General features: G+C 37.8%; 12 protein-coding genes and 1 non-coding gene across 13 annotated transcripts; 6 read left to right on the top strand and 7 right to left on the bottom strand.

Moving 5' to 3' along the window:
• Positions 1-2,401: 2,401 nt before the first annotated feature.
• Positions 2,402-4,317, bottom strand: LOC149399903 (putative E3 ubiquitin-protein ligase EDA40). The gene is made up of 4 exons (XM_089613401.1): positions 4,237-4,317; positions 3,600-4,168; positions 3,166-3,509; positions 2,402-3,085 (listed from the first exon to the last, which is right to left on the bottom strand). Exons 1-4 carry the CDS (start codon positions 4,286-4,288, stop codon positions 2,614-2,616), a joined length of 1,437 nt encoding a protein of 478 aa, XP_089469527.1. The 5' UTR covers positions 4,289-4,317; the 3' UTR covers positions 2,402-2,613.
• Positions 4,318-27,213: 22,896 nt separating this feature from the next.
• LOC149399902 (uncharacterized) lies at positions 27,214-29,218 on the top strand. The gene is made up of 4 exons (XM_089612970.1): positions 27,214-27,330; positions 27,423-28,048; positions 28,127-28,476; positions 28,543-29,218. Exons 1-4 carry the CDS (start codon positions 27,273-27,275, stop codon positions 28,979-28,981), a joined length of 1,473 nt encoding a protein of 490 aa, XP_089469096.1. The 5' UTR covers positions 27,214-27,272; the 3' UTR covers positions 28,982-29,218.
• An 18,328-nt stretch (positions 29,219-47,546) lies between these two features.
• Positions 47,547-50,860, bottom strand: LOC149399901 (uncharacterized). The gene is made up of 5 exons (XM_089612967.1): positions 50,297-50,860; positions 49,561-50,201; positions 49,308-49,490; positions 48,795-48,990; positions 47,547-48,580 (listed from the first exon to the last, which is right to left on the bottom strand). The coding sequence occupies exons 1-5, from the start codon at positions 50,838-50,840 to the stop codon at positions 47,850-47,852; spliced, it is 2,295 nt and encodes a 764-aa protein (XP_089469093.1). The 5' UTR covers positions 50,841-50,860; the 3' UTR covers positions 47,547-47,849.
• A 10,293-nt stretch (positions 50,861-61,153) lies between these two features.
• Positions 61,154-62,927, bottom strand: LOC149399900 (putative E3 ubiquitin-protein ligase EDA40). The gene is made up of 4 exons (XM_089610366.1): positions 62,876-62,927; positions 62,217-62,785; positions 61,778-62,121; positions 61,154-61,697 (listed from the first exon to the last, which is right to left on the bottom strand). The coding sequence occupies exons 1-4, from the start codon at positions 62,925-62,927 to the stop codon at positions 61,226-61,228; spliced, it is 1,437 nt and encodes a 478-aa protein (XP_089466492.1). The 3' UTR covers positions 61,154-61,225.
• A 9,774-nt stretch (positions 62,928-72,701) lies between these two features.
• LOC149399899 (uncharacterized) lies at positions 72,702-74,763 on the top strand. Its single transcript, XM_089610365.1, has 4 exons — positions 72,702-72,818; positions 72,912-73,558; positions 73,640-73,986; positions 74,054-74,763. Exons 1-4 carry the CDS (start codon positions 72,761-72,763, stop codon positions 74,493-74,495), a joined length of 1,494 nt encoding a protein of 497 aa, XP_089466491.1. The 5' UTR covers positions 72,702-72,760; the 3' UTR covers positions 74,496-74,763.
• Positions 74,764-76,457: 1,694 nt separating this feature from the next.
• On the bottom strand, positions 76,458-81,073 carry LOC149399898 (uncharacterized). Its single transcript, XM_089610364.1, has 5 exons — positions 80,810-81,073; positions 80,543-80,638; positions 79,517-79,960; positions 77,280-77,762; positions 76,458-76,904 (listed from the first exon to the last, which is right to left on the bottom strand). The coding sequence occupies exons 1-5, from the start codon at positions 81,071-81,073 to the stop codon at positions 76,458-76,460; spliced, it is 1,734 nt and encodes a 577-aa protein (XP_089466490.1).
• A 17,141-nt stretch (positions 81,074-98,214) lies between these two features.
• Positions 98,215-101,721, top strand: LOC149399897 (uncharacterized). The gene is made up of 5 exons (XM_089612969.1): positions 98,215-98,844; positions 98,923-99,566; positions 99,903-100,085; positions 100,182-100,380; positions 100,860-101,721. Exons 1-5 carry the CDS (start codon positions 98,313-98,315, stop codon positions 101,525-101,527), a joined length of 2,226 nt encoding a protein of 741 aa, XP_089469095.1. The 5' UTR covers positions 98,215-98,312; the 3' UTR covers positions 101,528-101,721.
• Positions 101,722-102,108: 387 nt separating this feature from the next.
• LOC149399896 (uncharacterized) lies at positions 102,109-103,107 on the bottom strand. Its single transcript, XM_089610362.1, has one exon. The coding sequence runs from the start codon at positions 103,105-103,107 to the stop codon at positions 102,109-102,111; it is 999 nt and encodes a 332-aa protein (XP_089466488.1).
• A 2,069-nt stretch (positions 103,108-105,176) lies between these two features.
• Positions 105,177-108,093, bottom strand: LOC149399895 (uncharacterized). The gene is made up of 5 exons (XM_089612968.1): positions 107,495-108,093; positions 106,775-107,418; positions 106,508-106,690; positions 106,218-106,416; positions 105,177-106,129 (listed from the first exon to the last, which is right to left on the bottom strand). The coding sequence occupies exons 1-5, from the start codon at positions 108,024-108,026 to the stop codon at positions 105,411-105,413; spliced, it is 2,277 nt and encodes a 758-aa protein (XP_089469094.1). The 5' UTR covers positions 108,027-108,093; the 3' UTR covers positions 105,177-105,410.
• A 5,966-nt stretch (positions 108,094-114,059) lies between these two features.
• On the bottom strand, positions 114,060-115,517 carry LOC149399893 (uncharacterized). Its single transcript, XM_089610361.1, has one exon. The coding sequence runs from the start codon at positions 115,515-115,517 to the stop codon at positions 114,060-114,062; it is 1,458 nt and encodes a 485-aa protein (XP_089466487.1).
• LOC149399894 (small nucleolar RNA R71) lies at positions 115,405-115,508 on the top strand. The gene has a single exon (XR_016296880.1). It is a non-coding gene; the product is annotated as a small nucleolar RNA R71 (small nucleolar RNA).
• Positions 115,518-121,060: 5,543 nt separating the features above from the next.
• LOC149399892 (uncharacterized) lies at positions 121,061-123,295 on the top strand. The gene is made up of 4 exons (XM_089612896.1): positions 121,061-121,183; positions 121,267-121,832; positions 122,139-122,482; positions 122,577-123,295. The coding sequence occupies exons 1-4, from the start codon at positions 121,120-121,122 to the stop codon at positions 123,232-123,234; spliced, it is 1,632 nt and encodes a 543-aa protein (XP_089469022.1). The 5' UTR covers positions 121,061-121,119; the 3' UTR covers positions 123,235-123,295.
• Positions 123,296-138,922: 15,627 nt separating this feature from the next.
• Positions 138,923-141,134, top strand: LOC149399891 (putative E3 ubiquitin-protein ligase WAVH2). The gene is made up of 4 exons (XM_089612715.1): positions 138,923-139,088; positions 139,197-139,795; positions 139,893-140,239; positions 140,308-141,134. The coding sequence occupies exons 1-4, from the start codon at positions 139,025-139,027 to the stop codon at positions 140,996-140,998; spliced, it is 1,701 nt and encodes a 566-aa protein (XP_089468841.1). The 5' UTR covers positions 138,923-139,024; the 3' UTR covers positions 140,999-141,134.
• The last annotated feature ends 1,742 nt before the right edge of the window (positions 141,135-142,876 follow it).

The raw sequence follows: 142,876 nt of genomic DNA, 5'->3' as shown, positions 1-142,876 counted from the left end.
AGCTTATTAGATCACAGTTCATCGAGAGATAGATGTGATAGCTATTGTAGATCGAGATCGAGAATATTTGGGATTTGTTGTTTGGAGAGAGAAGCGAAGAAGAAGAAATGTGGCGCGAACAATGTGTTCGATTGAATGAATTAATCACCAAAAATTACACTGTACAACATATATAGCTTAGTAAAACGACACTACTATGCTCAATATGTACAAACGACAATCACTCTATAATATATGTCGTAATACTCCCCCTCAAGGTGGACGGAAAACATCTTTCACGGCCATCTTGCTTAACAATGGCTGGAGAAGTGAACCCGGCAAAGGCTTCGTAAAAGTATCCGCTAATTGGTGCTGAGAGCGAACTGGAAGCAACTTCAAGATCCCCGAGCGAAGCTTTTCACGAACGAAATGACAGTCAACCTCAATATGCTTCGTTCGTTCATGGAAAACCGAGTTTGAAGCGATGTGAATCGCAGCCCGATTATCACAGTAAAGGACAGTGGGGGCAGACGACCGAATCCGAAAGTCATGAAGCAAATGATGAAGCCAGATGATCTCAGAAGTTAATGCTGCCAAAGCACGATACTCGGACTCAGCAGAGGAACGAGAAACCGTGGTTTGCTTCTTAGATTTCCAAGAGATCAAGGAATCCCCTAGAAAAACACAGAAGCCGGTAATGGAACGACGAGAGTCTGAACAATTCGCATAATCAGCATCAGAGAAGCCTCGAAACTGAGTCGAAGAAGAGGCAGAATAGAAGATGCCTAAACCTGGCTGTGCTTTAATGAACCGAAGCAAATGGTGTGCCGCGCGAAGGTGAGCTTGACGAGGAGCAGATAAGAACTGACCCAAAGAATGCACCGTGAAGGTAATGTCCGGCCTGGTAATCGTCAAGTAAAGGAGCTTGTTGATCAATTGGCGATAGGAAGTAGGGTCCTCAAGCAAATCACCATCAGAGGCAGAGAGAACAATGCGATGATCCATAGGCGTCTTGACTGGCTTAGAAGCCAAGAAATCAAAATCAGTAAGGAGTTGGAACGCGTATTGCCGTTGAGAAACTACAATCCCACTCGAAGAACGAGCTATCTCAAGACCCAAAAAATACTGTAAATCGCCTAAGTCCTTGAGCTTGAACTAAGAACCCAAGAACTTCTTGACTCTGTCAATCTCATGAGAGCTTGGACCCGCCACAATAATGTCATCGACGTATAGGAGAACAGCGATGAAAGACTCCCCAGACCCCTTGGTGAACAAGCTATAGTCAGCTTTGGATTGAACGAACCCAAACTGAATAACAGCTTGCGTGAAACACAAGTTCCATTGGCGCAAAGCCTGTTTGAGACTTTATAGAGTGATTGTCGTAATAATAGCTATTAAGGGTATCTCTTTCTCATCACCACCAACTTTAATGATCTTCTTAATAGGACCACCCTTCTTTTTTATTTAATAGTGTTTATTAACTTGGATATTTGTTTCTCCAACGTTAATCCAACAATTATAACTCGAGCGCAATCTCGAGTGTAAACCCTTTAAAAGATCCTTTAGTTCCTTTGTTTTCTTTACTATTCCCATTTCATGGATCATACACTACTAGATTTGTGAGATAAAGAAATGAGGTTTTAGATTTGCTACCTCTTGGTATTCTTGGTCGTCATCATATTTTATTTAAGTTATTGACATAGATCAATGGTATGTTTGAATGAAATTATTATTTGTGCGATTGTCGGCGAATTCACGGTATTTAGAGGTGTTATCTCAATCATAGACTGATCTATGGTCTATGTCATTGCTACATGTTCCTTGAGGTGCCTAACATGGGTGTAAAGGGACTTATCTTCAGGATAGATGCCATTTTAAGCATGAAGGTCAAAGTGCTTGTTGGAGATTGATGACTTACGAGATGACCATCAGGCCTAAATGGAAGGGAAAAGTTCTTGCATTCAAGGAAGAGAGTACTCTAGCTAATGGCAAAGATGACTCTTCCATAACGCATGATCAACTTGCATTTATATAACACAAAACTTCATGAACTTTGTTAAAACATTCAACGAAATAGAGGATCAAATGCAAGAGGGATGGAAATTTCAAGAGATCGAGTCACAAAGAGAGATGACTAAAATGTCTTGAATGCAGAGGATTCGGACAGGTTGCCAAAAACTTAAATTTAGTATGGTTTCATTACTTCAAGCCACATAGTTTTCGGACAGGTCGCATGCGATTTGGACAAGTCACATACACATAACTAGTAGTTTCATACTTAATTCATATAAGTCAAAAAATATCGAAGGGATAAGAGGGTAAAATTAAACACAAACAAATCACACGACATCGGATATTAGAAAGAAAGGGGTTAGAAAGAAAGGGGGGGGGGGGGGGGGGGGGGGGGGGGGGGGGGGGGGGGCATACGGTGTATAGCATTTACACCGAAAATGAAAATCAAATAAATCAAACGACATGGCACACATTAAAAAGAAAATAAAAAGACATACGAAGTAGTATACATAGGATATAAGGTAAAAGGAAGATTCAAATTAAGGTGCAAAATAAGGCGCGGGGTTGGATTATGGGACGGGGATCGCGAGCATGATGAGGCGGTGGAAGAATTGTTTGAAATCATCTCCTTGCATGGCGGTGGCTGTGTGCATGTTGAGTGGCTTGCTGGCCGAGGTGGAGCATGGCTGGGGTCGCATGCAACAAATGGTCGTAAACACCGCGTTGGCCAAGCTGAGAAGACAAAAACGAAGAGATCATCCGTTTTCCTTGTGTATGGTACAATTCCGGGGTTGCCATAAACGTCATCAGCTTTTCCACATCATCTAGAAGCCCCTTTATAACCATTTCAGGATCATCAACGTGGTTAACTCCCTCGAGCAATTTTTTAGCTTCATTCAGTTTGCCTTTCGCTGCTTGGAAGTCACGGCCATTGTCAGCAAAGCTTTTGGCTTCTCTCACGCAATGCACTGCCTGGGCACGTGTATGCTCAATCGTCACCTTTGCTACATCGTCGCCTATTACTCCCTTTAACCGCTCTACTTTAATTGTCACTGGATCGGATCTTCCTCGCTCTTCACTTCTGGAAGGAGAACTGCAATTATACATACATATGATTAGTAATTTACCTTATATTTATATATACATATATGGATAAATATTCATTATATATACCTATATGTATAACTGACTTGGACAACATCAGTCGTCGTTTCTTCTTCAGTTGCAAACAGGAAAACATAGAGCAAGACCTTGCGAACTTCCCTGCTGTAGAGATCGCCAAAGGGGATAGTTATGGAGTTATCCGCGTTGACTTGTTGGTTCTCGTGGTACTTTCCTGCAGACACGTCGTCAATTCTCGAGTCGTCTTTAAAAGGTTTGATGGTCAGTTTTAAATCCTTAACCACCACGGTTAAAAGTCCTCCCAAACACGTGGCAAATGCTGCGCTCAAGTTTGTCTCGTCTCGAACATTGGTGAACGTTCCTCCGTGACTTTGCCTTGATATCTCTTCCAGCAGCTACAAATATATGCATATGTATTAATCCTTTAAAAAAAAAAAAAAAAAAATTCTCCGAGCAATCTATGAATAATACATATATATACGTACCTCAACTGTGGAGTCTCTCCCTAAAGCAAAGGTGTAAACCGGAAATTGGTCGATGTGAGGAACACGGCGAGCATCACAGTATCGACGGCTCTGTTCACCGTCGGACATGAGAAGGATCGCACCAGTTCGATCCTCCTTAAAACGGCGATCATTCAGAATCTTGACACCCATTTCGAGGCCGGCGAACGTGTTGGTCAAACCGTGGGCACGCAAGCCCTTGACCTGGTTAATAATAGCATCTTGACAAGTCTCTGTCATGAGACTAAGACGCTCCAACCTCCTGGCTTCGCTAGAGTAGATGACAACACACAGGCGATCGGTGGGACTGAGTTTCTTGATCACGAATTCCATGGCGGCTTTCAATTCGCCGATCCGGTCCTCCTCGTCCATGCTTCCGCTCACATCTAAGACGGCGACGATGTCCAAAGGGAATCTCTCTTCCACGTTTTCGGAGCCAGTCAGCTCCAGCAACACCTTCAGCTCTGTTTCTTTCAGGGGCACCTCATTTTTCCGGTGGCTTATCAGCTCTATGTCTCCGTCTTCGTATATCGATGTTTCCCCGTCTGAATCTGAAAACCCATTATCAGAAAATAGCAACTATATACAATTATGAATATATGTATATAAATATATATACCTGAGTCGACACATCCTCTGGGAATCGGCTCGTCGTCGTTGTAGACTACCATTCTTCCAACTAATTAAGTTTTTTTTTTTTTTTTTTTTATTCAAGCAAACAAATGACTTTTGAGAACTCTGTTTAATTACTTTCGTCTCCTTCTTAATTGTATCTTCGGATGTATTTACAACAGGAAACACAAAGCGTATTTATAGGCCAAAAGGCTTGTAGTACACTTAATAATTGTAGCTCTGGTATATTAATATTGTTTTTTTTTGTCTTCTTCTTACATTTCACAACCATTTATGAGACTTGAGTTCCTTTTTTGTTTTATTTTTTTCATCGAGACTTAAGTTTTTCATGATCAAGAGGGAAAAAAAACAATTTATTTATTTTAAAATTATGGTGATTTTCTAGTTTTTATGATTTTTTTTTTCTTTTAGATTTTTTGTATGGATTTGTTTTCAATATTTCTATTGATTTTTGCTGAATGTTTTACACTTTTACCTTACTAAATTACAACATACTCGAACAAGTCGACTCGAACCGCGCCAAACAAAACAATTCAAATCAACCCGATCTTTTTTTGTTCGGGTTAGTTTGGTCCACATATCATAAGCGATTTGGTTTGGAGTTCAAAATGACAAACCAAATGTTTTAGTTTGGATCCGTCAGAGTTATAAAACTGAATAACTCAACATTGGGTAGAGGCTTAAATATTAATACAATTATCATATCCAACATGGAGGATTTTAAATTGCTCAACATGAAATTATCCACTATCTTCCGAACTTACATACACTTTAGGAACTTATACACATTTATCATCATAAATCTAGAAACTTTATTTTTGTTAGGGTATGCTTACAAAGACCTGTGAAAATCAAAGCTCTTGGGATACTCAAACATTTCAGAAATTCTAGGTAAATCATATATTACGTAGATACTTGGCTATCATAAGCTTATTGGACAATTCTGACCATCTACGGTGAACGTGGCATATTATTAGAAAAATTGCCCACAAAAAGATTCATTAGGTATTATTGGAAACCTAAACAAAATGCATAATCATATGAAACCAAATGAAATGTGCAGATGAAGTCATTAAAATTAGGTCCAGCAACTATATAACCCAATAGAACTTAAGTTTTTGCAAAATAGCCATAGTTTATCAATTATAAGCAAATTAGCCCAAGTAAGATTAATCTATGCTGGATTAAATTTAATCCCAACGAACTATAAAGACAGAATATATGCTTTATGAAAGCTGGATTAAAATTAATCGAGCCAGTATTAAAAGTCATAGTACTCTCAATTGACTATTTTGCTATACCTAATGAAACTATGGCAAGCTCATTTTCGACGTGTTGTCATGATCGGTTAGTTATAAATTTTTTTGAAAAAAAACTGAAAATGGAATTATTTTATTTTATTATTATTCTTAGATCAATTTGTCCAAAAGTTAATGAAATGCGCTATGTTTACTTGTTGCGATTTTTCCGTACGCAAGTGCACGTAGTCGCTCAAGTAGTAGAGTTCGTAAGTACGAGTCGATCCCACGAGGAAAATGTTTAATTAAATTGACAAGATTACTAGCACGAATTGAACCCAATGATTTGATGATTATGATAGTTATCAAAACGAACGAAAATTAAAAACAATTAAAATATGAAAGATCACGATAGTGAGAAAGCAAGGACTATGGTTTCACAAGTTATTCCTATGGTTTGGATTCGGGAATTACGCACAAAACACACACTCTTATGTTTGCTAATCACGTTCACGATAATGGTAATCTAAGATTTCTCTCGAACATCTAAGAATCTAAACCTATGCCGGGATATCTTCTCTCAATCTCAACCCCTAAAAACAATGGCTAACATTAAAAACAAGAACGTTCACACGACTCCGAAACAGCCTAGCTATGTCTACCCTAGGAATGTATCCCGGTAAATTAATCCTTGTGCACGACTAACCTAATCTCTTCCGAGCATTAAGCAATCATAATATCATGAACACGGTAGCTAATCGAATTCAAGCATTACACACGGAATTAAAATAAACAAACATGATAGAGCATATGAATATTAATTTGACATGAATGAATCCATAACCCTATTCCTAACTTGCTACACCATAGCTCTTAAGAAAATTCGTGCATGATTGAACGGGAAATAAACGGCGATGAATATAAAGCAGTCATGAATAAAACTGAATTATATTAATAAAAACGGGAGTTCCAAAGATTCAGAGATTAGAGATGAAAACTGTGAATGGTGAAAACGAGATTGTGGCGACGATGATCCTCTCTGAACGCTTCTTCTCTCCCGGGATTTTTGCGGCCGAATGAAAACAAAACTAAAAGCAAAAGTAAAGATGTGTTTCTCAATAAACTAAAGTGTTTTTTTAGGTTTTCTACGTTTTTCGGAGCTCATATGAGCCGTCGGATCACATCCAACGGCTTGGATTACAATTAAAACGCGCAACAAATAAGTTGGAATCGTGTCCGGTGCGCCGCACACCCCATCCTGTGCGCCGCACAGGTCTTTTCTGGGCGGCCTGTGCGCCGTACACCCAACGCACAGGGTCTTCAAATGGCTGTGCGCCGCACAGGGACCGCACAGGGCAAACGCACAAGACTCTGTAAGTTTGTGCGTTGCCTCGAAGGTCCGATTCACCTTGAACGACCTATCTTGAGCTCCGGGTGTCGGAATCGAGATCCGAAAGATGTTCTGAACTCCTTGTGATTGCCCCGTCGTCCTCGAATACTCTATTTGTCATTTTGAACCTCCAAACTCTGAAAATTAAGGAAAAACACTCCAAAACACATCAAAATGCTCTCGAACCAACTTATTTTCACGTCCGAGAGTGTAAACAAACACGTTTATAACGCGCTTATCAAATACCCCCAAACTTGAATTGTCGCTAGTCCTCGAGCGATAAAATAAAACAAAATCACACAAAATGGTAGAACTAAGTGTTTCACGTCTCAACTGATAATCGTTTGCCTCAACCATAATGCGTAGACTTACATACAAGTGAGAATTCATGATTTTAAACTTTAAGTCAACTACTAAATGCGAAAGAAAGATTACAAGCTCGAGTTACCTTGACCGTTTTTCAATGCTTTCGTATCTCGCTCACTCTCGACTCCCAAGGCTTTGCAACTTTTCCAACCCCTCTCAATAAACACTCTAATGCCTAATTTCGTGAAATTCGGCTCAACACACCCATATGCCCCCTCTTCTCCCATAGTCTCCACTAATCTACACACATCATTTCTAGTCAATCGGTAAGTCTTTAAAGCTTGTAATGTTAGGCTTAGGTCACGGGTAGATATGGATATTTTCACGGCTCATGGTTAAGCTAACTAGGGTCACTACTCACCTCCTTAGACTCGCTCAAACTCTCCTCCAAGTCAAAACTAATCGTTTAAACACCGTCAACAAAATCAAAAACAAATAAACATAATATACACACCGCTAAAGACGAGCGTTCTTCATTGCATTTTATTTTACTTTTTTCTTCTTCTTTTTTTCTTTCTTTTTTTTTCTTTTTCTTTCTCTTTTTTTTTTTTTTACATAGTGCGTAAATGAAAACAACGACGGTATTTAACGAGCTTTTGACATTTTTTTTTGTGACTCGGAAGATCGTTCTACGAACAAGTCATATAGAGGTGAATAAGCGATGAAGTCCTAGTTAGCTTAACGTGTTCTTTGTGGGAATATCTTCTTTGGTTAAGCTCATTTAGTGACTTAGAACGAGATGGGTCGTGTTTGGCTTTTTCTAAAAAGGGTTCTAATGGATATCCATGATCGGGTCGGCTTTTTAGGTCCACGTGGCTCATCCTAATGCTTACTTCATTTCGACTTAGATTAGTGTGTAATTTATTTCGCCTCGATTAGGAATTAGAGAATGTTCTAGTGTGTTGTGGGTGTTTTCAATCAAGTGATCGGTCAAGTTGCTATCCAAGGTTACCTAAAGGGTCGAGACATGCATCATTCGGGTCGAATATGGAAACTCTAGAACTCGACAAATTCTTTCTCACCTAGTAGTTCATGAACAAATCTCACCTCTAAAGCTAAGGCATTACAATATCATCGGCAAGCAATATAACAATCAATCGAGACAATTCACACCAATTTCTACCTAAAAACCTAAAACATAAAAAATTATCCTAATATATACAAATCCACAAAACAAGAACCCCCCCAAACTTAAAATCTACATTGTCCCCAATGTAGTTTAACGAGCACAAATGAGAAGAAAACTTATCTTGCGGGGGTGGTCGAACTCCCCTACTCATACGACGGCGGATGTGGTGAATGGTGGTATGGTGGTTGTTCGTACGACGGGGTGGGAATGTCATCATAGTATGGCGGTGGTTGCTCGTAGGGAGTCGAGAGACGCGAAGGATACGCAGGGAAGGGAGGATAGTACGTGGATGCACTTCCCGTTTCGGGTGGTGGAGGTGCGTAGCGCGAGACCCATGTATCGTAGGCCTCCTCTTGAAATCGATGGTACTCGGTGCTTCGTTCTCCATACTCGATGTTGAAGGCGTCGATGCGATTGAGTCGGTAGTCAATGTGGCTTAGACGTTCATCTTGCCTATCGAACCGATGAGCCACATAATCGTGGAGCTCTCTGTTGTGCCCATCTAGGCGTTCCACGGTGGTGGTGAGCCGGTCCATCCTCTCGAGCAGTTGCTCGTAGTACGCGTCGGTGGTGCCGCGTTGATGTTGCGCGCTTGCACTACTACAAATATAGTTTTCTGATGCGCATGACTATCAGGTGCGACTAGTCGCACCTAAAAGTCGCATCTAAATGACTTTCTGGTGCGACTAGTCGCATCAGATTGTCAACCAGAAGTCCAAAAAATTTCGCTAAATTTTTTTTTTCTTTTGAGTATCAGGTGCGACTCTGATTGTTAAAAAAACTTTCAGGTGCGACAAAGTCGCACCTGATTGTTAAAAAATTTTAAGCGGGCCAATTCTCCCCCTCATTTTTTCATTCAGTTTTAAAATAAGAAATAAGTTAAAGAAAAGAAATGAAACGGGAAAGAGAAAGAGAAGAAAGAAGAGAGAAAGGGAAAGAGAGAGAGGGAGCTGAGAAGAGACGTCGCCGGGAGCTCCACCGCGCGCGCGTCCCAGCCGAGCAGAGCGCCACCGCCGCGAGCTCGCCGTGGCCGCCGTGACCCATCCTCCACCGCGCGCTTCGAGTATGGAGAGAGATGTGAGGAGAGAGAGAGAGAAGTAGTGATTCCACCGTGGCGAGGAAAAGAGACGTCGCCGGGAGTCGCGAGGACGCCGGAGAAGCTTATTTCGTGATTTGAAGTAAGAAATTTCTTCTCCTTGGTATGATTGAAAACTAGGGTTCATAGCTCAAATATTGGGGGTTTTTGATCCGAGCTAAAATCAGTGGAATTGATGGGTTTTATTTGGTTGTTGGACTTGATTAATGATGTTCCTAGCTCGGATTTGTGTAAATGAGTCGATTTTTAATTATTTGAGAATTTTGAACTCGCTGTGAACAGCCTCTGTAAATTGACGTGGACAGTTCGGTACCGATTTAATTTGGATTTGTTGATATTTTTCCTGGATAATAGACGTTATGAGGTTTCTAAAATGACCAAGAACGTGTAAATCCGTTGAGAATTGAGTGAGTTATGAATTTTTGAAAACAGGGTATTGAAGCTGGAAATTATGAACGTGTGATTGAATTTTTGGCCGAATTTTGCTAGTGAACGAGGATTTATGGCTGATCCGTGGGGTTTTGTTTTTTCTTAAGGTGTTTTGTTGATCATGAGACGTTTATGAGGTTGATAAATGTGATGAGTTAGGAAATTGACATTTTTTTTAATATGAGAGGTTATATATTCTTTTACTTTTTTTAATCTGTTTTCTTCTTTTTCGCCGTGCGCTCAGCCCCGGCCCCGTTGCCTCCGAGTCCCAGCCACCGAGCCGCTGTCCCCGAGTCCCCGGCCGGCCGTCCTAGGTTAGTGTATATATTAGTTTTTTTTTTATATAATCATATATTAGTTAGTTAGCTAGGTTAGTTAGGTTGATAAATATATATTAGTGTATTAATGTGAAATATGTAAGTTAATATATGTTAATAATTGTAAATGTTAATTAGATAGTTAGTAATTTAATTTTGATTAGTTTTTTTAATTTAATTTTGATTAGTTTATGTTAATTGTAATTGTAATTGTAATATGTTTAGGTTAGTGTTTCTATTAAATTATTTATATATGTTAATGTTTTGATAACATGTTAATGTTTTGTAATATGTTTTGATAACATGTTAAAATTAAGTTTAGGTTATTTGTATGATTAGTTTAAGTTTAAATTTCCCTGAAAAATGAATGAATATTTTTTTTCCTTTTTTTTTGTAAGTAATTTATTGGATAATTTAATAGTTAAAATCTTTAAATCTAATAAATATGAACATTTGTATTATTCATATTTATGTTAATAGACTTGGATATAACTTTTAAATTTTAGTTTTTAAATCATAGAATATTAATTTTTAGTTTTAATATGCTGATTATATATTGTAATATATAATCAGCATATTAATTTTTTTTTAAAAAGATAAAGAGCATCAGGTGCGACTAGTCGCACCTGATAGTCAAGACTTTCAGGTGCGACTAGTCGCACCTGATAATATAAGACTTTCAGGTGCGACTTTAGATGCGACTAGTCGCACCCGATAGTCAAGAGGACTATCAGGTGCGGACTTTCGGGTGCGACTTTGTCGCATCTAAAGTCGCACCTGAAAGTACTTTCAGGTGCGATTTTTGCACTTTCAGGTGCGAAAAAAGTCGCACCTGATGCTATATTTTGTACTAGTGTTGGACCGGCCTGGTCATCTCCTCCTTCTCTCGCCTCGTCTTCTTCTTCTTCTTCATCCTCGGAGTCGGAGTTGCGATCGTCTTCGTAGAAGCCTTGGCCATTTGGTTTGGCCGTACCCAACGATGTATCGTGAAGGGTTTGGATAAACGCCAAATTGATCTTCTGGCCTGTGTTGCCGTATTCATCATTGTTGAAGAAGACTACTCTCGCACTCCTACACATGTCGGTGATGAGGCCGGGAAAACCCATGTTCGAGTTCCCGGGTGTGCTTGCGATCGACTCCATTTGTTTCCGGATGATCTTCCCCACATTGAGTGCATGACCGACCACAATGGCATAGAGGACCATTGCTCTATCTTTTGTCGGCTCGTGGTTTCGCGTGTGTGGCATGAGGTTGGAACCGATAAAGTGTGACCACGCACGAGCGAAGCAATTTGCATAAACCACGGGGAGTGCTCTCGCGGCATTTCGACCCGGGTTTAGTCTCCACAGCCTATGACCCTTTTTTATAAGGGTACGGATGATGTCCTCGAGCGGCGGGTTCCTCTCGTGGTTATCGAACTACGTGGTGTCCACTGCAGGGATTTCAAGGTGTTCGTTGATGTTGTCGGGAGAAATTGGTACACTAACTCCCCGGACTTTCACCGTCGTGGCCCCGCTGAGAACGACACTCAAGTTTGCGTAGAACTCTCGCACCACCGAGAGGTTTGGCTTTGTATCGATCGTGGTGAACCCTTGCCAATGCCGCGCTTGGATTTGTTGGAGGATGTTGCCATAGAGATTGACGTCATCGGTGACGTTGATTTCTCTCTCCGGTATGTAGTTTCGCGTAGCGAGCTTATTGTATGCCACATCCGCTCCCGGTTGAAGTCTCCGGGCGACCGCGGTGCTCGATCCTACCGCCGCGGAAGGAGAAGGCACACTTGACGGAGCTTGGTTCTTCTTTGCTTTCTTCGCTCTCCGGCTTGTCGACATACTACACACAACACCAACAACAAACGTTAAGTCTATGCACGCTCTCGGGTCTCGGTAATGTCAACCTAACCCGAGACCACACAATCTATCAAATCACTCCCAAATGTAACAATTTCTCATTCAAACTCATAATCCATACTTTATAAACATATGTCAAACACAAGTTACTTCGAATTAACTCTACAAACCGCACCAATTTCATTCGGACATTTTTACGAACACGTAGTGGGCAAGCCAAAAAAATGATAACAATGGCACAATAATGATTCAAACTTGCCCACAAACGAGAATAATCAATGAAATAAAAGTCCTAAACACTCATATAACTCAATGCAAGCACGAATTTCGAAGAAATTAAGAATCGGAAACTTACGTGATTCGGAAAAAATGATGAACGAATGCACAAATCGACGTAGATCGAAGAAATGGAATGAAGATTGATGTTACACGAGTGTTGATGGTGTTGATTTAGGTGTTAATTTCGTGAAAAAGTGATGGATTTGAGCGTTAAAAATGTTGGGGTCGGAGAGGGAGGGAAAAGAAGTGAAATGGTTTTGGAAAAAATAGGAAAAAGAAACACAAAAACCAATTTAAAGGACCTGCCGCGGGCCTGTGCGCCGCACAACCCAACCTGTGCGCCGCACAGGAGTTTTCTGGGTAATTGTGCGTCGCACAGGCCTTTTTCTATATATATATATTTTTTTTTACTAAAAACTAATTTAACTTCGAAAAAATGATGATTTTTTTTTTAATTTTACCTTTTTTTTATTATTATAAAAAAATTAAAGTGCGACGAAAGAAGAATCACGGGTTGCCTCCCGAGAAGCACTATAGTTAACGTCAAATAGCTTGACGGGGTACCGATTTATGCGTGAATGTCGAGGTAGGCCACGGTCTTCTCACTCTCGAAGAGTCCACCGTTGTATGGCTTGATCCGTTGTCCGTTCACCGAGAAAATGGCTCCACTTTTGCTCTCGAGTTCGAACCATCCCGACGCGAATGCTTGCTTGACTTTGAACGGTCCGGACCATCGTGACTTGAGCTTTCCCGGAAATAGCTTGAGCCGAGAATTGAAGAGCAACACTTGTTGGCCCGGTAGGATTTCCTTCGGCACGATATTCTTATCGTGCCACGCCTTCGTTTTCTCTTTATAGATCTTCGCATTTTCATAGGCGTTGAGACGAAACTCGTCGAGCTCGTTTAGTTGAAGGAGTCGTTGCTGCCCCGCAGCATGGTGGTCGAAGTTGAGCATCTTCATAGCCCACATGGCCTTGTGCTCGAGCTCGACCGGGAGATGGCACGCCTTGCCATAGATCAGCCGGTACGGGGACATGCCTATCGGTGTCTTGAAGGCCGTCCGGTACGCCCATAGTGCGTCGTCGAGCTTGTGGGCCCAATCTTTGAGCGAGCTCCCCACCGTCTTCTCTAGAATCTTCTTCACTTCACAGTTAGACACCTCGGCTTGCCCGTTGGATTGCGGATGGTATGCCAATGCCCTCCAATGCGTGACAGTGTACTTCTTGAGTAGGGCCTCGAATTGCCGATTGCAAAAATGAGAGCCTCCATCGCTCACAATCGCTCTCGGTGTGCCATGCCGTGTGAAGATGTTTTGCTTGAGGAAGCGGAGCACCACTTTTCCATCGTTCGTCGGAGTCGCTTTTGCTTCGACCCACTTCGACACGTAGTCGACAGCGAGGAGGATGTACTTGTTTCCATAGGACGATGGGAAGGGCCCCATGAAGTCAATTCCCCACACGTCGAACGGCTCTATCTCCATGATGTTCGTGAGTGGCATCTCGTTCCGATTCGACATGTTGCCCGTCCGTTGGCATCGATCGCATGTCTCGACAAAGGTACGACAGTCCTTGAAGAGTGTTGGCCAATAGAAGCCGCTTTGTAGGACTTTTGCCGCTGTTTTGTTTGGCCCGAAGTGTCCTCCGCACTCTAGTGTATGGCAGTGGCGGAGTACGGAGAGCATCTCGTCTTCCGGTACGCATCGCCTAATCACCAAATCGGCACACTGTCGGTATAAGATCGGCTCCTCCCAATAGTATCGCCGAGCATCGGAGAGGAACTTCTTTCGTTGGTGGTAAGTGAGCTCTTGAGGTAAAAGGTCGGCTGCGAGGTAGTTGACGAAGTCGGCGTACCAAGGCGGGTTAATCACTTGCACGGCCATCACCTTTTCGTCTCGGAAGTTGTCGTCAATCGGCTCTCTACGATCGGGGACGTGGGCGAGATCTTCAAGGCGGGAGAGGTGATCGGCGACGAGGTTCTCTGTTCCCTTCTTGTCTCGAATCTCGAGGTCGAACTCTTGGAGGAGTAGCACCCACCGGATTAGCCTTGGTTTCGCGTCTTTCTTCGTCATCAAGTATCTAATGGCTGCGTGATCGGTGTAGACGATGACTTTGTTGCCAATGACATAGGGCCAAAACTTGTCAAAGGCGAAGACGACGGCAAGAAGCTCTTTCTCGGTGGTGGCGTAGTTCAGCTGAGCGTCGTTGAGAGTTCGGCTTGCATAGTAAATGGCGTGGAATGCCTTCTCTCTTCGCTGCCCCAAAACCGCACCTACGGCGAAGTCGCTCGCGTCTGTCATGATCTCGAACGGTGCATCCCAATCGGGGGCGACTATAATCGGGGACGTGCTGAGTTTTGCCTTTAGTGTGTTGAACGCATCTTCACACTCCTTTGTGAACTCGAACTTCACGTCCTTCTCTAGGAGACTGCATAGGGGCTTCGAGATCTTCGAAGCCTGCGTGTCCCAGGAAGCCTGCGTGTCCCAGGAAACTCCTCACTCCCTTGACCGAGATTGGCGGTGGTAGCTTTTCGATCGTGGCAATCTTTGCTCGGTCAACCTCCAGCCCCTCTGACGACACTCGATGGCCTAGTACGATCCCCTCTTTGACCATAAAATGGCATTTTTCCCAGTTGAGGACTAGATTCGTCTCCACGCATCTGTCTAGTACCTTGGACAAGTTCTCGAGACAAACATCGTAAGTAGAACCGAAAACAGAGAAATCGTCCATGAATACCTCAATTGATCGCTCGATCATGTCGGAGAAAATTGCCATCATACACCTTTGAAAAGTTGTCGGTGCGTTACATAATCCGAAAGGCATTCGCCGAAAAGCGAATGTGCCGTACGGACATGTAAATGTGGTCTTCTCCTGGTCCTCTGGGGCGATGGCGATCTGATTGTAGCCGGAATAACCATCCAGGAAGCAATAGTACTCATGGCCGGCGAGCCGATTGAGCATCTGGTCGATGAACGGGAGCGGGAAGTGGTCTTTCCGAGTGGCCGTGTTAAGCTTCCTGTAGTCCATGCAAATTCGGTGTCCGGTGACGGTTCGAGTTGGGATGAGCTCGTTGTTGTCGTTCTTTACCACCGTCATGCCACCTTTCTTTGGAACGCACTGGACTGGGCTGACCCATGAGCTATCGGAGATCGGGTAAATGACTCCAGCGTCGAGCCACTTAAGAATTTCCTTACGCACCACCTCTTTCATCGCTGGGTTCAGCCTTCGCTGGTGCTCTACCGATGGCCGACAGTTGTCCTCCATGAGGATGCGGTGCGTGCAATAAGATGGACTTATCCCTTTGATATCGGAAAGAGTCCATCCGATTGCAGGCATGCGGGATCGCAACACTCTCAACAACTTGTCTTCCTCTTCGGTATTGAGGTGGGCGGAGATGATGACCGGAAGTGTCTCCTTATCGCCGAGGTATGCGTAGCGGAGATGCGCGGGCAGCTCTTTCAATTCAATCTTCGGGGCCTCCTCAATCGATGGTTTTACGCGCTTTGTGCTTTCTCCCAGCTCCTCGAAGTATTTTCTTTTGTTTGCTTCGAACCCGTTCATGTAATTGACGTAATCTAGTGTTGAACATTTAACAAACTCGTTAGCGAATTCACATGAGTTAAGAAGACATACCTCTAGTGGATCCTCCGGGCGAAGGGTATGATCGTTGATGGCTGCGTCGCAGAGGTCTACCCGGAATATGTCATCACTTGCCTTCGGGTACTTCATCGACTTGAACACGCTGAAAACTACTTCCTCGTCTTGAACCCGTAATTTCAGCTCGCCTTTCTGGACATCAATCAAGGCTCCTCCGGTGGCTAGGAATGGTCTTCCCAAGATGATGGGAATGTCTCTATCTTCCTCCATATCGAGAACGACGAAATCAGCCGGGAAGATGAATTTGTCCACCTTGACAAGGATATCCTCGATCACGCCTCGGGGATGCTTTATGGACCTATCCGCCATTTGAAGCGTCACCCTTGTGGGCTTCACTTCTCCAATGTTGAGCTTCTGGAAGATAGAGTACGGCATGAGGTTGATGCTTGCTCCCAAGTCACACAGTGCCTTTTCGAAGTGGGCGTTTCCAATCGTGCATGGAACGGTGAAGCTTCCCGGATCCTTGAGCTTTGGAGGGAGCTTCCTCTGGAGAATCGCGCTGCACTCCTCCGAAAGTGTAATGGTGCTGCAATCCTCGATCTTGCGCTTGTTAGAGAGGATGTCCTTCAAGAATTTGGCGTAGTTTGGCATCTGCTTAATGGCTTCGGCGAACGGGATGTTGATTTGGAGCTGCTTGAAGATGTCTAGGAACTTCCCGTATTGCTTATCGAGCTTCACCTTCTTTAGTCGCTCTGGGAATGGTATCTTAACTGGAGGAATCACCGGGGGTGCTGGAATCTCCGGGGCTGCGGGCTTTACTTCGTCCTCCGATGCTTTCTCCTTCCTTTTGTCGGAGTTGTCGACTACTAGCCCACTACGAAGCGTGATGGCATTGCACTGATTTTTTGGATTAGGCTCGGAATTGCTCGGGAGCGTGCCTTGCGGCCTTGTGTTGATTGTCGTGGCACTAGTACAAAAAACAGCATTGGGTGCGACTTTTTTCGCACCTAAAGGTCGAAAGTCGCACCCATTGATACCTTTAGGTGCGACTTTAGGTGCGACAAAGTCGCACCCGAAAGTTCGCACCTAAAGGTCATGGGTGCGACTAGTCGCACCCGATGGTCATGATTTTTAGGTGCGACTTTTAGGTGCGGATATTCGCACCCATATTCGCACCCATAAGTCAGAAAAAATGTGCGAAAAAGTCCGCGGGAAGGCCATTGGGTGCGACTAGTCGCACCCAAATATTGGCGGGTAGACCAACGGGTGCGACTAGTCGCACCCAATGGCCTTCCCGCCAAGTCTTTGGGTGCGACTAGTCGCACCCAATGGCCTTCCCGCCAAGTCTTTGGGTGCGACTAGTCGCACCCAATGGCCTTCGCGCCAAGTCTTTGGGTGCGACTAGTCGCACCCGTTGGCCTACCCGCCAAATTTATGGGTGCGACTAGTCGCACCCGATAGTTATTTTTAAGTTTTTATTTATTTATTATTTAATATTTATTAATTAGAAATTCATTAATTACGAATTCTATAATTGTAATCAAATAACTAAATAGTTTATTAATTAGAAAATTCATTAATTAATATTTATAATCATAATAAAAACTAACCATTTGTTGTTCGATTACAATAATTATTATAATGTACGACAAATAATTAAAATAAATGTTCATTCTTTTCCCTTTCCTTTTCCTCTGTTTGTAAACCAATCCTTGAACATTTTACTCCCTCTTCCGCCAAATCTTCCTCCAGAACTGCTGCTACCTCCTCGTCCACTTCCGCTCGTACGCTCACTGCCGCTCGTACGCTCTCGCTGGTAATTTGCTGAACCTGGCGGCGTCGTCTGAGCATCTGCCATTGAAACTGATGGCGGCGTTGTCTGATGCATAGGGTGCATCTGAGGCGACGGCGTCGTCTGAGGCATCTGTGGCATCATGATAGAATGTTTGGTAGAATGTTTGGTTTATTGGGTCCCACTTGACCACCTTCGCACCCGGTACACCCTGTGTTGCTCGCGCCGACGTCGAGCCGGTTGTTGGTCCCCTTGATTTCTTAGGACCTTGGGAATCAGGTTCCTGTGGTGGACCTTGAGAATCCGGTCTCTGTGGCGAATCTCCACCAGAACCTGAAGCGGTCGACATCCTATTGCTAAGTGACGAAGACGAATGAAGTCGATTATATATTAAGAGTTGTTGCTAAGTGACGAAGACGAATGAAGTCGATTACTTATTGCTACGGGACGAAGATCAATGAATGAAGATGAGATTATGAATTTTATGCTATTCGAAGTCGAATTGAAAAAATTAGGATTTTGAGAATAATACGCTATAAACTCAATCTAAATTTCGGCAGAGTTTCCCCTATAATACTAACAAACCAAAAACCTGCAAACTCATTTAAAAACATATTCAACTAAACCCTAAACAGAACCTAAACATATTATTAAACTAATTACAATTTCAATTTGAAAATTTCAATTAACCTAAACAAATTAAAACTAAACAAGTTAAACATATTATTAACCTAAAATTAATTAGAACAAATTTCATTTAATAAATTAATTACAAACTAATTAACTAATTCATTACAAATCAATTACAAACTAACTAACTAATTATAAACTAAACTACTAATCAAACTAACTAACTAATTAATTTCAATTACATCGTCCGATACAAACTTCCCGGTCTAAATTTAAGCCAAAACAAAAATATTAACTTTCATATAATGCAGTCTTTATCATCAGTAAGAAAAAAAGTAAAGTAAGATAAAATTGATTAAAAGTAAGAATACCTCAGGAATAAGACCAAGAACACCAGAAAGATAAAGAACGTTGTTGACTTTGATAGCCTGAGAATATGGTCCCAATGCAGCCGGAGCTTTCTCTGTCTTCACAGCCTCTTTAATAGCTCCTTCTATTCAGTACACAAAATTACCCCCAAAAATTTAGTTCATTCATATCCCTAAATAATCTAACAACGGAAATAAAGAACTGCAAACAAATTGCAGGTTTATTCATATTTCATATCCCTGAGCAATTATTCGTAAATTATTATAACAAATGGAACAAATCTACGAGATGACAGATTTATTCATATTTCATATCACTATGCAATTATTCGTTAATCATATCAGTGGAAATCAATAGCCAAAACCTAAATCATATAAAAACCATTGCAAGCAACGAAAAACAAAGACCTAAAAAACTATTACATAAGAGATTCTCACCTTGTGGTAGTGGTGGCGGTCGGAGTGGTGGCTGCGACGGGGTGGGAGAGAGAGAGGGTCGTGGCGGCGGTCGGATGAGCGTAGTGGTGGCGGTCGAAGGCTGAGAGAGAGTGGTGGCGGTGGCGGTCGGAGTGGTGGCGGTTGGAAGCTGAGAGAGAGTGGTAGTGGTGGCGGTCGGAGTGGTGGCTGCGACGGGGTGGGAGAGAGAGAGGGTAGTGGCGCGCGGCGGTCCTCGTGACGGAGGCTGAGAGAAAGAGGGTCGTGGCGGCGGTCGGAGGACCGTAGTGGTGGCGGTCGGAGGGGCTGAGAGAGAGTAGTAGCGGTGGCGGTCGGAGTGGTGGCGGCGACGGGGTGGGAGAGCAGGAGAGACTGGGAGACAGAGAGAAATCGCAGAGGATTTAGGTTTTTTTGGGTGTTTAAATGAAAACCCGTCGAGCTGCTGGTTATAAAGAGTTTTGAATTTGGGTGCGACTTAGTCGCACCCAATGACACCTTTAGGTGCGACAAAGTCGCACCCACTGACTTGTGTCAGTGGTTTCGGGTGCGACAAAGTCGCACCCAATGACATTTGTAAAAAAAAGGGGGAAGTTTTGGCCGCCTAAAATTTTAGGGCATTTAGGTGCGACTTAGTCGCACCTAATACTTTGGAGAAAGTATTGGGTGCGACTAAGTCGCACCCAAAAGTGTGTTAAAACTTTTGGGTGCGACTAGTCGCACCCAAATTCAAAAAAATTCGCGAAAATTTTTCAGCGCTTAATTGATTTTTGGGTCCGACTATTCGCACCTGAAAGTCTTTTTGGTGCGACTTTTAGGTGCGAATAGTCGCACCCAAAAGTCATCCGCACCGGAAAACTGTATTTGTAGTAGTGTGGCCAACTGTCCCATCTGTGCTTCGAGGTTACGCATCACCGCGTCTTGATTCTGCATATACGTTTGCGTTCGGGACATGAAGGCTGTGAACATCTCCTTCATTTCATCCTTAGGGGCGGGCTGAGTTTGTTGTTGTGGCTGGAACCCCCTTTGGTGTTGTTGCTGCCCTTGTTGTTGATTTTGGAACCCCCGGGGCGGTCCTTGATTCAGGAACCCTTGTTGTTGTTGTTGTTGAGGCTGCGGTTTCCATGCCAAGTTTGGGTGGTTGTTCCGTGCACCTGAGTAGTAGTTGTTGGAGTTCTGGAACGTTGGACGATTGTAGTTCCCCACGAAATTTGCATTCTCGGATTGACACTCGTTTGCGTTCGGGCAGTCGTCGGTGAAGTGAGGCCCGTTACACCAGAAACATGGCTCTGGTGCCGAGTGCACCGCATGGGCTGTGGTTTGCATTTCCTTCAACTGCTTCTTAAGTTCCGCCAATTTAGCCGTCACTGCTCTAATTGCTTCCACATCAGGTGTGGATGTCGTGGCATTCGCGGATGCTGGGGGTGGCTTCATGATCCGCTTCTCCACCGGGCATTGGTCATTGCCTCGTGCCAGCTCGTTTAGGAGTTCCTGGAACTCTGTGGGTGTCTTAGTTAGCACCGTGCCTCCTGCCGCGGTGTTCACCAAAGTTTTCGTGGATGAGAGCAGCCCGTAGTAGAATATCTGAAGCTGGATCGGAAGGGTGACTCCGTGATGTGGACATTTTTCCGTACGCAAGTGCACGTAGTCGCTCAAGTAGTAGAGTTCGTAAGTACGAGTCGATCCCACGAGGAAAATGTTTAATTAAATTGACAAGATTACTAGCACGAATTGAACCCAATGATTTGATGATTATGATAGTTATCAAAACGAACGAAAATTAAAAACAATTAAAATATGAAAGATCACGATAGTGAGAAAGCAAGGACTATGGTTTCACAAGTTATTCCTATGGTTTGGATTCGGGAATTACGCACAAAACACACACTCTTATGTTTGCTAATCACGCTCACGATAATGGTAATCTAAGATTTCTCTCGAACATCTAAGAATCTAAACCTATGCCGGGATATCTTCTCTCGATCTCAACCCCTAAAAACAATGGCTAACATTAAAAACAAGAACGTTCACACGACTCCGAAACAGCCTAGCTATGTCTAGCCTAGGAATGTATCCCGGTAAATTAATCCTTGTGCACGACTAACCTAATCTCTTCCGAGCATTAAGCAATCCTAATATCATGAACACGGTAGCTAATCGAATTCAAGCATTACACACGGAATTAAAATAAACAAACATGATAGAGCATATGAATATTAATTTGACATGAATGAATCCATAACCCTATTCCTAACTTGCTACACCATAGCTCTTAAGAAAATTCGTGCATGATTGAACGGGAAATAAACGGCGATGAATATAAAGCAGTCATGAATAAAACTGAATTATATTAATAAAAACGGGAGTTCCAAAGATTCAGAGATTAGAGATGAAAACTGTGAATGGTGAAAACGAGATTGTGGCGACGATGATCCTCTCTGAACGCTTCTTCTCTCCCGGGATTTTTGCGGCCGAATGAAAACAAAACTAAAAGCAAAAGTAAAGATGTGTTTCTCAATAAACTAAAGTGTTTTTTTAGGTTTTCTACGTTTTTCGGAGCTCATATGAGCCGTCGGATCACATCCAACGGCTTGGATTACAATTAAAACGCGCAACAAATAAGTTGGAATCGTGTCCGGTGCGCCGCACACCCCATCCTGTGCGCCGCACAGGTCTTTTCTGGGCGGCCTGTGCGCCGCACACCCAACGCACAGGCGAACGCACAGGGTCTTCAAATGGCTGTGCGCCGCACAGGGACCGCACAGGGCAAACGCACAAGACTCTGTAAGTTTGTGCGTTGCCTCGAAGGTCCGATTCACCTTGAACGACCTATCTTGAGCTCCGGGTGTCGGAATCGAGATCCGAAAGATGTTCTGAACTCCTTGTGATTGCCCCGTCGTCCTCGAATACTCTATTTGTCATTTTGAACCTCCAAACTCTGAAAATTAAGGAAAAACACTCCAAAACACATCAAAATGCTCTCGAACCAACTTATTTTCACGTCCGAGAGTGTAAACAAACACGTTTATAACGCGCTTATCATTGCTATATTATGCGAAAAGACAAGCGAGTTGAGTGTATGCGGCTAGTGTGTTATTATGACGAGCTCTTCAAAAAATATATATATATATATATATATATATATATATATATATATATATATATTTTGCTTCAAGCTTTATTTTTCAATATATTAATACACATCTCTGTACATTTATCGATAAGATATTTTCTTTAAAATTGTAGATAAGATAAATAAAAAAAAAATATTAAAAAAAAAAAAAAAAAAAACGATGTTCACATTACGTCAACTGTAATGCTAAATTTGGGGAAAAGTCTTCTGTATTAAAACTGATAAATTATTATTATTTTCCATAAAAAAAAAATATTTATATTATTAGGCTATATACAGAATATTTCTGAGGAAGCAATTAAGTCAAGTTTCAACGCTCTCAGAATACTAATGCCACCTACATTTAAAGATCCATGTTTCTTAGCAAACTTGATTTTTACAATCTAATCAACGTTTAGTTAATTTTGTAAATTAGTAATTTATCAAAATAAACGTGACTATTGGACAAGTGTACCCTTGTCTTTTAAAAGATCCATGTTTTTCAATAACCAAATACAAGAAATAAGAAGTAAATAAATAAATAAACAATTAATTAAGGAGCCAATCGTGTGATGCAATTCAATCATCAAATCGTGTGATTTTTCAAAGACCCGATCCAAAATACTTACTAATCGAGAAAATCACTCCTTGATTGATTTTATTACAAATTCATAAAATAAAAAAACTCTCTAATAAGAAACGTAAATTACACTTTATTTCTTAAATTTTGAATATTTTTATGATCTGTTCTACTATTTTTTTTCAAATATTTGCTAGTCATTAACCAGAATGTTGACTAAGGTTCATTTGTCAAAGTTTAATGTTTTTCAAACTTTATTGTCTATTGTTGTTAATTTATGTTGGTATGTGATAGTAATTGACAAGGTTTATTTAGGTAAATTTCGTTTATATGTCAATTTAGGTTAACGTGATTCCTTAGTATGGTTTGTTGATATAATCGATTAAGCTTCTTAAAGTGTGGAGAAGAAAGTGAACTGCACTGAAATTCAAATTCAAATATTGAACATTCAAGACTTTGTTATATATATATATATATATATATATATATATATATATATATATATATATATATATTCAAGACTTTGAACATTCAAGACTTTGTTATATATATATATATAATATATATATATATATTTTAAGGCAGCTTTGCTGCAGTGGGGATTGAACCCACGACTTCCACACAGGAGGTGGTGTGGAATTACCACTAGACTATCCTAGGTACCACAAGACTTTGTTATATTTAAGAATAGCCAATTCCTTAAATTAAGGAACTAACAATTTAATCACACGAATTTAATTATCCAAATAGAAAAACTGCAAATATTTTTTTACTTTACGCGTTCAAGGTTAATTTAGGAATACATATATTGATTTGAATGCCACGTAGGCCAAAGTTGGCTATTTTATTAAACTTCTTCAAACTTTGGTTATTATGCAATTGTGACGTTTGAAATGCTCTAATTGATGATATTATAAACGAAAAATAATTTTTTTTATGTTGCATTTTCTGTGATTTATATGCTGTCGTTTCGTCAAAGGTAAATAAATAAATTTAAAAAAAAAAAATTGTCAGCTTGTAAGCGGAATCATTTTTTGGATCGATGAATTTAAGAAATAAAAAAACATGATGTTGGGTCAACAGTTTGGAGTCTTGAACCAAAAAAAAAAAACAAAAAACAAAAAAAAAACACACACACACACACAACAACATTTACAATTCAGATAAATGCGAAAAACCAGTGTATATTGGATTATATACAAATTTGGTGCAAAGTCTTCTGTATCTACAACATGCTTTTCTTTTTTGGACATTCAGTTTATTTCTGAGCAATCATTAAAACGAATTGTCAACGCTCTCACAAGTCAGAATAATAATTTCCATATTGTCAAACAATAGGAATGAAGGCCCTACGTGAATTATTAATACCTCATCCCCCATCCGACTATGAACTAATGCTCTGTTAATAGAATAGAAGCGAGGGGAGGGATTGATTTTTTACTTTTTTATTTTATTTTTTTATTGAGATCCCTAACTTCCGCCATTTTTAGTCCTTGTAATTTTAGAAGGAAATAGGGAAAAACAAGTTTTATTTTTAATATTGTTTACAAATATATTTTCTAAGCAATTTATCTCCGAACTCCAAATCCTTCTCTTATGGGGATAAAGTGATAAACACAACTAAAAAAACACTTGATCTCTACTTTTCTTTCCATTATTTTCCCTCGTATGATAATCCTCGATTATGACATTAGATTTGGATGAAAGCTTCAATTATTTGGTAGACTTTAATATAATTACTGGGGTATTTATAAAGTCTTTTAATTTAAGCATTCTGTTTTGGTTGGTTGTTAGTGACGCAAGTTGCTCAGGATGAGGCAAGCCAGCTGGGGGGGTATATGGGAAGGAATTTTGTAAAAATAAAGATCTATATGTAAAAATACTTATTTTCGCCTTTAAATAATATAAACTGAAGCCAATACTCCCTTACTTTTTGTCATAAGCCCTTTTAATTATAGTTAAAAAATTCAGAAAAATCTTTTGTTCAGGTTTCATTATATATTGATTGATTTTGTTTAGTCCGTTCATCAAAGGAAAAAAACTAAAAATTTGAATAAAGAATTTTCTTTGTTGGATCGATGGGTTTATTTATAGACATGTCTCTTAAAGAAAAAAAAAATGATGTTCACATTGCTCAACAGCTTGGTAACTTCTCATCCCATGATGCCCAACGGTTACCATGGATGGAGTCTAGTAAATGCAAGAAACACAACTATAAATCATTTTCAATTGAGAAAAATGCGGATCGAAAGTCAGTACATATTGATTAATATTGTTATTTTTTAGCACTATTTCTGATGAAGCATTAAATTGATGTTTCATTTTCAAAGCTTCCAATACGTGTAATAAGTAATAAGTAATAACATCAGTGGACAGCAACAATGACGTGAATTATTAATACCTCATCCCCCATCTGACTATGAACTAATGCTCTGTTAATAGAATAGAAGCGAGGGGAGGGATTGATTTTTTACTTTTCTTTTCTTTTCTTTCTTTTTTTTTGCTTTTTTAGTGTCATGTTCGATCCGCATTGACGTAGGGCCTTCATTCTTCTACCGTGTTGGACTGTCACCTCACCATGACTCCACATTAGTATAATATAGTTTGTTTTGGGCTCAATCTCGCACGATATTTGTTTTTGGGCTCTTTTCTAAAATGTCTCATACTAATGAAATTGGTGAAACTCTTATATTCAAAACAATTTTTGCATACTCTTCCGATGTAAGATTTGTGTTGCTACCCCCAACAAGCTTCCCCTCAAACCAAGAACCACATACACGTGGCCTTCCCTCTAGCGAAATCATCTTCTACCGCCATTTGGCATCGACGGAAACGCCATCTGACCATCGTCATTGTCGGGAAGACTTTTGACACAAGGCACTCTCATCTCGAGGTCATTACATTATTTAGGGCTTCTTTTTCCACATCGCAAATGCAGCCCAAACTTCCAATGCTCCTGAACCTTTGGTTCTGATATCATTTGTAGGGCCTCCGTTTCTCCACCGCGTTGGAGTGTCATGTCATCATGACTTCATATTAGTATGATATTGTTCACTTTGGGTCCAAGCCCGCACGACTTTTGTTTTTAGGCTCATTTCTTAAAAGTCTTATACTAATAGAGTTTGAGAGACTCTTAAATCCAAGATAATTCTTGTCTACTCTTCCGGGACTTGGGTTGCTACCCCAAGACTTTATGCATACATGAGAATATTTTATAAGAGAGAATAATAATAATCATAATAATAATAGTAGTAATGACACCTTCAAGTTGTTGAATTATTCAATTTTCACCATGTGATCGCTTTCAAGACTATTCTTCAGTCCTATGTACCAGTCTATCCATATTTTGATATTCGAGCTTGATATCATTATTTTACTTAATCGATTTGCATATAGTCTTAGAATACCCGAGTTGACATGATTATTCTTTTTATTGTCATCTCAACTTGTCAATTAATTTGTCAAAAGTTTACGTCATTTATTGTTTAGCAAAAATATTGGTTTAGATACTAATAGAAAGCAATATTCATAGTAATGGATCATTTTAAATCCTACTAAAAATTAAATTATAAAACTTAACTCACTGATATGAATAAAGATTCATTAACTTTGAGTAAAAATTAAACGAAATAGCTCTAAAATAATTAATTTGAAAATTTGACAAGATAATTTAATAAAGTTCTTAAGCGAAATAGAAAATGTTTTAAGTTTTGTTTTTTCAGAAAAATAACCAAACTTTAACATGGTTTATACAATATTGGTACTATTGATAACATATTTAACCATATATAGAAGCTCTACACAAAGCGTACACATAAAATAAAAAATTTATATAAAGATAATAATATTTTAATTGTATAATATTAATATATTAATGTTAGTGTTTATATCAATGTATTGAAAATGTGTAAACATGTGTGTCTTTATTAAATAAAAAGACGATGTTCACATTTTGTCTAATAGTCTGTGTACTCGTCATCCACAAGTTAGATTAATCAGGAGCTCAACAGTTATCATCGTGGAGTTTAGCAAACACAATAAAAACAAAAACAATTAATTGTAATTGAGATAGTTCTAGACAGATTAAGTGAAGTTTTCAACGCTCTATACGACGTAAGTAATATTAATAAAAGTCGCACGTTCCAGGTTATCCTGTCAAAAACCATGACATGGCTTTAACTCTAATGTTATTCTGACCTTTCAAATCTGTGGCCAGCCAGAATTATGTATTAGCTGGTCACCGTACAAAAAAAAAAAAAAAAAAAGTCTAAGATATATCCAAAAGTTAGACGTACACTTGCAATATAATAAAATGTCAATATGACTCGGTAGGATATATATATATATGTTTGTGCTAATCTCGAGGAGTAAATAGGAAAGAAGAGGGAATTAAATTTGATAAAAGTATTTGTTTTGGAAGAATGGCTGTGTACAACGACGATGAGGATCCGAAGAACGGTGATGATGATGGGTCTTCAGGTATCTTAATAATCTTGTAATTCATCTGTGCGTTATAATTCAATATCACTAAACCTAATAATTTGAATTTTTGAAAATGATCACAATATCAGATTCAGGCTCAGAGCACGATGAATTCGCCGAAGGAGACACGCAGCTAGTTCGCTACTCCAGAAGAAAAGCGTCCCTCAAAGAATCCCAACTGAAGGTGTTGTTGGAGATCACTGCCTCGGAAAACGCTGAAGCTCGAGTCCCTCTGGATCTTGTCGCCGTTTTAGATGTGAGCGAGAGCATGGAAATGAACAGATCGCATGGGCATGGGCATGTGCATAGGCATAGGCAGATTAGTACCAGCGGCGAGAGCAAGTTAGAGACACTGAAGAAGGCCATGCAATTCGTGATAGAGAAACTCGGCCCCGAAGACCGTCTGTCTGTCATCACTTTCAATAGCACAACACACAAATTGTTCCCTCTGCGCCTTCTGAACGAAACGTCACGAGCGGAGATTATCGAAAAAATCTTAGAGATGAAGGCGATCGGACAAACGGACACCGCCGGGGGGCTTGAAGAAGGTTTAAAAGCTCTCGGTGGTCGCCGGTTCTCGGATAATCGTACCGCTGCAATCCTGCTTATGACTGACGGCGAGCGAACCCATGGATTCCGCGATCCTGTGCTCGTTGATCATATCGACCAGTTTCCAGTTCACACTTTCGCCTTCGGCAAAGAGTCCACCCCTAAGGTATATACTCTTTTTTTTCTTTTCTTTTTTCAGTTAATTAAAATTGAACTGAAAAAAAAAGATACACAATGTATTTAGGGGCTTGAGGAGATAGCTGCCAAAAGCAAAGGAGGAACATACACTGATGTTCGAGAAGAGAAGCACTTGAGCAGCGCATTCGCCGTGTGTTTGGCAGGTCTTCTGTCAGTGGTTGTTCAGGATCTTAAACTGATCATCAAACCTTTCGGAACTGACCAATCAAAGATCGAGCGTGTATCGGCTGGAAAATATTATGACGTCAAGGAAGTTAACGATGCTGAAAAGTCCATTGAAATCTCGTTTGGAAATCTCTACAGTGAAGAGGTCCGCAAGATCTTAGTGTACATTCGTCTGTCTGCTATTAATGATGACAGCAACCCTAAGGTGCTCGAAGCGAAAATCACATATTAGTAAGTTACTTGATTTTTTTTTCTTTTTTTTGGGTAATATATATGTAATATTACTATGTATTACAGTTCCGAGCCGGAGGATTCGGACGATGAACCATTGTTTGATGGCCCTCCAGTGACGATTTCGGTGGAACGCTCTAAGACAGCCACAGACGAAGACATTCCAAAGGTGATCATTGAGGATAAGCGTGCGCAGACTGTAGATTTCGTAGAAGAGGCTAGAAAGTTGGCCAAGAACCGCGAATTTTCAGCTGCGACGGAGAAACTGAAAGAAGCAAAAAGGTCGCTTGAGGAGGTTAAGGACATTGATGATCCCGAGAAGATAATACAGGCGCTTCTGGATGAAGTGGAAAAGCTGTTGAAGATGGTGGATTTGGACAAAGAGCATGGCACGAGTTTGATCGCAACGTTTCTGTCTTCTCAAAATCTGCAGCGTGGCGTTAAGGGCCATCTTTTGCATGCCACGCCACTCATGCGTGAATTTCATAGCCAATCTTCTCCCTAATAACGCATCGATATGGATTGCACAGATGAAGAACACAAAGAGGAAGAGGAAGAAAAAGGCACGAGAGCTTTTTAAGCCTGTTCCAAGCTGGAATACGATGAATTAGAGTTTCTCTTTTATAATGTTTTATTTTATGCACATTTGAATGTTTTTTTAACGCTTTTTTTATGAGTGGTCTGTTGTATGATTTGGTTTACTTTTCATTCCTTGATATTATGTTTTATGAAGTATGATAATTTTCCGATTTGTCAAATCAAAGGGGCGTCCCAATATCTGGACTCGATATTAATACACCAAAAAAATATATATAGGAACAAAGAAACGACACTATTACAAAAATTGGATATTACAACGGAAAAAACGTTGTTGAAAAATTCTACAGTGATTTACAACGCTACGAAAACCGCTGTAGAAAGTCCGGATTCTACTACGATACAAAGACTGTTGTAGAATCTTGGATTTTTTACAACGGAACAAAAATAGTTGTAAAATTTTAGACTTTCTACAATGATTTCATACCGTTGTAAAAAAACCTAGGATAACATAGGGAGAAGAGAGGCACACAGAAGAAAGAAGAAGAAGAATCGAAGTATAACATAAGAGATGCCAAGGGCATCTCAACCTTAATACTAAATTTGGTGTTGATTTCCCACTTTTTTTGTGTGGTTTTAGCACTCCAACTATAACACCAAATTTAACACTAAAAACACTATTTTCCATATCTATATTCTCCATATAACTATTCTTTATTAGTAAATATCTTAATAAATAATTATAATTCTTATATTTTAATTAACTTATTAAAATTAGTTCTTACATGTAATCTTAAGTTTTAAATTATATTTTAAGATTTACGTTGATTATACTATTATTTTTTTAATTTTTTAATTTATTTGGTGCATATAATTTTAAATTTGTAATTTATGTTTGAATTTTTTAATTGAATTTTATTTCAATCTGTTTTTTAGTCAATTTGTAGATTATGGAAATTAATGAAAAGAATTTAGCAGGATTACTTTACCATAATTGATATATATGTATATATATATATATATTATATATACATATATATCAATTTGGCAGGATTTTTAATGTATATATACTTGACTATTGTGGACTATTATATTAATGACCCTAAATATATATATATATATATATATATATATATATATATATATATATATATAAGTCTTGTTGACTATTATTCATGTTGTCTTATGCGTAAAAGTTTTTTATAAGTATACCGTGTGAAGACCGAAGAGAAATAATTCCTTGCCCTCGCATATATATATTTGAGATTTGTAAATATGGATTTTGGACTATGTTTGACAATTTTTATGGATATAGCCAAATGGTTTATGTGGTAATAATTAAAGTTTGATTCGCTCTTATTTATTAACAAATTCGTCGCTTTCTCTCTCCTATTTTTTTCAAATAATTTTTTTTCATCAAAAGTTCAAAAATACGTATCTTTCTCATATAAACTCGAAATTGAGTGATTTCAGATCCTACAAATTCGTGGCGTCGAGATATTCAAAAATAGACCCATTGTGTTTGATGAAAAATCATATTTATGTCGATAATTTCAAAAAAAATTCAGTTATTTCCATATTTAAGGTAGTAACGTGATTTTTCTACATCTATTGTATTAAACATGATTTTTCATCAAACACAATGGATCTATTTTTGAAGATCTCGGCGTCACGAATCCGTAGGATTCGGAATCACTCAATTTCGAGTTCATATGAGATAGATATGATTTTTTTGAAGTTTTTATGTGAAAAAAGTGTTGTAGGAAAAAAGTAGAAGAGATAAAATGACGAATTTGTTAATAAATAAGGACAAATCAGACCTTAATTATTGCCACATAAACCTGTTGGTTATTTCCCTAAAAGTTGTGAAACATAGGCTAAAAACAAATTTTATAGCTTCATTTTGGCTATTTTGCTACACTTTCCTACATATTTCAGTTCACATTTTAGCTTACTCAGAGTCAGAGGAAAGAAGGGATTATAGATTAATTATTGTTTCTCTCTCTTCCCACATTATTATACATTACATGAAATTTTTAAATAGTACTTGCAATTTTAATTCGGAGAATAGAGGCAAGACTATCGTTTTCGAGTGCGGAAAAATCGTGCAAACCACGACATGATTCGACGTCAGATTTGGATAAGAGCTTTAATTATTTCATAGAGTTTAATGAAATTATTGTAGTTTTGAAAAGAAAAAATAAATGGAATATTTATGGTATTTGTTTATGATTGAATGCTAGTGATGACTTTAAAAAGTCTTTGCTTAAGCGATTTCTTTTTTGTGTTCGTTTTTTCAAATCAATACTTAACACGACGCGTGGTTTCACAATGCTTAACACTAGTAGAAAAAAGGCCTTTAATGGCGTTCAAAATGCGCCCTTAAATATATTTAATGGCACTTTATAAGCGCCATTAAAAGAGGCGTCATTAAAAGTCTACGATGGCGCTTAAATGAAAAAACGCCATTAAATGTGACGACGTGGACTAGGACATTTAATGGCCTTCATTTTTTAAACGCCATTAAAAGTTCTGCCATGTCAGCAGCCACGTGAACACTGGGACATTTAATGGCCTTCATTTTTTAAACGCCATTAAAAATTCTGCCAATGTCAGCAGGCGCACGAACATGATCTACATATATATATATATATATATATATATATATATATATATATATATATATATACTAGTTTTAGCATCGCGCTACGCACGAATGATTTTAGGATATTATAAATAATAATAGCAAGTAAAATTTGTAGAGGTTAATTTGTGTTATCAAGATTCGTAAATAATGGGCACCAAAGAAACAGGCAATTAAGAAAAAAAAAACCCTTAAAAATCATTAATGAATAATAAAATGTAAAAAATTTATTCTGTACATTGATTAGACTTTCATGGGTAAATAAGACTTCCGTTCGATTTCCAATGAAATATGGAGACACATATAAGGTGAAGGGAAATAAATATCAAAGAGAAAAAGAAAGAGAATTTAATAAAGAAAATATAAAACTAACATACACTCAAAATAATGTATGTTATTGATATAGTATAATATAGTTTCAGTAATTATGATTATAAAATACATAAAAAAAATTTACAAAATAGATTGAAAAAAAACTAAAAAAAAAAACGAAAGGCAAAGGAAAAAAACGAAAGGAAAAAAAAAAGGCCGCCACGTGTCGCTGTCTGGTGACGCCACGTGGCGGCCTGAGGATGAAAGTTGGGAGAGAGGTTGTGTTTATTAACTATGTTATAGATATATATATATATATATATATATATATATATATATATATATATATTTAATAATCTAGGAATAACTTATGTTTTAGAAATGAATAACATATGTTGATTGTTTTATGCATTTCAATGGAGACTTAAAAAGTATCTAGTTTTGCAAAAAAAAAAAAAATCATGTTTTAGGCTTTATAATGAAAAAATTCATGATGATTAAGTTTGGTAGTTGTCAACTTATAAAAATGAACATGTTGACATTTTTCAAAAGTACCCTTGTTTTTATTTTAACAATAGGAATTTCATATGATGTCATCAAAATCTATTAGAAGCCATCCAAAGTATTCGGATTAAAACTTTTAAAAACTAAAATTTAAAGGGTAGCAGCGACTCTAAAACGAGTTTATGTTACTTTATATTCTTCAACAATAAATTTTAAAATGAATTTATGATGTTTGGAAGAAAATTGTATTTTTCGTCCAAAATCGTGAGCCTAATTTTGCAAGACAGAATTGAGGGTGTGAGAGAGTAAGAGAGGTTTAGATTTGAATTAGAAGAATTTTAAGCTATTAATGACAAGTCTACATCGATCAAGGTGAATTTAATTCTCGGATGTCCGCTCGTTACTTTTAGACACGGACGATAAATCGTCATATTTTTGGTGAGGAAAATATGATAGCTCTACACTAGCTCTGTCATTTATCAATTTTCTTACCTACCAAGTGTCCTTCTTGCATCTCGAATGTAGTCTAGATCGATAATGTCAATTCTCATAACTCAACTTGTTTTTCAAGTCATAGTTAAAACTATTGATCATAATAAGAAACTAATTTACATTTGTTCAAATTTCATTCTGTTGATTAATATATTATTTTTAGTCAATTCGTCCGAAAAATTTAATTATTATAAACTTATATAATATTTTTTGGATTGATAGATATAGTATATATTATGCGAAAAAGACAAACGAGTTAAGTGTATGCATTAGTTTACTATTAATGGTCATCTCTATCAAATTTATATACACATTAATTACATACGTTTTTAAGAAATAATAAGGTGTTCAATTATACCAAGTTGTTTGGAAACTTCTCAACCGTCGCCATCATGGAGACTAGCGAACGCAATAAATACAAAAATAAAAGAGTGCGTCCCATCAACTTCACAGGTCAATATATAAACTATCCACATCAGATTCAGCTGATACCGCTGGTATTATACATTACCGAAAATAAATTATTCCCAATAATTGAGAGATTAACGCGGATCGAAAACCAGTACATACTTCTATACTAAATTTAGTGAAAAGTCTTCTTTACCTAATTAATGTATTGATTTATGTTGGGGCTATATTCACATAATTTCTGAGAAAGCATTCAAGTAGAGTTTCAGCGCTCTCAGAATAAATAATAGTAGACAAGCGAGGGTATGGGAGACAAAACTAAATAGAAACTTTGGCCGCGGACAGTTGGAGTAATGGGTGTATATTTATTATTTCACCTTCTAAGTTCTAACCTTATTAATGTAGGTAATAATATCACATATCCAACTCTATTATTATTATGGATATAAACCATGACGTCTACCATCATACGTCACCCCATCTGAACGCTTCCAAAACTTTTCTATATCAGTAGTTCAGTACAATATTAATTGCCTACAATAAAATGTATAATCATGAAACGAAAAAACTTGTTATGTAGATTAATTTTGAATAAAAGATTAAATTACATATAATAATATTGTATTCCAATATAAACCTAACATCATTATGGAGAATAATCATTATGTTGATTCTGAGTGGATCGTTTGGTAATCGTGGACCGTGTCAACAATCATTTCCCTAATTCAATTGATTGATTCATTATTATTAGGGTTATTAAGCTATATAGCCACACGGATATTGTGGATTGAGATATAGCCCACCTTTAGTTAATTTCTTGTAAATAGTCAAGTAAACTTATTAACAGATTAATAAAAGACTTATTTAACACAGTCAAACATATATTTTAGGTAGTTAATAGGCTGCCACATATGCAAGTTGGCTATTTACAAAGTATTTACCAAAGGTTGGCTAATTTACAATTCCTATAGTTTAGGTGGCTTATGTAGTCAATTTTTTGTTATTATTATAGTTTCGCTTAAATAATGATGCCTTACGAGTTACGAGTAATCCAATCAATAATAGACATGCAAGTTCCTTTTAATAATAAAAAAGGAAGAAACTTTCTGAAAGGGCCGAGTTCCTCCACCGTGTTGGGCTGCCACCCACCTTAGTATGATATTGTCCGCTTTGGGCCCAAGCCCGCACAAATTTGTTTTGGGTTTCCTTCCCAAAAGGCCTCATACTAGTGTAGTTACGTGGGTCTCTTATATCCAATGCATTCTTTGCATTCACTTCCGATGTGGGACTTTGGTTTGCATCCCAACAATCCTTCCCTCAAACCAAGGACCACATACACATGTCCTTCCCTCAAGCGAAATCATCTTGTACCGCCGTTTGGACGCTAACGGGACCCGCCGCCTGACCGGCATCATTGTCAGGAAGACTTTCGACACAAGGCACACCATCGCGAGGTCACCACACAGAGGGATTCTCCTTCCACATCGCAAGCCCAACCCAAACTCCCAGTCTCCTGAACCATCGGCTCTGATACCATTTGAAAGGGCCGAGTTCCTCCACCGTGTTGGGCTGCCACCCACCTTAGTATGATATTGTCCGCTTTGGGCCCAAGCCCGCACGGATTTGTTTTGGGTTTCCTTCCCAAAAGGCCTCATACTAGTGTAGTTAGGTGGGTCTCTTATATCCAATGCATTCTTTGCATTCACTTCCGATGTGGGACTTTGGTTTGCATCCCAACACTTTCAGTAGTGGACAAAGATCATGACACGTCACACTACTATATTATTCTCCATTTTCCCCATGTGAACGCTTTCAATATTTTTCTCCACCACGAAGAGTAACAACCGGAACGGCTAAGCCTCTTAAGACCTGATAGATAAATAAATAAAAAATTAATCTAGTCTTTGTATTCTAACGATAGAAATTGCCAGCTTGACTGGAGTGAAAATATGACGAACTATATTTAATGCTTAAATTGAAAGAAAAATATCACAAACGAAACAACAACAAAAAAATCAGCATGTTTCTTTGGTGCCCATTATTTACGAATCTTGATAACACAAATTAACCTCTACAAATTTTACTTGCTATTATCATTTATAATATCCTAAAATCATTCGCGTGTAGCGCGATGCTAAAACTAGTATATATATATATATATGTAGATCATGTTCGTGCGGCTGATGACATTGGCAGAATTTTTAATGGCGTTTAAAAAATGAAGGCCATTAAATGTCCCAGTGTTCACGTGGCTGCTGACATGGCAGAACTTTTAATGGCGTTTAAAAAAATGAAGGCCATTAAATGTCCTAGTCCACGTCGTCACATTTAATGGCGTTTTTTCATTTAAGCGACATCGTAGACTTTTAATGACGCCTCTTTTAATGACGCCTATAAAGTGCCATTAAATATATTTAAGGGCGCATTTTGAACGCCATTAAAGGCCTTTTTTCTACTAGTGTTAAGCATTGTGAAACCACGCGTCGTGTTAAGTATTGATCGGAAAAAACAAACACAAAAAAGAAATCGCTTAAGCAAAGACTTTTTAAAGTCATCACTAGCATTCAATCATAAACAAATACCATAAATATTCCATTTATTTTTTCTTTTCAAAACTACAATAATTTCATTAAACTCTATGAAATAATTAAAGCTCTTATCCAAATCTGACGTCGAATCATGTCGTGGTTTGCACGATTTTTCCACACTCGAAAACGATAGTCTTGCCTCTATTCTCCGAATTAAAATTGCAAGTACTATTTAAAAATTTCGTGTAATGTATAATAATGTGGGAAGAGAGAGAAACAATAATTAATCTATAATCCCTTCTTTCCTCTGACTCTGAGTCAGCTAAAATGTGAACTGAAATATGTAGGAAAGTGTAGCAAAATAGCCAAAATGAAGCTATAAAATTTGTTTTTAGCCTATGTTTCACAACTTTTAGGGAAATAACCAACAGGTTTATGTGGCAATAATTAAGGTCTGATTTGTCCTTATTTATTAACAAATTCGTTATTTTATCTCTTCTACTTTTTTCCTACAGCACTTTTTTCAAATAAAAACTTCAAAAAAATCATATCTATCTCATATGAACTCGAAATTGAGTGATTCCAAATCCTACGGATTCGTGACGCCGAGATCTTCAAAAATAGATCCATTGTGTTTGATGAAAAATCATGTTTAATACCATAGATGTAGAAAAATCACGTTACTACCTTAAATATGGAAATAACTGAAATTTTTTGAAATTATCGACATAAATATAATTTTTCATCAAACACAATTGGTCTATTTTTGAAGATCTCGACGCAACGAATTTGTAGGATCTGAAATCACTCAATTTCGAGTTTATATGAGAAAGATACGTATTTTTGAAGTTTTGATGAAAAAAAAATTATTTGAAAAAAATAGGAGAGAGAAAGCGACGAATTTGTTAATAAATAAGAGCAAATCAAACTTTAATTATTACCACATAAGCCAATTGGCTATATCCGTAAAAATTGTCAAACATAGTCCAAAATCCATATTTACAAATCTCAAATATATATGCGAGGGCAAGGAATTATTTCTCTTCGGTCTTCACACGGTATACTTATAAAAAACTTTTACGCATAAGACAACATGAATAATAGTCAACATGACTTATAAATATATATATATATATATATATATATATATATATATATATATATATATTTAGGGTCATTAATATAATAGTCCACAATAGTCAAGTATATATACATTAAAAATCCTGCCAAATTGATATACATGTATATATAATATATATATATACATATATATCAATTATGGTAAAGTAATCCTGCTAAATTCTTTTCATTAATTTCCATAATCTACAAATTGACTAAAAAACACATTGAAATAAAATTCAATTAAAAAATTCAAACATAAATTACAAAATTATCCAATTTCAATTTCAAATCCATGTTTAGAAAAAAATAAATGAAAGTGTAGATATACCTCAGGGGTTGATTATTTGCCAAAAGCGAAAGTGTAAACCGGAAATTGATCGATGAGATCAACCTCGGAAGCTTCATCGAACTCAAAATGAGACTTCCGTTCGATTTCCAATGAAATATGGAGACACATATAAGGTGAATGGATATAAATATCAAAGAGAAAAAGAAAGAGAATTTAATAAAGAAAATATAAAACTAACATACACTCAAAATAATGTATGTTATTGATATAGTATAATATAGTATCAGTAATTATGATTATAAAATACATAAAAAAATTATACAAAATATATTGATGAGAGATGGAGAAAAAAAACAATATACATAAAAAAAAATTACAAAATAGATTGAAAAAAAACTAAAAAAAAAAAAACGAAAGGCAAAGGAAAAAAACGAAAGGAAAAAAAAAAAAAAAAGGCCGCCACGTGTCGCTGTCTGGTGACGCCACGTGGCGGCCTGAGGATGAAAGTTGGGGGAGAGGTTGTGTTTATTAACTATGTTATAGATATGTAGCGACTCGAAATTTAAGCTTAATGTTGTAAATTAAGTTTTTCAAAAGGACGGGAAAATTATGTAAATTAATTTTCTAAGAATCGTTTCCATCATTTTGGGCTGGAGTAATAAGTTTATCGAGTGATTTAAGATATTTTAAGGTAAGGAGAAATCTCGGAATAAAATAAAGGATTTATCGAGTTCGTTTCGTATAATAAATTATTTTCCGAGGAGATATTCCGGAATTTAATTTAAGAAAATAAATTCTCAAGGACGAGAATTATTTCCGAGAAACCTTAAATATATTTGAATTAATCGAGAACGAATGAGAATTTTCTTGGTTTTGAAGCTTTTAATTAAAGGTTCGATCGGTTATCGTTGAAGTCACAAAATTTTGTGACAAGGACGTGGTTGTCATGATTTTCTGGGCTCATTTGAAAGAAAACTTGAGTTCAGGGTCAGTTTAATGGAGATGGAAAATACGAGGGATTTATTTGCAAAACATTGAAGAATTCTTTCTACACTCTTCTTCCGTTTTTCCTTTTCTTCTTCTTCGATTATTTTCTTCTTCTTCTCCTCATTTCGCTCGCCGACCTGCAAGAGAGAACAAAGAGAAAAAAAAAAAAACAAAATCCAACCACCCAGAGAAACGATCGCCGACCCCGTCATCAACCTGAACCTCACCTTCTTCTTCTCTTCTCATCTTCCTCTTCTCGTCCTCTTCATCCTAGCGTGCGCCACCAGCTCCAAGACCGAGCTTCACCGCGCCGTCGCCGAGAAGAAAACGCCGCGCGCTGTCAAAGACACCGGACCGAGAACGAGCACCGGGGACCGAGAAAGGAAGTGCCGATGAGTTGAATCTCACGGAAATTGTGTAAGAAATCAAAACCCGAAATGGATTTCGTGATGTTAGGGTTTGTAGTTCAAAATTGGGGCTTTTCTTCATGAGCGTTAATTGAGGAGATTGAAATGTTTTCAGAGCAATTTTGAGCTTCATTTAGATTGGGTTGTGATAGAGTTCGAATTGATGATGATTTTGGTTTGAAATTCCTTTTGGCCGTGTGGTTTGATTTTGAAAATTTGATTATGGATAAGTGATGATTTGAGAGTGATTATTGTGGATTTCGGGGTTGGAAAATTTTGGAGTTCATGAGGTTTCGGGATTTTTATGATATGTTAACGTGTTTTGTCTTCGTTACGAGTTTTATTATCGAGGGTCTAGGGTCGTCGTAGGCGGGCTACGCAGAGCCCAAAACAGCTGGTTCGGGACGACGAGGACGCGGCCCGAGACATGACGGAGCTACAACGCGAGTGTCGAGAGGCGAGGCCGAACAAGACCGGGAGGACGTCGGGTGGATACGGCGTTTCGGTTTTGGCTCGGAGGCTCGCGAAGCAACCGTTTAGGATTTAGCGAGTTATTGTATTATTGTTGTATAATTATGAAATTTATAGTTATTTTGTACGAATCGGTTCGAGTTAGTACGTTAGTAACATCGGTTTTAATGTAAGTTGGAAAGAAAAGAAAACATAGATTTTTCGTTATTATTATTAAGCTCGTTTAAGGATTTTAAGAGTTAAGACTCGATTGTGATTTAACGTTTGATTTCTCGGTTACTCGAGCTTAGTAATAATAAGTTTGAATATTTTCTTTTGGAATTCAGAAAAGAGAAGAACGAGGCTTGCTTATTAGGATTACTTTCTCGGTTTTGAGTCTGAACGTAGTTTTTGTTTTGAGTTTAAGCTTTCTCGTATCGTTTGAAGTTTTATTCCGAGAACTTGGATTCCTTATAGTGGATATGTCTTTGGGTTCTACGATTTGTAAATCGTACGTTAGAGTTTGAGTATTATGGATTACTCGCAGGATTCTGATTCAGGATCGGTTTGATTTACCGTGATAGGACCCAAGACTGAAGGTCGTTTAGAGGGTTCATGGAGTAAGTGAACGTCTGGATTCTCGGTTATAGTGAACGTTCGGGTTCACAGGACGAGCGAACGTCTCGTGGAAAAGCGACATAGACGCTTACTCTCGAGGTAGGTTATTATAACCCTTCTCTCCTGATTTTATGGTTTGGCCTCAAGTATATATTATTTTCGAAATGAAAATAGTTGTGAATGTGCCACGAAACCTAAACCGTTCTTAGAAAATGTGGCGGAACTTCATCTCAGGATATCTGATCATGAAGTTGAGAATATTTTCAATATTATACATATATCCCGTATTTGCAAAAGAAAATGTTTTGTATATCCTGATAGAGCCGGAAACGTATATATATGAAGCGGAGAGTGCAATCGTATATATATAAGGGTGTGGAGAGTGCACCATTCTGATCAGAGGACTGTCACGGGTTATGTTGACAGGGGCTCAGGAAATAGTAGACGTTTAAATGGGCGTAGATGCACATTTAAATTCAATTGCATTTCTTGCATTTACATTTCTAGCATCAGCATTCTGTCATTTACATTTCTGTCATTTACATTCATGCAATTTACATTCCTGCAAGTTATACTTGTGCGTGTATGGTGATTTACACGTATAAGACTATTATTATACTTGTACGTGTATGGTGATTTACGCGGGACAAGAATATTATTATTATAAAGTAAGTATTATTTTCGAAAATCTTTTTTTAAAAATCAAACCATTACTATAGTACCTACTGAGCCTCAGGCTCACCCCTATTTCCCTCAAATTTTTCTTATAATCAGGATGTGAGAAGGAGAAGGGTTAGGAAGACCTCGGAGTTAAGTGTGGTCGAGAGTTGGAAGGTTTTCGCTGGATAGTCTATCAAGTGTCGAAGGTTGGTTTTATTTTTTTTTTCGTTTCCTTTCTTTTATCTTTGGACTTGTAAAGTAAATAACTGAGTATGCACCGTGGGTTAGTTTTGTAAAGTTTATTAGTGTTTAATTATATTCTTTAATCACACCTCATCTTTTCCCGGGGCGTGACAAGATATATATATATATATATATATATATATATATATATATATATATTTAATAATCTAGGAATAACTTATGTTTTAGAAATGAATAACATATGTTGATTGTTTTATGCATTTCAATGGAGACTTAAAAAGTATCTAGTTTTGCAAAAAAAAAAAATCATGTTTTAGGCTTTATAATGAAAAAATTCATGATGATTAAGTTTGGTAGTTGTCAACTTATAAAAATGAACATGTCGACATTTTTCAAAAGTACCCTTGTTTTTATTTTAACAATAGGAATTTCATATGATGTCATCAAAATCTATTAGAAGCCATCCAAAGTATTCGGATTAAAACTTTTAAAAACTAAAATTTAAAGGGTAGCAGCGACTCTAAAACGAGTTTATGTTACTTTATATTCTTCAACAATAAATTTTAAAATGAATTTATGATGTTTGGAAGAAAATTGTATTTTTCGTCCAAAATCGTGAGCCTAATTTTGCAAGACAGAATTGAGGGTGTGAGAGAGTAAGAGAGGTTTAGATTTGAATTAGAAGAATTTTAAGCTATTAATGACAAGTCTACATCGATCAAGGTGAATTTAATTCTCGGATGTCCGCTCGTTACTTTTAGACACGGACGATAAATCGTCATATTTTTGGTGAGGAAAATATGATAGCTCTACACTAGCTCTGTCATTTATCAATTTTCTTACCTACCAAGTGTCCTTCTTGCATCTCGAATGTAGTCTAGATCGATAATGTCAATTCTCATAACTCAACTTGTTTTTCAAGTCATAGTTAAAACTATTGATCATAATAAGAAACTAATTTACATTTGTTCAAATTTCATTCTGTTGATTAATATATTATTTTTAGTCAATTCGTCCGAAAAATTTAATTATTATAAACTTATATAATATTTTTTGGATTGATAGATATAGTATATATTATGCGAAAAAGACAAACGAGTTAAGTGTATGCATTAGTTTACTATTAATGGTCATCTCTATCAAATTTATATACACATTAATTACATACGTTTTTAAGAAATAATAAGGTGTTCAATTATACCAAGTTGTTTGGAAACTTCTCAACCGTCGCCATCATGGAGACTAGCGAACGCAATAAATACAAAAATAAAAGAGTGCGTCCCATCAACTTCACAGGTCAATATATAAACTATCCACATCAGATTCAGCTGATACCGCTGGTATTATACATTACCGAAAATAAATTATTCCCAATAATTGAGAGATTAACGCGGATCGAAAACCAGTACATACTTCTATACTAAATTTAGTGAAAAGTCTTCTTTACCTAATTAATGTATTGATTTATGTTGGGGCTATATTCACATAATTTCTGAGAAAGCATTCAAGTAGAGTTTCAGCGCTCTCAGAATAAATAATAGTAGACAAGCGAGGGTATGGGAGACAAAACTAAATAGAAACTTTGGCCGCGGACAGTTGGAGTAATGGGTGTATATTTATTATTTCACCTTCTAAGTTCTAACCTTATTAATGTAGGTAATAATATCACATATCCAACTCTATTATTATTATGGATATAAACCATGACGTCTACCATCATACGTCACCCCATCTGAACGCTTCCAAAACTTTTCTATATCAGTAGTTCAGTACAATATTAATTGCCTACAATAAAATGTATAATCATGAAACGAAAAAACTTGTTATGTAGATTAATTTTGAATAAAAGATTAAATTACATATAATAATATTGTATTCCAATATAAACCTAACATCATTATGGAGAATAATCATTATGTTGATTCTGAGTGGATCGTTTGGTAATCGTGGACCGTGTCAACAATCATTTCCCTAATTCAATTGATTGATTCATTATTATTAGGGTTATTAAGCTATATAGCCACACGGATATTGTGGATTGAGATATAGCCCACCTTTAGTTAATTTCTTGTAAATAGTCAAGTAAACTTATTAACAGATTAATAAAAGACTTATTTAACACAGTCAAACATATATTTTAGGTAGTTAATAGGCTGCCACATATGCAAGTTGGCTATTTACAAAGTATTTACCAAAGGTTGGCTAATTTACAATTCCTATAGTTTAGGTGGCTTATGTAGTCAATTTTTTGTTATTATTATAGTTTCGCTTAAATAATGATGCCTTACGAGTTACGAGTAATCCAATCAATAATAGACATGCAAGTTCCTTTTAATAATAAAAAAGGAAGAAACTTTCTGAAAGGGCCGAGTTCCTCCACCGTGTTGGGCTGCCACCCACCTTAGTATGATATTGTCCGCTTTGGGCCCAAGCCCGCACAAATTTGTTTTGGGTTTCCTTCCCAAAAGGCCTCATACTAGTGTAGTTACGTGGGTCTCTTATATCCAATGCATTCTTTGCATTCACTTCCGATGTGGGACTTTGGTTTGCATCCCAACAATCCTTCCCTCAAACCAAGGACCACATACACATGTCCTTCCCTCAAGCGAAATCATCTTGTACCGCCGTTTGGACGCTAACGGGACCCGCCGCCTGACCGGCATCATTGTCAGGAAGACTTTCGACACAAGGCACACCATCGCGAGGTCACCACACAGAGGGATTCTCCTTCCACATCGCAAGCCCAACCCAAACTCCCAGTCTCCTGAACCATCGGCTCTGATACCATTTGAAAGGGCCGAGTTCCTCCACCGTGTTGGGCTGCCACCCACCTTAGTATGATATTGTCCGCTTTGGGCCCAAGCCCGCACGGATTTGTTTTGGGTTTCCTTCCCAAAAGGCCTCATACTAGTGTAGTTAGGTGGGTCTCTTATATCCAATGCATTCTTTGCATTCACTTCCGATGTGGGACTTTGGTTTGCATCCCAACACTTTCAGTAGTGGACAAAGATCATGACACGTCACACTACTATATTATTCTCCATTTTCCCCATGTGAACGCTTTCAATATTTTTCTCCACCACGAAGAGTAACAACCGGAACGGCTAAGCCTCTTAAGACCTGATAGATAAATAAATAAAAAATTAATCTAGTCTTTGTATTCTAACGATAGAAATAACCAGCTTGACTGGAGTGAAAATATGGCGAACTATATTTAACGCTTAAATTGAAAGAAAAATATCACAAACGAAACAACCAAAAAAAAAATCACATAAGCAGAATGGCAATCTACAATGACGATGAGCCCATCGCCGAATCCTCAACCCAGCCGGACCTCGACTCTGGTATCGTATCGTCTTTTTTTTATGAGAAATTGTCTAATTTACCACCAATTTCAAAACATTTTCCCACTTTCTACCAAAATGCTATTTTTTCCCAAAATACCACCATCTATGTCAACAATGTTGACATCTATGTTTGCCCTTCAATATTAGATGTCAACATTGTTGACATAAATGTCAACATTGTTGACATAGAGGTGGCATTTTGGTAAAAATTAGGCTTTTGGTGGAAAGTGGGAAAATATTATGAAATTGGTGGTAAATTAAGCAATTTCTCCCTTTTTATATCATCAATCTAAGTTCAAAAAATCAATATCAACTGATCTAATTAATTACAACGAATTTGAATGAATTTAAAAAAAAAAAACGATCGCAGACTCGGATTCGGAACCCGCGGCTTAGGAAGCCGGAGACACATAGCTGACTTACTTCAACAGAACAGAGGCGTCCCTGAAAGTGTCGAACATGAAGGTTCTATTGGAGCTCACCGCCTCCGATAGAGTCGAAGATCGATTCCCTTTGGACCTCGTCGCAGTCTTGGACGTGAGCGAGAGCATGGAGAGCAAGAAGAAGAAGAGGACCAGCAAGGACGAGGAGAGCAAGCTGTTGAAGCTCAAGAGAGCTATGCAGTTCCTGATTAGGAAGCTCGGTCCCATGGACCGTTTGTCCATCGTCACTTTCTCCACCAAGTCCAAGAGATTGTTCCCGCTCCGCCTCATGACCGATAAGGCTCAGGACGAGAGCATCGAACACGTCAAGGAGATAAAGGCGGTCGGAAGAACCAACACCGCCGCGGGGCTTAAAGAGGGACTGAAGATTCTTAGCGAACGACGGTTCACCGAGGAACGTACCGCGGAGATCATGCTTATGTCAGACGGCGAGCAATCTCCTGAGTTCGATGAAGCTTCCGAGGTAGATCTCATCGATCAATTTCCGGTTTACACTTTTGCTTTTGGCAAATAATCAACCCCCGAGGTATATCTACACTTTCATTTATTTTTTTCTAAACATGGATTTGAAATTGAAATTGGAATTGAATTGATCGGTGCATATTTAATATACGTTCAGGGGCTTGTGGAGATAGCCGATAAAAGTGATGGAGGGACATACATGGACGTTAAAGAGGAGAAGAACTTGAGCAGAGCATTTGCTCTGTGTTTGGGAGGTCTTCTCACAGTGGTCGTTAAGGATATGAATCTGACCGTCATGTGGTGTGATGGAAGATGACCCTGTCAACTTCCAAAGTGCCATGAATGATACAAACTCTGTAAAGTGGATTGAAGCGATGAATGAAGAGTATAAGTCTGTGCAAGACAATAAAGTTTGGGAACTTGTCCCATTGCCTGAAGGAAAGAAACCTATTGGTTGCAAATGGATTTTTAAAACCAAAAAGGATTCGAAGGGTAATGTGGAGAGGTATAAGGCTCGTCTTGTAGCAAAAGGTTATACTAAAAAGGAAGAGATTGACTTTAAAGAGACCTTTTCTCCAGTTTCATCAAATGACTCTTTTCGGACAATCATGGCACTTGTTGATCATTTTGATATGGAAATCCATCAAATGGATGTCAAAACAGCTTTCCTCAATATAGACATTGAAGAAACAATCTAAATGGTGCAACCTGAAAACTTTGTGTTGGGAGACCCAAAGAAGATTGTTTGCAAATTGACAAATCGAAAATCAAATATCCGATCATATATCTCCTAGGTATGTTTGGTTGAAAAAGAAAAATGGAATGATAACGAGAATGAGAAAGAGAATGATAATGGAATGAGAATCAAAAGCTATTCAATATATTGTTTGGTTTGGTTTTTAATCAATTAAAAATAATAATGGAATAAAATAGTAATTGACAAAAATACCCCTCAATTCATCTTCTCCAAAGTAAAATAAACATCCTAATCTGAGAAATAACATCGATCATTTCAAGTACCGCTAAAAATAAAAATCAAAGTCAGACTAACAGAACTAATAAAAAAAAAACTTCATCTTCCTTACCTAGATCTGAAGTTTGTTCTCTCCATACAAGGTTAAAAAAAAATGTTTCAAAAACAGGTTGACTGATATTTTAAATACTACCACCACCTCCATCAGAAAGCAATCAAGCACAGACTTTCAAAAAACCAAAAAAATAACAAAATCAATCCAGACGAAGGAAACAACAACGACGCACGGGGATCCGGATCTACACCCCGAGAAGAAACTCGCCGGAGGCGACCGATCCAACACCGCCGTCCCAGTCCTTGCCGCTGGTGCGTCTTCCGCTGAAAGCGTTGGAGAAGCAGAAGAGGAGGGCGGTGGCGAAGGGCGTCCAGAAGACCCTATCGAAGCCACGGCGGAGGCACAGTTCCACCGCCATTTATGGCAACACTGATTTTTTTCTTTTTTGTTGTTCTGAATTTATGTGACGGGTTTTAATTGTTTCAAGAAAAAAAAATTATTAATGTCTAAAGCTTCAAGGATAATTTTGGAAAATAAGTGATTCCACAGTGGAATAGTCCATTCTTCACTTATATGGTGGAATGAAAATGAAGCAATGATCATTCTGTAGAATGATCATTACAGCTTCAAAAAATGAACCAAACAAAATTATTCAATTCTTTTGGAATGGATTTCATTCCTTTAGAACCAAACATGCCCTATAAGATCTTAGAACTAAAAGCATAATATTCTTAGTTCTATTCGCGGGGAAGGACTTGTGACTTAAATAATCTGAGTTCTTGAATAATTTTTTGCAAAATTTTTGGTCAATTTCATAAGTTAACCAAAAAATTTCCTTAAATAAAAAAATAATAAAATGAAAACTTATTCTGTTATAAATGTAATATTGAAATATTGCCGTTGATATGTTTGAATATGCATACTTAATATATTTATATAGCCAGCTATTAAACTCCATAATTATAGCATATTAGCATTCCTAATCGGTACACTACAAATATTAAAAATAAATGTGTGCATTGATGCCCATTGATGATGGTAAGTTGGTAACAAGACGAAAAAACAACGTATATTACTAATAATAGGCAGAAATCATATTAAAAAGCAATTAATATATTAGGCAGAAATCGTATATTAATTGATGGCAAGTTCTGGGAATTAATGTATTTGAAAAAAGCAATTAATTGACGCCAATTTATTACTTTGTATTTTCTGAAAAATCCAAAAAAAACGGCCATTAATGCACAACGGTTAATTGCAATTAATTGAATTGATTTTTTTTTAGGTTAAAGGTTAACCTATGACAGAGAATTTTGGTTAATGGTTAACTTCGGTTATCCAAATTTCCAGCTTTAGTGTGCGAGGACTACTATGCAATATATTGCACTACTTGCTCTATCACAGGACGCTAAATATGTGCCAGCTTGTTGTAAAGTTTCATAGGAAGTCGTCTCGTCTCTAGCTTAGAAAGTTAATTCAATATCTGAAACTCGTTCAAAATGCCAGGTTATTAATTTATTGGTTGTAGAGTTTTGCATTCATTTGTACATAATAATAACCCCTTATGTGCATGAAGTGAATAACACTTTTCACTGCCAGCTTGTTTTCTCCTATTTTCTAATAACATATAAGTGAATCAAAGCTCTGTATTTTAAACGAACCAGTGAATCACAAAAACAAGACACATTGAAAGCAATAAACCTGCAATGAAACAAAATAAGATTGGAAAAAAAAAAAAACAATGAAATTCAAATTGCAACAGATGATGTTGAAAAACAGAAACAGTGAGTGAACTTGCAACATGCAGTGAAATAAATAAATAAAAAAGACTAAAATAGCAGAAAAAAAACGTTGAAATTAAAACTGCAGCAACAGATATTGAAAAGCAAAACGCATTGAAATTGGCAGTACACAAGAAAAACAAGGGGAATTCAACAACATCTGTTATGTCCGAGGACTAGGTGACCAGTCATGTGCCAACTCTCTGCTCCACCAGCGTGTGCATAAGGGCATGCAGGTACGTGTCCTTCGCTGGGTCCCGGAAGGTGTTTCATGTTCCAAGCTGTGCTTGGGTCCGTAGCTGGGTAATCTGTCCAAGACGCAGTTGAACATTCGTATCTACTATGCGTAATCCGCGTTAGATTCTCCGTATCTTCGTTCTTTTTCATGTCAGTGCTGTCGATGTCGATGGTGAATATATCTCCGTAAGGCCTCACGGAGTGGACGAAGAGAGGCAGAGACACCGGATCACAGGAAACCGCTGCCAGATCTGAAGCCACGACGATGCTGTCTCCACGGGGGCTGAAGCACGGATGGTTAATGTGGCCTGCAAATGCGTCTCCACTTCGGGCCACTCTTACCACGACGTTTGGTTTCGCTACATTCACAAGATAGATGGCAAAGTGTCCAGGGTCAAGACCGTTGTCTAGGTCAGGCGTGCCCGGAGGCTTATCTCGGGTTGACGAGAACACAATCCAATCTCCTCGAGGGGACCACTGGCAATGAGTGTCGGTCCACTCTCCGTTTGTGATCCGTGTTATCCGCTTTTCTTTTTTTTTCTTTCCGAATTCTCCTACCTCAGCATCCTCCATTATATACAGATTCTTGTGTTTCGGTCCATCCCCGGGAAAGTCTTTTGTAGATCGATAAACTAGTTTCGTCCCTGTTACATTCATTTTCGATGTCCACATTGTTAGTAATAAAAGAGAATTTATACATGTGAAAGTGTCATATAGTTCCATTTCAAAATCAAATGGCAATGAGAAGAGTAACATATGACCTTTATAAACTCATGTAAGTTCCCGTCTTTTTTCAATGTGAGAATTCGAACAAAACATATTTATGATATATTTAACGCAATCAAACTAATCAATTACCAGTTGGGTTGGAGGATGGGAAGGTATTATTGGCGTCTCTTGTGAGTGTTACGTGATCGGGTTTTCCTGCTCCAGACACATTCTTAATGGCGATGATACGCACGACGTTTCTAGCACTGAAAGCAGGCCCTTCACATACATACAATATATCCTTGCCTTTATTCCAAACTGGCCCGAAGAAGGTGTTGACGTTCGACTATATATCATAACAAATATTTAGCAATATAAGTAAAAAAAAATAAAAAAATAAAACATAAACATTTGCATTTTAATCAACACTTAATTTGTAAATTTTCCGTAAATAGTAAAAAATATGACATAACCATTATTTACACATATTTACTAAAAAATTATTCTACGTAATTTACGTGACTATTTACCAAAAATTAACAAAATGTTGACTATTTAAAAATTTATATCGTTTCATGTAACTAGGTAACCACTGACCCATAGCATAACTCAGAATTAGTTTGGTCTATATCCTACTATAATGGACTAGAAGATTTAGAGTACCTTGTGAACAACATGCAAGCCATTTTTATCGGCAACCCAAACAGACTTGAATTCATTGTCAACGAATGCGAGCTTTGAACCGTCTCTGGAAAATGTGGGAAACACTCCAGACACTCTAAACAATCCCAATTTTGGATCTGGAGACTCTAGCTTATGGAACTGCCTTGGGAGATCACCTCCAGTCTATATAATATACACATATGTCAAATTGCATTTAAGTCTACGTAAATTGATTAAAAAGCGATAATAATACCTTATCGAGAATGTCCATGTTGACACGGTGATAACCGATTCGGTCACTCCCATGAATCACAAACGGATTGTAGTGGTCAGCCATCATTCCTATCGCAGCAGTGATTTGAATTGGCTCCACCTCATTTCCAGCTTCTGAATATTCGAATATCTCGATTTGTCGATACTGTTTAGCCGTGCGTGGATTCACCAAATCGTTTCTATTGAAAGCCAAGCGAATAGTGGCCACTGCGACTCTGTTCTCGTCGATCGCAGCCGGAGTTCGCGCACCGACTGCCACGCCACCGATTTGGGTGGGAAGTACACGTTGGATGGATGACACGTCAGCAACAACACTGCCGTTGAGGATTTTTTGAATGTCGGCTTTGAAACGGAACACGCCCCACAACGGCGGTTTCTCAGGATCGGTATTGACATTTTGATGGAAAAACAAGACCGAGTCGCTCCCCCAAGTTGGCCATCCGCCATTTTCCACGACCAGCTTGCGTTGTGTGGGGTTTTCGACATCGAACACGTAAATGTAAGTCCTCAGATCTTCTATCTCTCCCATCCATCCACTCTCTTCCTCTGTCCTTCTTTGGAACGACGCCACGGCTATCATTTTCCCCGATTTCGACACCGAAGGGTTTAAATCAGCTTGCCCTGTTTCAAAAACACACATACATATTCAAATCAGTTTCTATTATTACTCTGTCACACACACCAACCAAACAAAAAATAATAAATCAAGTTGCTACCTGGTGGAGTGAGGCGATCTGTTTTTCCGGTGATAAGATGGGTTCTATAAACCACAGTCCAAGGCTGACGGCGCTTGGGGCGTGGCTCACCGATGACTATCTTGGTCGAGACATAAACGAGATAGTCATCGGTGAAGCAACCACTGTCTTCCATGCGAGTACCATTGAAGTCAGTTGTGCCGAAGATCTCAGCCAAACTAAACACCTCAACTTTGCCATTCAAGCGCAGAGCTATGTGCAGGATTTCAAGCTGGAATTCGCCTCTCTCGGAGGCAAAAATGAGACCCGAGAGACGGCCTGAATCCACATCTGCAACTTTGTAGATGCCTTTAGAAGCCAACTCAGAGCGGGTAACAAGTTTCCTGAGAGAGTTGGGAGGAATGAGTGCGCCGTTGTAATTGTAAGCCATGGTGTTTATTTCACCGGGGATCATCAAAACCTCATCTGCTTTGGTGATGTAAGCTCCGGTGGCTGGACATGAGTAAATGTCCAACGGCACCGGAGATCTGTAAGTTGGAAAGAAGGCAATGCTACCTTTGTCCATCTTAGATTTTCTTTTCTCTCTGTTTTGCTATCTAGCTATAGATTGCTGCATTTAATAGAGATTACAAAACACTATCCCTGTTATTCAAATTGCTTGATTAAATTATGAAAAAAATTATGGTAACTAGGCCGATTAGACGTTTAGAATTGTTATATAGTCAACGTTTGGTAAATATTTGGTAAATAACTATTAACATGATGTATTATTTCTAATTTTCCATTTTATTGAAATAAAATGGTGGGATGTTTACGTTAATATTTTTTTTTTAAGTTTAAACGCGTAAATACGTGGATGTGACTATTTACTAAATATTTATGAAACTGAAAGTATAAATATCATTATATATCTAATAGACTCTCAAATTATTTAGACACCTCTGTGTCCGAATAGCCACAAATGAATAGAAAAGTTCATGGACTTCATATACAGATTGTGTTCACATCTGGGCCTTGTTGTATATTGAATTCAAATTATCACTCAGTTTTGATTTCATACACAAATTGTAATTCATTTAGAGAAAGGTTGACAGACACTTGTTTCATCACATGAGATAGAATTTTGATCAATGATTCAATTATCTCGTAAAATTGTCTAATATAATCATGTTACACTGAATGCTACTGAAGACTTTCTGAAGTCTCGAGTAATCGTGGTACTTGTTCATCCAATTTATTTATTTATGTCCTCAGAAATTCCCATAAACTATTGCAAGAGAAATTCATATGAAAAAAGAAGTATGATTGCCGAAGAAACCACATTTTGCCCTTGAAATAATTAATCTATAATGTCTATTTAATCGAGACAGAAGATATTTGAGGTGTCATGTGAGCCCTTGAAATAATTAATTTATAATGTCTATTTGATCGGGTGTTCACCAGTTATCATGTAGGAATCTAGTAAACCCAAGAACAACAAAAATAAATCATATCATACTGAGATAAATGCGGATCCAAAGCCAGTGCATATTAGACTTGTATACTAAATTTATTAAAAAGTCTTCTAACGAATATATTCTTTTCCTTTTTCTATTGGCTATATATTCGCATGATTTCTGAGTAAGCATTAAAATGAAGTTTCAACGGGATCAGAATACTAAAAAATGTAACAATGACAATTTCTTTGTCTAATAATCTAAAATACAGTAGTGGACATTTAAGTTTATGATGACTATATTTGACTAATTACCAACTACAGAACTACTGAACGGGCACGAAGGAAAAATTTTGATGTTGAAGAAGGCTTTTTGTATTGTCTTATTAAGCAAGCATCGAGAATTTGAAATCTTCGAAACGACATACATTTTAAACAAAAAATTTATCAAGTGTTCATATGAACACACTCTATATCAAAGCACATGGTGAAGATATATAATTTGATTGTGTACTTTTATTTAGATGACTAGATCTTCATGGAGAGCAATCTAAACATGTTCGAAAAGTTCAAAAAATCAAATGACTAAAGAATTCGAGATGACATATATGCGCTTCACGATATATTACCTCGAACATCTTATCCATACCACAGAGGACCCAACTGTTTAAAATCTGGGTAACTCCAGTCACTTTCCTCCCACGCCAATAAAATTGGAATATCTTTCAGTTGCAATTTTTATAGACAGATAAGTGTCGAATATTTTAATTATATTCCGACTTATTAGATTTCGTGGGAGATTAAAATTGTAACGTATAAAACTCATTTAGGGTTTGTTTCGATCAATTCACTTTTCTGTTTGGTCAAATTCACGCCGACCTTTGATGGGAATTTTCTTAACTAAAGAAAAATTCTACACGACGCAAGCGAACGTGTCGTCAAGTAATAGAGTGCAAAAGCACGGATATCGATCCCACAAGGACTCTAGACTATTTCCGAAGCAAACTCACTAGCTTTCTTTTTCGAGTTATGGAAATGAAAAAATGGGGGTTTTTGATTGGTTTGAGAACAAGATGAAATGTAAACAAAAGTGAAAATAATACTTAAACACAAGTTAAAAGGAAGGGGCACGATTTCGTTATTTCATCGAGTCGGTCGGTCTTGGTACGATTCTAAGCTCGGGTTTAGAGTTGTAAAATTTAGTCTCAATCTCTCTTAAAACATTCACTAATCTCTCTCGAGTCTTTAGGAATCTAGCTACGTGTCGAACTTACACCTCTCGGTTTGGATCCTACTAAAACACAAAACCGCATTTAGCCCGGGATTTCAATCAACTACATCTACCCCCTAGTTTTTCTATAGCTCTAGGAAGGTTAATGATGGGACGGATAGAGCTCACTCGTTTATTACCTCTCGGTTTCTAAACTCGTCTAAGGTTCACTAATTAGTTAGCTACTCTAATTAGCGTTAACACACAACCCATACCCATAATATTTCACTCTCAACCCAACCATCAAGCACAAAATCTAATCTAAAGGTTTGACCAACCAACTCAACTACTCAACTACATCGCACCCCAAATCTATTTAGCTACTCATAATTAAGAATAAACAAAGTAAAATTGAAATAAGTAAAAGAAACAAAACAATAAAGCAACAAGACATTGAATGCTAATCTCAACAACCAAACAAAACTTTCATTAAACTCAAGCTCTACTTCAATATTCCACTTAGATAAAACAATAAAGTAATCACAACACTCAATGCTCAATAGATCAAAGTAATCAACAAAAAACTCAAATAGAATAATTGAAAGCTTAAAATATGTTCAACAAAGCATTAAGTGGAGTAAATAAATAAATAACAATAAATAAAAGAGATAGAGTTAAGGATGAACAAATGGAGATGATGAGGATGATGGAGGTTGTCACTTCTCCCTCTTCTTCTTCACTTCCAAGCTCAAGAACAAAATGAATGTCAAACCCTAGCTTTCTCTCTCTCACTTTCTCTCTCAAGGTTTCAAAACAAAAGTAAAGTGTTCTATGCTAAAGCCTCATTTTTCTTCTTTGAATAAGTGTATATGAGGGTTTAGGAGAGGTTTTCGGAGCAAATATGGACCCTTGGATGAGATCCAAGGGCCAAAAATGATTTAAAAGACGAGCTCCAAGAATTCTGAAAAAGCACCTGGCGCGGCGCGCCACATAACAGGCGCGCCGCGCCACTCTTGAATTTCTGAAGGCGCGCCGCGCCTCTCTTGCGCGTTGGCCGCTCGAGCTCTCGGGTGTAAATTTGGTCACCAGGGCGCGGCGCGCCATTCAATAGGTGCGGCGCGCCAGCCTTGAGAAGCTGACTTCTTGTTGACCGCCGTTGACTTTTGTTGACTTGACTTCAAATGACCATAACTTGCTCGATTTAGCTCCGATTCAGCCCGTTTTCGCACCACCACCTTCTCATACTCTCTCAAACCTGAAAATGCAATGAAAACTACAAAATAATATCAAAAACATTAAGAACAAGCTTCGATTCTTATCTAAGAGTCATAGATAAGTGTGAATGAATCTCACTTATCAACCTTCACCTAGAGCTAGTGTCTCTGCAAAGAGGTCTTCATCGACAACTAGTTCAAGGAACTTGCTGCTAGTGTGCTTTATTTGTACAGAGTTTTGTGAATGTGTGTTTTGCGTTGATATGCTGAGAAGATCTTCAGGAGTGGATCGTGCGATCTTCGGGAGGTAGAGTCACGTGAGTGAGTGAATGAGAGAGAGAGAGAGAGTCGCTGATCTAAGTGGAGTTTATATTTTAATCCATTGGAGAAGTCAAAGAAGTTAGGCGTTTGAGAGAGAATCTGCAAACTTAAGTCATGTACTTTTGATTATTGAGATAGTGAATCGTTTTCCACCACCGGATGTATCAGTCCCTCTGAGTAGGTATTTTTATCACCCAACAAAGTTACTAATTCCTTGTGTCCTTTATTTCTTTATGTTTTTCCTTTTGTTTGATTACTTGCTTAATTGTTCTTGCACCAGTATATAGTTGTTCCACTAATTGTTCAAATCGATATAGTTGAACAATATTCTCCATACACGTTTAATAATTTCAAACTTTTTAGGTAGAAGCCATCCCCATTACAACAACCAAACTATATACCAAAGTTACAAAAAAAAAAAGAAAAAAAAAAGAGGTCAACCAAATTGATTGAGGAAAAAAAAAACCCCAGAAAACGTACTTACGAAGAGCGGGAGACCTTTAAATCACACCCAAAAAAAAAAAAATTCTCACCTCTACAAAGAACTCTCGTAATTCTCTAATTCTAATTATGTCCATGTGCTGATATTTCTTTCCTAAATATTAACTCTTTTTGCCAACCAGGACATATTGGATTTTTATACTAAGTTTATACAAAGTCTTCTGTTACTTAAATATTCTATTATTTTTTAGCAGCCATCAAAGCGAAATGTCAACGTTGACTTTAGCTAATTAGTTTATATTTTCGTGACAATTCATTATGGATAAAATCTGTAAATTTATTTTTCATTTATTGATATTATTTGTTTTCATAATTTTAGAACGCCCAAAAATATTTCCAGAATTTTTTTTTCAGTTTATTTATACGAATATACTGTAAATATGCTTTGTATTTACAATGCATTTACGATGAAACAAATGATATTAACTGTAAATCAATGTTGTATTTACAATACTGGATAAGAATTCACCAGAACCAAAATCTCAGCAAATTCACAATCACTGAAACAAATCTCATACACTCAAAACCACCAGCAATTCCGATGAAAAAGTAGAAGAAGAAGAAGAGAGAAAAAAAAACAACAAATCCTGTAATCCCTCCACCAATCCAATCCGATAGGCACAACCCATTTTTCGTCACCATCGACGAGCGTCGGCCGATGTTGCAGAGGGTGGGCGAGTGTCGGAGCCGATGTTGCAAAGGGTGGAGCGTCGACCGATGTTGCAGAGGGTGGAGCGTCGGCCGATGTTGTAGAGCGTTGATTTTGCTTTTATTGGTTGTGTAGAGATAAAGAGAGAGTATAGATATCTGCATTAATGGAGTTTTAAATGCTCTCTCAATTTGTGCGATAAGTTATGGCCGAATATTTTGTTTTTTATTTGAATTAATGGGTTGAAAATAATGAGCGAGAATTTGGCTAGAGTTATTTGAAGTCATTCACGTCATTTAACATGCTGTAAATAGATTGATGTGACTATTAATAAAAAAATTAACAAAAAATTAGCTAAAACTAAAACCCTTATAATAATAATAGTGTGGCTATATACTTATATAACCCATAAAAAATGACACCTTCCAAGTTGATTATTTACAGACAAGAGAGTTCAGTTTGAAAAAAAAAATAGCATAAAATACAGTAGTGTACAAAAACATGACGTCAATCATTATACGTTACCTTTAAACTCTCGTAACCTAAAAAAAATGCATAATCATGAAATACGCAGATGGAGTCATCAAACATTACCTATTTTTTAGGTAAAATGTAAACATAAGCCGACTCATCATACGACAATTCTGTCGTGGACAGTTAATTAAGAAAAAAACAATTGATAATAGAGAAATTGTCCCATTTGTCACCAATTTCATAACATTTTCTCACTTTTCACCAAAACACTAATTTGTCCCAAAATGCCACCATCTATGTCAACAATGTTGACATCTATTTTTTCCTTTCACTATGAGATGTCAATATTGTTGACATAGATGTCAACAATGTTGACATCTCGGTGGCATTTTGGGACAAATTAGTGTTTTGGTGGAAAGTGGAAAAATATTATGAAATTGGTGACAAATGAGGCAATTTCTCTTGTTAATATTCTATTACCTGTTGATTTATTTCTTTTAGTCAATTCGTCCAAAAATTAATAAAAACTGTCAACTTGAAATTGGAATTTTTTTTGGATATAGCTGGATTTAATCTATATTATGCGAAAAAGACAAGCGAGTTGGGTGTACGCATTAGTGTATTATTAATGGTGATAAATTTAGTGAAAAGTCTTCTGTATATTTTAATCTAAATCTTGCGCTTATATTGGCTTTAAATTAAAAAGCCTAGGGGCCTAAAAGCCGCCCCCTACATGTCATATTCAGAAAAGGCTCCGTATTCGACTCGACATTATTTGTGAAATTACTAGTCGAATTGACTAAAATAAGTAAATTAATAAGGGAAGCTGAATGCCTTTATAAAAAAAATTAGTTAGGTTAAAGAATCCTGATTTTAGAGTAGAATGAATCATTAGTGATCAACGGTCCATAAGAGCCGCGACCAAAAATGGCAATATAACACCAATGCACATGCACCCTTAAGAAATGATTTTTCAAGGGTTTTCATTTCAGTTCGGAAAATTCAAGATATCTCTCTGCAACATCCAGGTTGGACCAAAAACGAAGTTGGGCTTTACAAAAATTAAATTTTCTACTTGGAAGGCACAACGAAGTGACCAAAGTACTTGCATGGCAATTCTATCACTGCAATCACAGACCAGAACCAAAATTAACTATAGCATCCGACAAGTTTGAAAAATGTTTCGCTAGGGTTTTGATTCAGTCAAGGCATCCGTATCTAAAAATATTTTTATCGACGCCTGATTTTTATGTCTAATATAATATGCATAATAATGCATGGCAAATATGGTTCAAGTATAGCAGCAATTGAAAAGAAAAAAAAAATTGAAAAACTGCCGGTTTAGAGGCCTAAAATGATAAAAGATGTTATGTCATATGAAAAAATAATTAACATACTATGCATAGCAGAAGTTATCGATAAACTTTAAAATGTTTTGAAAAATAAACACTTCATTTAAATAAATAAATTAATTAACGATAAATACTGTGTTCATGTTTCATTTCTGCCTATTTATTCCTTGCACTCACGAAGTCAAAGGAAAATAAATAAATAAATTTGTCACCTTGTAAAGGAATCTTTCTTATTTTATCGATGAATTTAGGAAATTAAAAAACATTATGTTAACAAATAACAATGGATCAGCAGTTTAAGAATTTTTCATCCCACCCACATATTAATCAAACAAAAATCAAACATTTTCAATTGAGATAAACGCGGACCGAAAACAAGTAAATATTCATATATTAAAAAAAAACAGTACATACTGAATTTCTATACCAAATTAATTAGTGCAAAGTCTTCTGTAACTAGAATATTTTTTTTGGCCATTCACGTATTTTAAGTAGGCATTATACTGAATTGTCAACGGTCTTACAAGTCAGCATAACACAAAAAAACAATGACTCCTTCCAATTGAGATAAACGCGGACCGAAAGCCAGTAAATATTCGTATATAAAAAAAAACAGTATATACTAAATTTCTATACCAAATTAATTAGTGCAAAGTCTTCTGTAACTAGAACATGTTTTTTTGGCCATTCACATATTTTTTAGTAAGCAATAAGCATTATACTGAATTGTCAACGGTCTTAAGAGTCAGCATAACACAAAAAAAAACAATGACTCCTTCCAATTGAGATAAACGCGGACCGAAAACCAGTAAATATTCGTATATAAAAAAAAACAGTATATACTGAATTTCTATACCAAATTAGTTAGTGCAAAGTCTTCTGTAACTAGAATATGTTTTTTTTGCCATTCACACATATTTTAGTAAGCATTATACTGAATTGTCAACGGTCTTACAAGTCAGCATAACACAAAAAACCAATGACTCCTTCCAAGCCCCCCAACCCTCCCCCGACTTTTTTTTAAAATAATTTTGCCCCATAATTCATTGTAAAAAATAATTACGTATTATAACTTCAAGTCCCTTACATATATATTTTAACAAATAATTACCCTTATAACTTTTTTTTAATTAGTTATCTGTTGATGGTTAATTACGTAAAAAAAAAGTGTTTATATTCTATATAATCTGTTGATTTATTTCTTTATGACAATTCGTCCAAAAAACATAGTAAAAGTGTTAAACTTTGTTAATTCTTTGTGGCGTTTTAGCAAACAAATTTGTTCAAGATATTATGAACTAATTATTCAAGGGCTTCAAGATTATTTCATAGAGATGTTTTTTCCTGTACAATCGTAATTTAATGTCCTCGATCGACTTTTGGTTCCGAGTTTAAAAGAGATATGATCGAATTTGATTACTCAATCTATGCGATACGCGAAAAAATTAAACTTGTTTCTCGCTTCTTACTGGGTTTTGATTGTCGACTTATAGTTTTAGGCTTTTATGTACTTCTCACTCATTCATTACTCTTTGTTCATGATAGACCATATGAGAGTGTTGTTCAATCTCTGTCCGCACCGTATTGGAAAATGATTGATTGAGGTGCGTAGTTGATTGGTCTTCGATAGAGGATTGTGCAAAAGAGAGAAGGATCTCTTATCTAAGGGAGAGCTTATTAGATCACAATTCATCGAGAGATAGATGTGATAGCTATTGTAGATCGAGATCGAGAATATTTGGGATTTGTTGTTTGGAGAGAGAAGCGAAGAAGAAGAAATGTGGCGCGAACGATGTGTTCGATTGAATGAATTAATCACCAAAACTTACACTGTACAACATATATAGCTTAGTAAAACGACACTACTATGCTCAATATGTACAAACGACAATCACTCTATAATATATGTCGTAATACTCCCCCTCAAGGTGAACGGAAAACATCTTTCACGGCCATCTTGCTTAACAATGGCTGGAGAAGTGAACCCGGCAAAGGCTTCGTAAAAGTATCCGCTAATTGGTGCTGAGAGCGAACTGGAAGCAACTTCAAGATCCCCGAGCGAAGCTTTTCACGAACGAAATGACAGTCAACCTCAATATGCTTCGTTCGTTCATGGAAAACCGAGTTTGAAGCGATGTGAATCGCAGCCCGATTATCACAGTAAAGGACAGTGGGGGCAGACGACCGAATCCGAAAGTCATGAAGCAACTGATGAAGCCAGATGATCTCAGAAGTTAATGCTGCCAAAGCATGATACTCAGACTCAGCAGAGGAACGAGAAACCGTGGTTTGCTTCTTATATTTCCAAGAGATCAAGGAATCCCCTAGAAAAACACAGAAGCCGGTAATGGAACGACGAGAGTCTGAACAATTCGCATAATCAGCATCAAAGAAGCCTCGAAACTGAGTCGAAGAAGAGGCAGAATAGAAGATGCCTAAACCTGGCTGTGCTTTAATGAACCGAAGCAAATGGTATGCCGCGCGAAGGTGAGCTTGACGAGGAGCAGATAAGAACTGACCCAAAGAATGCACCGTGAAGGTAATGTCCGGCCTGGTAATCGTCAAGTAAAGGAGCTTGTCGATCAATTGGCGATAGGAAGTAGGGTCCTCAAGCAAATCACCATCAGAGGCAGAGAGAACAATACGAGGATCCATAGGCGTCTTGACTGGCTTAGAAACCAAGAAATCAAAATCAGTAAGGAGTTGGAACGCGTATTGCCGTTGAGAAACTACAATCCCACTCGAAGAACGAGCTATCTCAAGACCCAAAAAATACTGTAAATCGCCTAAGTCCTTGAGCTTGAACTGAGAACCCAAGAACTTCTTGACTCTGTCAATCTCATGAGAGCTTGGACCCGCCACAATAATGTCATCGACGTATAGGAGAACAGCGATGAAAGACTCTCCAGACCCCTTGGTGAACAAGCTATAGTCAGCTTTGGATTGAACGAACCCAAACTGAATAACAGCTTGCGTGAAACACAAGTTCCATTGGCGCAAAGCCTGTTTAAGACTTTATAGAGTGATTGTCGTAATAATAGCTACTAAGGGTATCTCTTTCTCATCGCCACCAACTTTAATGATCTTCTTAATAGGACCACCCTTCTTTTTTATTTAATAGTGTTTATTAACTTGGATATTTGTTTCTCCAACGTTAATCCAACAATTATAACTCTAGCGCAATCTCGAGTGTAAACCCTTTAAAAGATCCTTTAGTTCCTTTGTTTTCTTTACTATTCCCATTTCATGGATCATACACTACTACATTTGTGAGATAAAGAAATGAGGTTTTAGATTTGCTACCTCTTGGTATTCTTGGTCGTCATCATATTTTATTTAAGTTATTGACATAGATCAGTGGTATGTTTGAATGAAATTATTATTTTGCGATTGTCGGCGAATTCACAGCATTTAGAGGTGTTATCTCAATCATAGACTGATCGCATGCGATTTGGCCAAGTCACATACACATAACTAAGTAGTTTCATACTTAATTCATATAAGTCAAAAAATATCGAAGGGATAAGAGGGTAAAATTAAACATAAACAAATCACACGACATCGGATATTAGAAAGAAAAGGGGTACGGTGTATAGCATTTACGCCGAAAATGAAAATCAAATAAATCAAACGACATGGCACACATTAAAAAGAAAATAAAAAGACATACGAAGTAGTATATATAGGATATAAGGTAAAAGGAAGATTCAAATTAAGGTGCAAAATAAGGCACGGGGTTGGATTATGGGACGGGGATCGTGAGCATGATGAGGCGGTGGAAGAATTGTTTGAAATCATCTCCGTGCATGGCGGTGGCTGTGTGCATGTTGAGTGGCTTGCTGGCCGAGGTGGAGCATGGCTGGGGTCGCATGCAACAAATGGTCGTAAACACCGCGTTGGCCAAGCTGAGAAGACAAAAACGAAGAGATCATCCGTTTTCCTTGTGTATGGTACAATTCCGGGGTTGCCATAAACGTCATCAGCTTTTCCACATCATCTAGAAGCCCCTTTATAACCATTTCAGGATCATCAACGTGGTTAACTCCCTCGAGCAATTTTTTAGCTTCATTCAGTTTGGCTTTCGCTGCTTGGAAGTCACGGCCATTGTCAGCAAAGCTTTTGGCTTCTCTCACGCAATGCACTGCCTGGGCACGTGTATGCTCAATCGTCACCTTTGCTACATCGTCGCCTCTTACTCCCTTTAACCGCTCTACTTTAATTGTCACTGGATCGGATTTTCCTCGCTCTTCACTTCTGGAAGGAGAACTGCAATTATACATACATATGATTAGTAATTTACCTTATATTTATATATACATATATGGATAAATATTCATTATATATACCTATATGTATAACTGACTTGGACAACATCAGTCGTCGTTTCTTCTTCAGTTGCAAACAGGAAAACATAGAGCAAGACCTTGCGAACTTCCCTGCTGTAGAGATCGCCAAAGGGGATAGTTATGGAGTTATCCGCGTTGACTTGTTGGTTCTCGTGGTACTTTCCTGCAGACACGTCGTCAATTCTCGAGTCGTCTTTAAAAGGTTTGATGGTCAGTTTTAAATCCTTAACCACCACGGTTAAAAGTCCTCCCAAACACGTGGCAAATGCTGCGCTCAAGTTTGTCTCGTCTCGAACATTGGTGAACGTTCCTCCGTGACTTTGCCTTGATATCTCTTCCAGCAGCTACAAATATATGCATATGTATTAATCCTTTAAAAAAAAAAAAAAAATTCTCCGAGCAATCTATGAATAATACATATATATATATATATACGTACCTCAACTGTGGAGTCTCTCCCTAAAGCAAAGGTGTAAACCGGAAATTGGTCGATGTGAGGAACACGGCGAGCATCACAGTATCGACGGCTCTGTTCACCGTCGGACATGAGGAGGATCGCACCAGTTCGATCCTCCTTAAAACGGCGATCATTCAGAATCTGGACACCCATTTCGAGGCCGGCGAACGTGTTGGTCAAACCGTGGGCACGCAAGCCCTTGACCTGGTTAATAATAGCATCTTGACAAGTCTCTGTCATGAGACTAAGACGCTCCAGCCTCCGGGCTTCGCTAGAGTAGATGACAACACACAGGCGATCGGTGGGACTGAGTTTCTTGATCACGAATGCCATGGCGGCTTTCAATTCGCCGATCCGGTCCTCCTCGTCCATGCTTCCGCTCACATCTAAGACGGCGACGATGTCCAAAGGGAATCTCTCTTCCACGTTTTCGGAGCCAGTCAGCTCCAGCAATACCTTCAGCTCTGTTTCTTTCAGGGGCACCTCATTCTTCCGGTGGCTTATCAGCTCTATGTCTCCGTCTTCGTATATCGATGTTTCCCCGTCTGAATCTGAAAACCCATTATCAGAAAATAGCAACTATATACAATAATGAATATATATATATATATATATATATATATATATATATATATATATACCTGAGTCGACACATCCTCCGGGAATCGGCTCGTCGTCGTTGTAGACTACCATTGTTCTAAGTAATTAAGTTTTTTTTTTTTTTAATATTTATTCAAGCAAACAAATGACTTTGAGAACTCTGTTTAACTTCTTTCGTCTCCTTCTTAATTGTGTCTTCGGATGTATTTACAATAGGAAACACAAAGCGTATTTATAGACCAAAAGGCTTGTAGTGCAAACTTCAAGAGATAGTTCTCTTCTTAATAATTGTAGCTCTGGTATATTAATATTGTTTTTTTTTTCTTCTTCTTACATTTCTTTTTATTTTATTTTTTTACATCAAGACTTGATTTTTTCATGATCAAGAGGAAAAAAAACAATTTATTTATTTTTAAATTATGGTGATTTTCTAGTTTTTATGATTTTTTTTCTTTTGGATTTTTTGTATGGATTTGTTTTCAATATTTCTATTGATTTGTTGAATGTTCTACAATTATTTACCTTACTAAATTACAACAAACTCGAACAAGCCAACTCGAACCGCACTAAAAAAAACAATTCAAACTAATCCGATCTGTTTTTATTCGAGTCAATTTGGTCCACATACCATAAGCGATTTGGTTGAGTTTTTAAAATGACAAACCAAGTGTTTTGGGTTGGATCCATCAAAGTTATAAAACTAAATAACTCAACCCAATGTAGAGGCTTACATGTTAATACAATTATCATATCCAACATGTAGGATTTTAAATTACTCAATATGAAAATATCCACTATCTTCCGAATTTACATACACTTTAGGAACTTATACACATTCATCATCTTAAATCTAGAAACTTTATTTTTGTTAGGGTATGCTTACAAAGACTTGTGAAAATCCAAGCTCTTGGGATACTCAAACATTTCAGAAATTTTAGGTAAATCATATATTACGTAGATACTTGGTTATCATAAGCTTATTGGACAATTCTGACCATCTGCGGTGAACGTGGCATTTTATTAGAAAAATTGCCCACAAAAAGATATTAGGTATTATTGGAAACCTAAACAAAATGCATAATCATGTGAAACCAAATGAAATGTGCAGATGAAGTCATTAAAATTATCTTATTAGCTCATTTTCGACGTTCTGTCATGATCGGTTAGTTATAAAAAATTTTGAAAAAAAAAAAAAACTGAAAATGGAATTATTTTATTTTGTTATTATTCTTTGATCAATTTGTCCAAAATTTAATGAAGAGGTCAACTTGACAATGGATTTTTTGTTATACATGCATTCCGTTTACTATAGGGAAAATATCTAGAGTATCCTCGTGTTTAATTGATAAGTGAGATTCATTCACACTTATCTATGACTCTTAGATAAGAATCGAAGCTTGTTCTTAATGTTTTTTATATTATTTTGTACTTTTAATTGCATTTTCAGGTTTGAGAGAGTATGAGAAGGTTGTGGTGCGAAAACGGGCTGAATCGGAGCTAAATCGAGCAAGTTATGGTCATTTGAAGTCAAGTCAACAAAAGTCAACGACGGTCAATGGAGTCAACGTTTCTCGAGAGGCGCGCCGCGCCTAAAACATGGCGCGCCGCGCCCTGGTGCCAAAATTTACACCGAGAGCTCGAGCGGGCAACGCGCAAGAGAGGCGCGGCGCGCCTTCATAAATTCTCTGGTGGCGCGCCGCGCCGTTATGTGGCGCACCGCGCCAGTTGCTTTTTCAGCACTTTTTGGAGCTCGTCTTTTAGATCAGTTTTGGCCCTTGGATCTCATCCAAGGGTCCTTATTTGCTTCGAAAACATCTCTTGAACCCTCATATACACTTGTTCAAGTGGGAAAAGAGAAGCTTTAGAATAGAACACTTTTGTTTTGGTTTTTGAAACTTTAGAGAGAGAAAGCTAGGGTTTGACACCCATTTTACTCTTGAGCTTGGGAGTGAAGAAGAAGAGGGAGAAGTGACAACCTCCATCATCCTCATCACCTCCATTTGTTCACTCTAAACTCTATCTCTTTTATTTATTGTTTTTTACTTATTTACTCCACTTTTTGCTTGTTGAACATATTTTAAGCTTTCAAGTATTCTATTTGGGTTTTGTTGATTACCTTTGTCATTTGAGCATTGTGATAAGTTTATTGTTTTATCTAAGTGGAATATTGAAGTAGTGCTTGAGTTTTATGATATATTTATTTGGTTGTTGAGATTAGCATTCAATGTCTTGTTTCTTTATTGTTTTGCTTCTTTTACTTATTTCAATTTTACTTTGTTTATTCTTAATCATGAGTAGCTAAGTAGATTTGGGGTGCGATGTAGTTGAGTAGTTGAGTTGGATGGTCAAACATTTGGATTAGATTGGTGCTTCATGGTTGGGTTGAGAGTGGAATTCTATGGGTATGGGGCGTGTGTTAGCGCTAATTAGAGTAGCTACCTAGTTAGTGAATCTTAGACGAGTTTAGACACCGAGAGGTAATAAACGAGTGAGCTCTACCCGTCCCATCATTAACCTTCCTAGAGCTATAGAAAGACTAGGGGGTAGATGTAGTTGTTTGAAATCCCGGGCTAAATGCGGTTTTGTGCTTTAATAGAACCCAAACCGAGAGGTGTAAGTTCGACACATAGCTAAATTCCTAAAGACTCGAGAGAGATTAGTGAATGTTATAGGAGGGATTGAGACTAAGTTTTAACACTCTAAACCCGAGCTTAGAATCGTATCTTGACCGACCGACTCGATGAAATAACAAAATCGTACCCCTTCCTTTTAACTTGTGTTTAAATAGTGCTTTCACTTTTATTTACATTTCATCTTGTTCACAAAACAATCAAAAAACCCCCATTTTTCATTTTCCATAACTCGAAAAAGAAAGCTAGTGAGTTCGCTTCGAAAATAGTCTAGAGTCCTTGTGGGATCGATATCCGTGCTTTTGCACTCTATTACTTGACGACACGTTCGCTTGCGTCGTGTGAGATTTCTCTAGTTGAGAAAATTCACATCATTAATCGAAATGCGAGATTTATCCCCTCTATTTCTAGAAATATCAGATATATCCCTTCAGTTTAATATAAATGACATATACCTCCCCTAAAAAAATGTTATATTACAAATATCACCCTTTTCGTTTATTTTTTTACAAAAAAACAATTTGAACTCCTCAAAATATCCTTAATAGAATAAATATTTATTTACTATTTTATTAAAAAAAATCAAAATCTCTCTTTATAAAAAAAAATCTTAACTTTTTATAAAGAAATTTTTTAATTTAATTTTTTTGTATATAGAATAGAAGATTAAAAATTATTTCATTAAGGGTATTTAGGGGATTTCAAATTATTTTTTTGTAAAAAATAAACGAAAAATGGTGATATTTGTAATATAACATTTTTGTAGGGGATGTATATGTCATTTATATTAAACTGGAGGGATATGTCGGATATTTTTAAAAATGAAAAGTATAAATCTCGCATTTCGATTAAACAGATGAGATATTATTGATATTTTCCATTACTATGTTATGCGAAAAGACAAGCGAGTTGAGTGTATGCGGCTAGTGTGTTATTATGACGAGCTCTTCAAAATATTAAAAATAAAATTTAAAAAAAAAATTGCTTCAAGATTTATTTTTCAATATATTAATACACATTTCTGTACATGTATCGATAAGACACTTTCTTGAAAATTGTAGATAAGATATAAAAAACGATGTTCACATTACGTCAACTGTAATGCTAAATTTGGGGAAAAGTCTTCTGTATTAAAACTGATAAATTATTATTATTTTCCATAAAAAAATATTTATATTATTAGGCTCAGAATATTTCTGAGAAAGCATTTAAGAAAAGTTTCAACGCTCTCAGAATACTAATGTCACCTACATTTAAAGATCCATGTTTCTTAGCAAACTTGATTTTTACAATCTAATCAATTAGTCATTTATCAAAATAAACATGACTATTGGACAAGTGTACCCTTGTCTTTTAAAAGATCCATGTTTTTCAATAACCAAATACAAGAAATAAGAAAGTAAATAAATAAATAAACAATGAATTAAGGAGCCAATCGTGTGATGCAATTCAATCATCAAATCGTGTGATTTTTCAAAGACCCGAGCCAAAATACTTACCAATCGAGAAAACCACTCCTTGATTGATTTTATTACAAATTCATATAATAAAAAAAACCCTCGAATAAGAAACGTAAATTACACTTTATTTCTTAAATTTTGAATATTTTTATGATCTGTTCTACTAAGGTTCATTTGTCAAAGTTTAATGTTTTTCAAACTTTATCGTTTATTGTTGTTAATTTATGTTGGTATGTGATAGTAATTGACAAGGTTTGTTTAGGTAAATTTCGTTTATATATGTCAATTTAGGTTAACGTGAGTCCTTAGTATGGTTTGTTGGTATAATCGATTAAGCTTCTTAAATTATGGAGAAGAAAGTGAACTGCACTGAAATTCAAATTCAAATATTGAACATTCAAGATTTTTTTTATATTTAAGAATAGCCAATTCCTTAAATTAAGGAACTAATAATTTAATCACACGAATTTAATTATCCAAATAGAAAAACTGCCAATATTTTTTTTACTTCACGCGTTCAAGGTTAATTTAGGCATACATATATTGATTTGAATGCCACGTAGGCCCAAGTTGGCTAAACTTCTTCAAACTTTGGTTATTATGCAATTGTGACGTTTGAAGTATTCTAATTGATGATATTATTAACGAAAAATAATTTTTTTATGTTGCGTTTTCTGTTGATTTATATCCTGTCGTTTCGTCAAAGCTAAATAAAAATAAATAAATAAAAAATTGTCAGCTTGTAAGCGGAATCATTTTTTGGGTCAACAGTTTGGAGTCGAACAAAAAAAAAAAAAAAAAACACACACACACACACACATTTACAATTCAGATAAATGCGGATCGAAAAACCAGTGTGTATTGAATTATATACAAAATTTGGTGCAAAGTCTTCTGGAACTACAACATGCTTTTCTTTTTTGGACATTCGGTTTATTTCTGAGCAATCATTAAAACGAATTGTCAACGCTCTCACAAGTCAGAATAATAGACACAACCTTCCATGTTGTCTTACAAACAAGCGAGTTGCGTCTGGGAAAAATAGCATAAAATACAGTAGTGGACACAAAGACAACGTAAGCTATAATACGTCAAACATAAAGTCGCAACCTAAAAAAAAAATAAAAAATCATGTTACAAATTCTAAAATGAATCGCACCGATGCAGATTGGAACTGATCATGGAGTCATTAATTAAACATACCTATATTCGCGGTAAAATGGAGAAAGAAGCCAACTCATTGTCGACGTTCTGTTATGCACGGCTGTTTAAGAAATAAAAAGATGATGTTAATTCGCACGGTGTCGAGTCATTTTCGACATTCTGTCATGGACGGCTAAATATGAAGAAAAAAGACAAATTGTTCATGTTCTATGATATGTTGATTTATATATTTTGTCTATTCGTCCAAAATGGAGTAGTGTTGGATAGATGGACTTAATATATAGTATGCGAAAACAAGCGATCAGTTGGGTTTATGCGTTAGTGTATTATTAATGGTGACCTCATTAACAGATAACGTTGACATGCTGTCAATAGTACTTTAGAAACTTCTCAAAACTTATCTTCATCTTCTTTTCTTCTTCTTCTTCTTTTTTTTTTTTTTTTTTTTCCCTAGAAGTGACATTATTAGCCAAGATTACATAATATATTAGCAGTGCAAAGAGTATGTGACATTATCGGCTAAGATTACATAATTTATGATAAATTTTAAGGGGCATGCATTTTTGTAATCCAAGAAATTCGAACCCACGACTTCTCCGTCGAGTTACGTGTGTGATTACCACTAGACGAAGTTAGCTACCATCTCAAAACTTATCTTTAATAAGATTAGGAAACGAAAAACCAAAAATAAAGACACACACACACATATATATATATAATTATAAGTAAGTGTCCTCTTAATTGTAACTAATTATTGAAATTTAACCAACGATTAATTAATTAATTTAATTATTTATTTATTTATTTTGTAAGAAATAACCATCAGGCTTATATGACACCATATTTAGCAAATTGATTCATAATTGTAGCACTCTTAAATAATTGCACTGTTTTATTTTTGAAATTCATAATATAAATAATTGTAGCATTCAATTAATATAAATCAGTTGGTTTACTTTCAAATATAAAGGAAGCAGTGATTCTCTTCATTATTTACATTAATTGTTTCTTTATTTAATTTTTTATTTGAACGGCATTTTATCATTCCATCACGTCTGAACGATAAACAAGTTATTTTTTGGCGATTTTCAATTTTATCCATGCACATTGTTGACATGGATTTATAATTTTTTTCTGTAATGCAATACCATGGTGGGCTCATCTTCTTCCTTGGACGAGTCTCGTAAGTATGATTTTTCAGTTTTTGTTTAAAATCTCTCTGGTGTTTTATTCTCAAAGTTTTTAAATTTTCATGTGTTTTTTCTGTAAACGTTATTAATGACTATTTACAACTATTAACATATGAACAAATTGATGATTTAATGTTTAGAATTTGGAGTATCATTGGCAGATTTATCTTTTTCCTTGGTTGAATATGACACTTATGATTTTTTTGCTTTTTTAGTTTCAAATCCTTCTACTTTTATTCTAAACAAATCAATATATTTTGTGTTCATAAACGGTATTAACAACTATTTAAAATTATTAATTTATGAACCAATTTATTATTTTTGACATCTAAATCAATTATTAACATCTAAACCAAATATTTCTGAATGAAGTGGAAATGATAATATGAATAGAAATTTGATTTGTTGGGAATGTGTCCAAGAAGAAGAAGAAGAAGAAGACAATGTTTTCTATGAAAGCGTCCAAAACAAGAACAGTACGAAATCTTAGAAAATAGAGAATTCAAGAAAAAATGAATTTACACTTTTATGTTTAAGTTATGTATCATATACTGCATGATGTATTTTGCCAAGTGTCTACTTATTGTTGGTATATTTATGATTCAACATTTTTTTTGTTTATTTGTACTTTTTGAGATGTGTTTACTTGATATTAACTCACATAAATACGTTAAATGTGCGTAAGGTTTTCAATTAGTTATGAAAAAGTGGATATTGTCTTGTTGACGTAGGGCCTCCGTTCTTCCACTGCGTTAGACTCCACATTAGTATGGCATTCTCCGTTTTAGATTCAATCTACACGATTTTTATTTTTGGGCTCTTTCTCAAAAAGCTTATTAATGGAGTTGGTGAGACTCTTATATCCAATACAATTTTTGCATACTCTTTCGATGTGAGATTTGTGCTGCTATCCCAACAATCCTCCCATCAAACCAAGGACCATATACACGTGGCCTCCCCTCTGGTGAAATCATCTTCTACCGCCGTTTGGCGCCAACGGAAAACGCCGTCTGACCATCGTCATTGTCAGGAAGACTTTCGACACAAGGCACTCTCATCACGAGGCCATTACATTGAGGGCTTCTTTTTCCACATCGCAAATGCATCACAAACTTCCAATGCTCCTGAACCTTTGGCTCTGATACCATTTGTAGGGCCTCTGTTTCTCCACCGCGTTAGAGTGCCATATCATCATGACTCCATATTAGTAAGATATTGTCCGTTTTGGGTTCAAGCCTGCACGGCTTTTGTTTTTAGGCTCCTTCCCAAAAAGCCTTATACTAGCTAATAAAATTAGTGAGACTCTTATATCTAAGATAATTCTTGTCTCTACTCTTCCGACGTGAGACTTGAGTTGCTACCTCAACACTTGATACATACATGAGAATATTTTATAAGAGAATAATTATAATAATCATAATAATAATAGTAGTAGTGACACCTTCGAGTTGTTGAATTATTCTACAATTTTCACCATGTGATCGCTTTCAAGGCTATTCTTCAGTCCTATGTAGTATGTACCAGTCTATCCATATTTTGATATTCGAGCTTGATATCATTATTTTACTTGATCGATTTGCATATAGTCTTAGACTAGCCGAGTTGACATGAGTATTCTTTTATTGTCATCTCAACTTGTCAATTAATTTGTCAAAAGTTTACGTCATTTATTGTTTAGCAAAAAATATTGGTTTAGATACTAATAGAAAGCAATATACAGAGTAATGGATCATTTTAAATCCTACTAAAAATAAATTATAAAACTTAACTTACTAATATGAATAAAGATTCATTAATTTTGAGTAAAAATTAAACGAAATAGCTCTAAAATAATTAATTTGAAAATTTGACAAGATAATTTAATAAAGTTCTTAAGCGAAATAGCAAATGTTTTAAGTTTTGTTTTCTCATAAAAATAACCAAACTTTAACATGGTATATACAATATTGGTACTACTGATAACATATTTAACCATATATAGAAGCTCTACACAAAGCGTACATAAAATATAATGAACCCAAATAAAATTTTTATATAAAGATAATAATATTTTAATTGTATAATATTAATATATTAATGTTGGCGTTGATATCAATGTATTAAAAAGAAATTTGTAACTAACTAAGTCATTTTAATCTTAGCGTTTGAGATTTAGCCAACGTTTAAAAAGTTATGGGAAAATAGCCAAATGTATGAGGTGGCAGTGGGGGTAATGAGTTAAAATTTCAAAAGTGTGCTTATATCAATTTAGCGGTTTTTTTTATAGATTCGTCAATTTCTCTCTCTTTTGGTTTTGAATTCGTCATTTTTTCTCTCATACTTTTTTCCAAACATTTTTTTTTCATCCAAACTTCAAAAATCCATATATATCTCATATGAACTCGAAATTGAGTCATTCTAAATCCTACGGATTCGTGACGCCGAGATCTTCATAAATAGACTCATTGTGTTGGATGAAAAATATTTTTTAATGTCATAGATGTAGAAAAATCACGTTAGTGCCTTAGATATGAAAATAACTGAAAATTTTCGGAAATCATACGGAAATAAATGGTAATTTATTGAATATTTTTTGAAAAGTCATTACAAACATAAGTAAACATGACACATTAAACATGATTTTTCATCAAACACAATGGATCTATTTTTGAAGATCTCGGCATCACGAATCCGTATAATTTGAAATCACTCAATTTCGAGTTCATATGAGATATATATGGATTTTTGAAGTTTTTATGAAGAAAAAAAATGTATGAAAAAAAGTAAGAGAAAGAAAGTGACGAATTCAAAATCAGGAACGAGAAATTGACGAATTTAAAAAACTAAGGACATAAAAATAATTTTTATTAGTTATCATTTATGTCATATAGACTGTTTGGCTATTTTTCCACAAGTTTGCAAACGTCGACTATTTTCAAAACACGAATAATTTTGTTGGTTATTAAACTATAGTGCCCTATTAAAAATGTGTAAACATGTGTGTCTTTATTAAATAAAAAGACGATGTTCACATTTTGTCTAATAATCTGTGTACTCGTCATCCACAAGTTAGATTAATCAGGAGCTCAACAGTTATCATCGTGGAGTTTAGCAAACACAATAAAAACAAAAACAACTAATTGTAATTGAGATAGTTCTAGACAGATTAAGTGAAGTTTTCAACGCTCTATACGACGTAATTAAGTAATATTACTAAAAGTCGCACGTTCCAGGTTGTCCTGTCAAAAACCATGACATGGCTTTAACTCTAATGTTATTCTGACCTTTCAAATCTGTGGCCAGCCAGAATTATGTATTAGCTGTTCACCGTACAAAAAAAAAAAAAAAAAAAAAGTCTAAGATATATCCAAAAGTTAGACGTACACTTGCAATATAATAAAATGTCAATATTACTGGTAGGCTATATATGTGCGTGCTAATCTCGAGGAGTAAATAGGAAAGAAGAGGGAATTAAATTTGATAAAAGTATTTGTTTTGGAAGAATGGCTGTGTACAACGACGATGAGGATCCGAAGAACGGTGATGATGATGGGTCTTCAGGTATCTTAATAATCTTGTAATTCATCTGTGCGTTGTAATTTAATATCACTAAACCTAATAATTTAAAATTAATAACAACGATCACAATATCAGATTCAGATTCAGGCTCAGACCACAATGCAACCGCCGAAGGAGACACGCAGCTAGTTCGCTACTCCAGAATAAAAGCGTCCCTCAAAGAATCCCAACTGAAGGTGTTGTTGGAGATCACTGCCTCGGAAACCGCTGAAGCTCGAGTCCCTCTGGATCTTGTCGCCGTTTTGGATGTGAGCGAGAGCATGGAAATGAACAGATCGCATGGGCATGGGCATGGGCATGGACATAGGCATAGGCACAACACGACTAGTACAACCAGCGGCGAGAGCAAGTTAGAGACACTGAAGAAGGCCATGCAATTCGTGATAGAGAAACTCGGCCCCGAAGACCGTCTGTCTGTCATCACTTTCAACAGCACAACACACAAATTGTTCCCTCTGCGCCTTCTGAACGAAACGTCACGAGCGGAGATTATCGAAAAAATCTTGGAGATAAAGGCGATCGGCCAAACGGACACCGCCGCGGGGCTTGAAGAAGGTTTAAAAGTCCTCGTTGATCGCCGGTTCTCGGAAAATCGTACCGCTGCAATCATGCTTATGACTGACGGCGAGCGAACCCATGGATTCCGCGATCCTGTGCTACTTGATCATATCGAGCAGTTTCCAGTTCACACTTTCGCCTTCGGGAAAGAGTCCACACCTAAGGTATATACACTCTTTTTTTTTTCTTTTTTTTTCAGTTAATTAAAATTGAACTGAAAAAAAAAAGATACACGATGTATTTAGGGGCTTGAGGAGATAGCTGCCAAAAGCAGAGGAACATACACTGATGTACGAGAAGAGAAGCATTTGAGCAGCGCATTCGCCGTGTGTTTGGCAGGTCTTCTGTCAGTGGTTGTTCAGGATCTCCAACTGATCATCAAACCTTTAGGAACTGAGCAATCAAAGATCGAACGTGTATCTGCTGGAAAATATTATGACGTCAAGGAAGTAAAAGATGCTGAAAAGTCCATTGAGATCTCGTTTGGAAATCTCTACAGTGAAGAGGTCCGCAAGATCTTAGTGTACATTCGTCTGTCTGCTATTAATGATGACAGCAACCCTAAGGTGCTCGAAGCGATAATCAGATATCAGTAAGTTACTTGAATTTTATTTTTCTTTTTTTGGGTAATATATATGTAATATTATTTTGTAATACAGTACCGATCCGGAGGATTCGGACGACGAACCAACATTTGATGGCCCTCCAGTGACGATTGCGGTGGAACGCTCTAAGACAGCCACAGACGAAGACATTCCAAAGGTGATCATTGAGGACAAGCGTGCGCAGACTGTAGATTTCGTAGAAGAAGCTAGAAAGTTGGCCAAGGACCGCAAATTTTCAGCTGCGACGGAGAAACTGAAAGAAGCGAAAAGGTCGCTAGAGGAGGTTAAGGACATTGATGATCCCGAGAAGATAATACAGGCGCTTCTGGATGAAGTGGAAAAGCTGTTGAAGATGGTGGATTTGGACAAAGAGCACAGCACGAGTTTGATCGCAACGTTTCTGTCTTCTCAAAATCTGCAGCGTGGTGTTAAGGGCCATCTTTTCCATGCCACGCCACTCATGCGTGAATTTCATAGCCAATCTTCTGCCGAATAACGCACCGATATGGAGTGCATTGATGAAGAACACAAAGAGGAAGAGGAAGAAAAAGGCACGAGCTTTTTAAGCCTGTTCCAAGCTGGAATTCGATGAATTGGAGTTTCTCTTTGATAATGTTTTATTTTATGCACATTTGAATGTTTTTTTAATGCTTTTTTTTATGAGTGGTCTGTTTGTTGCATGATCTGGTTTACTTTTGTTTCCTTGAAATTATGATTTGTTTTATGAAGTATGATAATTTTTCGTTTTGACATATCAAAGGGGCGTCCCAATATATGGACTCGATATTAATATACGAAAACACTATTTTCCATATGAGGAAAAAGAAGCGGAGACATAGAAAAGAAGGAAGTGAAGAAGAACACGGACAAAAGATAAGAGTGGCCCTCATTGGAACGAGGACTTCAAGAAATGATGACATGCGCTGTCATGAATTTCTACATGTAAGAATAGTTTATACTATCTTAAATAGTGAAGATCTTAGAACTATGATTTTAAAAGTCAATCTTGTTCACATAATGCCTTCATGTTTATATACCAATCATAAGGAACAACATTCATAAAAATTCATGTAACGACCTCAAGTTGTCATTCACATAAGAACATAAAATAGCGTCAATTATGACATCTAATGATTCTCATTCTTTTGACATGATCAGTAAATGTCTTAGGGGACAATCATTTCGTTAATGTGCTCGAATATTTACAAATTTTCTTTACGAACTTCATATTTAACTGCAAAGTATTCCAATTTCATATGTTTAGCACCCTTTGAATGATTGTCATGTTCAGGAAAAAAAAAAGAGTGATGCGAAATTATCAATGCTATAATTTTCAGCGGCTTAACGATGGTTTCGACAAATGTAAGTCTTGAAAAAAAACGTTTAGTAGCCATAAATCATGAACCATAACATCAAAGCATGCTACAAATTCAAATTCAACTTCGATGCAGCAATATCAGATTATTTCGCACTCTTCTATGAAATCGCTCCTCTGGCTAAAAGGATCAAATAGGCGAAAGTGAATTTTTTTGGGAATCTACGCATTAGAAAAATCTGAATTTAATATCCAATCACATTACCGTTATCAGTTTTCCTATAAGAGAGCCTTTGATGTTTCATTCCTTCCATTTACCTCAACACTTTCTTCGCAGCTTTCCAATGATCTACTCTTGAATTATTTTGATACCTACTCAGCATTTCAAAGCAAAACGGATGTCTGATTTGGTACAAAGTGCGTACATCAAGCTTCCAAAAACATATGCATAAGTAATTTGTTCTATTTTTTTAGTTCCATTTGTTTAGAAAGGACAAGTGAATGAAATATCGTGTAAAGTGTAAAAAAAAAATTTTGCTTGTCAACTGTGAACTTTGATTACCACTTGTTACAACTGAAAGAGTACGATTTTCAGGACATTCGTAGTAGTCTCTCTCTCTCTCTCTCTCTCATATTATTAATAATAACATGTATAATGCATTCTCTAATTGTGAGGTATCTTTCAGTTTCAGTACTCTTTGTATGATCAATATGCTACTAATTATCCAGTTTCCAATAGCTACTCGTGCCAAAAAGTAAAGAAAATAAAAGGCAAAGGAAATTCATCCGTCGATTAAGAATTAAACGGTAAATAGAAACAGTCACATAGTGACAGATATCTAAACGTCATAAGAATATGTTCTTTTCCCACGAAAGCAATGTGAACATGTTCCACGGACGCCAAAACACACTCGATCAAAAAAAGAAAAAGAAAAAAACACAACCAAACATTAAAACCTGAAAATATAAAACCGAACGTAATAAAAAAAAAACATGTTCTTCGTACCCTACGAAAGCAGCTTGGATATTACGAAGACATGGCCATTATTGTAAATTGAAAGACAAAACACGCTGAACGAAGTAGGTTATTGTGATGAGCGAAACGACACTCAAAGTCGTGTTTGAAGCAGTAGCTTTTTCGATCTAGTGATGAAAGTGGGCGTAACACTCTTTGAAAATAGCTTCAAACGAATCTTTGTTCTCAATTGTGACTTCATGGTTGTCATATCTGGTGTCGAACTCTTTAAAGGCTTTGATGAACGTGCCTCCGTCCCCGGACATCACCAGCCGCGGTCCCTGGCACATCAAAACCCAACTTCCTACGAACTTCAAGGCATGCAGGGAATGAAGCTCTTCCTTAATGGCAGGGACATCATTGTAACTTTCAGCGTATAGATGTTCTACGGTGTCCCAAAACTCGGAAGCTGTTTTGTTGTCCTTTTCGCTCTTTCCGACGGCGAACGAGCTAAGTTTAGTACTACTCTTCTTTTCAAGGCGATGTGCGGCGTGTTTTAGGGCCTTCTCTAACTTCAAAGGAAACGTCAAGTTGGTTCCACCGTACACGAAGATGTACCTCTTTTTGTGTTTCATCTGTTAGTTTGATCAAACAGAACGAATATACACGGAAATCAATTATTAATTATTTGATCATGTCACGAAAATATATAAATTGTGTAAAGTCCACCAATCCATTTAAGATTTTATTCTCTAATATCAATATACAAAATTAGACTAATTGCGTTGTCAATGTAGAATATGAGAAGCTAAAGTTTTTGGTTTTTCAATGGAGATAAATTTGTTAGCTCCATTTAGCATTCACACAAAAGAAATAAACTGCAATCACTTTGCTGATAGAATTAAGGCAAACGTTGAAAGGGGGTGTAAACTGTAAACCCCTCTCTCTGTCTGTCTCATAGATATATATAGTTACAGATACGGTAAAGTAATTATAGAGATTATACTTACCAATGATATTAGTTGGGGATCGCTAATTTTGGCTGCAACAATCTTGGGCCAGTTGATGGTTTCGAGAGCCATGATTTCGGAGACCTTGTCGAAAGGACTTGATAAGGGTTTGTATCGGGAGACAAGATTCACGCTGCATATGTTTTCAAAGACCAAATCCTTGGTCAATACCACCACAGTGGTAGGCTTCTTGCCCTTGGAATATTTCCACTCCTGTTTGAGAAACTTAATCCCTAATTGCGTTGGCTTCCCTCCAACGATACGGAAACCTGTATCCAAGCAGCTTTTCTGTGCAAACTCATACATTTTGTCTCTATTGACAGTATTCCATTCATCGAAAATAGGAATCCACAGTAAGGCTCCGGGTTTCGGAACAGACTGTTTTATGAGTTTTAAATCATCGGCTGCCACGTCGCCACCCGATGAAATCACCAAAATGAGTGCTTCCCCCGCATTCTTTATGTCAGTATTGAAGTAGTTATACTGTTTCAAGATGATCATTTTCACAAAATTTTAGTTGATGATAGACGTGCGCTTGTTACAATTCAAATTTGTAGTGTAAAATTAGTTACATAATCTTGGAAACGGTCTAATAACTAGTTTAAATATTTGAGTTAAGGGGTAATTTTTTAATAATTAATAGACACAAGGTTAGTTTAAGATGAACAGAAAATAACCGAAGATGAGAATTCTGATCGAGTTAAAATACAAGGCACAACTGAGCATTTCAGTAAAATACCTAGATTAAAATGATGTTTACTCTATCTGTATACAAGGACGATGTATCTTGTGCCCGTACAAAATTACATGCATTTATATAATATATATATATATATATATATATATATATATACGTACATATATCTGTGGTCAAGAAAATATAACAAGATGTCTATATATCGGATAATCTGAACATATTCACTAATTTGCAATATGCAGCGATAAAATATCATATATCACTAACCTGGATCAGGCTACCTCGATCCCGTTGGTAATAATATAGGAATAGGTTGTCAGGGCCGGCCCTTGCCCTTGGCAAGTTAGGCCTATGCCTAAGGCCTCCAAATTTTAAACAATGATATAGGCTAAAAAAAGGCCCATTTTCATAATATTGAGGACTCATAATTTGATCAATATTAACCTATTTTTATATAATGTATTTTTTAAGAGGCCTCATTTTTTAATTTTGTCTAAGGCCTCAAATTATATTGGGCCGGCCCTGTAGGTTGTTAGGCTCAAAAATTTGTTGAAAATCAATATTATTGTTGAGCTTTTCTAGCAGCGCCCAGTAGCTCTTGGCATCTTCTGCAACCAGTTCAATTTGTTTAAAAAAAAATTGTTAATAATATTGTAATAATATGTGTGTGTGTGTGTCAATGTGTGTACCGTGCTTGTCGTAGAGTTCGTTCAGTCTCCTGTTGAGTTCAGCCTCGATGCTGCTCAGTCTAACGTTGTATGGATTCATATAATCAAATATCAGATCATCCCTATGCAGGAAAGTTAAAGAAGAAATAAGTAAAATGGCCATCCATTATATTTCTGGTGATAAGTTTAATAGACTGATCACATACAAATTAAATCTTCAATAAATATAAAAATCAAAGATAATATTTGGGGGATCCGTGTGGCAGAGCAGATTGTAATTGTGACCATGTATAATCTAAAATGACACACTACATATTATATATATATATATATATATATATATGAGGTATTTGCGTTTTTAGAGTTATCCTTGGCTCTATACAGATGAAATATAATACCTAAAAAAACTACGAATTAAAAAACAAGGGCTTAGTTGCACTTATAAGCAGAGTCTTGAATTTTATGCGTTTTTAGAGGTTTGTTCTTTTCTTTTTTTCTTCTTAACATTTTTATTAGTTCCCGAACTAATAAAATTTAGCATCCACAGCCTTTTTGCACAATTTTCATCAATTGTTTTGCATAAATCATAATCTTCGGAGAAAATTGTGAGTAAATTTGAAAAAAACAACAAAATAATTTTTTTAGGTCATAAAAGAAGATCTATATAAAAATAACTAATAACTAAGAGATTGATCTGTGGCTGTACAGTGTCATTAATTAATCGTAAAATATTACTATCAAGTAATTCTCCATGAGCCATATTTTAATGTATACTAAAAAATACACAATATTTGATGGCGTGATAAAATGAAAAGAGATTGAAGAGCTCACTCGTTGTATAGAAGACAATTAAGCTTCGCCGTGGAAACTACGAGAGAAATGATAATCCAATAACAATATCCAGCCAATTCCGTGTCATCCAATTCCGTCGGTCTAGCTTCATAGGCGGGAGTGAGCTTTTGCAATTTCAAGATGCAATCCATGACTTGGACCACGTGGAAGCTGGAAGTCCTGACCAATGCGAGGTTTTCAATCAGTGTCGGTAGGATTTTCGTCGTCAGAGACGGCTTGGCTATCATAAAGAGCGGCACTTTTTGCAGATGTGCCAATGATATGTCCAACTGCTTTGGGCCGCTTCCTAGGAGCGGAACCATAGCCGACTCTGCAAAATGGCCGAATTCCATAGCCCACGCCGATAGTACCAACACCGCCTTGGCTTCCCAACCGTAGTCTTTGACCTTCTCAAGAATCGCTAGTGTCACGTTGTGTGCCGATTTGTTGACTTCCGCTGGATTCTTGAACGACAAGGCTGATATCTAAAATTAGTGGAGGCGGGAAAGAAAAAATTAAGAACCAATATATGTTTTGACTTATTTGAATTCTCAGTTATTCAGGAGCTTGCAATTTTGAAACGCTCAAATAGTTTTAATTCTCACTAAGCATCTTCTTTTTCATTTTAAATTTTAATCGAGTTTTTTTTTACTACAAAATACTTGTAGTTGTAGGTAACAGGAAATTTTTTTTTTTTTTTAAGGTCATTAGGAAAATAACTAATTTAAACGTTTGACATTGCTAAATAGTCAACGTTTGGTAAATTTTAGGTAAATAATCATTTTCATGAATTTATAGACGTAAATCTTAGATAAATACACACCTCCATATATTAGGTCACGTCATTATTTACAGCTATTTATCTAAGATTTAACAAACGTTAGTTATTTAGCAATGTCAAACATTTAAATTGATTATTTTTATAATTTTCTGTTTTTTTACTGTTGGAGAGTTCTCCCTTCTAAATATTAGACAAGGAAAAAACAAAAGTAAAATATTAGACAAGGAAAAAACAAAAGTAAAATGATAAGGTGTAGAAAAAATTAATATATTGAGTAGTAAATGACCTGTGCGCCAATCTCCTTTAGCAAACGCATGGGCAAAGCCAAACCCGAAGTTGTTGGAGAGTTGACTTTCAATTCGGCTTCCGTCAACTTTGTACCCTGTATTCACAAATCATAACATTTTTTTTTTATCAGCTCCCAGCAATTATATATCAAAACATACATGTCCTAATAATATATATGTACATTTTTTTATTATTTTTTCTTACTAGAACCTTATAATGTTTTCACAGTAAGGTTCAGGGAAGAGGGAAAAGAGTAATTACATACCTTAGCAAGATGATCAAAATACTCGTGACACTGTTGAATTACGAGGCGAGAGGTCAAATAGGCACTAAAATATTCGAGGGGTTCATCGACATCGTCGTCGTGAGTTTTGTAGATTATGTCTATGATTTCTTTGTTGTTTTCGGAGGCAGAAAATGGAAATTCCTCGCCCCCATCATCACTATCAGTACTATCACTATCAGAATCGCTTTCCTCACGCTTGGAGGAACGTGAGGCCTCTTCCTTTGATGCTAGATTATCTTTCATGATGAGAGAGAGAGAGAGAGAGAGAGAGAGAGAGAGAGAGAGAGAGAGATGGGTATGAGTTTAATTTGTGTAATACATGCGACCCCTTCTATTCTATTTATAGCCAACCTCTCAAGCAATCATTATTCTAATGTTAATAATAACACTTAAAAACGATTTTCATCAAGATTATTGGGACGAAAAATAATTTTGAAATGCCACAAGATTCGTGGTTTTGGAAATTGTTAGCTTTGTAAAATGGAGATAAGGAATTTGGGGAACAAAACTGGAGTTGATCTTTTTCTATTGTCATTGACTTTTTCTATTGTCATTAATAGTTAAGATTATAAAATGTTAAAAGACTAAACTATATCATTATGTTAAATTTTAGACGTAAGCTACTCATTTTGACATGATTTAAAAAATACTCAATTTCGGCTGTGTTGACCTGTAAAATTAGTACAACAATATCTCACGAAAATACACAGACTCCGAGTACAAGGCTCCGAGTACAGAGATGATTTAGGCAAGACTTTCTCTTTATACAGACGAATCTAATACAAGAGAGCGATGTTTTCTAGAGGTTTCAAGTGAAAGCAAGTGTGTGTCCAAGTTCCGTGTCGCAGCCTCTATTTATACTCGTCTGGTGTGGCCTCGTGGTCGTGTCTCTGGCGGTTATTCTGGGGAACGTGGGGTGATCAATCCCACGTTCTGGACGGTTTTGGGTAACTGTTGATAGGTGCGTTTATTACGCGTAAAACTCCTATTTCTCAGACTAAAAAACTAACGAGTCCTCAAGTGTTTTTGATAGTTTTTGTATGTTTGTGAGTGATTTTCAGGTTTAAAAGGTCAATTGGGTCTTGAGGAGGTTATTAGCGCATCATGTGACGATTCCGAACAATTTCAAGGAGATTCATACACATTTGGACAACTTGGAGCGAAACAAGGAACGACGTCCTCTTCGGCAGGATTTTGGGATTTTTAAATGATGATTCTGGATGATCCACTTCCAGAATTGGATAGAGCTCCCTCTTAACTTTCCAACGCATGTTTATTTGCAGAAATCGGACATCGGAGCTAGGAGTTACGACCGTTTAAAAAACGGTGTGCAGCGAACCGGGAAGCGCGCGCCGCGCGGACGAAAATTTCACCGTTTTTGCCTCCAGAGTCGTATGCGCGAACCGCGCGAAGCTGAAAAAATGATCTGCGCGCCGCGCAGACAAAAGTGCGCGCCGCACGGTCCCGAAATCAGCTTTTTCCAATGTTGCGTTTCTGAGCGGATTTTGGCCATTGGATCAAAATGAAAGGTCCAGATGGCTCCGAAAATGACCCCATTCATCCTTAAAAACACAAATACAATCATACTAAGGCATGCTAGGGTTTGGGGATCTCATCTCATCTCATGTGAGAGAGAGCTTTTCTTTGTTTTTCATTTTTTCCTTAGAGTTTCTCTTGGTTTTGCTTTGGAGAAGAAGGAGATCGGAGTGCCATCTCACCGGAATTCGTCCAGCCACCACCACCATAGTTTTATCCTCTTCCTCTATCTCTTGAACAACATTTATTTATGAAGATTATTTTGGTTTCATTGTTCTTGATTTATGTTTGCTTTGTTCTTTGTATCACCATGAACTAAGCCTCCATAGGGCTATGGTGTAGCGAGTTCTTGACGGTTATGGATTCCTAAATAGATTGATTTTATTGTTGTTGCTCTTGTCATGTTGCTTAGTTCAATTCCATTTTTAATGCCTTGTATGAGATTAGCTACCTTATGCATGTTTTATGTTCAATTCTAATGCTTGAGAAAAATTAGATTGTTGTGCTTTTGTTTTGGATTACTAAAATACATTCCTAGGCTAGAGATAGCTAGGCTGTTTTAGACTCGTGTGTGTACTCTTGTTGTGAATGCTTGCCGTGCTTTTTAGGAGTTGAGATCGAGAGATAAAACTCCGGCATTGAGTTTAGGTTGCTAGATGCTCGAGAGAGATTTAGTGATACGATTAGCGTGAGTACGAGTAGTAATATATGAACAACAATAATCGTGCGTAATTTCCGTGAATCCGAACCGTAGATTGAACTCGTGAAACCATAGTCCTCCGTCTTCATAATTGTAAAACCGTTCTTTAGTTTTGTTGTTTATTTTATTTACTTGCTAGATAATTTTGTGACAAACCTTCTATCATTATTTTTGGGTTCTCATTCAAACTTGTGAATCTTGAATCTTCAATTTAGCTAGTCCTCGTGGGATCGACTCGTTCTTACGATTTATTACTATTGCGACCACGTGCACTTGCGTGTGCGAGAAAATTCGTAACAACTGTCTCTCACCTCTCGCTGAGGTGGACGGTTAATACTTTTCGTATGGTTCCTGAACCGTCGGGGTGTGCGTTTTATAGTTTGAAACATGTTTTCTTTTGGTTTTGACTAGTCTTTGACCCACGTTCTTCTCTTCTCTCCGAAGTTCTGATCGGTGGGTTTCGTTCTTAACTTATGAACGGTTTGTTCCTTTTCAATGGATGGCCCTTGGGTTTATTTAACCTGAGCTCGGTGCTGGATTCCTCTTACTGCTCGGGAGTCCGACTATTCTACTCGGTGTCCGACTAATTTATCCCGTAACAGCTGCCCTCCAGTGTCTTAGTATTATTAGCAAAAATGGTAAGGAACTATTTCGGTTTTACTCATGACCGTGTTCATCTTTGCTTATTTGTCTCGGGATGTTCCGAGTAGAATTCTACATTCTTCTCTTTTTTGCAGGACATCGTACGACGTCGTTTGTCTTTTGGTATTGCTGAACCGTGGCGTCCTTTGCTTCGACGGTCAGATGTAGTTTGGCTTCTTGGACAAGCTTAATCCTCGCCGTTCATGTGGTCTTTATATAAGGCCTCTTCTCAACTCTTGGCTTCATTTTGCTTTTTCTTCTAAATTTTTGCTTCGGAGCGTTCTCGGCTTGATCTGCTTATTCAGACTGTGCTCTTAGCTTTCTCGCTTTTTGCTCGGATCTTCCGACCTTCAATTTCGCGGGTAAGGCTTTTTTATCATTGATCTGATACATTTTTGAGATCATTATTCGGTGATCTGTATCTTCCTTTATTTCTCGTATTCGGACCCTTCGGACTTTAGGGATCTTAGTATCTCACCTTCCTTAGGGCCATGGGAGGACTTGCGCGTCCTGATCTGAGTTTTGACTCCCGCGTCGTTCGACGGTCGGAGCCTGATCCTGATAGTGTTATCTTGTCGGATGGGTCTTCATTTCCTTTCCTCAGGAGTCGCGTTTGGTACCATGTTCCAGAGATAGGATGGGACCGCCCTGTAATGGCTTTCGATGAATCATGCGTGTATCCCAGTCCTGAGTCCGAGAGGGTTGATAACGAGAAAAAGGTTTTTGACTCGTCTTCCCTGTCGTGTAGGGATACCATGGTTGTGGAGATATCGTCTTCGTCCGCTTCTTCGAGGGAGAGCGGGTCGGAATCTCGTGATTCAACGAGCCTATCTTTTTCGCAAGACCGAGGAGAGGGCTCTTCTCAAGGCATTCCGGGTCCGAGTGGGAGGACATTTGGGATCGATCTCCCAGAGGAAGAGGACGAGCCCTTGGTCTTTGAACGGAAAGAGGGCCAATTTTCGGCTAAGGTTTGGACTTCTCGGGTTACCGAGAAATATATACAAGAGCTGAGGGAGGAATTTGAGATAGCTGAGGGCATTATTATCTCGGCGCCATTAGAAAGTAAAAAAAACACTTGCGACCAAGCCGCTTTTTGAAAAGTAAAAACAACACTTGCGACCAAGCCGCTTTTTGAAAAGTAAAAACGACACTTGCGACCAAGCCGCTTTTTGAATGTTTGAAAGATAAAAATGTTAAACGTAAAATCGACGAAGGTGCTCAGCATTCCAGGGGTTTTTCTCCATATCTCCGCTCAATTGTTGTAGTCGGTAGGCCCCGTTTCCGAAGTCTTCTCGGATGATGTAGGGTCCTTCCCAGTTTGCGTTGAAGGCTCCTTCTTGGTGGATTTTGGTGTGGAGAAAAACTCTTCTGAGGACTTTGTCGCCGACTTTGAATGATCTTGGTCGGACTTTCCTGTTGAAATACCGAGTAACCTTTTGCTGGTTAGCTAGATTTCTTAATCTGGCTTTTTCTCTTTTTTCTTCTAACAGGTCTAGGTTAATTTTTAGAATGTCGTTGTTTACCTCTGTTGAATAATTTTCTCTCCTTACTGTTGGTATTAAGACGTCGGTCGGTATGGCCGCGTCGGAACCGTATGCGAGGGAGAAAGGCGTTTCGCCAGTTGAGGAGTGCTCGGTGGTTCTGTACGACCAGAGAACTTCTTGGAGCATATCCACCCACTCTGACTTTTGCTCGCCTAACTTTGTTTTCAAGCCGTGTTTTATTATCTTGTTGACTGCTTCCACTAAGCCGTTGGACTGTGGTCTGACTGCATCCGCATCGGCCTGTTGGCAAAGCTCCGATTAGATCTATTCCCCATTCTACGAATGGGATCGGGCATGAGAGGGAGATGAGTGGATTAGGTGGAAGCCTCAGGATGTTAGAAAACTTTTGACATTTGACGCATTTTTGTGTCATGCGCCGAGCATCGGCTTTGATTGTTGGCCAGTAGAGTCCTTGCCGGATGATTTTTTGTGCCAATGCTTCGCATCCGATGTGGCTTCCGCATATCCCTTCGTGGATCTCTTTGAGATTGTACTCGGCTTCGTCTTCGTCTAGACATTTGAGTAGAGCCTGAGAAAATCCTCTTTTGTAGAGATTTTCACCTTCTAGGAAATATCGAGCAGCTCTGAACTTCAAGCTTCTAGCCTCATTTTTTTCTTCGGGCAGAGTTCCGTGCTGCAAGTATTCCCTGATCGGAGTTTGCCATGACTTCCGTCGATCGATTTGAAGCACATGGGGAGCTTGCTCAATGCTAGGTTGCCCAATTTTGATTACTGGGATTGATTCCGAGCCGGATCCTTGAATAGCATGCTTTGCTAATGCATCGGCTTCTTCGTTCATGGCTCTGGGGACTTGGGTGATTTCGCATAGTTCGAATTTGCTTGCTAGGTTTCTAGCTTTTTCGGCATATAGCGACATCTTTTCGCCTTTTGCTTGAAATTCACATTTCATTTGATTAAAAATTAACTGAGAATCCGAATATACTTTGAGCTTTTTGATTTCTAAATCTTTTGCTATTTGTAGCCCATGTATCATGGCTTCGTACTCAGCTTCATTGTTTGAAACATTAAAATCGAAATTTAAAACGAATTTTACCTTATCTCCTTCTGGACTGGACAGCGCAATTCCGACCCCGGACCCCTTTTCGTTGACTGCTCCGTCTACATACATGTCCCAAATTGGGAATTCAACTGGTCTGTATGTGAATTCTGCAATGAAGTCAGCAACTGCCTGCCCTTTGATTGCTGGTCGGGGGCTGAAGCGTATATCATACTGTGTCAGCTCTATCGACCATTTCATAAGCCTTCCAGACACGTCAGGTTTTTGCAGCACCTGGCGCAGTGGGAAGTTGGTGAGGACGGTAATCGGATGCGCGAGGAAGTAGTGTTTTAGCTTCCGAGAAGCAGTGATGAGGGCGAAAGCTAGCTTTTCGAGTTCCGGGTATCTTCCTTCTGCCTCGTTAAGGCGTCGAGAAGTATAATAAACCGGGACCTGGTGTTTTCCCTCATTCTTGATCAGTGCTGAACTTACTGCATGCTCTGATACGGCTAGGTAAATTTCCAGGGGCTCTCCTTCCTGCACTTTTCTTAAAGTCGGAGGCCATGCCAAGTGCTCTTTTAGAGACTCGAAACTCTCGTCGCATTGCTTGGTCCATTCAAATTCCTTGGAGCCTCTGAGTACATTGAAGAAGTGAATGCTTCGATCGGTAGACCGTGAGATAAAACGGCTCAATGCAGCTATGCATCCTGTCAATTTTTGCACTTCTTTGATGTTTCGTGGTGGTCTCATGTTCCATAGGGCTATGATCTTCTCTGGATTCACTTCGATGCCTCGTTCATGAACGATGAATCCTAAAAATTTACCTGCAGAGATACCAAACGTACATTTTAGAGGGTTTAGTTTCATGCGATATTGCCTTAGAAGTTCGAATGATCTTCTAAGGTCATTCGTATGCTCATTTATTTTTCGGCTTTTAACTAGCAAGTCATAGATGTATGCTTCCATCGTAATCCCGAGTAATTCAGCGAACATTCGATTCACTAATCTTTGATATGTTGCTCCAGCATTTTTTAACCCGAAGGGCATTACTGTGTAACAGTATAGCCCTCGATCAGTTATGAATGCCGTGTGATCCTGGTCGGGACCATACATAGGGATTTGATTATAGCCAGAGTAGGCATCCATAAAACTTAGGATTTCATGGCCTGCTGTGGCGTCTACTAACTGATATATTCTCGGCATATGGAAACTATCTTTAGGGCAAGCCTAGTTCAGATCTGTAAAATCCACACAAGTTCTCCATTTCCCGTTAGGTTTCTTGACCAGGACAGGGTTGGCTACCCATTTAGGATATTTAGTTTCTTTTATTGATCCGTTAGAAATCAGTTTGTCTACTTCTTCTTTTAGGGCTGTATACCTTTCGGAGTTTAAAGTCCTTCTTTTTTGTCTGATAGGTTTTTCTTTAGGATTTATATTTAACCTATGACATGCTATTTGAGGATCTATCCCCGTCATGTCGGACTGTGACCAGGCAAATATATCTAAGTTATTAGATAGGAGAGCAATTAAGTTACTTTTGGTACCTGATTCAAGATATTTCCCAATCTTGAGCTTCTTCTCAGATTGTTTCGGATCTGGAGCGAGTTCCTCGACTTCGTCTCCTGGGCCAATTTCTTCTCGGCTCGGAAGGCGTGGGTCGAGGTCCGAGTCGATCATCATAACTTTGTGGACATCTTTGTCCTGACTCTCTTTGAGGTAATTCGCATAGCAGCTCCTCGCGATAGCCTGAGTCCCGACTACTTCGCCTACCCCGTGTTCGGTAGGAAATTTCATCTTCAAATATTCTACGGAGGCGATAGCTCCGAGGGACTGCAAGGTAGGCCTGCCAATGATCGTGTTTAATGAAGATTTTCCGGGGACCACCACCCACGTCGTGTTTGTGGTTTTGCTCCTCGGGCTTTCTCCCACCGTTATTGGGAGTGGTACTACTCCCTTTGGCTGGATTGAGTCTCCTGTGAAACCATAAAGATTTTCAGGAGAAATGGCTAATGCATCTTGCTTAAGACCCATTTTGTTGTACGTGTCTTCATAAAGTACGTCGATAGCACTCCCAGTGTCTACCAATATTCGGTGTACATTCCTGTTACCGATAAGAGCCGATATAACCAATGGATCGTTGTGAGGATACATCACCCACCGAGCATCTTCTGCCGTAAAGGTGATAGGCTCCGAGCTAGGTTTGGCTATCTTGTTAGGCCTCTGCTCGGCTGTAAATAAGATTTGTCGGGGTCCTGCATAGGCTTCTCTTACATAGCTCTTTTGAGCGCTCCTTGAAGTTCCTCCCACATGTGGTCCTCCGACTATGAGTGAGATTTCAGCATACGCCTCGCCTTTTTGTTCCTCTTGTTCTCCTTGCTCGGCCTTGAATTTCTTCAACGCTCCTCTTCGGATTAGGGTTTCTATGGCTTCTTTGAGGTTGAAACAGTCGGCAGTGCGGTGACCGATGTCCGCGTGGAAAGCACAATATTTTGTCTTATCTCTCCTTGAGATATCTTTCTTGATCGGCCTTGGCTTAGGGAAATCTTCATTGTCATGTGTAAGACTAAATATCTCCTCTATCGGGGCATTGAGCTTATGATATTTATCGAACTTACTGGAAAAAGGTTTTAGAGGTCCCGCTCCCGACCGGCTCTTCTTCGCTGGGCGGTTGTCCTCAGAATGTCGTTCCCTGTGCTCTTCTCGGTAGCTCTTTGGTGGCTTTGCTTTTCTTGCCGCCAGCCTTGCTTCCTCCGCGTTGATATACTTCTGAGCTCTTTTCAGAAAATCGTTGTAATCCCTCGGACTAGTCTTCTGAAGTGACCACCAGAATTCTGATTATGTTCGGACGCCGGAGGAGATCCCGAAGAGCTTAAAATCTTCGTTCAGATCGTCAACTTGAAGAGCTTGCTCCGAATAGCGATTAATAAAATCTTTTAGAGACTCGTCATGGGCTTGTCTCACCGCTAGCAGCCTTTCTTTGGGAGTTTTCCCTGAGCTGGAGCCGACAAACTGTTCCATGAATTTTCTAGATAGCTGTTTCCAGGATCCTATGGAGTTTGACTTTAGTTTTCTGTACCACCTTTTGGCTGAGCCAGTTAGAGTGATAGAGAAAGCTCTGCACATAACTTTTGGTCCGGCTCCTTGCAGCAGCATCCAAGAAGAAAAGGTGTCTATATGGTCTCCCGGGTCGGTCTTTCCATCGTATACTGGGATGCTTGGCATCCTGAAACGATCAGGCAACGGGTGTTCTAACACGCGTGCCGTGAAAGGGGAGACAGCTTCTCCAACTTTCGGAATAGACTCCTTCTGACCTAGGGCTACCTCTTCGATTCGACGTTCCAATCTTCTAAGATTTGTTTTGTTGGTGCTTGCACTGTCTTCGGTCTCCGAGCTTTCTAAGTTGTGCCTGAAAGTGCTTGAATGACCTTTGTCCATGATGGGCTGGTACCGATCAGGAATCTTTTCTTGACTGTACTGCTCATTCTCGGACTCAGAATCATCTTCCATCCTCTCATACCGATCTCTAGCATGTTTCCGAGGTTTCTTAACCTGCGGATCCTGCCCGATGGGTTCTTTCCCTGATCGTGTGAGGGCTCTTCATCTGGGATCACTATCGCGCTTCGCAGTGTGACCTTTTTCGCCTGCAGCCTTCTCTTCAATTCCCTGTTATTTGCCTCTAAGACCGAGAGACGCTCTTGCATCTGTCTGAATCGTTCTTCAAGGCTGGGCTCCGGAAGAAGTTCAGTTATTTCTTCCGAGGTGAGAGGTAGGGTGCGGTTATGGTGCTCTATCTCCGTTTCCTGGTTAGAGACAGCGTTCACGGGTGCGGACGAACTAGCCATATTCTTCAGCTGGTCCCCCTCCTTCTAGCGCCAACTGTTGACCTGTAAAATTAGTACAACAATATCTCACGAAAATACACAGACTCCGAGTACAAGGCTCCGAGTACAGAGATGATTTAGGCAAGACTTTCTCTTTATACAGACGAATCTAATACAAGAGAGCGATGTTTTCTAGAGGTTTCAAGTGAAAGCAAGTGTGTGTCCAAGTTCCGTGTCGCAGCCTCTATTTATACTCGTCTGGTGTGGCCTCGTGGTCGTGTCTCTGGCGGTTATTCTGGGGAACGTGGGGTGATCAATCCCACGTTCTGGACGGTTTTGGGTAACTGTCTCTCACCTCTCGCTGAGGTGGACGGTTAATACTTTTCGTATGGTTCCTGAACCGTCGGGGTGTGCGTTTTATAGTTTGAAACATGTTTTCTTTTGGTTTTGACTAGTCTTTGACCCACGTTCTTCTCTTCTCTCCGAAGTTCTGATCGGTGGGTTTCGTTCTTAACTTATGAACGGTTCGTTCCTTTTCAATGGATGGCCCTTGGGTTTACTTAACCTGAGCTCGGTGCTGGATTCCTCTTACTGCTCGGGAGTCCGACTATTCTACTCGGTGTCCGACTAATTTATCCCATAACAGGCTGTAAAATATATAAAAGCCTACGCACTTTGGATAAGCTGCCCTGGGACTATTGACTTGATAAAAAATTAGAGTATATAAAATGGAGTTACTATTTATTGGTCAGTTGGTTTATTTCTAAAATTAATAAATGTGTACCCTTGAGAAAAGCGTTGTCGTTTTAGTAGTCGGGTTTCACAAAAAAATTAATTACATTGCCCACTGGAAGGCACAAAGACGAAGGTACGTAATTTGTTTAGGGTTCCGCTCAAACCGACGCCTATTTCCGTAGACTATAATAGAAAGAAAGAAAAAATAGAAATGAAAATTTATGTTTTAGAGGTCCCTAATATATGATAAATAGAAGCCAAATACGTTCTATATAAACTCATCTAGTATTAAAAAAAACATTAAAGTAAAATATTTTGTTCATGTTTCTTTTTCTGTTGATTTATTTCTTTTAACAGATTTGTTACATGAAATAAAATATAAAACTGTTTGGATCGATAGAATAAGAAATAAAAATCAATTATGTTATGTTAGAGAGAGAAGAGACGAGAGAGAAAGTAAAGGAGATTTGAAAATGACGATCTCAAGTATTATCGGGGGTTCAGTACAGTCTGTATACCCTATTACAGTGCCACATATTGGCTAGTAGATAGTACACGTAGGATAGCTATTACACATAGGCTGAGAGTTACACGTCAGCTTTATTTGTATCACAAACATGTTAACATATTAATCAGGCGCACAAGCTTGAGTTATCATCTTGGAGTCAGAACAAGAATAAAAAAAACATTTTCAATTCAGATAAACGCGAATCGAAAACCAGAATATAGTAGATTCGATACTAAATTTTGGTGCAAAGTCTTCTGTAACTAAAATATTCTTTTTTTTTTCAGACATTAACATTATGTCTGAACAAGCCTTCAAATACATATATGATATGCATATTTTTTGTTCATGTTTCATTAATTTTCTTTAGATTTATTTCTAGCCGTTTCGTCAAAGGAAAATATAATACAAAAATTGTCAGCTTGTATAGGGAATCATTTTTTGGATCGATGAATTTAAGAAATTAAAAAAAAAAACATGTGAAGTGTTTGGTATTCCTCTCAAAAACAATTTTTTATTTTTTGTGTGGAAAAAATTGAAAACAAAAATTGAAAACATGTTTGGTTTAAGTTTTTGGAAAAAAATTTCAAAAAATTTTGAAGTTGTTTTGTAAAAGAGTAAAGAAAACTGAAAACAAATAAAAAGTGTTTTTGGAAAAAAAAAAAAAATTATTCTCTTCTCTCCTCCTTCTTCTCATCTTCTCTTTTCATTTTTTCAAAAACAAAAATAAAAACTATACCAAACACTTTTTTAAGTTTTTTCAATTTCTCAAAAACAAAAATGAAAACTGTACCAAACAGCTTTTAGAAAACAACTGCAAAATAATTTTTCAATACAACTACAAAAATTAAAAAATAGAAAACAAAAACTTTTTGAGTTAAGTACCGAACACAACCATGATGTTCACATTGGGTCTAACTGGGAACTTCTCATCCCATCAACATATTAATCAGGCGCCCATGGATTATCATCTTGGAGTCGGAACAGAACAAAAATAAAACACTTTCTAATAAACGCGGATAGAAAACCAGTGCATATTGATTTTCTATACTAATTTTTTTGAAAAGTCTTCTGCAAGTGCAAGTAAAATATTATTTTTCTTTGTTATTGGCTGTTATTATTTCTGAGCAAGCTTTAAAGTGAAGTTTTTCAACGCTCTCAGAATACTAATATAAATAACAATGACACCTTCCTTCTTATAACAAACGAGCAAGTTGAGTCTAGAAAAAATTAACATAAAATACAGTGGTGGGCAAAAACGTGACGTGAATTATAATACGTCATCACCCATCTTAATGCCGTTGAAATTCAAAAGATTTATGTTTCTAGAGATTATATATTATCTTTGTAAAATGGAGACAAGGAATTTGGGATAGAAGCAAACAGGAGTTAAGTTTTACCATTGTATATGTAGAAGATAACAATTTAGCTTCATGGCAGGGCTTCAGAAAGCTCACGTCAAAATTCCGATGAATCTTCAACCGATCTGGTAACTTCACTCTATAAGATACCTCAACAACTCGCTTGAAAACTTTGAACAGCTTATAATATTTATACGATGACCTTGTGTGGTATCTTTAACTTTAATCCGTAATCCTCTTCCAAATTTGAGGAGTCGACTAGATCAAAGAACCAAAATCAACCCGGCTTCCAACGAGTTCAAACAATGTTCTGATTCCGATTCCGGTCAACCAAAGCACCCATATCCAAACGAGATTTTAATCATCACCTATTTTCCTAGTTTAATAAATAAAATAAAATAAAAAGATAAAAACTATCAAAAATTGAAAACTGCTATAAATTGGATTTCTCTATTCGTCAATTCGTCGCAAGATAAAAAATATATAAATCGTCAGGGCCTGTATAGGTAATCTTTTTTTCTTCTGTTCTTTGGATCAATCATCGATCCAAGGGCGGAGGTAGTTTAGGCACACAGGGCATTAACTTTTAAAAATTAAATTTGTTACTTCAGAATTTTCAAAAAATTAAAATTTACTTTAATATTTTTATATTTTAGTCTAAAGTATATAATTTTTTTCTCTTTTTCATATTTGCGCCGATATAAATTTACAACTAATATTAAAAAAAAAAATTCAATAGGTGCTAACCAATATCTTCTTTCTCTTTTTGGCCATTCATATAATTTTCAGAGAAAGCATAAAGGTTAATTCTCAACGCTCTTACATGTTACAACTCAGAAGGACGAAGGTACTCCGAACTCAGGAAGGGCTTTAGCCTCTCCTCAAAAAAAATTTCCCATTTTTTTACCCTAAAAATTTATAAGTTAACCCCATTGAATTATTTTCTACACATTAGCCCCCCTAACATGAATTTCTAGCTTCGTCTAGAATAATAATAATTTTTCAAAAAAATCACACCTTCCAAATTGTCTAAAAATAACAGACAAGCAGTCATGCACATTTGGACTCATAGTGGGCTTTCGGCGAAGTTAATGGAAGGAAATGCTTCCGTGGCTTTAATTTGCCTCATGGAAATTCCAAGTGCCATTAAGGCTGAAATGTGGTAGAGGCCTTCCGATAAGCCACGGAAACGACAGAAGGCATGACGGAAATGGCATGCCAAAATTGTACCGTTTGGCCAGGTGAGATTAAAGCAGTGAACGTTGGAGAAATTAAATTTTAACCCATTTATTTATTTCTCCTATAAATATATCTCATTTCTTACCATTTTATTCACAAATCTAACCTTATTCTTTCTGATACACTCATATCCTCTCAAATTCTTTACAAATATTTCTCTACAACCATCTTTTCATATATAATATATAGTTAAGTTTATTAATTTTTTATTATATAATTAAGTTTTTATCATAATTTTGGTTATATAGTTTAGTTTATGTAATTTGTACTAATATACATAAATTAATATTACAAAATATAGTTTATAAATACATATAATGTTTTACTCATAATATTGTTGTAATGTTTTTACTTTTTTTTTATAAAAAAATTATTAATAAAGATGAAATTCAGTTTACATATTAGTACCTTCTCTTAAAATTTTAACAGTTTGATCCATTTCACTTAGCATTTTAAATTTGATTTTTTATTTTTTTTAATTACTTAATAGAAGTTAACAGAAATCTATATTTCCATTAAACTTAACAGAAATTCAACTTCCGTTAAGTAATGGAAGGCATCAATTTGCCTAACGGAACCAATAAACATTTGGAAGGTGGCTTATTGGAAGTGACACTTCCACTTCCTTCCGATAGCCACCATGAATTTGGACACAACAATCTGGACGGCTTGACATCCAACTTTATTTCTTGGACTTTGGAATGTCCAAATTCCATATTATTTACTTCGAAAAATTTGGATGGTCACCATATTAAAGTGGTATTGTTGGTTGGACCCATATTAAATTGGATGTCCAATTTTCCATAAAAAAAGTTAATTTTTTATTTTTTTTTTAAACAATTCTGGGCCATTTGATTTATAAAGAGAGGATCACAATTTTTTTGCCCGTTTATTACCATTGGGGCTATGAAAATAATAAATAAAAAAATTCAACATTTTAACCCAAATAATTTTTCTTATAAATACACCCCCATCACTGTTGCGAATAAATAACACACGCAAGCGCACGTCCCACGTTGGTGACCTGGGTTCGAATCCCAATCTCCCCATAAATTTTTAAGCAAAAATGACACCAATAAAAAAACGACGACGTTTAAAGAAAAACGACACAAACCCAAAACGACGATTTTCGACGAAAACCGACAAAAAACGAAAAACGACGATAAAACGAAAAATTTGTACTTCACAGGCCGTTTATGCTCCGGCAGCAGCGCCGGCGCCGCCGCTGAATTTCGTCGAAATTTAAAACCATGGCTATTATCATAGAATTGTGGAAATTAAAATTGTGTGTATTGATTTTAGGGTAATTTAGCAATGTAGCAAGTTTCAAACACGGTTTAAAATATGTAGCCTACGTTTTTGCTAAATTTTGTAATATAACCATTTACATAAATAAACGGTTAAAAAATATCGAAAATACCTTTATATAACATATATCATATAAACCAACTACTAGCAAACGTTTCAGCCAGTCAAAACTTATCGCGTGTATAATAAACGAAAAATTAATCCCAAAAAACAACCAATTACTAATCAACGTTTCAGCCGGCCAAAATTTATCACGTGTAAAATAAATGAAAATTAACCAAAGAAAATTTGCCTTACATTATGGATTACGCAGATTTGAATGCCCTTTTCAAATCAACTAATTAACATATAAAAAATGAAATAAAATATTATGGATTATTCAAAGTTGACGTGTATTTTTTTTTTAAGAACAAAATTAACGTGTATTAATTGCATTATTTGGTCGATCAAAATGTTAGCTACATGTTGATGTTAGTCGATTTTAATAGAGGATAATATAATAATTTGCTAAATGAATAATAAAGTCACGTAAACATTTGTGGCTATATTTGAAACTTAGGTGAAAAGATGACTAGATTGCAATACCAAAGTTTCAAATGACTTAGTCCGACTATTTTTTATTGATTTTATATGAAAGTTGATTGCATATATTTAGATTTGAAAATATTGTTGAAAGTGAGATTTGAAATAATTATCATGTGATGCGAATGATCTGTTAGCCCTATCTTCCCGGTTGCCCATTTGATTTTCTTAATTCAATTTTAAATCCCCGAATTTTTTTATTATATATTTATTAATCTTGAAAATAGTTAGTCACTTGATTATATATAAGTCCTTGAGGGTTCAAATAAGCTACTACACTTGATTACACTCGTCATGACTCATCTACACATTTTTAAAGGCAACAAAGACCCTAAAAGGCGTTCTTGCGTCCTTTATTTTACTTTATTTGTTTACAAAGGTTTATAGTAGTAAATTTTAGTAACTAACGAGTATAATGAAGGCAGACAAACATATCATATAGGTTAATTTTGCATTTTGTTGTACATAATTGTTAATTTTGGTAAATAACAAGTTATACGAAAGCACATATTATGTTTATTATATTAACATAAATAAACAAAATTAAACGAAAAATATAAATGGCTAGAAATTGTGGATTGAACTAAAACATAAAATCATTGGTTATTGAAGCACAAACCAAGTTGTTGGATTTGAAAATAATTCCATGATAAACAATATCTAAGGAAATAAATTTTCATCGACACAAACAAATACAATACCCTAGAGAAATATCATTAATGAGTAATGGTCTTCAAACCATAGAAAGCCGCTGAGGGTTGGGCTCGTGTCACCGTGCTGCGTCGTAGAGAAGAAAAGAGACTCACAAACAAACAAACATACATCAGCGAGGTGGCGGGTCTAGGCTGTCAATGGAGGATGGGTTGTAGTAGGACGCATAAAAAGGAGAGAAAGAAAATGAGAGGAATTAAAGCAATTAAGAAGAAGAAAAATAAAACACAGAATCGAGGATTATCATACGAGGGAAAATAATGGAAAGAAAAGTAGAGATCAAGTGGTTGTTTGGTAGTTAACTCAAAAAGTTTTTGTTTTCTATTTTTTAATTTTTGTAGTTGTATTGAAAAATTATTTTGCAGTTGTTTTCAAAAAACTGTTTTTGAGAAAGTGAAAAAACTGAAAAAAGTGTTTGGTACAGTTTTCATTTTTGTTTTTGAAAAAATGAAAAGAGAAGATGAGGAGAAGGAGAAGAGAAGAGAAGTTTTTTTTTTTTTTTTTTTTTTTTTCAAAAACACCTTTTATTTGTTTTCACTTTTCTTTACTTTTTTACAAAACAACTTCAAAATTTTTTTTTCCGAAAACACCTTACCAAACATATTTTCCAGTTTTGTTTCCTATTTTCACTTCTTGAAAACTCAAAAACGGTTTTTGAGTTGATAACCAAACATACCAGTGTTTTTTTAGTTGTGTTTATCCAATACGAGAAGGATTGGAGTTTGGAGTTAAATTGCTGAGAAAATATATTTGTAAACAAAAATAAAAAAAAATTTGTTTTTTGTTTTTTTTGTTGCTGTTGTTTTTTTTTTTTTTTTTGTTTATTTCCTTCTAAAATTACAAGGACTAAAAATGGTGGAAGTGAGGGATCTCAATAAAAAATAAAATAAAAAAGTAAAAAATCAATCCCTCCCCTCGCTTCTATTCTATTAACAGAGCATTAGTTCATAGTCAGATGGGGGATGAGGTATTAATAATTCACGTCATTGTTGCTGTCCACTGATGTTATTACTTATTACACGTATTGGAAGCTTTGAAAATGAAACATCACATTAATGCTTGATCAGAAATAATGCTAAAAAATAACAATATTAATCAATATGTACTGACTTTCGATCCGCATTTTTCTCAATATAGTTTTGTTTCTTGCATTTACTAGACTCCATCCATGGTAACCGTTGGGCATCATGGGATGAGAAGTTTCCAAGCTGTTGAGCAATGTGAACATCATTTTTTTTTCTTTCTTTAAGAGACATGTCACATGTCTATAAATAAACCCATCGATCCAACAAAGGAAATTCTTTATTCAAATTTTCAGTCTTTTCCTTTGATGAACGGACTAAACAAAATCAACCAATATATAATCAAACCCGAACAAAAGATTTTTCAGAATTTTTTTTTAACTATAATTAAAAGGGCTTATGACAAAAAGTAAGGGAGTATTGGCTTCAGTTTATATTATTTAAAGGCGAAAATAAGTATTTTTACATATAGATCTTTATTATATTAACAAAATTCCTTCCCATATACCCCCAGCTGGCTTGTCTCATCCTGAGCAATTTGCGTCACTAACAAACAACCAAAACAGAATGCTTAATATAAAAGACTTTATAAAGTCGTTCCCCACTCCCTAGCATGAATACCCCAATAATTATATTAAAGTCTACCAAATAATTGAAGTAAGTAACTACATAATACGTTCCTCTGAGTCAGTCAACGCCAAATGTATTATATGTAAGCAATTTGAATAACAGGGCAGCTAGATAGATAAAAAAAGAAAGAAAAAAAAAACGCAGAGAAAATGGGAGAGAGCAAAGGAAGCATCGCCTTCTTTCCATCTTACAGACCGCCGGTGCCGTTGGACATTTACACGTGTCCTTTGGCCGGAGCTCCAGTTTCCAAAGAAGACGAGACTCTGATGATCACCGATGAAGGAAACAACACCTTCGCTTACAATTACAACGGCGCTCTCATCCCTCCAAACTCTCTCAAGAAACTCGTTACTCGCTCTCAGCTCGCTTCTTACAAAGTTGAAGATGTCGACTCGGGCCGGCTCTCGGGTCTCGTTTTTGCCTCCGAGAGAGGCGAAGTTCAGCTTGAGATCCTTCACATAGCTCTCCGCTTAGGCGACAAAGTTGAAGTGTTTAGCTTGGCTGAGATCTTCGACGCAGCTGACTTCAATGGCGTTCGCATGGAAGACAGTGGTTGCTTCACCGATGACTATCTCGTCTACGTCTCCACCAAAAAAGCGCATCCTAAACGCCGACAGCCTTGGACTGCCGTGTATAGAACCCATCTCATCACCGGGAAAACAGATCGCCTCACTCCGCAAGGTAACTAATTGAATTTTTGTTTATTGAGCTCACTCGGCAATGCGACTAATTGGAATGTAATCATGAATATTGGAACAGGCCAAGCTGATTTAAACCCTTCGGTGTCGAAATCGGGGAAAATGATAGCCGTGGCGTCGTTCCAGAGAAGGACAGAGGAAGAGAGTGGGTGGATGGGAGAGATTGAAGATCTGAGGACGAGCATTTACGTGTTCGACGTCGAAAATCCCACGAAACGCGAGCTGGTCGTGGAAAACGGCGGATGGCCAACTTGGGGAAGCGACTCCGTTTTATTCTTCCACCGAAACGTCAATACCGATCCGGAGAAACCGCCCTTGTGGGCCGTGTTCCGCTTCAAAGCCGACATCCGAAAAATCCTCGACGGCGGCGCTGTCGCTGACGTGTCGTCGATCCGACGTGTGCTTCCAACACAGATCGACGGCGTGGCGATCGATTCGAGAACTCCGGCTGCGATCGACGAGAACAGAGTCGCGGTGGCCACTATTCGCCTCGCCTTCGACAGAAACGATTTGGCCAAAAAACGTACGGCCGATCAGTATCGGCATATCGAGATATTCGAATACTCGGAAACTACTGGAAAGCAAGTGGAGCCAATTCAACTCACTTCAGTCATGGGAAAGATGGATGACCACTACAATCCATTCGTGATGCACGGGAGTAACCGAATCGGGTATCATCGTTGTAACACGGAGATTCTTGATAAGGTACTTTTAATACTTCACTGCAACTACGTGTACATACTGATAACTTTGCAAAAGAGAAAAGAGATTGATAGAGAAACGAAAAAGAGACTGAATACTATTAGGGTTACATATTGAATTGCTTGTCCAATAATACATCAAAGATTAATATAAATAAGCAAGATAATAAATAGCGTAAAGCTAAACTACCCTTCCATTATGCTTGTAATTACTATGCTAACATTCCCCCGCAAACTCACGATGCTACAACGATAAACATCGTGAGTTTGCGAGAGAATGTTAGCATAGTAATTACACATACATTGCATATACAGTAATTACATCTAAATATATGTATAGTGTGGAGGTGATCGAGCAAGGCAGTTCCAGAAGCTGGAGTCTCCGGATACAGAATTAGGATTGTTTAGAGTGTCGGGGGTATTTCCGACATTTTCCAGCGACGGAAAAAGGCTGGCATTTGTTGACAATGAGTTCAAGTCCATTTGGGTTGCTGATAAGAAAGGCTTGCGTGTTGTTCACAAGGTACTTCAAATTTAAATCTGCTGGTCTAGCTAGGCGTCATTAAATGACTTGCTTAATAAACCGAAATAAGTATTAAGTGTGAGTTATGATATACAGACGAGACCCAACAACTTCTTCGCGCCAGTTTGGAACCAAAATCCGGATATGGACACACTGTATGTGTGTGAAGGGACTGCTTTCAATGCTGAAAAGGAAATGCATATCTGCGCTATTAAACACGTCTCTGCCGCAAGACAGCAACGTCAAGTACTCACCAAAGTGGCTAATAACGCCTGCCCATCCTCTAATCCAGACGGTAACTGCTTTCCCTTTAATCTTATATGAAATAAAAATCCTATCATTTGACCTTAAACAGTTAATTTTAGAATTTTTAGAATATTATTTTTTTAATAAAAGTTGTTTGAGTGTTGAATTTTTGTAAGTATTTATTAGCTAAATAATCAATTTAGAATTATGAATTTGTAAAATAGTCAAAGTTTTTCATAATTCAGTGAAATAGTCAAAATGTACATTAATCCGATTTAAAAAAAAAAAATTTGACCCAAGATTAATTTTTTGAAAGTAATAAATTGTTTATAATAATTTCAAAAAATTATTCAAATGCTACACATTTATAGTTTAAGGACATAAACGCTTAAAAAAAAAAAAAAAGAAGAAGAAGAAGAAGAAGAAGTTAGAAAAAGTTCAGGATTATTATATCAAAAAAATCCTTGTTTGAATTAGCTCTCAAACCTATGAATCATTTTATGTGGATGTTGAAACTCAATGCAACAGGGACAAAACTCGTTTTTCGATCTACAAGAGACCATCTGGGCAGCGAAACGAAGCACAAGAATCTATACATAATGGAGGACGCTGCGGTCGGGGAATACGGTGACATGGAAGAAGATGAACGGGTAACGAGGATAACATTCGGAGACCACACCGACACACATTGCCAGTGGTCTCCTCGCGGAGATTGGATCGTATTCTCATCAACCCGAGACAAGCCTCCAGGCACGCCCGAAAAGGACAACGGACTCGACCCCGGATTCTTTGCCATCTTTCTTCTGAGCGTAGAGAAGCCAGATGTCGTGATAAGAGTGGCCGGAAGTGGGGACGGGCTAGCGGGCCACATGAACCATCCGTTCTTCAGTCCAAAAGGCGACAGCATCGTTATATGCGCTGACCTGGCCGCCGTTTCTACGGACCCGGTGTCTTTGCCCCTCTTTATACACTGTGTGAGGCCTTACGGAGATATATTCACGATCGACATCGACAACACCGACATTGAGAAGAACGAGAATGTGCAGAATTTTAAGCGTATCACGCACAGTAGATACGAGTACTCGGCTGCGTCGTGGACGGAATATCCGACTACGGACCTGAACGCGGCTTGGAATCTACAGCTGGCAAACAATAAGCGATTTACGACTACTGGGCGTAGGTGTACTCGTTCATGAAGATCGGTGCTTATCATTGAAGTTACTTTGTGTTTGAATTGTTCTTCAACTGTTTGATTTGCCAATTTTGGACAACGTTTTATTCCCTTTGGTAAGTTCATTTTCAGGGCCTGTGAATCTCCCAAAATATTCTTTTCATGGTATCACTTGATCCAATCCAACAACAAAAACACTATCTTGGTGTTAGCAAACCCATCAAACTTATGTTGATAAGCAGGAAAATGATTGACAACATTACATTACCAAGATCATTTTTTTGTTTTCTTTCCTTTTTCAGCTTGCACCCAAAACCGGAAAAAGGAAAAGAAAAACAGAACTAATTAAGGCATTAACAGAGAATGAACCTCGAGTTGCACTCACTTAAGCTCAAACTGGAGAGACTTACAGTCGCCTGATTATACGTATCAGATTACCAAATTCTTAAAGCTTTCACACAAAGCTCACACAGTCTCTATCCACAACATGTCTATTCGGTCGTTTTCTCAACCAATTCCGATTTCAAAAGCTCTAATTCCTGTGTCCAAATCATCATTGGGGTTCACTCTTAATGATCGCCACTGTAATAAATAAATAAAAACAAGTCAATATACAAGGTGGATCTGCTCATTCGTCAGATTTGCAATAGTTCCTCCACCTGATTCTTGCTTTCCATCAATTCCACTTTCAGACACGTTCATCTGGTTCTTTCCCTTGGGCTTGTATCCTGGAGGATAACCATGGAGCTTGTAGCAGTTGTCTACGGTGTGATTCGTCATCTTGCAGTGTGTACAGTAGAGACGCTCCTTCTTGTTGTTGGATTTCTTCTGGTCATTGAGAGCCATAGCAACAGAGTTGGATTGATCTTGCTGAGCCAGGTTGTTGAGGCTCACTGATTTCTGCTTTTCATCTTGGCACACCATTGAAAAGACCTTATTGATAGGTGGCAGAGGATCAAGGAGAAGGATCTGGCCGCGAACAGTGTTGAAGGAATCATTCAATCCCATCAGGAACTTCATAACATACTCATTTTGCATGAAATTGAGCAGTTCTTTTGATCCTCCGCACGAACAAACACATGCTGGCCTGTAGATACTCAGTTCTTCCCAAAGAGTCTTGAGTTTCGTATAGTACACGCCAACAGATCTCTGATCTTGGACGAGATTCATAATCTCTTGCCTGAGCTCAAAAATTCTTGGTCCATTGCTTTGTTCATACCTCTCTTGGAGATCCTTCCAAATGTCAGTTGCCGAATCGCTGATAACTATGCTCGAAGCGATTTCTTTAGTGCAGCAATTGAGGATCCAAGTGATAACGATGTTGTTGTTCCTTTGCCAGGCATTGAGAAGATTGAGATTCGATCCGTCTGGCTTCTCAATTGATCCATCAATGAATCCTAGCTTGTTCTTGATCGATAGCGCCATCTTCATAGATCGGCTCCAAGAATGATAATTCTCGCCATTCATCGGCTGAGTAACCAAGATCATCCCCGAAGAATCTGAATGATGCAAAAAATAGGGATCAAGAACCTCGTCGTTCGAAGTTTTCCTTGTAGAATTTCCCATCGCCGATAGCTCTCCGGTCAATGATTCTTCAGTCGACATTGTCGAAAATCAGATAAGGAATCAAGGATAAAGGAAGAGGACGGACAGGATTTCCAATCAGTCTCAGAGAAGCGAAAGTCGCTCTTATACCATTTCAAGATCTGAATCGGAGATTTGAGAATTTGGGGATAAACTTCTCAGAGAGAAAAGTTGCGATGAAGAAGAAGAGAAAGTAAATTGATTTTCTCATTAACTCAAAAAAGAATAATACAAACATATATATAAAGAGGCAACGGTAACAAGATACCGCAAAGACAAAAAAGCCCCCACTTACATATTGTTAAGTAAGGATATAAAGGTAAAACAACAAATAAGATAAAAGCTTTAATAAAAGCCTCAGATCAAGTGGTACCTAGGATATCCTAGTGGTAATTCCACACCACCTCCTGTGTGGAGGTCGTGGGTTCACTCCCCACTGCGGCAAAGCTGCCTTAAAAAAAAAGCCTCAGATCAAAGATCCGTACATAACAAGCAAGCTGCTAAAACACAAACACTAAGCTCTGATTTCTAATAAAGAGTGGCCGCCGCGTTAGAGGTCGTCGTCTTCCGGAGCGGGGGGCGGTGCTTAGGCTTCTTGGCTTCGCTTGAGAACTTGACGTCCGCTACAGCGCCAAAGTGACTCTGGAGGGACTTAGAGAACAGACGAATTTCCGCTGGGTTGGGTGCAGGCCGGGAAGAGGCTGTTTGGGTCGTAGCACAAGAGGAGGGGTTGGGCCTGGATAAGCCCAGGGAAGGCCCACTCGCAAGCTGAACAAAACAGGAGGGGACTGGGCCTTGTGGAAAGGGCCCAAAAGGAGGATGGCCCACTGAGTTTCCATCTAAAGGTGGGACACTAACCCTAGCCTTCTCAGAAGAGGGACTCAAAGTGGCAGTCAAATCCACGCCTTTTTCCTTGTCTCTTCGCGTCAAAGCGGCCTTACCTCTACTTTCGGCAATGCCCTTACCCCGATCATGCGCCTGGAGTAGAGGAACGTCAGTCGAGGGGCTGTCTTCCTCCAACCTTGTACTTGACTCGGGGCGCGACTCTTCCACGCGCGGATCAGCTCGCGTGCTCTCCACTGTCTTGCGGCCCGGATGGGACGGCTGAGGGTATGGCTTCGTTATCCCTGCTCTAGCCCCCTCCGCCCGTCTTCGTCCTCCCTCGGCACTCCCTATACAGCGGGACCTCAGGAAGCCCTCCTTGACGATCAGTACCTCCATTGGCCTGGTGCACTCCTGTTGTCTGTGGCCCAGGCGACCACACTTGTAGCAAAACATCCCTAAGTTCTCGTACTTTCCCTGAATCCAAATGGGGGGTTGATTTGTTCTATCCAGGAAAAAGCCAGGGAAGATGGGTTTGGAGACGTTAATGGAAACTTCGACTTTCACCCAGGCTCCAAAGCGATCATGTGGCTTGAGATTGCAAACTTCAATCCTTCCGAAGAGAGCCGCAAGTCTCTCCACCGTGCTCTGGTTTGCGGCTGCTGGGGGCAACCCGTGAAGGCGAATCCAGAAAGAGCAGTGGGTAAATTCAATCTCCTCCAAGGTAAGGTGTTCCGGCCAGGCCGTGACCAGGAGCTGAGCTCCTTTTTATGGTCCACGGGCCTTGATGGAGGACTAAGTCTCTATCCTTACAGGACCGAAACTGGAACTTGTAGATCCCTGTTTTGAGTTCGGATACGGTCCACGTGCTTGACGTTTTCCATACTCTGCTGAGGATGGAGGATATGACCCCACGACTCAACGGCAAGAATGTGCGTCTCCGGTGTCCTTTTGACAGGCAGAGGGAGATCCGGTTGGAGTTCCGATTCAAGAATGGATGTTGTAACAGGGATAAAATCCTCAACCCCATCCTCCGACCTGAAAGCCGTGGGCTCTAGGTCACATGTACCAAAAGAAAGGACCCAAGGACCGTCGTAGAGGGACGTCCCACCGAAGAAGGGAAAGGTGCTAGAAGGGCCATAGCATTCTCAATAGTACGGAGAGCTTTCCCTCAAATCCTGTTGAACGGGATTCGTTTATCATGTGTAATGCTAAGCGAGAATTCTAATATTAATAATAAAAAAAGCTGTATCTATTAGTCACTGGGCTGATAAAAAAAAAAACCAAGAAATTCTTTGTACTCGTAATCAGTTTGAGATTTTGAACTTCGGTTGACAAACTCAGCGCATTGAAATCCGAGATAACAAAAGAAGATGGAAATTGCAGTAGTAAAACAAACGAAATTGAAATCGCAGCAACGGATATTGGAAAAGAAAAGGAAAACAGAAAAAACACAGAAATCACAGCACACAAGCAAAAAACAGAAAAAAGAAAGGGAATAATCAGCAACATCTCTTGTGTCCGAGGCAGAGGTGACCGGTCATGTGCCAACTCTCAGCACCACCAGGATGCGCATAAGGACACGAAGGAGTGTATCGCCTGTTGTTTCCGAGTTCCAGATTCCAAGCGGCGTTTGGGTCCGTCGTCTGAAACTCCGTCCACGACGCAGTCGAATACTCGTACCTACTGTGCGTGATACGCTTGAAATTCTGCGTATCCTCGTTCTTCTCAATGTCGGTGTTGTCGATGTCGATGGTGAATATATCTCCGTAAGGCCTCACAGAATGAACGAAGAGAGGCAGAGACACCGGATCACACGAAACCGCTGCCAGATCGGCTGTGACGACGATGCTGTCACCCTTGGGGCTGAAGAAGGGATGGTTCATGTGGCCCGCGAGCCCGTCTCCGCTCCCGGCCACTTTCACAATCACATCCGGTTTCTTCACGCTCAGAAGAAAGATGGCAAAGTATCCCGGGTCAAGCCCGAAGTCCAGAGGAGGCGCTCCCGCGGGCTTTTTCAGGGTCGACGAGTAGACGATCCAATCTCCCGTGGGAGACCAACTGCAATGAGTGTCCGTGCACGGCTTGAATGTCAGCCTAGTCACCGGCTTATCGCTGTCTCCCCATTCCCCGACCTCCGCGTCCTCCATTATGTATAGGTTCTTGTGTTTCGTTTCGTTCGTCAGATAGTCTCTCGTCGATCGAAAAACTAGTTTCTTCCCTGTTTTTTTTTTTTACACACACGTTGAGTATCAAGTTTGGGATTCGCAGAATTGAGAGCTGATTTCGAGGCGGTTAGAATTAGTTACCGTCTGGGCTGGAGGACGGGAAGGCGTTGTTGGCAAATTTTGTGAGTGTTTGACGTGTCTGTTTGGCGGCGGACACTTTCTTAATTGCGCAGATGTGAAGTTCGTCTTTTGCGCTGAAAGCGGGACCTTCACACACGTACAGGGTGTCCTTGTCTGGGTTTTGGTTCCAAACTGGCGCGAAGAAGTTGTTCACTTTCGTCTGTATATGAATATGATTATAATTCAAAATAAGTCTCGGTTAATCGTGTTTATCTAACGGCGATGACAACTTGATGTAATTAGATTATTACCTTGTAAACAATGCGCAGGCCTTTCTTATCGGCAACCCAAACAGACTTGAACTCATTGTCAACAAATGCCAGCCTTTTTCCGTCGGTGGAGAATGTCGGAAACACCCCCGACACTCTAAACAATCCCAGCCTTGGATCTGGAGATTCTAGCTTATGGAACTGCCTTGGGAGATCACCTCCACTCTATACAAATATTTCTCCAAATTAATATAGTTGCATCAACGTATAAGTTAGTTAACTAATTCAGAGTAATAACAATAATAATACATTATCGATAATGCTCATGTTAACACGGTGATAACCGATTCGGTCACTCCCATGAATCACAAATGGATTGTAGTGGTCAGCCATCATTCCTATCGCAGCAGTGATTTGAATCGGCTCGACCTGTTTTCCGGCTTCTGAATACTCGAATATCTCGATCTGCCGATACTGATCAGCCGTACGCTTATTCACCAAATCGTTTCTATTGAAGGCCACGCGAATAGTGGCCACCGCGACTCGGTTCTCGTCGATTGCAGCCGGAGTTCGTGCGTCGGCTTCGACTTCGTTGATCTTCTCCGGAAGCACACGTCGGATCGTCGACGCGTCAGCAATAGCGCCGCCGTCGAGGATTCTTTGGATGTCGGCCTTGAAACGGAACACACCCCACAACGGCGTTTTCTTCGGATCGCTGCTATTGAGATTCCGATGGAAAAACAAGACCGAGTCGCTCCCCCAAGTCGGCCACCCACCATTTTCCACGACCAGCTTGCGTTTCGTGGGATTTTCGACGTCGATCACGTAAATGTTGGTCCTCAGATCTTCAATCTCTCCCATCCACCCACTCTCTTTCTCTGTCCCTCTTTGGAACGACGCCACAGCTATCATTTTCCCCGATTTCAACACCGAAGGGTTTAAATCAGCTTGCCCTGATCCCAAAATTCACACATATACAAATCAGTTAATATTTCATAAATGAATATAGAACACAAACAAAGTCGTTACCTTCTGGAGTGAGGCGATCTGTTTTCCCGGTGGTGAGATGGGTTCTATAAACGGCAGTCCACGGCTGACGGCGTTTAGGATGCGCTTTTTTGGTGGACACATAGACGAGATAGTCATCGGTGAAGCAACCACTGTCTTCCATACGGAGACCATCGAAGTCAGCTTTGCCGAAAATCTCGGCCAAGCTAAAGACTTCAACTTTGTCGTTCAAGCGGAGACCTATGTGAAGGATCTCATGCTGAACTTCGCCTCTCTCGGAGACGAAAACGAGACCGGAAAGACGGCCTGAATCGACATCTTCAGCTTTGTAGATGCGTTTAGAAGCCAGCTCGGAGCGGGTGACGAGTTTCTTGAGAGATTTGGGAGGGATGAGAGTGGCGTTGTAGTTGTAAGCGAAGGTGTTTTTTTCTTCGGTGATCATCGGAGTTTCGTCGGCTTTGGTAATGGAAGCTCCGGTTGCCGGACATGAGTAAATTTCCAGCGGCACCGGCGGTCTGTAAGTTGGAAAGAAAGCGATGCTACCTTTGTCCATTTTTTTGTTTTTTTTTTTTCTCCGTGTTTTGCTGTGTAGCTTCAGATTGCTACAATATATAGAGATTACTTATCAAGTTGTTAAAAAATTTACATTATTAAATTTAGACATTTACAGGGTGAAGACCGAAGAGAAAAAATTCCTTGCCCTCACATATATATTTCAGTTCACATTTCAGCTGACTCATATTCAGAGGAAGGAAAGGATTATAGATTAATTATTGAGATTTGTAAGATGTAGTTATAAAAGAGAGAGATTAAATTAATAGCCAAATTATTATCTTATTTAGGGAAATAGCCAAATTAATCATAATTCTCCAAAATACCATTTTTCCTAATTTATATATCTCCTATCTATATAAATGGTGGTTGAAGTATCGCCGACGGGTTTGAATTGGATTATCCCCCATTTTTTGTCGTCCTTGCAAGACCTAACCTCTATAATCTTGTTGTTTTTTTTTCCTTTTTTCGTACTCCTTGAGATGGACGCTCGTCTGTCGGAGATTCCCTTAGCTCTCTTCGGCACGGTGGCGCCTCCATTTGTCGCCGAACCTGGTCCTTCTCCGACGAGGAATTCACCAAGAAGATTCAAGAACTCGTATTGAAATTTCAGCTCGACGAAGACGGCGGAGATTCCGCCTCGGTGGAGGAATCGGAATCCAATTCCGATGAGGTGGAGGAGAGACCAGAGCTTCTCTCGGAGATTTGGAGGGATAGGACTAAAGGGAGGCTGTGTTGTGAGTCTACAAAGGATGATGATTGTTGTGGCGATTTTAGGTTTTAGGATTTTTTTTGTTTTGACAGTTAATCCAATTAACTGTCGCAGTTAATCTGATTAATTGTCACAAACCTCTTCCAAAAACGATTTCGAACATCGGCAAGTCTTGCGGTTGCGTCAATCCGACCGTTCAAAGGTCGCAAGTTCAGTTCTGCATATTAACTGTGATAGTTAATCGGATTATCTATGAATGTTCATTCGATTAACCGTGACGATCCTCCTCTGAAAATGATCTCGAATATCAGCGATTCTCGCGGCTGCACCGATCCGACCTTTTGAAGGTCGCAAGTCTAGTCTTGAAATCTCTGGAAGAACATGAGATTTGAGAGTTTTGTCGCCGAATGTCAAGACCTCGTTTTCGATGTAGACTAGCGAGACTTTGCCGGAGAATGGAGCAGCGTTAGAGGCGATCCAATTAACGGCGGCGTTCGGATCGAAAGCTAGGATTGAGATTTCGCCGTTTGAAACTTTGATAAAAACTTGGATTTCGGCGCCGGAAACGGCATGGATGACAGTTAATAAGATTTATTGTTGTTCTTGTTACTATTAATAAGATTTACTGTTGTTCTTGTTACGGATAATGTGATTTATTATTTTTTAGTTACCGTTAATATTATTTACTTTGACAGTTAATAATAACAATCACTAAGGGTATTATTGAAATATTGTAATGTTATTATAACAAATTGACTACTTTCCTAAATATATTAATAATTGAGCTATAATTTTAAAATAGTAAGTTGTTTGAGCTAAATACCTATCCCGTCCTTGATTATTGTTTCTCTCTCCTAACATTATTATATATTACTTGCGATTTATCGTTTTCGAGTGTGGAAAAATCGTGCAAACGACGACATGATTCGACGTCAGATTTGGATAAGAGCTTTAATTATTTCATAGAGTTTAATGAAATTATTGTAGTTTTGAAAAGAAAAAATAAATGGAATATTTGTGGTGTTTGTGTATGATTGAATGCCAGTGATGACTTTAAAAAGTCTTTGTTTAAGCCATTTCTTTTATGTGTTTTATATATATATATATATATATATATATATATATATATATTTAATAATTTAGGAATAATATATGTTTTAGAAATGAATAACATATGTTGATTGTTTTATGCATTTTATTAATATCACATATCCAACTCTATTATTATAAAATTATTATTATGGATATAAACCATGACGTCTACCATCATACGTCACCCCATCTGACGCTTCCAAAACTTTTCTATACCAGTACAATATTAATTGCCTACAATAAAATGTATAATCATGAAACGAAAAAACTTGTTAATGTAGATTAATTTTGAATAAAAGATTAAATTACATATAATCAGGTCTCAATCAAAGTTCTGGCGTAGTCATTTCGCTCCTGTTTCATTTGTGATTCTATTCTTGTTTTTTGTTTCCTAATTCTAAATTTTAGAAAACACAATTAAAAAATATGTTTTATTATTAATTTAGAAAAAAGATTTAGAATCATGTTTCTTTCTCTTTGAATTTTGTTTAAAAAACAGAAAACAATAAAAATGTATTTTCTATTTTATCTCTCTTATATTTTAAATTAAACTCTAAAACAATTAAATGTAAAACATAACCATAACAACATTTTAAAATATTCTGAAACGTAATTCTAAATCTGTTTTTTAAATTTAAAATAAAAATCAGAAAATAAAATTAAAAAAAAAAAATTAGAATACTAAACCAAACGGCCCCTAAATATTAATAGTCAAAGAATTCATAATTTGAAACTTATATATTTTAAAATATCTAAAAATCATTAGACAACTAACCAAATTTTAGCTATAATAATATTGTATTCCAATACACACCTACAATCATTATGTTGATTCAATTGACTGATTCATTATTATTATTATTATTTCCCTTAAAATTTTGTGCAAGAATTTTACAATATTCCTCTAATAAGAATAATAAAGAGATTTGTTAACAACTAACCTGTTTATAAGGGGTAATTTAAAATTATAGCCAATCTATTAACTTATTTAAAAGAATAGCCAAAGTGAAATTAGGTTACCAAAAATGCCATCATCCCTACATAACCGTATCCATTTTGCCCAAATCTTCGATGGCCATCTTCGTGAAGGAAAGTTCACAGACACCATAGTTGGAGCTGCAATGACGATTCTCCTCTCATCACAAGCTTTTGTCCTCGTCCGCCGCGTCCATCTTCCTCTGCCACTCCGCCGCCAGAGCCGTCGACGTTTCCCTCGTCTCTCCGCCGATGCTCGCTCCGACCGCCATCAGAACCTCCAGCAACAGAACGTAGCTTCGTCCTCGCTCAATCCTCCGATTACTTGATCCCGATTTTCGCCGATCTCCTCCGCGAGACCGTCGCGATCTTCCGGAGCCACCTCTTCATCTTCACGCTCTTCAATTGCATAATCGCCGCCATCTACGCTCTCTCCGCCAGAATTCCTAGGTCTTCGATCTGAGACAGGTATGTTGGTTTTTTCAAATGGTAAATATTATTTACTATCGAACGGCGATTTGTAAATATTATTTACTATCGAACGGCGATTTGTAAATAATATTTACTTATCATTTTTATGAATAATCTAACCCAAAATCGTTCGGAGATGACGTCTAGGGTTCAGTTAATAATATTTACTTACAATTTAATGGTTAATCTAACACAAAAGTGAACGGGGATGAGGTCTAGGGTTTCAGTTTAGGTGTTTTATGAGATTGCAAAGAATAGTTAATAATATTTACTAACCTATTTACTTCGTCGGCGTCGGAAGTGGAGAGATTGAAGGATTTGAAATTGACAGAGATTGAAGGTTGAGTTACTCATCATTTTTTCTTCGTCGGCTCGGAAGGGGAGAGATCGACGGATTCGAAATCGACTGAGGGATTGAAGGTTTCAGTGTCCGCGAATGAGGGGAAAAGAAATTCTATTTGGCGGAGTGGTTTGAGTTTCGAATGAGGGTAACGAAATTGTGTTTGGCGGTGTATTATTTGAACGAAGGGTAGTATTGGAATATTATAATGTTTGGTTGTGAATTGGGCTAGTTACTTAAATTTTGTGATAGTTTGGCTAGAATTTTAAAAGTGGTAGTCAATTTAGGCTAGATACCTAGCCGGCCCAATAATAAATAATGATGCCTTACGAGTAATCCAATCAATAATAGACATGCAAGTTCCTTTTAATAAAGAAAAAAAGAAAATATCAAGAATATCTCTCGTGTTTAATCGAAATGCGAGATTTATCCTTTTGATTTCTAGAATTATCAGACATATCCCTTAAATTTAATATAAATGACATATACATCCCCTAAAAAATATTATATTACAAATATCACTCTTTTCGTTTATTTTTTACAAAAAAATAATTTGAACTCTCCAAAATACCTTTAATAGAATAAGTATTTATTTACCATTTTATTAAAAAAAAAATCAAAATCTCTCTTTATAAAAGATATCTTTAATTTTTTATAAAAAAAAATTTTAATTTAATTTTTTTGTATATAAAATAGAATAAAAAAATTATTTCATAAAGGGTATTTTGGGGAGTTCAATTTTTTTCTTTTGTAAAAAATAAACAAAAATGGTTATATTTGTAATATAACATATTTGTAAAGGAGATATATGCTAATTATATTAAAGTGAATGAGTATATCTGATATTTCTAGAAACTGAATGATGTGTATTTCGATTACATACAGATACAGATGATATTGTTGATATTTTCAAAAAAAAAAAAGTAAAAACTTTTAGTAGTGGACAAAGATCATGACATGTCAACTACAGCGTAAGGCCTCCACGTAAAAAAAATAATAGGCCAAAAAAGAAGGCCCCTTTTATTGCTTTTTTTTTCAACTTTATCTCCATGTTTCCCTTTTTATTAATTTGTTTTTTTTTTCTACTCCACGTGTAGGACCCTATTTTTAATGCTTTTTTTATTCTCTCTCTCAAACACCGGCAGCATCCATCAAATACATGTGACAACGTGACATGTCCCAATATCTGTGTTGAATATCAATAAAGTAATAAAAAAAATATGTTAAGATGATTAAAGTTGAATAATAATAATAAAAAAGTAAAATAATATCAAACATATTCCTTAAATTTAATATAAATAACATAAATTCTCTAAAAAAATATTATATTACAAATATCACTCTTTTCGTTTATTTTTTACAAAAAAATAATTTAAACTCCTCAAAATATTTTTAATAGAATAAGTATTTATTTACTATTTTATTAAAAAAAATCAAAATCTCTGTTTATAAAAAAAATCTTTAACTTTTTATAAAAAATTAATTTAATTTAATTTTTTTTATATAAAATAGAATAAAAAAATTATTTCATTAAGGGTATTTTGGGGAGTTCAATTTTTTTTTTTTTTTGTAAAAAATAAACGAAAATGGTTATATTTGTAATATAACATATTTGTAAGGAAGATATATGATAATTATATTAAACTGAATGAATATATCTGATATTTTTAGAAACTGAATGCATAAATTGTGTATTTCGATTACATACAGATGATATTATTCATATTTTCCAAAAAAAAAAAGAAAAATAGAAACTTTTAGTAGTGGACAAAGATCATGACATGTCACACTACTGTATTATTCTCCATTTCCTCCCATGTGAACGTGCCCTATAGTAGAGGTGTTCATCAAAATCGTCTAACCGAACAACCCGATCATCCAAACCAAACCGCACTATTTTTTAAACCGCCCCAATAAAACCCGATGAAGTTTGGGTTGTAACCAACCCAAACCGCAATTGTTTCGGGTTGGTTTGGTTTTTTATAGTCGTGAGATTGGGTTGAACCAACCTAACCCGATAGTGTTAATAATATTATTGTTAAATAAAAAAAATATTAGTTTTTTAATAATATTATAATTAAATAAAAAAATACCCAGTATTATACTTTATTATATACGACTACATGAAAACTTGATAATTAAAATTATGTGTAATTTTTATTTTAATACGTAATTTTTTTAAAGATAAGTAAAATTTTAATTTTTTTTTACAAAACGTTCTAGATATAATATACGTATATGATTTTCATTCGAGTTATAAAGTCATTTGTTGATAATTATAATCTGAAAAAACTAATCCAAACCAACCCGATTATTTTCAGGTTGGTTTGGTTTGGTTTTACCTTTCAATCGGGTTGGTTTGGGTTTTAAAATTAAAAAATTAGTGGTAGCGATTCGGGTTGGTAGAACATGAAAAAATCGATTAACCCAACCCGATTACACCCCTACCCTACAACGTAAGGCCTCCACGTAAAAAAAAATAATAGGCCAAAAAAGAAAGCCCTTCCAAAGAAAATGGGGATATCGCGATCCTCGTCCATGTCGATGACGTAGAAATCGGCTGGAAAAATGAATTTTCCGACTTTAACGAGAAGGTCTTCCACGAAGTCGCGCGGGTGCCTTACGGTCCGATCTGCCAGTTGGAGAGTGATGCGCGTGGGCTTTAGTTCACCTACCCCGAGTTTGTTGAAGACGGCCGACGGCATGAGGTTGATGCCCGAACCTAGAACACATAAAGCGTTCTCGATAAAGATGTCTCCAATAGTGCATGGCAATGAGAACTTGCCCGGGTCTTCTAACTTTGGCGGGAGCTTGTGTTTTAGAAGTGCGCTACACTCGGCGGAAAGTGCCACCGTGAGCCTTTGCGAGAATGGAAGTGTCATCTCATAGATATGGACCGATGAGGGCGGCTTAGGCGTTTTGGTGACCGGGGCAGCCTCTTCTTCTTCTCTCTTCGAGCTCTCGATGACTGCAACATGTTGATGTGAAATAGCATTGCAATGCTCCCTTGGATTAACTTCGGAGGTGCTTGAAAGTGTGCCTTGGGGTCGTGTATGGATGGCTGTTGCGAGTTGCCCTACTCGCGTCTCGAGATTTCGGATCTGAGCCGATTGGTTCGAGAGTGCCGTCTTCGTATCGTTCATGAAATCGGTGGTGGAATTCACGAAGGCGGTCGTCGGCGTGGCCAAGTTAGCTATGAGCTCCTCGAGATTGGTCTCATTCTTGTAAGCTCGCAATGGTGGGGTTTGATATGGCGGTGGACGGGACTGATTCTGAGGCGGTCGAGGCTGAGCCTGCGGTGCGGGTTGCATCGGCATGTTAGTCTGGGGATCGCGCCATCCCCCATTCTGATAGTTGCTCCTCGGGCCTTGATTGTAGTTGTTATAATTCTGGTTGGCTGGCTGATTGTTGACGAAATTTGCTTGTTGGCCATTGTTCCCTTGCGCGCACTCATCGCTAGAATGAGGGCCGGCACACCAGAAGCACAGCTCGGGAGTAGGGGCTTGGACAGAATGAACTGTAGCTTTCTGCTCGTGGAGCATTTTGGTGAGGTCGGCCACCTGTGTTGCGAGAGCTTTTATCAGTTCCATCTCGGGCGTGACTGGCTCGCGTTTCTGAATCCTTCGCTCGGAAGGGCATTGGTCGTTGTTGTACGCGAGCTCCTCGAGGATGGCATGAGCTTCTTCCTCAGTATTCTGAAAGAACGACCCTCCAGCGGCCGTGTTGACTAGGGTGCGAGACGATGGAGAAAGACCGCCATAGAAAATCTGCACCATCATCCACCCTTGGATGCCATGATTGGGACACCTCCGCTCTAACTCCTTGAAGCGACCCCATGCTTCAAATAATGACTCCCCGTAGTATTGAGCAAACGAGTGGATCTCGTTCCGTCTCTTGTGCATCTTCTCGAACGGGAAGAACTTTGAGATGAATTTGACGCGCAGGTCAGCCTATGAGGTGATGGAGCCCGGAGGGAGGGAGTTGAGCCACGTCTTGGCTCGGTCCCGCAGTGAGAATGGGAAGAGGCGGAAACGGGTGGCTTCGTCGGACACGTTGTGGAGCTTGAACGTGTTTGCGATCTCGACGAAGTTCGTCAGATGGTCTTGCGGGTCTTCGGCAGGTGATCCAGAGAATTGATTCGCTTGAACCATGTGTATTATGCCGATCTTGATCTCGAAATTCTGATTACCCGCAAGAGCCAGGAGAGCGATTGCCGATTGCGCGGCGTCAGCTGGTGGTAACCCATATTGAAATATGGTCTTTGGCCCTTCATTCGCCGCGTTGTTCGCTCTATCTTCCATTGCTCGTTCCTTTGATTGCTTTCTATTCGTCTTGCAGAATTTTTCGATCTCAAGATTTAGTGGAACGAGGTTTGATGTTCCCTCACTCCGCATGCACCTTTAAAACAAAGAAAATGACACGCAAAGTTAGGAAACGCGTAACGAAATCAATTGGCTAAGCAAATTATTTTTCGACGCTATTGTAAAAAGTCCCCGGCAACGGCGCCAAAAACTTGTTGCGATATTTTTATAACTAGCACGCAAGCGGACGTATCGAACAAGTAATAGTGTTACATAAGTAACGGATATCGATCCCACATAGACTAGTTACTATAACGACGTTAAACAACCTAAAGCGAATTGATTTCACGGTATTAAAATGGGTGGTGCAAGAATTGACTACAATTAAACTAACAAAAACAACAGCGGAAATGTAACACGAAACTTTGAATAAGAGAAAATGGGGGTTACGACTTCACCGGAAAATTAAGACTCGAGGGTTTCAGGTTCAAACAACTTGACCTACTCTACTCACGCTAATCTCATTCTCCCTATGATATTACTAGCCTCTCTCGAGTGATCTAGCAACCTACGCAATTGACGAATTATATATCCTCTTGGCCTCTAATCCTATTAAAACAATTACGAGCAGTAAACACGAGAATTCAAACGATTACATTAAGCTTAAGCCGTCTAGCAACCTAAGAACAAAACGAAGCATGAATTATGAGCGTGGGTTTTTCGCCCTCTCTCGAGTGACAGAAAACTCCTAAAAACAATCCTAAAGATGGCCAATCTAAAGAACGCATTAAGAACACATCCACACAAGCATGAATAATTAAGTAAATCAAAGCATAATTTCACCCTAACGAACCCCCTAACCCCATTCAATCCGGCTACATCGCAAGCCCGCTAAAAACTTAGCCTCTAACGGAATCCATCTTCAATAACATAACGATCAAGACAAGAATCAACATAACCATAAATAAGAGGAACACTATGAAATTCATGACGGGAAGAATGAAACTTTCAATTAACGAAAAAATTAGAGTAATAGAGAATAAGGGAAAGAAGGAAAAACTATTAAAAACGGGAGTTCACGGTTGCTGGTTCGTCGGATCTTCGACTCAACTTCGCTCCCAAGCAAAAGCTCTCAATGTTTTAAGCCCTGAATGTGTGTTTTTCGAAGTCATTTGAGCCTTCCAATTCAATCCAAGGGTCGAAAATCTTCAGAAAACGTTAATTTCCTATTTAAGCAATTCGGAGGCGCGCGGCGCGAGGACCAAACTCCAGGTTACGCGCGCTCTGTGCATAAAACTCTGTGCGATTTCACGGTTTGTGCCCCCGTATGCGCGGCGCGCGACTAGAGGCACGCGGCGCGCAGTCTCGAATTATGTCTTCCCGCGGCGCGCGAGGGGATGCGCGCGGCGCGCGTAGTCGCCAATTTTCTTGCTCATCTATTTTTTACTCTATTTCGACCGTTTTGTCTCCAAATCCCGTCCTCTTTCCACGAAATTGATTGTAGACGCTCTATTGCTCCTCTGAACTTGAAACTACTCAAAAACCTACTAAAAACAATTAAAATATTTGAGGACTCGTCGGTTTTTGGTTCGGGAAATAGGAGTTTTATGCGTGATTAACGCACCTATCAGCCGAGACAAGGATCCCTCGAAGCCGCCAATGGCCGAGTGAACCTTCCAAGAAGTTCAAGGGCTGAAGAGAGAAAGAAGGGACATAGCGCAAAGAGAGACAGAAAGAGGCTGCGAAAGCGAAGGATGACGAGAAAGCACCTGAAGTGAAAAAGAAAGATAAAAAAAGGCGGGAAATTTTCGGATAACTTTAAGCCAATCTCGAGACAAAACTTAACGAGTTAAAACACAAATAAGTTTTTTCAAGTTTATTTTGTTTTTCATCACATCAATATGTGATATCTCTATGTTTTCTTCAATCAAACATATTGTGATTTTTTTTTTGGTCCCCGGGTTGTGTAAGCTCAGTTGTCTGATTTGTTTTAATAATAATCATTGATCATTTTCGGTTTGTCAAAGTAAGGAGCGTCCTCACCATATGATCTGCATACATAGTTGAGTAAAAAAAAAAAAAAAAAAAAAAAAAAAAAAAAAAGAGAGAGGAAATAGTTAAGGCCATTGCACTTATCATTTCTTAGCTGCTCATTTGAATTAAGTAAGACTTATAAATTATGAAGTATTTTACTATGCGTCACTAAGCAAATAGTATATGGTATGGTCCGATCTAAAACCGATCAAAAACCGAATCGAACCGGTCTAAATGGTTTTAAAAAAATAAACTGCACCGGACCAAATAAGAAAAAAAAAAACGAACCGGACCAAACCGGTTAAAACGGTTCGGTCCGATTTAAACCATTTAAGATCGGTATTGGATTCCATTTGAACGCTTGGTGCTTCTGGATCACGAAATAATAGCGATGCCTTTAGCCTTTTTTGTAGGCCTTCTTTTTTTATTGATATAGTGACGAAACTTGTTAAAGAACAATCATGCACATATTTGTTCCGTCACCAGCGACGGGCCCTCATAAACGTCCTTGCCTTCTACTATTCATTAATTTATTTGGTCTAGACAATTCCTCTATAACTAGAAAAATTGACAACAATAATGTCATTTACTTGTTATTTATAAAAAAATCAACAAAAATTCAAATATTGATACATTTAATATCAAATTGGTCATGAACTACAACCAGATCGTGATCAATTAATATATCACGAAATCAACTCAATTAGTGACCGATTTTGTATTAAATGTGTCAATATTTATATTTTGGTTGATTTTTTTATAAATGACAAACAATTACTATTATTGTTGTGAATTTCTGTCTATCAACATCACATCAGTTGGGAATATATATATATATATATATATATATATATATATATATTTGGATATAATGATTTATTTAATATAAAAGAAGACAAGCCAGCTCGAGGATATGGATGACATTGCATTATTAATGGGGGGGCCTCAATCAGAACTATATTCTATATATACACATATGCATATAAATATAATTTTAAAATTGTGTCAAATGTTCGGAAACTTTTTTAATTAATCCCATTCCCACCATATAGATTAATCAGCAGCTCAACAGGTAACATAACGAAGTCTAGTAAACGCGACTTTCTAATGAGATAAACGCGGATCCAAGACCAGTACATACTCATACACCAAAAAAAAAGTCTTCTGTGCCTAATATATTAATTTTATGGGGGCTATATTCACATTATCTCTGGGCAAGTATTAAATTGGAGTTTCAGCGCTCTCAGAATAATGACAGAGCCTATCCGGTCTGGAAAAAAAATAAAATAAAACTGTAGTGAACATTGTTAAGGTACTCAATTCATATATTAATTATTTCACTATGGTAGTACTAGCCGGACTATTCTCATTAATATTGTCTAGCTAATTCAATTATTCTTATAGACAAGAACCATGACGTTTATTATTATACATCGTCATCGTCCCCATCTGAACACTTTCAATTCCCTCCACAAGAGTGAGTATTAACTTTGTTGCGATTTTTACGCGCGCAAGTGCACATGTCGCTCAAGTAATATAGTGAATTAAGTAAGTGGCGATCCCACAAAAAAAACATAATTAACAAAAAAATCAACTAGCACGAATTGAACATAAAGAGAAGATGGAAATATGTCACAAATTTTTGACAAGTTTAAAAACAATTAATAAGCAAAGCAATAAAATTATGGGTGTAAGCAATAAGAGAGGCTAAGGACCAAGGCTTCACGAATTCAATCAACGGTTTGGATATACGAGTTTCATGCACAATCAACAACCAACTCACTAAAACTTTGCTAATCATACTCACAAGATAATATTGCTAAATCTCTGTCGAGCATCTAACACACTATGACAATATTAAGAAAATCTTCTCTCGATCTCAATCCCTAACAATGGCATGCATTAATATTAAGAGCATTCACACGATTTTGTAACAACCTATCTATCTCTAGCCTAGGAATGCATCATAGTAATTCAAACCAAGCACACTAACAACATAATCTTTTTCAAGCATCAAATTGAAATAAAATATCATGAACAATGTAGCTTATCTCGATCAAGCATTAAACGGATTTGAATTAAGCAAAGTAATAGAGAATGAAAATTGAACTTCAATATATTAAATACTATCCATAACCGAATCCTAAACCCGCTACGTCATAGTCCTTAAATGAATTAGTTCACGACGTAGTGAGAAAACAATAAGAAAATAGATGAAGAAGAATTCAAAACAACCATAATTAAAAACTCAATTGCAAAGATAAAATAAGGGAGTTTCAAGAGTAAAGGAGAAGAAGAAAACTGTAATTGAAGCGAATCGATGAAGAACGGCTCTCCTCTTTTTCTCTATCTCTCCCGAACGCTAATTAAAAATAATAAAATAAGACTGAGATCCTTAAACAAGAGGTTAAGATATGTATTTATAGGCCTAGGTCAAAATCGTTGGTTTTTTTTTAATTTACGGAACAATCTGTGTAATTAAAAGTGATCCAACGGCTCAGATCGGCTCAAATCCGTATTTTCTATTTTTGTCTCGGTGCACCTCGCGGCGCGCGGTAGCAGGTCGCGGCGCAAGGTAGACATCTTCGGGATCTCGCGTTCCGCGCAACACGCTCGGAGATCAACTGGGCATGGATTTGCAAACCTCGCGGTGCATGGTATCAAGGTCGCAGCGCGAGGTTTCCCTGTTCCTGACTCCTTCGTTTTTTACTCGTTTTTGCTCTCGAATGTCTCGTTTTGTAAAGATTTACCCAGAGTATGATGAGAAACCCATTTTGACCCGAAAACCCTCAAAACACATAAAAAAAAATCTCAAAACTACTTAAGAACAAGCTCAAATTTAGTCGGGATGATAGAAACTTTCTACGTACGACACGCACCTATCAAACTTAGTAGCCTACAAAATATGTACAATCATGATCACGGCTTGTCAATTTGTCTCATGAATAAAATAAAACGACGAGGTTTTAAAGACCCATCATTACAGATATTATTTATTATATCCACGTGGATGAAATTGAGAGCAAAGAGACAAACTGTGTCCTTGTTAAGTTATTTGCTGGGCTATAAAATAAGCCTAGTCTTTGCTAAGTGGGATAAAAAAGTAAAGAGAGTTGTGATAAATAAAAAAATAAATAAATTTTTTTTTGTTTGAAAAAGAGTGGGAAGAATGGCAGTCTACAACGATGACGAGCCGATAGTCCAAGTCTCAGTCCAAGATGTTGATTCTTCAGGTAAACCAATCTTCTTCTTCATCCGTGTGTTGATCACACTCGATATTAATTACGCTAATTTTGATTAAATTAAAAATGGTCAGACTCAGAGTCGGAGCCCGCGGCTTATGAAGCCGGAGACACAAAGCTGACCAACTACAACAGAACACAGGCTTCCCTGAAAGAGTCAAAGCTGAAGGTGGTGTTGGAGCTGACCGGCTCTGAGCGACTCGAAGACCGATTCCCTTTGGACGTCGTTGCCGTTTTGGACGTCAGCGGAAGCATGAACACGGATGACAGGATCGGAAAACTGAAAACGGCGATGCAGTTCGTGGTACGGAAGCTCAGTCCCATCGATCGTTTGTCCGTTGTCACTTACTCCACCGAAGCCAAGAGAGTCGAATCCCTTCGACTTATGACGGACAGCCGTCAAGATGAGATGATCGATCGAGTCAAAGCCTTGCGAGCCGAGGGTTGGACCAACACATTCGCCGGTCTTCAAATGGGTGTCAAAGTTCTGAATGACCGCCGTTTCACGGAGGATCGAACCGGTGCTATCCTTCTCATGTCCGACGGTGATCAGACCCTTAAGTACGGCGATGCTCGCAATGTTCGTGTTGACCAATATCCAGTTTGCACCTTTGCTTTAGGGAAAGGCTCCACAACTGAGGTATTATATCTATACATTCATATTCATCAATTGTTGAACGAAATAGAATTTTATTAAAGACCTGATATAAATAAATAAAATAAAAAAAAATCTCACGTACTAGACTACTTGAAAAGTCGGATTTGCAATCTAACTTACATTTCAGATAGTATTTTATATAATTGTCTCTAGCATTTTAATAAGTTAATTTTGGTAAATGAAGGTATATGGTTAAGTTACTAAAATAAACGAAACGTTGGCTAATTCGTTAAAATCAATTTTGAAATTGACTAAATAGCTATGACGTCGTTAATATTATTTTTGTAGCTTCTGGAAGAGCTTTCGAAGAAAAGCGATGGGGGAACGTTCACTGATGTTCGAGATGAGGAAAAGTTGAGCAGAGCATTTGCGCTCTGTTTGGGTGGTCTTCTGAGTGTGGTTGTTAAGGATCTGAAACTGACCATCAAACCTTTCGATGGAGAATCGAGACTCGTGGATGTGTCTGCTGGGAAGTACTACGACGACAAAGAAGTGAATGCGGATAAGTCCATAACTATCTCCTTTGGCGATCTCTACAGCAGAGAGGTTCGCAAGATCTTGTTATACCTCTCTCTGCTTAAAGCTGAAGAAGAAAAGAGCACTGATGTTGTCCAAGTGAGCTACACATACAGGTAATTACTTATAATGGATTTACTCTCTGGGAAAATCAGCTATACATATTTATAGGTCAACTAATCCTATATGTATGTATGGATGCAATTGCAGTTCTACTTCGAGAAAGAAGAAAGGGTTATTGTTCAAAGCCCCTCCGGTGACAATTACAATTGATCGCTTCGAGACAGCAAGCGATGAAGAGGTGCCAAAGGTGATAATCGAGGACAAACGTGCACAGACTGTGGATTGCGTGACTGAAGCCAAAAAGCTCGCCGACGTCGGCCAATTCCCGGCAGCGAAGGACAAGATGAACGAAGCCAAGGATTCGTTAGAGAGCGTCAAGCACATCGATGATCCCGAGAAGATAATACAGGCGCTTCTGGATGACGTGGAAAAGCTGTTGGCCTTGATGGCAACGCCGGAGCTGTACAACACAGAAGGGAAACGATTCATATCTTCGTTCCTGTCTTCTCAACTTCTGCAGCGCGCTGTCGATGGCCATTTGTTGCACGCCACTCCGCTCATGCTCGACTATGTCAATCAAGCCCTGGAATTCGTCAAAGATCCATCGAAGCCGCCGCCTAAGCCCGAGGACGACTTGAAGGCCGACAAGGGCCGAAGAGAGAAAGAAGGGATGGAGCGCAAAGAGAGACAGAAAGAGGCCGAGAAAGCCAAGGAGGCCGAGAAAGAGAAAGAGAAAGGACTGGGAATTTTCAGACAAATTAAAGCCAATCTCAAGACAAAACTTAACGAATTAAGACACAAATAAGTTTTCAAGTTTATTTTGTTTTTCATCACATCAGTATGTGATATCTCTGTGTTTTCTTCAATCAAACATTGTGATTTTTTTTTTTTTTGTTTTTTTTTTTTTTTTGTTTCGGGTTGTGTAAGCTCAATTGTCTGATTTGTTTTAATAATAATCATTGATCATTTTCGGTTTGTCAGATTAAGGAGCGTCCTCACCATATGATCTCTATACATAGTTGAGTAGAATCAAAAGAAAAAAAAAAAAAAAAAAGAGGAAATAGTTAAGGCCATTGCACTTATCATTTCTTAGCTGCTCATTTGAATTAAATAAGACTTATAAATTATCAAGCATTTTACTATGCGTCACTAAGCAAATAGTATTATAACCAAATTGCAATAACGCTCACCCTTAAGATTTTTCTATAAAATCTCACGTAGCCAGGAAGAACCAATTTGTTTGTTCTCTATTTCTTGTACTTATTACGTCTGTTGGAATTTTTTTTATTTTGGATCGATTGATTTAATATAAACCATGGGAAAAAGGCAAGCCAGCTCGGGGGTATGCGTGAAATTGCATTATTAATGGTGGTCGTTATCCCCTTCAGATCTATATATACACAATATTACACATTGTTGTTACGTTGTTTTGTTGGCTTTATTTTTTAGTGCAAGTGGTATGGAAAGATGTCGGATGTTATGTTTCATCTTCTGGATTGACATCTTTCCTCGTGTATGCAGACAGTATTTCAGGCAAGTTTCCAGTTTCGACCGATTGCTTCGCTGGTGTCTTATTGCTGAGTTATTGCCTCGCTGCTGTCTTCATTACAAGATATCTGCCTCGCTGGAGCCGTCATTGCAAGATATCCTCCGCTGCTATCTTCATTGCACGAATATTCACTTTGATGGAGTCTTTAATTTGAGATATTCGCTGAGGCCGGGTAAGGAAACCCGAGATATCTTCCAGGATTGTCCAGCTGCTATAAAAGCCGTGTGCTCTCCCTTAGCAGCCTCGACACTTTTGATCAAACACTCAGAGCTCTTAGACGTGCAAGACCGGCGGACTGGGAGGCTGTGTGTTTTGGTTTTAAGTGGTGTATTCTCTCAAACACTATTCTACAGATTGAGTGTATGTGAGATTTGGGTTCTTGTGCTTTTCGTGATTGAAGGTTCACGTACTACTGAAGACTGAAGGTCATCCGAGCCAGGAGGTTGCTCGAAGGGTGGAATTGAGACGGAGCTCAAATTCAGGGGGAGTCTCTGTCTAGGTGATCACTGGTAGTAATAGTCTCTAGGTTTTATTGATTTGTTGATTGTAATCAGATATAACCTTGTGTGTACTATTGACTACAAGATAGTGAAAATCCTTTCCACTGGCAGCGTGCCCCCAGATGTAGGTGTGTTTCACCGAACTGGGTAACCATATCCTGTGTACTTTGTTTACTGCACTTTTTGTTGTTTATCCATATCTGTGTTCAAGCAAGTTGTCGGACACATTGTCAACACATTGTGTGTGACATCTTGCCATTGCAACTAATCAGAATTTCAATTGGTATCAGAGCAGGCACCTTGATCTCTTAGGTGGTTTCCTGTATTTTCTTTCTGATTGCCTATTATGGATAGTTCCCGAGAAGGAGGTTCTGTCAATCGCCCTCCAGTACTCGACGGAACCAACTATGGATATTGGAAGGCACGCATGACCGCCTTCTTGAGGTCCCTGGATAGTCGAACATGGAAAGCTGTGATACATGGGTGGGAAGCTCCTGTGACTACTGATGACAAAGGAGCCCGTACTGGAACCAAGCCGGAAAAGGACTGGACCCCCACTGAGGATGAGGCGGCCCTTGGTAACTCCCGTGCTCTCAATGCTATATTTAATGGTGTTGATAAAGATGTTTTCAGGTTGATAAATACTTGCACTACTGCCAAAGAGGCCTGGGAAATTCTCGCTGTTGCCTATGAGGGAACTACAAAGGTCCGGGAACAAAAACTTCAGTACCTCACAACCAATTTTGAAGCTCTCACGATGCTCGAGGACGAAACTGTCGCTGAGTTCAACGTTCGCATTCGTGATCTCGCCAATGAATCATATTCTCTCGGAAAACCCATGACAGATGAAGATCTTGTTCGAAAAACCCTGAGAGCTTTGAGCTCCAGATTCAAGATGAAAATCACGGCCATTGAGGAAGTTCATGACCTAAAGACGTTGAAATTCGACGAACTAATGGGATCTCTCATGACATTTGAACTCTCTCTCCCTAAGGTGGAAAAGAAACAAAGAGGGATGGCCCTCAAAAGTTCTATTCATGAACCAAGGGATCAGGTATATTCAGACTCTGACAATGATATTGATGATACTATTGCTATGCTTGCAAAAAACTATGGCAGGGTCATGAAAAGACTCAATCAGATGAATGGGAAAAATGTCTCACAAGATGTCAAGGACAACTTCCAACAACGTTTCCAGAAAAATACTTATCCTCACAGGAATAGTAAAAGTGGTGAACGATCTGGGAAAGGCAAAGGCATTCAGTGCCACGAGTGTGAAGGATTTGGACATATTCAGAAGGAGTGTCCCAACTTCCTCAAGAAACAGAAAAAAGGATACAACGCCACTCTTTCGGATGAAGAAGATGAAGAGAGCGACTCAGATCAGATAAGTAATTTTGTAGCCTTTACTGCTTCTGTGCATACTCATGAGTCTACTAATGAATTTGGTGAATGCTCTCAGAAATATGTTCTTGATGATGAACTATCTGACGATGCTATGAATGAAGCCTACAATACCCTTCATACCAAATGGGTTGAGGAATCTCAGATTCTAGACAAACAGGGTGCTCTCATCCTTACCCTGACTGAAGATAAAGCTAGACTTCTGGAGACTATTGTGGATCTAAAGAAGGAAGTCAGTCGTCTGAATGGCGAACTCGAGCACATGACTAAAACTGTTAGAATGCTGAATTCTGGGACTGACAGTCTTGACAAAATCCTCACCATCGGCAAACCCGCGAAGAACATGAAGGGACTTGGATATACCCATGGAGCTTCATCATCCCAGACTACGTTCGTTCCCCAAAAGCAGACTAGCCAGATGTCACGAAACTTGCCTCAACCATCTGGTAACAACAAATTTCATGACATTTCTCGATATCATCATTCTGGACCAAACAGGTCTCCTGTCAACAGACCTCGCTGGGTATGCCATTATTGTGGAAGAAAGGGACATATCCGTCCTTTCTGCTATCGTTTGTATGGGAGAAATATCCGTCAACACAGGTCCATCCACAGAAATGTCTCTTCTCATCAACAACCTGCTACTCGGATGGAATGGAGAGTGAAGAATCCCTCCTATCGTGCCAATATTGCCTACACCTCTCTGAGTGCTTCCACCGGGAATGACTGGTACTTCGACAGTGGCTGTTCTCGTCACATGACTGGGAATCACACCTTTCTGACCAACGTAAAACCTTACTCCAACTGCCATGTTACCTTTGGAGATGGAGTCAAAGCCAAAATTGTGGGTAAAGGTCAATTAAACTATCCTGGTATGTCTTGTTTGACTGAGGCTTTGTTGGTAGAAGGACTCACTGCTAATCTCATTAGTATTAGTCAACTTTGTGATCTGAATTTGCATGTCAACTTTACTCGTGATAAGTGTGTGGTGATTAATGAAGATCAGGATGAACTTATGCGAGGAAACAGATCTCGTGACAACTGCTATATGTGGAACCCCGCACCAACCAGCAAGTGTCTCTTGACCAAAACTGATGAAACCAAGCTGTGGCATCAAAAGCTTGGTCATCTAAATCTCAGAAGTATGCAGAAAATTGTCTCTGAGAATGCTATCATCGGTGTCCCAAACCTGAAGATTGTCGAAGGTAAAATTTGTGGTGAGTGCCAGATTGGGAAACAGGTCAAGAAGTCCCACAAGATGGTGCAACATCTTACCACATCTCGGGTTCTGGAACTTCTCCACATGGACCTGATGGGACCGATGCAGGTCGAGAGCCTTGGAGGGAAGAGATATGTGTTCGTCTGTGTGGATGACTACTCCAGGTACACGTGGGTTGATTTTATTCGTGAAAAATCTGACACTTTTGCTGTTTTTGAAGCTCTTTGTAAGAAGGTTCAGAGAGAAAAAGGAGAGAGCATAGGCAAAGTGATCAGAATTCGGAGTGATCATGGGAGGGAATTTGAGAACATAAGCTTTGCTAAGTTTTGTACTGAAGAAGGGATAGCACATGAGTTCTCAGCTCCTATCACGCCTCAACAAAATGGAATTGTTGAAAGGAAAAATCGAACCCTTCAGGAGATGGCTAGAGTAATGATGTTGGCCAAGAATATTCCACCACATTTCTGGGCTGAAGCTCTAAATACTGCCTGCCATATTCACAATAGAGTTACTATTCGTCCAGGTACTTCCAGCACTCATTATGAAATATGGAGGGGGAGAAAGCCAAATGTGAAATACTTCCATGTTTTTGGTTCGGTGTGTTATATTCTTGCTGACAGGGATCCACGGCGTAAATTTGACCCGAAAAGTGATGAAGGTATATTCCTTGGATACTCTAGAAATAGTCGTGCATACCGTGTTTTTAACAAACGCACTAAGACTATAATGGAATCAATAAATGTGGTGATAAATGATGATGATCATGCTGCTACTAACAGTCCTAATGATGAGGATGAAGTTTTTCCCAGTAACCCAGATGTCAGGACAGATGCTGATAACCCCTTGGACGACATCTCCTCTGGAAATCCAAATGTCAGGACTGATGCTGATGACAAAGTTAGCGACAGTGTTCCAGATGAAGGCTCCCCTCCTGAGACTGAACAGAGAATCCCCTCTCGAAGAATTCAGAAAAATCATCCTGCTCATGAGGTGATTGGCGAAATCAGTGAAGGAATAAAGACTCGTCCAAAACCTCCTGTTAACTACCGGGAAATGATTGGTAATCTCTGCTTCGTCTCTAAGATTGAACCAAAAAATGTTAACGAGGCTATTGATGATGAATACTGGGTTAATGCTATGCAAGAAGAACTGGTTCAGTTTGAAAGAAACCAAGTCTGGGAGCTGGTCCCCAAGCCTAACAATGTAAATGTCATTGGGACTAAATGGATTTTTAAGAATAAATCTGATGAACATGGTAATATAACTCGGAACAAAGCTAGACTTGTGGCGCAGGGCTATTCACAGGTGGAAGGCGTTGATTTTGATGAAACCTTTGCCCCTGTTGCGAGACTAGAAGCTATCAGACTCTTGTTTGGCATCTCGTGTCACCTGCAATTCAAGCTCTATCAGATGGACGTTAAGAGTGCTTTCCTCAATGGGTACCTGAATGAGGAAGTTTATGTAGCTCAACCAAAAGGGTTTACAGATCCCAGCTCTCCACAACATGTCTACAAACTAAGAAAAGCTCTCTACGGCCTTAAGCAGGCCCCTCGTGCTTGGTATGAAAGACTGACCCAATTTCTTGTGCAGAATGGGTATACTCGAGGTGGCGTTGACAAGACTTTGTTCGTGAAAAAGGAGAATGGCAATCTCATGATAGCTCAGATTTATGTTAACGACATCGTCTTTGGAGGAATGTCAAGCAAGATGGTGGATCTTTTTGTTCGACAAATGCAGTCAGAATTTGAGATGAGTATGGTTGGCGAATTAAGCTACTTTCTGGGCTTTCAGATCAAACAAATGAATGATGGTATCTTCCTTTCCCAAAGTAAGTATGCCAAAAACTTGGTGAAAAAGTTTGGCCTGGAGAAATCCTCTCACAAGCGGACCCCGGCCGCTACTCACATCAAACTCACTAAGGATGAGCATGGAGAATCTGTTGATCAAAGTCTCTACAGGAGCATCATTGTCAGTCTTCTTTATCTCACTGCCAGCCGACCAGACATAGCCTACTCAGTAGGTGTTTGTGCGCGCTATCAAGCCAGTCCCAAAGCTAGCCATCTGGCTCAAGCTAAGCGAATCATAAGGTACATCTCAGGAACTGCTGATTTCGGTTTACTATATACCTATGATACTTCCTCTACGCTTGTGGGATACTGTGATGCTGACTGGGCAGGTAGCACGGTTGATAGAAAGAGTACTTCTGGTTGATGTTTCTACCTTGGAAACAATCTCATCTCTTGGTTCAGCAAGAAGCAAAACTGTGTTTCCTTGTCCACAGCTGAGGCTGAATACATCGCTGCTGGGAGTAGTTGCACTCAGCTTCTCTGGATGAAGCAGATGCTCGCTGAGTATGATGTTGGACAAGATGTCATGACATTATTCTGCGACAACATTAGCGCCATCAACATCTCAAAGAATCCTGTTCAACACAGTAAGACCAAGCATATTGAGATCAGGCATCATTTTATTCGAGATCTTGTGGAAGAAAAGAAGATCAAACTCGAATACATTCACACTGAGAAACAGCTTGCAGACATTTTCACCAAGGCTTTGGATGCTAACCGGTTTGAAAATCTCAGATCTTCTCTTGGGTTATGTGTTATTGATCAATAGCAATTATTGTTTATCGAAGGATTTTTTGGTCTTAACTTTTACGCTAATCCTTCGCTGACTCTTGTTCGTGTTACTGGTGTGTTATTCTTCTCATGGGCCCATGTTTCTGGTCGGCCCATTCGACTGATTTGCCGGGCTATATTGCCAAGTGTTGTCTCTCAGGGCCTAGGAACGTTCAAGGCCCACTTGAAGTTGCGACATCGTTTTTCTTGCCATGTTCTCACTCATGCAGACGGTTGCTCTTCCGAGAAAGAAGGGGAAGTTATTTCCTGTTTGAATTTCGAAATTTCCTATTCTTCTTCAGTGCTCTTAAGATTTGTTTCCCGAATTTGCTTTCTTACCCATTTTGACAGTTACCCTTGTGGCAGTTTCCTTATTTCTTTTTCCAAAATGGTGGGTACAAGAAGCGGGATCAGTACCTCTACTCCCTCTGGAAAAGTTGAAGCCACAATGAGGAAGAAAAATTTCGGGACAAGAAAGCCCAGTGCTGAGAGCAACATGCATGGAGTTAGGGTTCGTGGTCTGAAACCCAGCATACGCGCCGATGGTCAGGCCGGAGGTGCGATCGCTGGGTCATCAGTACCACCTGAGAATCCATCTCTATCTGCCGCCAGACGCACAATTCTGAAGAAAGCTGCTCTCTCCATCACAGACATCACAGGAGAAGTTAGTTCCAGCAGCTCGTCTGAGGAAGAAAGAAGAAGTGTTGATGATCCTGAAGAAGAAACCCCATCCGGTGTTTCCCCCGTCGAAAGCCCTCACAAGGTTGTGATAGGTAATCCTACTGTCTCTGCCTCTTCTATTGATAAGGTTTCACTGCCTCAAGAGCCTACTCCTGAAGATGCCATTGGGGGCATGTTAGGCTTAAGTAAAGATGTTTCGCAAGATGTGCCTACATCTTCTCAGAGGCAAGAAAGAACATCCGACCCTATCCAGGATGTTGGAGAAGATATCATTGCTTCTCTGAAAAAGAAAATTCAGAAAGATGATGATGTGTGTCTAGCCACTCTTCTCTCAGAGAAGAAAAGGAAGAAAAGAAAGCTGGTGGAAGAAGCTGCTCCCACTACTATCCCGGCTAAAAAGAAGATGAAGAAACCAGTGAAGATGGGTTTAAACAAGAAAAGGCTGAAGGGAAAGTCTGTTGAAAAGACAATTCCAGATATTCTGAAAGACTTGGAAGAGGAAGAAGATGTTGCCCGTCCTGAAGGGGTGTCTCTCATCTCCAGGAAAACTGTCGGAGGCCAAAAGCTTCCCAAGGATGTCCCCGCCGCCCCTCTAGACAATGTCTCCTTCCATGAGGAAGATCGTGTCAGAAAATGGAGGTATGTCTATCACAGATCCATTTTTCCGGAAAAAGAATTGTCTAAAGAGGCCCTGAAGATTGATGTGATCATGGAACTCTTGTCCGACGCTCAACTTGGGAAGACTGTCACTGGGATCGGTCCTTATTATCCCAGACTGGTGAAAGAGTGCATTGTGAATCTGTCCTCTGAGATTGACCAGCCCCATCACCCTGAGTTTGGGAAAGTCTATGTTCGTGGCCATTGCTTTGATATATCATCCACTGCCATCAACGAGTTTCTGGGTAGAGGAAAAATTGTCACTGCTGATCGGCTTCCTTCCTTGGATGAGGTTGCCAAAGAGCTAACTAACGATGATAAGAAGACTTGGCCCACCAAGGGTTCCCTGCCTTCCTCAGATCTCTCGGCGAAGTATTCTGTTCTGTACAGAATTGGGATTGCAAATTGGGCCCCTTCCTCTCACGGCTCAAGTATCAACTCCGACCTGGCATGCCTCATTTTCCAGATTGGCACTCGGGCGTCCTTCGACTTTGGGGAGTTTGTTTTCAGTCACCTGGCGAAGCATGCTAAGTCCTATGCAGTAAAGCTTCCTATTGGCTTTCCTTCGCTTCTGTTTGGCCTGCTGGTTGCTCAGAAGAAGGATCTGCTCAGGGCTGACGATGTTGCAGGTAAACCTCCCAGTGAACTCTCTTTCAGTCCTAAGTTGTTTGAAGGGAAACATGCCAGGGACCTTGTCATGCCTTCTGTCGCAACATCTGTCCCGGCTGGTGGTACCATCAAAGTGGCTCCCCTGTCAGAAAATGCCAAGAGCGATATCCTCAAGGGTTTGTTGGAAGAAGTTGCTGCTCTTAAGGAAGTCATTGCTATCTCCTCTCGAAGAAAGACTGCGTGTGAGCGTCTTATCTCTGTCATGACTCTCCCTTCTGCCATGGATGGTGCTTCCACTTCGCAACCAAGCCCCTCTACGTGTCCTGATGAACAAGACTCAGAAGATGCCGTCAGCAGCGACTCCCAAAGTTCTCTTGCCAACGATGTCTCTAATCCCTCGGGTTAATGTTTTTTTTTTGGTCTGTAACATCTAACCTCTTTTTAGACATCTTTATGTTGGTTTCTTGGCATGCTTCTGTGTTTAAGACTATGGTTTGTTTTGGATGGCTTGTAAGACAGCTCTATCGTACTTTTTCTGCTGAATGATATGCTGTTTTTCCTAGTTCTCATTCCTTTTTCAGGCTTTTGTTCCTCCTTCTGTGTTGGTCGATCCTTGCCTTTGGTATCTTTTTGAGGCAATCAGGGGGAGAGGCGTCATGAGGTCATTTATTTTGACTCTCTTTCTGGTTTTGACGCTTGTATGAGAACTGGTCCTGGAAGTGCTTGCCTAAAAAATAGCCAAAGGGGGAGATTGTTGTTACGTTGTTTTGTTGGCTTTATTTTTTAGTGCAAGTGGTATGGAAAGATGTCGGATGTTATGTTTCATCTTCTGGATTGACATCTTTCCTCGTGTATGCAGACAGTATTTCAGGCAAGTTTCCAGTTTCGACCGATTGCTTCGCTGGTGTCTTATTGCTGAGTTATTGCCTCGCTGCTGTCTTCATTACAAGATATCTGCCTCGCTGGAGCCGTCATTGCAAGATCTCCTCCGCTGCTATCTTCATTGCACGAATATTCACTTTGATGGAGTCTTTACTTTGAGATATTCGCTGAGGCCGGGTAAGGAAACCCGAGATATCTTCCAGGATTGTCCAGCTGCTATAAAAGCCGTGTGCTCTCCCTTAGCAGCCTCGACACTTTTGATCAAACACTCAGAGCTCTTAGACGTGCAAGACCGGCGGACTGGGAGGCTGTGTGTTTTGGTTTTAAGTGGTGTATTCTCTCAAACACTATTTTACAGATTGAGTGTATGTGAGATTTGGGTTCTTGTGCTTTTCGTGATTGAAGGTTCACGTACTACTGAAGACTGAAGGTCATCCGAGCCAGGAGGTTGCTCGAAGGGTGGAATTGAGACGGAGCTCAAATTCAGGGGGAGTCCCTGTCTAGGTGATCACTGGTAGTAATAGTCTCTAGGTTTTATTGATTTGTTGATTGTAATCAGATATAACCTTGTGTGTACTATTGACTACAAGATAGTGAAAATCCTTTCCACTGGCAGCGTGCCCCCAGATGTAGGTGTGTTTCACCGAACTGGGTAACCATATCCTGTGTACTTTGTTTACTGCACTTTTTGTTGTTTATCCATATATGTGTTCAAGCAAGTTGTCGGACACATTGTCAACACATTGTGTGCGACATCTTGCCATTGCAACTAATCAGAATTTCACACATAAAAGAATATAAATAATGATGTTCTCATCTGCCAAGTACTATTAATTTGGAAACTTCTCATACCGTGAAAAATTAGGAATAAATTAAAGGTACATCTGGGTAAGCATGTATAAGTGTTTATCTCTATTTATCATACACATATATAATATAAGTATAAGCATTTTTTTCATAGGGTAAATATGAAAAAAAGCTATATAAATTTTGGGCTCAATATAAACTTAAAAATAATATTTAGGAATAAAAGTACAAGTTTTTTTTTTTTTTTTTAAATCAGGGCAAATATATCTGCGGTCTCCTGCCTTTGATCTTAGTTCACACAATAGATAATTAGGAGCTCAAACAGTTATACTTATATCATGAGTCTAGTATACGCAAGAAAAAACAAAAACAAAAATAATTTTCAATTGAGATAAAAGCGGATCGAAAAGCAGTACATACTACATACAAACTAGTAAAATTTGTTGTAACTAGCCAAGTTTGTCATTCTTATTCTTATTGAGGGAATAGTCTAAGTTTCATTTTATTAAACAAATAGCCCATATATTCGGCTCAGACCATAATGCTCTCACTTCCTTCGCGAATAAGTTAATTTAATTAACGTACTGGAGTGAGTTATGTTAATTAATTAAATTATTGGTTGAATATTAGCTTAGGTTCTGATTTTTTTTTTTGTAAGTAAAGCTAATTTACTAAATGATTGAATTAGTAATTAGGTTAATTAATTGAATGCTTTGAATATCAATTGACTTAAGTTCTTATTTTTGTAAATTTTTTGTGAATTTCAAATCCTTCACGAATCAGTTAATTAATTAACCTAACTCACTCCAGTACGTTAATTAAATTAACCTATTCGCGAATTTACAGTGAATCAACAAAATCGGTGATTTTTCTTTCTCTTCTTCTTTTTCTGCGACGAGGATTCGTCGAGGCCTCCGTCGAACCGGTTCGACTCGAGGCGGAGAGTCAGCAGTCTCGAGAGACGAGCGAGCTCGGTCGCCGGAATCTCGCCGGTGAAACGATTATGCGAGAAATCTAGTTTTTGGCGGACTCGCCGGAGCTTCGAGATCCCGGAGCAGGAGGGCGTGGCGGCTGTAGATGTGGTGGAGGAGTCGTCGTCGGAGAGGTTTGGGGCGGCGGTGAGAGGGAATGAGTTAGGGTTAATGGATGTTGTGGATGATAGGGGTAGTTTAGGTAGTCTATTAAAGTTAGACTATTTACTTAATAAAATGAAACATAGATTAGTCTCTTAATATTGTTGAGCCAATTTTACTATTCTTCAAAATAGCCCTACAAACTACATATATTGGACTTCTATATTAAATTTAGTGAATTTCTCAACAACAACAAAAAAAAAAAAAAAAAAAAAAAAAAAAAAAAAAAAAACACTAAATTTAGTGAAAAGTCTTGTACCTGATATAGTAATTCTCTTTTTATTGGCTATTCACATTCATTTCTTAAAGTGAAGTTTCAACGCTGTCACAAGTCAGACTAATGACACTAATAGATAAAATATAAAATAAAACTCAGTATTGGATTCCATCTGAACGCGACCAATTTAAAGCGATGCCTTTAGCCTTTTTTGTAGGCCTTCTGTTTTTTGTTGATATAGTGACGAAACTTGTTAAAGAACAATCATGCACATATTTGTTCCGTCACCAGCGACGGACCCTCGGTAAACTTGCTCGCGTACTATCCGTTAATTTATTTGGTCTTGTCAATTCCTCTATAACTAAAAAAAATTGACAACAATAATATCATTTACTTGTTATTTATTAAAAATCAGCAAAAATTCAAATATTAATATATTTAATATCAAATCGGTCATGAAATACAACTAGTTCGGGACCAATTAATATATCACGAAATCAACCCAATTCTTGACCGATTTGATATTAAATGCGTCAATATTTATATTTTTGTTGGAGTAATGGGCATTTATTATTTCACGTTCTAATTAAGTTCTAAAAGTTGGGAAAATGACACATATATATCTTGTATTTTTGTTAAATGTCGAGTTTAACCTTTGGTTTTCAAAAATACCGTGATCATACCCTCTGTATTTAACTAAAATGACGAAATTCCTGAAATAGACAACAGTGCCACAAATCTTATTTTTATTGACTTTTCATTGACGTTGACTATAATATTTATACAAAAAATTGGCTACGTAAGCCACCTAAACTATAGGAATTGTAAATTAGCGAACATTTAGTAAATACTTTGTAAATAGCCAACTTGCATACGTGGCAGCCTATTAACTACCTTTTATATATGTTTGGCTGAGTTAAATAAGTCTTTTACTAATCCGTTAATAAGTTAACTTGGCTATTTACAAGAAATTAACCAAATGTGGGCTATATCCCAATTCACTATAACCGTGTGTCTATATAACTTAATAACTCATATTTTATATGTAAACACCAATTATCTATATTCATTCGCGTCATATATATAATTTATTAAAAAAACTAAAAAATAAACAATAGTCTCGTAATCGTAAAGAATGCAAAAAGAGGCGAAAGGGTAAAAATCGACAGTTGATAGTCATCAAAATTACATATTTGAACAGAGAACTCAGGATTCAGAGTTGCAATTCGAACACAGAATGAAGTCATCTCTTGGGAGATATGAATTTTATTATTTAATTTCAGTTTAAGGCTATTTTTATTTCAAAATTGAAAATTTGGAGATTAGGATACTGTTTTGAATTTGATTCGATTTTTCTTATATAAGAGTTAATATTACCAATGAAAATGAGATTTGTGATACTGTTATCAATTTCAGTGTATAATTTCATCATTTTAGTTAAACAGAAGGTATGATCTTAACATTTTTGAAAACCGAAAGTTAAAGTCGATATTTTACTAAAACACAATGTATATATGTGTTATTTTCTCCTCTAAGTTCTAACCTTATCAATGTAGGTAATAATATCACATATCCAACTCTATTATTATTATGGATATAAACCATGACGTCTACCATCATACGTCACCCCATCTGACGCTTCCAAAACGTTTCTATACCAATACAATATTAATCGCCTAGAATAAAATGTATAATCATGAGATGAAACGAAAAACTTGTTATGTAGATTAATTTGGAATAAAATATTAAATTACGTATAATCAGGTCTCAATCAAAGTTCTAGCGTAGTCATTTTTCTGTTCTCCACGACGACACCAATACTAAAAATAAAAATAGTTATATTAATAGTCAAGGAATTCATAATTTGAAAGTTATATATATATTTTAAGATATCTAAAAATCATTAGACAACTAACAAACTTTTAGCTATAATAATATTGTATTCCAATATAAACCTACAATCATTATGTTGATTTGATTCAATTAACTGATTCATTATTATTATTATTTCGCTTAAAATTGTGTGCAAGAATTTTACAATATTCCTCTAATAAGAATAATAAATAATGATGCCTTACGAGTAATCCAATCAATAATAGACATGCAAGTTCCTTTTAATAATAAAAAAAAAGGAAGAAACTTTTAGTAGTGGACAAAGATCATGACATGTCACACTACTATATTATTTTCCATTTCCCCCCATGTGAACGTGCCCTACTGCGTAAGGCCTCCACGTTTATAAAAAACAATAGGCCAAAAAAGAAGGGCCCCTTTTTATTGCTTTTTTTCTTTTCAACTTCATCTTCGTGTTTCCCTTTTTATTAATTTGCTTTTTTCAATTTCACGCGTAGGACCCCATTTTTAATGTTTTGTATTTATTTACGGGAAAATATTAAGGGTGTCCATCGTGTTTAATCGAAATACGAGATTTATCCTATCTATTTCTAGAAATATCATATATATCAATTCAGTTTAATATAATGACATATACTTCCCTTAAAAAAAATGGTATATTACAAATATCAACATTTTCATTTATTTTTTACAAAAAAACAAATTGAATTCCCCAAAATACCCTTAAAGAAATAATTTTTTATTTTCTATTCTATAAAGAAAAAAAAAATTAAATTAAAAAATTTCTTTATAAAAAGTTAAAGATTTTTTTATAAAGAGAGATTTTGATTTTTTTTTAATAAAATAGTAAATAAATATTTATTCTGTTAATGGTATTTTGGGGAGTTCAAATTATTTTTTTTGTAAAAAATAAACAAAAATGGTGATATTTGTAATACAACATTTTTTTAAGGGGGTTATATGTCATTTACATTAAACTGAAGAGATATGCCTGATATTTCTATAAATAGAGAGGATAAATTTCGCATTTCGATTAAACACGATGTATACTCTTGATATTTTCCCTTTATTTATTAATTCCTCTTATCACGGACCCCTCTCTCTCTCTCTCTCTCTCTCTCTCTCTCTCTCTCTCTCTCAAACACCAGCAGCATCCATCAAATACATGTGACATGTCCCAGTATCTGTGTTGAATAAAATAATAAGATAATTTTGTTTGAAAAATATGTTAAGATGTTTAAAGTTAAATAATAAAAAAAAAAAATGCTATTAAATTAAGGGTGCTGTAGATTTATAAAGTTATAAAATTGGGATATAGTCAACGTTTAGAAAAATACTCAATGACAATATTATATTTGACTTAATGAATAGTGTTATGAGCTCCGAATTTTTAGAAAAATTTCAATCTATTTTCTTAATTAAAACTAAAATCTTCACAAATTTCGTTTATTAGCTTCTATATGTAAATCCAGAAACCCAGACTAATCCTCATTAAATTTCCATTTATTTCCAAAAAAATTCAGGAAATTTCTAGTTATTTCCATAAAAAAATTACATAAATTTCTAGTATTTCATAAAAAAAAGCTTGGAGTACCACTGAGAAGAAAATATGACGATAATGACGACCCTGAAGTTTTATTATGCCTTGGTCTTAAAAATGCGGATCAAAAACCACCTCTCGCGGTGAACGAAAAATGTACCAATTGTGGATTCCGGCGAAATTCTACATCAGTAGAGAGGACCTTTTATCCAACACAATGAATCTATTTTTGAAGCTCTCTTCGTCACAAATCCGTAGGATTTGAAATCACTTAATTTTCGAGTTCATATGAAGAATATATGGATTTTTGAAGTTTTGATGAGAAAAAAAAGTATGAAAGAGAGAAAGAGTGGCGAACTGTAGCAAAAAAAAATTGTTTTAAATAAAAAGACAAAATAGAAAATTCAAATGGCTTATTAAAGTACCGCATCATCTGTTTTGTTTTTTTCTTAATAAGTTTTCAAACGTTGACTATTTTCAAAACCGTGATGTTTAGAAATTTCTTAAATTAATAAATTATAAACCAAAATGATCCCAAAAAAATTTAGTGATGGCTAAAATGCTACAATGATAAAAGTTATAAAAATATGAACGAATTGCATTAAAAAAAATTAAGCTTAATTATTTATTTTCGCTTATGGCCTCGTCATGTCTTGGGCCGCCTGGAACGCTTTCAATATTTTTGTCCACCACGAAGAGTACCGGAACGCTTTCAATATTTTTCTCCACCACGAAGAGTACCAACTGGCACGGCTAAGCCTCTTAAGACCTGACAAATAAAAAAAAAAATTAATAGTCTCTGTTTTCTAACGACAGAAATTGCCAGCTTGACTGGAGTGAATATATGACGAACTATATTTAACGCTTAAATTGAAAGAAAAATATCACAAACCGAAACAACCAAAAAAAATTTCACTTCAGCAGAATGGCAATCTACAACGACGATGAGCCCATCGCCGAATCCTCAACCCAGCCGGACCTCGACTCTGGTATCGTATCGTCTTTTTTATATCATCAATCTAAGTTCAAAAATTCAATATCAACTGATCTAATTAATTACAACAAATTTGAATGAATTAAAAAAAAAACGATCGCAGACTCAGATTCGGAACCCGCGGCTCAGGCAGCCGGAGACACACAGCTGACTTACTTCAACAGAACAGAGGCGTCCCTGAAAGCGTCGAACATGAAGGTTCTGTTGGAGCTCACAGCCTCCGATAGAGTCGAAGATCGATTCCCTTTGGACCTCGTCGCTGTCTTGGACGTGAGCGAGAGCATGGAGAGCAAGAAGAAGAAGAGGACCAGCAAGGACGAGGAGAGCAAGCTGTTGAAGCTCAAGAGAGCTATGCAGTTCCTGATTAGGAAGCTCAGTCCCACGGACCGTTTGTCCATCGTCACTTTCTCCACCAAGTCCAAGAGATTGTTCCCTCTGCGTCTCATGACTGATAAGGCTCAGGACGAGAGCATCGAACACGTCAAGGAGATCAAGGCGGTCGGGAGAACCAACACCGCCGCGGGGCTTAAAGAGGGACTGAAGATTCTTAGCGAACGACGGTTCACCGAGGAACGTACCGCGGCGATCATGCTTATGTCAGACGGCGAGCAATCTCCTGAGTTCGATGAAGCTTCCGAGGTTGATCTCATCGATCAATTTCCAGTTTACACTTTCGCTTTTGGCAAAGAATCAACCCCTGAGGTATATCTACACTTTCATTTCTTTTTTTCTTTTTTCTTAACATGGATTTGAAATTGGAATTGAACTGATCGGTACATATTTATTTATATACGTTCAGGGGCTTGTGGAGATAGCCGATAAAAGCGATGGAGGGACATACACGGACGTTAAAGAAGAGAAGAACTTGAGCAGAGCATTTGCTCTGTGTTTGGGAGGTCTTCTCACAGTGGTCGTTAAGGATATGAATCTGACCGTCAAACCTACCGAAGGCGAGACGGAGATCGAAGACGTCTCCGCCGGAAAATACTACGACGAGAAGAAAGACAACAGCGACGACAATTCCAAATTCATCTCGTTCGGCGATCTCTACAGCAAAGAGGTCCGCAAGATCTTAGTCTACATTCGCCTACTTCCCAGGACGGAAGACATGAGCGTCGATGTGCTCGAAACGAAATACACATACGTGTAAGTGAATCAATCCCTCTATATTTTTATCCCAAATGTATATAATATTTTCAAATTTATACATACAGCTCTACCTCTAAGAAGAAAAAAGGAAAAAGATTTGATGCCCCTCCGGTGAAGATCACGGTGGATCGATTCGAGAATGCATCGGACGAGGAGATCCCGAAGGTGATAATCGAGTACAAGCGAGCGCAGACCGTGGACTGCGTGGAAGAAGCGAAAAAGCTCGCCGACAATGGCGAATTTCCGGCGGCCACGAGGAAGATGGAAGAAGCGAAGAAGTCGCTCGAGGAAGCGAAAGACGTGGACGATCCGGAGATGATAATAAAGGCGCTGCTGGAGGAGGTGGAGAAGCTTCTGAAGGTGATGGAGTCGCCGGAGACGTACGAGGAGCAAGGGAAGAGCTTGATTGCGTCGTTTCTTTCGTCGCAAAATCTGCAGCGCGCCGTGGAGGGGCAGCTTTTGTATGTGACACCGCTGATGCTCGAGTATGTGAGGCAAGCCGTTGAGCACGACAAGGATCCCTCGAAGCCGCCGCCTAAGCCCGAGGACGACTTGAAGGCCGACAAGGGCCGAAGAGAGAAAGAAGGGATGGAGCGAAAAGAGAGACAGAAAGAGGCCGAGAAAGCCAAGGAGGCCGAGAAAGGGAAAGAGAAAGCACCGGAAGCGAAGAAGAAAGAAAAAGAAAAAGGACGGGGAATTTTCGGACAACTTAAAGCCGATCTCGAGAAAAAGCTTAACGAATTAAAACACAAATAAGTTTTCAAGTTTATTTTGTTTTTCATCACATCAATGTGTGATATCTCTATGTTTTCTTTCAATCAAACATTGTGATTTTTTTTTTTTTTTCGTCTCGGGGTTGTGTAAGCTCAGTTGTCTGATTTGTTTTAATAATAATCATTGATCATTTTCGGTTTGTCTGATTAAGGAGCGTCCTCACCATATGATCTCTATACATATTTGAGTAGAATCAAAAGAAGAAGAAAAAATAGGAAATAGTTAAGGCCATTGCACTTATCATTTCTTAGCTGCGCATTTGAATTACATAAGATTTATAAATTATCGAGCATTTTACTATGCGTCACTAAGCAAATAGTATTATAATCAATTTGCAATAACGCTCATCCTTAAGATTTTTCTATAAAATCTCACGTACCCAGGAAGAACCCATTTGTTTGCTCTCTATTTCTTGTATTTGTTACGCCATTTCTTTCCTTTTGACTTTGCTCAATTATTGGTTGTGAAACTATATACAATTATTCATGTTCACTAATCACTATATCTTCATCCGCTTCAATAATATTTTGACCGCGTGCTGATAACGACCACTCTACTTTTTTAACTTTTGAAGTAAGTTCAAAACACATGCATAATATTTCAAACATTAAAACTCTCTTGATATGATGATGTAATTTACATTATACCATAGTTAATTTAACTATTGAATACCATCAGAGTATTATATACCAGCATGCTCGGCCACTTTACAGTAAAATGAGGAATTTACCCGATATTTATTTGTATTTCATTTTAAATTGAGATTTATAAACAACTAGCCTATTTATAGAGGAGACTTTTAAATTATAGCACAACTATCTATTTATTTAGTGAAATAACCCATATTTCTCATACTTCCAAAATTTCCATTGGTTTCATAAAACTTCGTTCTTATTTGTTTGTTAATTCCAAATTTTTTCCAGTTATTCATCATTGGATTTGAATCATGGAATCGTTCGCCAAATCATGGCCGGACTGTAAATATTATTTACCATTAAAATTATCCTGCGATTTGCAACCAGGATATTTGACGACTCATTTGGAATAGATGTTTAGGATCGTCGATTTCGTAGATGTTCTTCTATTGTTCTTATATTATCTGTTCGTCTAGGTTAGTCATTTAATCCTTCTTAGTTTATGTTTGTGTAGTGTAGGTGTTAAGGTTCTTTGGTGTTTGTTAATTCCAAATTTTTTCCAGTTATTCATCATTAGATTTGAATCATGGAATCGTTCGTCAAATCTGAGACAAATATTTTGTTTTTTCGAATGGTAAATAATATTTACTATCGGATGGCCCGACTGTAAATATTATTTACCATTAAAGTTTCAGAGTTTCGGTTATGGTGTTCTATGGGTTGATCGAATTGGAAATATTATTTACCATATTTAATAGTTAATCTAACAGAGAATTGATCGGGATGTGGGGTAGGGTTTCGATTATGGTGTTCTATGGGTTAATCGAATTGGAAATAATATATACTTACCATTTTTTCCAAGTCTGAGAACGGAGACGCTTCGTCGGCTTCGGAAGTGGCAAAATAAGAAAATTGGTGGCGGAAAAGGAGGTCGGACGCAATATCGGAGGATTGAAGGATTCGAAATCGACGGAGAGTTCGGAGGCGATATCAGAGGATTAAAGGATTTGGAGTCGGATGCGAAAATTTTGATGTATATTTGATGAGGGATAAGATAGGAATATAATATTGTTTGGTAGTGGATTGGGCTAGTTACATAATTTAAGTAATAATTGGGCTAGAATTTTAAAAGAGATGACCAATTTGTACTAGATACCTAACCGGTCTATATAGAAAGAAATACTATGTCACCTTATTATATTAATTGCAAAATTTATTTTATTGT

This window comes from Urtica dioica, chromosome 4, assembly GCF_054948205.1.
Source record: "Urtica dioica subsp. dioica isolate 48M chromosome 4, U.dioica_male_clone48M_v1_H2, whole genome shotgun sequence".
In the NCBI taxonomy this organism is placed as follows: domain Eukaryota; kingdom Viridiplantae; phylum Streptophyta; class Magnoliopsida; order Rosales; family Urticaceae; genus Urtica; species Urtica dioica.
Note: the sequence above shows the minus strand (reverse complement) of the source record. Positions and strands in the feature narration are given on the sequence as shown.

What these genes read in the sequence shown, in the direction of transcription:
- LOC149399893 (XM_089610361.1), bottom strand. Translation starts at nt 115,517, where the DNA reads ATGCACAAGAGACGGAACGAGATCCACTCGTTTGCTCAATACTACGGG.
- LOC149399891 (XM_089612715.1), top strand. Translation starts at nt 139,025, where the DNA reads ATGGCAATCTACAACGACGATGAGCCCATCGCCGAATCCTCAACCCAG. An exon ending in CCAGCCGGACCTCGACTCTG is followed by an intron (nt 139,089 to 139,196) that starts GTATCGTATCGT and finishes AAACGATCGCAG; the next exon opens with ACTCAGATTCGGAACCCGCG. An exon ending in GCAAAGAATCAACCCCTGAG is followed by an intron (nt 139,796 to 139,892) that starts GTATATCTACAC and finishes ATATACGTTCAG; the next exon opens with GGGCTTGTGGAGATAGCCGA.
- LOC149399902 (XM_089612970.1), top strand. Translation starts at nt 27,273, where the DNA reads ATGGCTGTGTACAACGACGATGAGGATCCGAAGAACGGTGATGATGAT. An exon ending in GCAAAGAGTCCACCCCTAAG is followed by an intron (nt 28,049 to 28,126) that starts GTATATACTCTT and finishes CAATGTATTTAG; the next exon opens with GGGCTTGAGGAGATAGCTGC. An exon ending in GAAGCGAAAATCACATATTA is followed by an intron (nt 28,477 to 28,542) that starts GTAAGTTACTTG and finishes TATGTATTACAG; the next exon opens with TTCCGAGCCGGAGGATTCGG.
- LOC149399895 (XM_089612968.1), bottom strand. Translation starts at nt 108,026, where the DNA reads ATGGACAAAGGTAGCATCGCTTTCTTTCCAACTTACAGACCGCCGGTG. An exon ending in AGATCGCCTCACTCCAGAAG is followed by an intron (nt 107,419 to 107,494) that starts GTAACGACTTTG and finishes TTTTGGGATCAG; the next exon opens with GGCAAGCTGATTTAAACCCT. An exon ending in ACATGAGCATTATCGATAAT is followed by an intron (nt 106,691 to 106,774) that starts GTATTATTATTG and finishes ATATTTGTATAG; the next exon opens with AGTGGAGGTGATCTCCCAAG.
- LOC149399899 (XM_089610365.1), top strand. Translation starts at nt 72,761, where the DNA reads ATGGCTGTGTACAACGACGATGAGGATCCGAAGAACGGTGATGATGAT. An exon ending in TGATGATGATGGGTCTTCAG is followed by an intron (nt 72,819 to 72,911) that starts GTATCTTAATAA and finishes TCACAATATCAG; the next exon opens with ATTCAGATTCAGGCTCAGAC. An exon ending in GAAGCGATAATCAGATATCA is followed by an intron (nt 73,987 to 74,053) that starts GTAAGTTACTTG and finishes TTTGTAATACAG; the next exon opens with TACCGATCCGGAGGATTCGG.
- LOC149399896 (XM_089610362.1), bottom strand. Translation starts at nt 103,107, where the DNA reads ATGTCGACTGAAGAATCATTGACCGGAGAGCTATCGGCGATGGGAAAT.
- LOC149399897 (XM_089612969.1), top strand. Translation starts at nt 98,313, where the DNA reads ATGGGAGAGAGCAAAGGAAGCATCGCCTTCTTTCCATCTTACAGACCG. An exon ending in AGATCGCCTCACTCCGCAAG is followed by an intron (nt 98,845 to 98,922) that starts GTAACTAATTGA and finishes ATATTGGAACAG; the next exon opens with GCCAAGCTGATTTAAACCCT. An exon ending in GCTTGCGTGTTGTTCACAAG is followed by an intron (nt 100,086 to 100,181) that starts GTACTTCAAATT and finishes TATGATATACAG; the next exon opens with ACGAGACCCAACAACTTCTT.
- LOC149399892 (XM_089612896.1), top strand. Translation starts at nt 121,120, where the DNA reads ATGGCAGTCTACAACGATGACGAGCCGATAGTCCAAGTCTCAGTCCAA. An exon ending in CCAAGATGTTGATTCTTCAG is followed by an intron (nt 121,184 to 121,266) that starts GTAAACCAATCT and finishes AAAAATGGTCAG; the next exon opens with ACTCAGAGTCGGAGCCCGCG. An exon ending in GGAAAGGCTCCACAACTGAG is followed by an intron (nt 121,833 to 122,138) that starts GTATTATATCTA and finishes TTATTTTTGTAG; the next exon opens with CTTCTGGAAGAGCTTTCGAA.
- LOC149399900 (XM_089610366.1), bottom strand. Translation starts at nt 62,927, where the DNA reads ATGGTAGTCTACAACGACGACGAGCCGATTCCCGGAGGATGTGTCGAC. An exon ending in GGAGAGACTCCACAGTTGAG is followed by an intron (nt 62,122 to 62,216) that starts GTACGTATATAT and finishes ATATATTTGTAG; the next exon opens with CTGCTGGAAGAGATATCAAG. An exon ending in CAAGTCAGTTATACATATAG is followed by an intron (nt 61,698 to 61,777) that starts GTATATATAATG and finishes GTATAATTGCAG; the next exon opens with TTCTCCTTCCAGAAGTGAAG.
- LOC149399898 (XM_089610364.1), bottom strand. Translation starts at nt 81,073, where the DNA reads ATGAAAGATAATCTAGCATCAAAGGAAGAGGCCTCACGTTCCTCCAAG. An exon ending in TAAAGGAGATTGGCGCACAG is followed by an intron (nt 79,961 to 80,542) that starts GTCATTTACTAC and finishes CACTAATTTTAG; the next exon opens with ATATCAGCCTTGTCGTTCAA. An exon ending in ATCCCCAACTAATATCATTG is followed by an intron (nt 76,905 to 77,279) that starts GTAAGTATAATC and finishes TCAAACTAACAG; the next exon opens with ATGAAACACAAAAAGAGGTA.
- LOC149399903 (XM_089613401.1), bottom strand. Translation starts at nt 4,288, where the DNA reads ATGGTAGTCTACAACGACGACGAGCCGATTCCCAGAGGATGTGTCGAC. An exon ending in GGAGAGACTCCACAGTTGAG is followed by an intron (nt 3,510 to 3,599) that starts GTACGTATATAT and finishes ATATATTTGTAG; the next exon opens with CTGCTGGAAGAGATATCAAG. An exon ending in CAAGTCAGTTATACATATAG is followed by an intron (nt 3,086 to 3,165) that starts GTATATATAATG and finishes GTATAATTGCAG; the next exon opens with TTCTCCTTCCAGAAGTGAAG.
- LOC149399901 (XM_089612967.1), bottom strand. Translation starts at nt 50,840, where the DNA reads ATGGACAAAGGTAGCATTGCCTTCTTTCCAACTTACAGATCTCCGGTG. An exon ending in AGATCGCCTCACTCCACCAG is followed by an intron (nt 50,202 to 50,296) that starts GTAGCAACTTGA and finishes TTTTTGAAACAG; the next exon opens with GGCAAGCTGATTTAAACCCT. An exon ending in GCTTGCATGTTGTTCACAAG is followed by an intron (nt 48,991 to 49,307) that starts GTACTCTAAATC and finishes TATGATATATAG; the next exon opens with TCGAACGTCAACACCTTCTT.